The sequence below is a fragment of the Melopsittacus undulatus genome, chromosome 6 (genome assembly GCF_012275295.1).
Source record: "Melopsittacus undulatus isolate bMelUnd1 chromosome 6, bMelUnd1.mat.Z, whole genome shotgun sequence".
Lineage (NCBI taxonomy): Eukaryota > Metazoa > Chordata > Aves > Psittaciformes > Psittaculidae > Melopsittacus > Melopsittacus undulatus.
Window position 1 is genome coordinate 59,142,436 of NC_047532.1, and position 112,561 is coordinate 59,254,996.

At 43.3% G+C, this 112,561-nt stretch overlaps 3 protein-coding genes across 6 annotated transcripts; all 3 read right to left on the reverse strand.

Annotated features, from left to right (window-relative positions):
• Positions 1-11,513: 11,513 nt before the first annotated feature.
• Positions 11,514-13,792, reverse strand: C6H1orf52 (chromosome 6 C1orf52 homolog). Of its 2 annotated transcripts, none has more exons than XM_005143087.4 (3): positions 13,259-13,770; positions 12,965-13,172; positions 11,514-12,081 (listed from the first exon to the last, which is right to left on the reverse strand). In XM_005143087.4, exons 1-3 carry the CDS (start codon positions 13,517-13,519, stop codon positions 11,996-11,998), a joined length of 555 nt encoding a protein of 184 aa, XP_005143144.2. In that variant the 5' UTR covers positions 13,520-13,770; the 3' UTR covers positions 11,514-11,995. The 2 variants fall into 2 exon arrangements, with proteins under 2 accessions (XP_005143144.2, XP_033919897.1); XM_034064006.1 differs by having other exon boundaries at positions 12,027-12,161; positions 13,259-13,792.
• Positions 13,793-14,650: 858 nt separating this feature from the next.
• On the reverse strand, positions 14,651-22,416 carry BCL10 (BCL10 immune signaling adaptor). 2 transcript variants are annotated; one of them, XM_034064330.1, is made up of 3 exons: positions 22,286-22,416; positions 18,748-19,036; positions 14,651-17,058 (listed from the first exon to the last, which is right to left on the reverse strand). In XM_034064330.1, exons 1-3 carry the CDS (start codon positions 22,361-22,363, stop codon positions 16,691-16,693), a joined length of 735 nt encoding a protein of 244 aa, XP_033920221.1. In that variant the 5' UTR covers positions 22,364-22,416; the 3' UTR covers positions 14,651-16,690. The 2 variants fall into 2 exon arrangements, with proteins under 2 accessions (XP_033920221.1, XP_012982931.2); XM_013127477.3 differs by lacking the exon at positions 22,286-22,416 and adding an exon at positions 21,960-22,030.
• Positions 22,417-25,303: 2,887 nt separating this feature from the next.
• DDAH1 (dimethylarginine dimethylaminohydrolase 1) lies at positions 25,304-81,075 on the reverse strand. Of its 2 annotated transcripts, XM_031043707.2 has the most exons (7): positions 80,747-81,052; positions 44,716-44,815; positions 43,472-43,545; positions 42,775-42,894; positions 30,917-31,060; positions 30,332-30,495; positions 25,304-25,402 (listed from the first exon to the last, which is right to left on the reverse strand). In XM_031043707.2, exons 1-6 carry the CDS (start codon positions 81,050-81,052, stop codon positions 30,379-30,381), a joined length of 861 nt encoding a protein of 286 aa, XP_030899567.1. In that variant the 3' UTR covers positions 25,304-25,402; positions 30,332-30,378. The 2 variants fall into 2 exon arrangements, with proteins under 2 accessions (XP_030899567.1, XP_005143145.1); XM_005143088.3 differs by lacking the exon at positions 25,304-25,402 and having other exon boundaries at positions 29,410-30,495; positions 80,747-81,075.
• Between the last annotated feature and the right edge of the window lie 31,486 nt (positions 81,076-112,561).

Sequence of the window (112,561 nt, forward strand, 5' to 3'; positions counted from 1 at the left end):
TCTAGTCCATTTTTCTCTTTTATGTAAGCTAAATAATTTTTTTACTCAACCAACTTTATATGTGTGTATATATGATCATTTCATGATAGTCATGCTGTATGTTGCAAAGCCAAAAAAAAAGGAGGGGAAGGGAAAGACAGAGAAACCCACCATATCCCCTCAGGCTGCTGATTGATCTGTGGAATTTCATATGTGAAATATTCTCTTCTTTCTTTCTGGTGTGTGTGTGTGTGTCAAACAGAGCAATCAGAGAAGTTAATGGTAAGGAACTATGACAGTGAATTCTGTGCATGCATTAGCGTGTTCATTCCCAGCTGGTTTGCAGAGTCAGAACAACGCAGCTTCAGTGCAGTTGCTGAAAACTAGAAACACATTCTTGTAGAGCTACATGGGTGAGCCCTGGAGGGGTTTTTGCATCTCCTGGAGTGCACCTATTAAGCAGAACAGAATAAAACTGGGTTTCACTAGAGAAAAAATGGTGCTTAGACCAGGCACTATAAAGTGCATGTTTTGACCTGATGAGCTTTCCTAACTTGTAAAGAGCAATGCAGCAAGAAGAAGACTAGTACTTGATCCTGCTGCAGCAGGGAAAATTCCTCATTTGCAAACTTGCCAGGGTTGCTGCCTACCATCTGCTGACAGCTTGCTCCCAACAACTCGCTCCTGCAATAACAAGAGATGAAAGCGCAGCAGCTGATGGGAAGGTGGAATGGTCAAGCTTCTTTCAGTTATTAGTGTTCAGCATAACATCAACTTACCCATCAGAGACACAACAGAGTCCAAGAAAATAGAGATAAAAACGTAGATTTCTAATCTCATTTGCACTCCTTTAACCACATATCTCATTCACTCATATTCAGACCAGTCTCATCTTAAAGATCTCAAGTTATATGGTCCTACTGTTATCCCAAGAGTCTCACCAGTCATGTGGTTAGGAAGCACATCCAAATATTTAACCCAACTGTTAGTTAGGTATTCTATCTAGTCACATCCCACATGATGTTTATGGTAACATCATGCTAACCTTCTGAGGCTGCTCAGTCTGTGGCACATGGTCCTAGGTAGCATCTCTTTCTACCCAGCCTAACAGACAACAGAGCCTGTAGCAGCCCAGCAAGCAGAAATGACATTAAAACGTGACACAGGGACTGTCCACCAGCCCTGCATGGGTTCCTCTTGAGTTTCCAGGACAATAAAATATATATTTAAATGCAATTGAACCTTTGTAATAATTGAAAATCAATTTACTTTTCATAGTGAAATATTTTCCGAGTGGGAATGGTGGCAAGTCCATGTACCTCAGCTGATTCCAAGCAGGCAGGAAAGCCTACAAAGGCTTCTGTGCTTTCTCTAATGGGCCCTCACAATAAGGGCACTCTTCAGGTGAGACCTGTTATTGAGAAGTGTGAGCTATTGAAAATATTCAAAATATTTACATTCCTTAGTGGATAGAATCACTACTTTATCCTAATCTCTTCTCTAATTACTTGAGTTTCTAGCCATGCGACAGCATAATCTGTGTGACACCCACAACAAAGACCCACAGCATTTTAATACACCAGATTTCAGAGGGATATCACAACAGGGCGATTCTGAAAGACCATGTATATTTATTAGATTGCATCCATTTTTCTAAGTAGATTTTTCCCTGTTTAAACATTCAAACCTCCCTTCTCATTGCTAAAACTTGTTACCTACGTGCTATATTCTTCTCCAGAATAAAAAGATTCAACAGTATATAAAAGCAAAGTCTTTAAACTTAAACTACTATTTGGTTTGGGTTTGCTTTGTTTTTACATTGAGCTTTAAGATCTAAAATAACTGGGATTTTAAATCTACTTTTGGATGGGTTTAACTTTGTGTGTTTCCAAACATTGGTTTCTGCTCTGAAATGAGGTAATTTTCGGAGTTCTCCCACTTTTGTCTGGCAAATTCACGTCCTCTCTCTATAAAAAAGAGGCACAGCTAAACCGGATAGACTGAGTGAAAAAACAGAATTTGCATGGGAAGGACAAGGGCAGAAGGAAGGCTGAAACTAAAATTACTCCAACTGGCTTTTTCAGACTGTGCTTCTAAGGCAACAGCAACCCTGTTATTGCAAGGTTCCTCATTTATCTTGAACAGCTGCCAGGATTTTGATCTAATTTTCAGTTCTGAAGAACTAAAATTATCCACCTCCTTCTCGAAATAAAACTCCATCAACCAAACACAACACAACAGATTTTAACTGTGTATTTTAGCTTCTTTCTTTACAATCAGACACAAAGAAATACCTAGTGAAAAAGCTGCCAATGTTAGTGTTCCTTAAGCAGAAGATGTATTCCCCAAGTAGTCCATTATAATCAAGCATACAGTTATCACGTATTATGAGCTAAATTTTGCACAAAGACCCCATTACAAGTTTGCAGCCTCTCTGAACTGTTGCTGTGCACTTGTGCGACAGACGGGACCCTGTCTGAGCAACTATTTATTGGCAGGTCAAAGTCTGCAGGCTCTGAAAGGAAAACCCTGGGGACACAGAGACACACACAGAGAGTGTGTTTCTGCAGATCTTCATACATGTTCACTACTAGGTATTTAGGGGAAAAAAAGAAACCAGAGCAAACAGCAAAGACTGCCTCCTGCATTGCTCTACAAACAACCCCAAAATTGGCAGTTTGTTTCAGCAACACTACTGATGCAGAACAGCTGATGCTTTGTTACATGCAGCATCAAGTCTCAGAGCTTTAATATCTAGATATTATTAACACCTTGCCTTAGGATTCACCACTGTTTTCTACACAGTATGTTTTCCTTCTTTATGGACAAGAACTGTATGTTCCTTTTCCTTCCCCAGTCCTGCCCCTTCCTCTTACCAGCATCCTGCTCTCATAGAAAACACTCCAAAAAGTTGACTTAGGGTAATCTTCCCCCTCTACTTTTCCTGCTTCTGAAGCACAATAAATTAATTAATGCTCTAAGCCAGCATTTTCTTTTCCCTTCTAGACAGCAAATGGGTTTAATGAGGACCCTTAGGTATTTACCTGCTTTACCTGAACAACTCCAAAGAACAATGCCTCCAGTTCTACCTCCTCTCTTCCCCTCATCACTTCCTGACCCTCACTTACTCTGTCACAGCTGAGCTTATGGCAGGGTTTTGGGTCAAGTGCCAAGACACAGTTCCATAAGCAATTCATTTCCCGAAGTGGGACTTTGCCTTCTCTAAACCTCACATCTACTGCAGTTCTCACACACCTCTTCCTTTGGCCTTGGAAGAGCTTTGCCCCTCACTCTCAGGGGCCCTGCGCTTTGCCATGTGCAGGAGCAGGGCCCTCTCTAGATAGCTGAAACATGTTCAATCAGTCTTTTTGACAGTCAGCTCTTAAGACAGTTTTAACAGTCAGCAGCCTCTGAATGGTGACAGGTTTACTGATCATTTCAACAGAAGCCCGTGTCTCCAGGATTCCATGTGCACCAGCAGGCTGCACACATGGCTGCTCCATTGACTGCCCCAACCTCCTCTACCCATCCAGTGAAAAAGAACAGCTTGTGACTCACAAAAGCATTCTGGTCTCCAGTGGTGCTGCTGGTTCCACACATCATTTGAGAAGAACAACAGTTGTTATGGATGGACATTGGAAGGACTGCTTCCCAACGAAGAATTTCCTTTCCTGCTGACAGGCGTGAACCCTGTTTACTTCCCATGCTCAGTTCTGCAGCTGCTGTTGCCTTAGAGATAAGCACCAACTAAAGAAGAATACGCTCTTCCCAGGAAGCAGAGTCTCTGACAAAATAGGTTGATGCTTGGCTTTCACCATTAAGAAGTCTTCACGTTGCAGTCATTATGGCCAGGCAAGGCAGCCTATATCAAAGTAAGAACTGATTTCTTCTGCAGAGGCGAAAGTGCTGCTCATGCTCTGTGGGGAAGCAAGCAGAGTGCATGGTGAGCAGGATGCCAATGCACAGTTGCTTTGTTCAACTGGCTCCCTTCTCAGACAACATATAAGACATCAACTCTCCCTGCTTCTCTAATTCGGGGTAGCCCCAAAAGCCCAGAGTCAAACTACTTGTCATTCACTGTGCCCAAGTCTTGCCAGCACTTAGTGTGCAATGCTTAGGAATCCCATTAGGAAATATGCATGCAGCTATCAGAGAGAAGGTGAATGATGTCTCTTTATATGGCTGATTCGGCAAGCACTGTTGAGTCAATTGTCTACTGCAAAGCATCCTGGATGTGGCCTCTGTGTTTCTGTTTGCAAAATGCATCCACCTCCGCTTGTCCATAGGAGATACAGAGAGGGAAGAGCCAAAGACTTTTAGCCCAGTCAGCAGACATGAGTCCCATCTTACTAATGCAGCTATGACAATGCAAATCTATGCATCTGAGGCACTTTTAAGATGTCTGTTGGACTGGCTTGTGCTCTCCCTGTCATATCTGCATACACAATACATTTTTGATAAACACACTCATAAATGTTAACCCAAAGCAGGATTTTTCTTTGCCTGTCAGCAAAGAGCATCTGGAAATTATCAGTCTCTCTTTCCAACTTGCCCAAATGCCCCCAGGGAGAAATTAATCTTTTTAAGACATCTATATTGAAATGAACAAAATGCTTTTGTAAGCTAACTGAATTCAGACACTAGTTAAGTTTTCCTGAGAAGAAAGCATAGAGAAGGGAAAGGTATCCATTCTTTCTAGGGGTAAAGAACCATAAATCACTTTCCTTATTCTACTGCTAGGTGCACAAGAAGGCTTCAACCTCTATCGAGAATCAGAGGCCCAATGCTGTGGCTCTTGGCAGTGTAAATTCATGTGTGTGGTTAGCTTCATTTCCATTACCTACAGTGGGATTCATACATAGCTGAGTTACATACACACATAACAGGTTCTTGCAGGAATGGATGCTGCATCTCCAAAGAAAAATGTTACTGGTCTGGGAACTGATAAGCAATGATCAATGTTGCAATGTACTCTTTCTCTCATTCTGCACCAGCTCTTGAACTTAATATAAGAACCAGTGAATTAATTATTAGAAGCAGTCAGTAAACCTGCTTATTCTTACAAAAATAGAAGAGCTGCCTATTTATCAAACAAAAGCCATATTCTATGGAGAAAAACAAAGGTTTTCAAGACGGAACTGACCTTTTGAAGTGGATTATTTCCCAAGCACTGGGAGAACCAATTTCCCAACTGCTTATATTTCTGGTTCTTAATGCTCAAATGTGTATGCACATTCTGTAATATAAACACAAACACAGCTCTAATGGAAAATCCTGTGGAGTTTCCCAGGAATTAGTGCTGTTATAAAATGTGATAGTTTTTCAGGTTAGTTTCTGCAGAATGCTATTAAAATCTATGGGACTTAAGCAAACTGAGAAGGAAAAACAAAAATCAAGGTTTTCAAAATAGTCCCGACATAAAATGACCACTTCATTTAAGCCCCTTCATGTTGCTTACTAAGCTCTGGATTTCTGAGCAATCCATGAAGAAAACTGTGTAGCCCCCAGCATTACTGTTTCACTGTAGCCAAAGCAAGCAGCAAGTGAAATTTCCACCTACCATGAGGCATATTCAGCTCCTGGCAACATTTGCCCTTTAAGTAAATCACATTAGGCATTCCCACAGGAAAAAAAAAAAAAAGCCATTAACTGTCAGCTTTGTATGTTGCCAAAATCCTGTGACACATTAAATGAGGTCTTCAAATTAAAAGTCTAAACACATACAGTGGGTCAGTTAATCTCTAGGATCTCCATTTCTTCTCTCAAGTATAATGCTAGTTTCTTTTCATTCCTTCTGAAGAATGTTGAGGGAAAAGTTGGTTTTAAGGTCTGATTTAATTTCCGAGTTAACTGCAGGGCCTGACTGTTAAATCCTGTCTGGAGCTACCCCAGTACAGCAGCCACACAATCCTCGGCAGAAGTCTGCTCCAAGGAAACTTGCACTAGAGTGCACTAGAGCAAGTTCTATGAGCACACAAACTGCCCTCAGAAATTATGGGTTTTTTTTTGTTATAATTCTGTTATTTAGATTAGTATTAGTTTGGTTTGTTTTGGATTTTAGTTACATAAAATGCTTTTTTTCCCATGGTTGTGCCACAACCGAAGCCCCAAAGCAAAACCTGAGATAAATCACATTTTATAACTCTGAATAACATTGTGAGCCATTTACACCTGTGCTTACAAGACATCTGCTCTGTATATGAACAGAAACCTACAAAACACAGAGCTGCTACAGAGGGCTATACAATTCCCCAAAACAGAGAAGAGAGTTACAAACTCTCTTGTTCAGCTGCATGTTCTTGCTGATTGTTACTGATTCATTAATGCACCAATTTGCCCACACTGGAAGAAGGGCTGGTGGTGCTCATTGCATCGCTGTCCTCACTTTGAGCATTGTTTTGAAGCTGAGGGCTCTGCCAGGAATGGCGTGGGTCTGGCTGGCTGGCCTGGGGCAGCCAATGGGCTGGGTCACCTTGGGGAGGGCACATTCCAGCCTTATTTTGATAGTGTTCTATGAAAGAAGCTTATGAATCCACAGGAAATCAGATAAATGCAACTTCTGAAAACTAGTTCTTCCCCAATTTCTTATTTTGCAGAAATACGGGGGGTGTGTGAGAGTGTTCTGAAATTCAAATACATTATTCTGTCAATTGCAAGATGACAAACCCCTTGTTCTCAGGCTTTGATCTACTAAGTGAGAAACTGTAACTAAAAAGTTAGTTTGTTTGAAATGGAATCTTAGCATGACATTTAATCATCCACTATTTTTATACTGGTTTTCACTGCTTTGCTGCAGACGAAGGGACTTGACTAAAACTGTTTGCCAATAATTCTTTCATTGTGATCCATGGATGTAAACATTATTTTTGAAAGATTATGGTAACTCTCCAGACAGCATTCAAAAAATATGTGAAATTTACAGTGCTTTTTTAATACTAAGAAAATCTAGAGCAAGATATCAAGAAAGCAACCAAAATAGATGCGTACTGTTTCAAGATACACTTAATCAAGGAAATTAGAAGAAAATTAGGCTATATAGTTTAAAGTAGTACTGGAAATTCAAACAGGCATTTTCCTGTTTGAAAATTCAAAACAAAACCACCCTCCACTGGAGTAGCACAGCTAAAAAGGTAGCAGATATAGAATATAAGAGCAAAATTATTGCGTGGCTTCATGTGCCCAGTGGTCCGTTGGATGATTTTGCCAATGGAGCAGTGCATCTTTCTGCCAGCTATGTGACACTTTACTGTCTCAACAGCTTTCCCAGTAAGCATTTTCTCATATTCAGATGGAACTCCCTGTATTTCAGTTTGTGCTTGTCCCTTACCTTGTTGCTGGGCTCAGCTGGAGTCCAGCCCCATCCTCTTGATATCTGACCCTTGAGATATTTGTATGCATTGGTAAGATGCCCTCTCAGTCATCTACAGGTTAAACAGACCAAGTTCTCTCAGCCTTTCCTTATAAAAGGGGTGCTCCAATCCCTCCATAATCCTCATAGCCCTCTGCAGGACCCTGCTGCGTCCTAGTAAAAAGGTTGTCCAATTATTTTTATTGGGAATCCACTGCCTGAGGGGAGATGTTGTTCGACTGGGCTGGTTTGAGGAAAGTGTGTTAATCATCTCCTGGTAAGACCTGTGGTTTAGGTTTAATTACCCATTACACTTTCCTGGGGTTACCCTGTATTAATCCTGTGTTTGTTTTCATATCAGTCCATTTACAGCTAGAAACAGATGATGGGAGAAGTGAAGGAATGGGACATTAATGTTTGCTCCAAAAAATAAGTTATGTTGCTGCTCACCCTTACAACAAAGCCAAGATGTGATTTATACTTTGAAGCTACCAAGACTAAAAGAATTCTAAAGATGAAGAGGACTTCTACTTCTAAATGAAGAGCACTGATAAAATTATTTGATAAAGACCAAAAATGCTTATCTCCATTCACTGAATTCATTGCATTCTTCTGTCAATCCAGCTCCACAGGTCCTGGCTTCCCTGAAAATTCCTGCTTTTTCAGAAGTGCCCTGAAGAAAACATTTCAAAGGAACCAGCAGCACAAACCCCTTCCAGTCTCTGGTGTGACTCTGCCTTCCAGGTCCAACTGATGTTTGCGCATTTCTATCAACAAATTCTATAGACTCCTCCAAAGACAATGTTGCTCCCTTTTGTCTGTGATAATCTATGCATAAGAACTCTGCAGAAATCCTGCTTTTGTTTCAGTCTGGACATTCTGAGACAACTGCAGACTGCCCAGATAATAGCTGCCTCCCACTGCTCTTCACCTTAATCAATGCATCCAGAAAACGCCTTTGGCACCAATGGAATCAGATTTCTTAGCAAGGTGCCTCATTTGCCCAAGGGTTTTCTAAGCACATCCCATGTTAGTCTTTTTGAGAAGCTTTTTCCTCCGTCACATTTGCCCTCCTATGAATTAGAGGAGTCGGTGTCCCCTCCTGAGCATGCCTGGGCAGCCATTCCCACTCTGCTGTATCTACAGCAACCAGCCTGTCAAAAATCCCATCTCCATAGGGCACCAGTACAACCATGTTTTGCCTGGGCCTGATGGTGCTGGGACTTTTCCAGGTATTTGGAAACCAAGCTTTCAGATTTCTCCAGGCTAATGAGTAATTGTGGGTGTTCTTAAACATTTTCTTTCAAAATAGAAATGCTGCACAGCTGTAGCCATTGCCAGGGGTCCCTTTCAACTGGTGCAGCCATTTATCCTTTAAAAACTTACACTTCAGATATAATCAGCTTCCAATTTTAAAACAGTCCTGTGTTCGTTTGGAAATAGAAGCTAAGATGGAAACAGGCACAAGACTCTTTCCAGACTGAGAAGAAAACACAAATTGTATCATCCTATTGGTGGCTGAGTTACATGTTTTCACCTACATTCTGTCATGATTTTGCAACATTAGCAAACTGGCAGGTGAGCTTCCTGTCCCCAGAGAAAGTCAGTCAGCACCACACAGCTTCTGCTTCACTGCTGATAAAAAAATCCTCCTCCTGTGCGGATTCCAGGTTCACAATAAAATCACTGTGTGGAACATACTGCATTTCCCTGGATTCACTTCCAGACTGGCAGCCATCTGCAAATGAACCAGTTCCTCAATAGTGTTAGTATACATCAAGCTGTTGCACAGGAAAGATGCCTTAAAACATCCTCCATTAGCATTTCTGGTAGGAACCACTGCCTGCCACAAAAGCCATTATCCTCCACAGCTGTACTACTATTCTGATGTGAATACTTCTTTTCCTGATCATCCTGCTTTACAGCTGCTGCTGTGCTGGCATCTGGAGGCAACAAAAGGGGTTAACTGCAAATTAACTGCCTTCCAGACACTATTTTTTTAATCTTCAATGTTAAAAGAGAATTTTCTCAAATCAAACCTCTATGTATTTTTACTGCTTTTTTATCCCTATTATACATAATGATCATAATCAGATTTGATTCATCGTAAAAACAGTACAATTATGAATTAATAGAAGGCTAATTCTTAGGAGCAGTTTTCCCCACTTGTCAGTGGGGGTGTATGCTTGCTGTCACTATCTCCTCTTGAAAGACAATCCAGGATAAACTATTCTTTAGTTATGAGATTTTTTTAAACAGCTGAGCTATCAGTTTAAGTTAGTAAGTGTTCATTCACACATTTCACAGCTCCTGATCCAGTATCCCTATGAAATGGTAGAGCATCTCTACCAACCATCCAGCAGCAGAACCAAGCGACCCAGGTAACCTCGCTTCAGACAGGCTCTCACAGCCTCATTTGAGATGTCTTACTTAAGAAAAAGTACAACTGGTTTTGCTATTTCTTTTGAATAGGGAAGCAGCCATTGTCACTGCTTACAATGAAGACTTCTTCAACCTGTAAATAATACTATTAAGCATTTTTCTCCCAGATTAGCCACACTGGTTTTCTCATTGGAAATTGAGCATCAGATGGTTTTAACCTCAAGACAACTGCACACTACATGCATCATACAACCTGAAAATAAAGGGAGTGGTTGGCATGGTAACTTCCTGGGTTGCCTTGCAGAATAGCAGAGTAAACAATACATGGACAAAAACCTCCTTCGTCCCAGCAGTTGTGTGAATGCATCTATTTCCAGAGCTGGTGATGTTAACCTTCAGTTATAATGCTCTTCAACGAGAGTTTCAGTAGCAAAGAGAACTATTATAAGACTTACCAGGCAGCCTGCTGAACCATGTAGTTCATGCCAAAATCTTCAAATTTAATTAAATTTCATTCATCCCACATAACCCTGGGATAAATTTTGTATAGGGTAACAGAGGCAGATAGCTAAAAAGTGTCTTCCTAGACATACTAAGATCTGCAGCTTGCTGCCAGGATGCAAACCAAACGTTTTCATATCTGAGCAGGCGCTTGCTGCTCTTCCTTACCTTCAGCTCTCTAAGCCAGCTACAGTACAAACACATTTCTGTAAAAAAAAAAATAATAAATCACAAGCAGTCTTTTTTCCAACACATTCTCTGAAGAGTAGCACCTTCAACCTAGCTACATGAGGACCATAGATAGTGGGGAAATAAAAAAATCCAACAGATTAGTGAGCGTTTCCATTTAGAGACTTCACATTCAGCACCTCAAGCAAAACATCCCTCATTTCTCTGTAAGCAAAACTCACAGAAACCATTTATCTCAGACGACCAGGACCTAGGGACCAGTTACCTGAGTAGTCTGTGACAATCCACACCCTGAAGTGGATGACATAAGGCTGCATCACCTGCATGGAGACAGCTATTCCTGAAAGAGATCCCACTGCATTAGATACTTTTTAGTGAAAGTTTCACACACTGTTACTAGAATGAGGGAGAATTTACATGAACATTCTAGATGAAGTGCAACAAGGGTCATTATACTCACTCAATTTGACAAAATGCAATGTCCACAGTTCCTGAATTGATATTCTGTAATGGTGGTTCATCTAGTAAAAGCTCCATTTCAGCAAGCAGTCGTATTTGACCTGTGAAGGGGTCTTTATCCCAACTAGAATTCAGCAGGGTCATCATTAAGGTTTCTCCTTGCATCTCAGAGCCCAGCTCTGCTATGCTCCCTGCTAATTTATATTTACATTAATAGTTTAACTACATAAACTTCTATTAGTATGCTCAATCTCGCTGCAGGCTTGCAGTAGCCTATCAAAAACACATCCTGACTAGCGCCTGACCAGCTGTTTGTACTGAAATAAATACAAATTTGGCAGTAAAAAGACTCTATCACAGCTGTGTCATAATTTTCTTTTCCACATAAATAAATAGGTTCTATTTTCAATTTTAGGAAGAATACATTAACTCCTTCCTGCATAACTCTGTCTCATGTTTCATGAATGCAGAACTCATTATCAAATATTAAACTCCATTATTAAGTAATTTATTTTTTTCAGTTTGCAGTTGTACATTTACTACAAACAAAACCCTGAGGAATCTGTTGAGTCATAAGAAATACATCGCTCGAACACCTACAGAATTCATCCCTCCTATTCACCAAGCATGCAATGCAGTATTTACACACCACAGAGATCTTCAAATGTAGTTTTATTCCAGTGATCTATTTGCAGTCTTTACACACATTTCAAAACAACAGTGTGCAAACATATCACAGGACAATACTTACAGAATCTTTAGTATAATACTCCTTTATAAAAGGTTTTGACACAATGGAAAAGTCAGTCCAGAAAAAGCTCACATTACCAGGTTTCTTGATAAACAAAATTCCACAAAGCCCTGTAAACTGCATGAGCACAAGTATCCATCACAATGGATCCTCTTGTAAATTTCTCTTTTAAATAAACAAGTTTACAGTGTTGTTCAGTAGACAAGTTTCTATCATGACACTGTACATTTAACTTTGTGCTTTCCAAAAGGCAAGCATACTACAGAAATAAAATTCCCTACCCAATAGGAGAGGGAAGTTTGGTAAACATGGATTTGTTTCCCATTCCAGCAGAGGAATCCTAGCTCACTGAAGTTCTCATTACGGCAAGATCCAACACACCCTGCTCATAACTTTTTCTTCTTCTTTGTCTGTTCCCCAGAGTCCAGTTTACGTTTCTTGGCAGAAGCTGGTTCATCATCTTTTTCATCATCTTTAAATAAAAGACAGAGTTAATCAAGTCAGCAAATGATCCTCACGTCAGAACAACTGGCTTAGCCACATCTGAGATGCCTGGAAAAAAGACACAGTAGTATTAACTGACAACATCCTCACCCATGGAATGTGGACAGCATGTGGACAGAATAGAATGATTACTCGCTATTCCTACCACAGGCCATTGAGGATAACTAACAAGAGGCTTTGTTATACTACTGTTGAGTACCCATTCTAAAAAACAACCCTTATTATTTGAACAGATAAGATGTTAGAAAATTACATTGCACCCTGCAGGATGCTCTCATAGACCAACACTGAAGTAAACTGCACAGCACTGGATTTCCACTGACTCTAGCAAGCCTGTGTCCACCATCAGCCCATGTCCACCATCCAGCCCACCATTTAAACTAGATGATCATTGCAGGTCCGTCCCATCAAAACAATTCCATTTTCCTCAAGTTACCATGGCCAGAAAGCACTTCCTCCAATACAGGGAAAGACTCTATAGCTGAGGAGTCCTTGCTGGCCCAGTGGTGTTAAGACAGGGAGTCAAGACACAGACAAAGACCTGCTTCCGCTAACGACAATGGCTGGGTCACAAGGAGGTTGTGCTCTGAGCACACCAGCACACAGCCTGCAGTCACCATGCCTACAGCCACCGGAGCGGCCGGCAACACTTCATAGAATCACAGGCTGGTTTGGGTTGTAAAACACCTTAAAGCTCCTCCAGTTCCAACCCCCTGCCACAGGCAGGGACACCTCACACTAGGCCAGGTCGCCCAAGGAGAGCTCCCAGCTGCGTGCTGGGAGGGCTCCGCGCACACAACCGGTAAACACGAGTTCCGCGCCGGCACCGCTGCCCTGCGCCGGGCCCTCACCCGACTCGAGGTGCTCCTGCTCCTCCTCCGGTAGGAACTTGGCCCTGCCCGTCTGCCGCGGCGCGTCCTCGCCGTTGTCCTCGTAGATGTTGGACCACTTTATGGCCATGTCCTGGCCGGGGGGCGGCGGGGGCTTCTTCTCGGGCGGGGTGTAGCTCTCGGGCGGGGGCACGGCGTTGTTCTTCCACACCTTGAACTCCTTGGGGGGCTGCAGGAGATAGCAGAGACCCGTCCCATCACACCAGGCCGCGGAGCCGGGGCGGCGGCAGCGCCTGGCCCTATCCGTGCCCTCACCTCCTCGGGCGCCCGCAGGACGCGGCTCTCCCAGTCGATCTGCTTGTTGAGCGGGTTGTAGAGGAAAGCGGGCGGCTGCGACACCCTACGGAACAGCTCGTCGGGCGATGGCAGCCGCGCCCGCCGCCCCGGGCTGCCCCCCGCCGCCGCCCCGGCCCCCGCCTGCCGCTGGTCGGGCTGCGGCTCCTCGGCCTCCGAGTCCGAGCTGGAGCTGCCGTAGGCCGCGAAATAGCCCAACGGGTCCCCTCCGTCCGCCGCCATGGCGGGGCTGCCGCCGCGACACCAACCGCACGGAAACGGGGCCCGCTACGAGGGTTCCGCCTGCCGCTGCAACCCCGGCCCTGCCCTCGGGGCCAACCCCACGCGTGTGTCCGCGTGGGAGGGCCCCAGCCTGCACATGGCGAACGGGATCCGGAGGAGAGAAAAGTGGGGTTCTCCACGCCAGCTCCGTACGCCTCGGAGTTTCTCCCCTCCGTGGACAGACAGAAAACCAGACGTGAAACCGAGACAACTCCCGTGTCTCCCTTTTTACCCCTGCAGGGGGGCGTAGAAAGGAAAACGCAGTTTCCTTAGTGTTCGAGCACTGGGGAGAACAGAGCAGATGAAGGCACAAGCATCATCTCCAAGTGTTCAACCAGACACACAGGCTGTCCTTACCTAAACAAAGCTTCTCAAACCTGGTGGAAAAAGCCTGTACCCGGGCTTCCCTTGTAAACAAGGCCCATATTATCTACATTAGTTAAAATTCCCCTATAAGGACTGTCAGGTCACATGGTACCACAAAACCAGAATAAGGTCCAAAGAATGGGCTTTGGTTCTATAGGATTAATTCCTTTACTGTAAGGATAAACCAGCTGATCTCTCATAGCCTATACTATGATGGTTATTTTGAAAGAAGTTTGATGAAAGCAATCGCACCATAGAGCCTGCAACATTTGCAGATCCTTTTCTGAATCGTTCTCATCGCTCAAATATTTCCTTTCTCCTTCCCTACTAATAGAACAAATCTTACTTTAACAACTCAGTCAATATATGCATGGCTGGAAGCACCACTTCTCATAGCTTCAAAAATTGAGGCATTTGAAAAAAGAAAATCAAGATGCAGGTTAGCAGTACTAGTCATGAACCACAGTAAGCATAGTTAAGCAGCAAGGCCTTAATTTTGCATGCATGTTTTCCCTATACACTGCTTCTGAATGCAGCCCCACAGGCAGAGGTTTTTTCACAACAAGTCAGCCTGTGCACCAAAGACAAACCTCTCTAAATTTAAAGACGAGAACAAAAGCCGCCTGCACACACCAACCCAAACCCACACATCTAGATACTGGCATGAACTGTTCTTACAACCTGTGCATGCTGATAATGAGGACGGCAGACAGGAAAACAGGCACTTATACAAAAAATTTATTCCAAAAGTTGTGATAAAAATATTTCAATTTTTAAAAAAGAAAAAACACATTAACAACCATTTGGTAAGATAATACATTCATCCAAAGCCCCAGGTTTACGGGCTGTGTGCAGGTGCGATCTGTCTGTGGTGCCCTGATGGTTGGATTTCAATCTGCAAGGCAGTCTTCACGCGACCTAATGCTGTTTCACTTAAGGCCAAGCTTGCTCACTGCCCTCCACTGACAAGAACCCAAGGAGGGACCCAAACCTGAGCACAGCTCTTCAAGTGGTTACAGTGGGTATTTAGACAAATCAAATTCTAGACATACCACGTACATGCAACTACAGTTCAAGTTAATGGGAAGGGGTGATTTAAGCCCTCCCTTAATCTCATGTTAAGAGAGAAAAATTTTGCTTATATATTTAGGCACTTAACTCCCACAGTATCTTCTGAACCAAGCACTTTTGTTAAAGAGCATTTTCACCATCCAGGCAGTCTTATGACTTACAGGTATAGAAGAAAATCAAGGATTTTTATAAACACTGAGCAGAAGCCCACATCTTTATTGAATGTAAGCTATCCATATACTAAGTATGAAGGGTAGCTGAACACTGCAGTTTATTTTAACCTACTTCCAAAACCAGAGTAAACATTATGAACTAAAAAAATAGATGCTGCATTGGGGTCCTGCAGATGGTCTGTCTCCACAAGAGAACACAGTTTAGGAATACCACCTGGGTTTGAATTTGAATAGAATTACACAGCTATAGCCCTGCCTGAGAGCCAAAATAATTTAAAGCCTTAAATAGAAACCTACCCTTTGATATGCTGAAAACATCCCATGACTTTAAAGTGTACTGCAGAACGCAACCGTATCCATTTCCACATCTGAGTTTGTCTTTGCCAAATAATTTTAAAGTTATTATAGGCCAACTTTGAAACAAGCTGACAAGAGTAGAATGTGAGAGGAATAAAGCATGTTATACTGTATTAAGAAATGAGAACCTTCCCATGTTGAAATAGTTTAAAATGCATTTGACTCTAAACAATTTGAAATGTAAACCCATCTACCTGCTTTGAAGAGTAGGTATCTGAAGTGCAACATTTCTAAGAGTCCTTCAGGTATGGGTATTTTCTTGCTGCAGGACTCCTCTACTTACCTACTGGGACAAAACATACAAGCTTTGCTCCTTAATAGCATTATACAGTAATATTTTCTTACAGCCCACATGATGCTGTTACAGCAGTTTACATTCCTCTTCCAGTACTAATGAGAATTTACATTTAAAGTGCACATCAAGTTGGAAATCTGTCACTAATACACAAGAATAAAATGCTAAGATTTGTGGAAGTATATTTGCTAACTCAAATCACTGTGATACTGAATGCCTTTTGATTTACTAGTAGGATAAAGCTGAGACAATTAAAAGATCTCACTTACCCTGCAAGTGTAACTACTGATCTGGGTTTTCAGTTTGGGTTTTGTTTTGCAAATGGAGCTGCACACATCTACACAGAAGGCAAATATTTCTCTGTAAGATAAATTTTAATTTAGTAAATGAGCTCAAGCTTTTTGGTAAGTAAGCTTAAGCTTTTAGTTCAGGAAGTTATTTTTCAATACTCAATGTCTTTCCTACCCATGTTTCCCAATTCTGCTGTCAAGAAAACATTTAAAAAAAAGCAATTTGTTAGTTTCTGTAGGAAGAAATAAAAACCTGCTTATGTTCTGTATCTGCAGCTAACTGAAATATTAAATACACTGGTTTAAAAAAAAATAACCCTTTGCTCGTATAATACTAATACCATGATCTTTTGGAAAAAAAGCTCCCAGAGAACATTAAATCTAGCAGCTCCAGTCACCAAATTATTAAAAAAATATCAAAACAAAAAAAACCAAAACAAAACAAGTTACTCCTTAAAACCAGTAAATGGATAGTTTCCTCTGATTTTGGTAGTTAACAGTTTGAAAACATTGCTTTAACCTTTACGAGCCATCACAGAGTTTCAGTACCATCCGGATGAACAGACAAAAGTCACTATGTTCACTGTGGCTGAACAGAACGTGATCTTAAAGGCAGAAAGCAATTTTCACTTGAACTACTACACGGTTCTTGCTGTTCTGCCTGGAGCTCTGAGGGGAGTGGGGGAGCACCGGGGTCTCCAGGCCCTGGAAGGGTGGCTGAGAAAACAGCATTCTCTGTGTTTCCCATCTCTGCAATTGGTAAATTCATTGAATGAAGAGAGACAGCAGACACAAATGCGGCGGTGCTGTAATCTTCCTCCGGGTGATGTATCTGGGTAGATTCTTTGTCTTTTGTTTTATCAAAAAAATTAGATTCATCAGAATATGATCTAGAAAGATTATTTGTTCCTCCGTACAGTGAAGTCATACAGGTGCTGCAGCTTAGACCTATGACAAAAAACAGACTGGAGTTAATTACAATGTGGTGGTGCACTTTTAAAACTGTGCTCTAATTTAGTATCAGTAGAATTGTCAGAGATCAATTGTCTGTAATTTTAACATAGAATCATAGAATAGTGAGGGTTGGAAAGGACCTTAAGATCATGTAGTTACAACCCCCCTGCCATGGGCAGGGACACCTCACACTAAACCATATCACCCAAGGCTTCATCCAACCTGGCCTTGAACACTGCCAGGGATGGAGCATTCACAGCCTCCCTGGGCAACCCATTCCAGTGCCTCACCACCCTAACAGTAAAGAATTTCTTCCTTATATCCAATCATCTAAACCTCTGCTGTTCAAGTTTCAACCCGTTACCCCTTGTTCTATCACTACAGTCCCTAATGAAGAGTCCCTCCCCAGCATCCCTGTAGTCCCCCTTCAGACACTGGAAGGCTGCTATGAGGTCTCCACGCAGCCTTCTCTTCTCCAGGCTGAACAGCCCCAACTTTCTCAGCCTGTCTTCATACAGGAGGTGCTCCAGTCCCCTGATCATCCTCGTGGTCCTCCTCTGGACTTGTTCTAACAGTACCATGTCCTTTTTATGTTGAGGACACCAGAACTGAACACAATACTCCAAGTGAGGTCTCACAAGAGCAGAGTAGAGGGGCAGGATCACCTCCTTTGACCTGCTGGTCACGCTCCTTTTGATGCAGCCCAGAATACGGTTGGCTTTCTGGGCTGTAAGCGTACAAATCTCTTCATCTCACCTGTGACATACCAATATTTTTAACAAATTTAAAACATGCAGGTTATCCAGGATGATGTGAATGATTTCTCTGAATCAGCTGCGCCAAAAACACACCATAATTTAAGCTTAATTTTAGGAAGTTACTTTGGACCTTAAACCCATCTTTTGATAGATTTTTCTCACTGTGTTCTTCAAATTTGTAAAAGCTTCAGCTACATGGTTCTACTCCAAAATGGACTGCATTTAAAGGCTGTTTTACCTGAAACTATGGTTAGAATGTACTTCTTCCTTTATTTCTCTTCTGATGGGTGTGGAAGGGGAAGTAATGGTTTTAGTTTAGAGGGCTTATACTTTATCTGCCTTAAAATATGAGTACATAATAGTCACTTCAAGCTTTGTGTGTCAACAAAATCTTTCTGTCTGTTTCAAACAACATCTGCATAAATTTAGAGCATCTGATTCTAAGTTCTGGCACTGAAGGCACACAGGGGAATTCCCCTCAGGTTGCATTTGCTGGCTTATCTTCTGATGAGGCACAGAGCTTAACAAAACCAGAGCATCCTGCCACTGCAGCAAATGGCTTCAAAAGAAATGCAAGAACCACCTATTTTGAGTTCCTCATAGAAAGCAAAACTGAAATGTGAAGGAAGATATCATAACAACACATGATAGGTTTTAGTGGGGTTTTTTTTTGCAATTTGTTACTTATGATGTGTTCAGGTAGTAAAAAGGCAGAGCTAGAACATGTGCCCTACTATCTTTAACCCAAAGAAACCAGTGATATTTCCAAGATTGTCCCCCCCAGGCATAGAAGGAGGGAAAGAAAACCAAACCAACCAACCTCATCTGTACTAAGAAACGTGATCTCAATAACTGTTGGATATTAATTTTACAAACCCTCAAAATAAAACTTATGTCTTAGAAAATATTATTATAAACATCTTACCTTTGAGAGCTTCAAGTTTTTCATTTTTGACCTTCAACACTACATCAGTTATCCTTTGTAACAGGAAGTTTTGTGTTCTTTCCCGTCTGATAGATTCAATCAGAGCATCTAGTCCCTTTGGGTTTTCTGCCAAGTAGTCCAGTAACTTCCCAGTTTTCTTCCTACTGGAAGATCGAGAAGAAATTTCTTCTGTGTCTTCTCTAGTGAGTATTTTCTTTGAACGTAGGTAATCAAAGTGTCTCTCAGCTATGATTTTATCACACAGGTAAGGACGCATCCTTTCTAATGCCTGAAAAACAAAACAAACCAGTATTAGCCAGTCTCTCCATTTATTTAGAAACCTGTATTTGAAACCTGTATGATTCCGATACAGGTTAATGAAACAATTATTAAAGCATCCCTTCCTATACTGACCAACTTATTTTTAGTTATCGAAACAAAAATATTCTTCCACCACCTTGTTCAGAAGGTGCATACAAGAACGTCACCAGGATGTAAATTCTACTCATCTTATTTTTGAGCGGTACATCAATAAACCTGCTGGATACCAACACTGGAACAGAATTAATGCACGTTCACAACTCTCTGGCTTCAGTATCTACTGTTCTATAAACCTAAGAGTCTAAAATGACATCTCTGTGCTTGAAAAACAAGCTCTTGTTTCATAGGATACCACAAAAATTGTCAGTTGCTCCTGCCAACATTTTTCACTGTGCAGAATTACACAAGTCAGATACCCACGAGCTGATTATTACGAATGTGAAAATATAAAACAACACCCCAAGTATAATTTGATTTAGAAGAATCAAAAAACCCCCAAAACCCACAAAAACTTGAGCACCAGAAGGAAAAGCACCTTTACATAAAGCCATGTGAAGAGATAGAAAGAAACAAATCTTTCCTGAAGGGAGTATTCAGATAACCTCCTACTTTTTGAGACTAGATTCCATAACAGCAGCATTTTTAAATGACTGCCTTATAGCCATTTACTAGCTCAGTAATTAGAAGCAGAAGAAAAGCTAGATATAAAAACTTACTTTAAGACAAATTATTTCAAACAGCAAAATCTTGCCTGGCATACTGGTGCTAGGGAAAGGACCAAAAACTCTTAATGAAGAAACTTCCTGTACTGCTCCACTAAGTATAGCAGAGGTTAAATGTGTTCTTTTAGTTGCTCTTTAGGATCCAAATACCAAGCTAACAGCCTGTGGTTCCACAGTTGTTAAAGAAAACATCAGGTGAGAATGCATGGAAGATAAAGGAAGATTTCTGGTCATAGACTATCATCACTAAACTGTTAGCCCAAAAATGAAAGGTGCAGCTCCATGGTGGACCTTTTAAGTGCAAGAAGCACTATCCCCCTGCACAGCAGCTGTGTATTCCCACCCTTTCCTGTGTACTGGTGGATAAGAAGACCCAGTCAAGAAACTGAATCTGTGCTATTTTTCCCCTCTCCCACAGCCAGATTTGTTACCCAATCCAGCTGAATATGCAGTCACACTGGCACTACCACTGGCATAACAATAACAATAAAAGCAGAAGAGTGAAACAGTACAGCTTATATCAATTTAGGCAGCTCTGGAAGCGTCTAATTTCAACAAGCCCATGACTGAATGGTTGCAAATGTAAAAGGCAATACAGATTTCTCCCATGGAAATCTCATCCTATCACCAGAAGGGTCAGTCAACAAACGCCAAAACACAAGTCGGTCAACACTTCAACATTAAAAGAACACAGTTGTCACTGAATAGAAAGACTACTGTGTTCTCACTAACATGTTACTGTAATAAGTCTTTCACTGTATGAAGTGTTTATGTTCTGAATTCCCCTCTACACTGTCCTCAAGTTAACAGTTTATGAGGGACAGAAAGAGTAAATATATTAAAACAGAAGCTTTAAATGTACTTTGCCCTATATCAATGATTTTGCATGACTCAATGCCTCCTTCCCATGTAAGACTCCAGTCTTTACAATTCCTCCTCTACACAAGCTGAGCCAGACCAAGTTATCCATCTAAGTCACCTTTCTGAGGTATCCTGTCACAGAATGCACACAGTACTTCTAGTAACGCAGCACTGGTGTTTGAAGTGATGCTACCAGAATGGTTCTAAAACAGCAAAGTGAGTGTTCACACTGAACTAGCACTTTCTATCATGAAACTGCAACATCTAAAATACAAGAGAAGTAGCTCTGAGGTCAGATTCATTGGACTGTATTTTGATGATAAATTTAATGTTATTTATTTCTACAAATGAGGCTTCCATCAAGTTCCAGTTACTTCCAGTTACTATGGGATATCCTATAAGATTAAGTATACATGACCTTCTGTGACATGCAGCTGTGAATTCAGTCACTGACACACTGACACAGAATCATAGAATAGTTAGAGTTGGAAAGGACCTTAAGATCATCTAGTTACAAGCCCCCTGCTATGGGCAGTGACACCTCACACTAAACCATGTTGCCCAAGGCTTTATCCAACCTGGCCTTGAACACTGCCAGGGATGGAGCATTTAAAACGTCGCTGGGCAACCCATTCCAGTGCCTCACCACCCTAACAATAAAGAATTTCTTCCTTATATACCTAACATGTTCATATATTAATACATATCATGTTTATCCATATGTCTGATTTATCTTGTTCCTATATATGATTTTTTTAATGTAACAACCAGATGCTAACTATTCCTGTATTACCTTGTGGCTCCACAGAACCAAGCAGTAACTTGAAAAACATGCCTCACAAATCCATGACAAAGTGTTTAAAGAAAGCTATGTATGGATAATGCCAGTAAAAAAACTAAATCCAAACTCCAAACATTCTTTGCTGTACTTTAAAAAGCACTTAAACACCCGAATAACTCAAACATAGGACATTAACTTTACAAATAGAAGCATAGCTAGTAATAATTGATAAACTGCCTTTTTATTTCATTATTAAACAATTGCTTTTTGAGGTTGGTTAGCATATTGCTTGCTTCCCAGCGCAGGTAACTAATTTCAGACTGAATTGGGATGAAGTTTTTTTCCCAGATTCCAGACATCAGTGAATAAACGGGGAATGTGGGGTGTGTGCATGATACAGAACAAACAGCCTCACAAAATATCAATATTGAATCCAAATATTCACGCTTTATGAGACAGACTCTCACTAACACCAAGAGAAGCGTGTGCGTTTGCAGCTGCTGCCCTCCAGACACCACATCCCTTACCGGCCGCTTCTCCCGTGCCCCCATGCCCACAGAGGTTTACGGGGCCGCCGTGAGGACCAGGCCCCTGCTGCCCCAGCCGCAGGGAGCCGCTGTCCGCCTCCAAACGAGCAGCTCCAGGGCCGCCGCCTCCGCCCATGCCCCACCTCCGGGGAGCGGTGGGGAACCCCGGGCGGTGCAGTCGGGCCCGGTTGCTACATTCCCGCCTCCGCGCTGACCTCCCCTGCTCGGGCTCTGACGCGACTTCCGCTGCCCCCGCCCGGGCCCTGCCCCGCCGCTCCGCGCCCCGGAGCCGGGCACTGCGGCCTCTGGGTGCCGCCACCACTTACATCCTTCTTCACCTCAGCCATCTCGTCCTCCGTCAGCAACCGCCCTACGGCGCCAGAACCCGGGCCCAGCCCCTCCATAGCAGAACCCTCCGCCACCGCTACGGGAAACCGGACAGAGTCAAGCTTCCTGCCAGAGCCCCGCCCCACCCGCTCCCGCCCACCAATGGGCCGTCAGGGGATGCACGTAGCCCCGCCCAGCAGCGCGTGCAGGAAAGGGCGGCGCCTGCGCTTCTCTTGCCCGGGGGCTGTGGTGGAGTCGCAGCCGGCAGATCCGAGCCGTGCTGGGCAGAGCCAAGCGGCCTGAGTTGCCCCGTCAAGGGCTCCCTTCCTGTGGGCCAGGCCCACGGCGTTGCCAGCTCTTCAATAAACACACTGGATAGGGAAGGGGCTGCCTAGATCTATAAAGGACGGTCACCACTGTTGCCCGGTGGCGGGGCAGGTTTCTGCAGAGCCCAGTGTCATAAGTCACAACCAGGCTCCGGGCTGGCTGCCAGCAAAGACCCGAGCGGCTCCATTCCCTGCTGCCGCTGCCCACCAAGAGCTCCCTCTGACCCACTCACACCAGCCCTGGTGGCTGGCGGTGTGGCAACATGCCTCTGCTCACTATCTAACCCCTTCCGTGGCGTTATTCCCACCTTCTCGGGAATTGCTGCCTCTATTTGCTGTAGTGCATTTGAATTGCTCAAAACTGTCTCTGTATTTCTGGATTAAACAACCGAAATACGAAGTAAACGAGTGTTTATCTCCTGTTTTGCTGCTCACAGGGCTGCAGGGCAGGCTAGGCTGGTGTTTGCAAGCCCAAGTGCCTATGCTGATTTTCCCTAACCTGTGCTAGGCACCCATATGTATGGAAAGGTTTCGAATTCGCTGATGATTACAGTGAGCTGCTTGCAGCACGTCTGAGAGAGAGAGAGGCATCTTCCCAGCCCCTCACTCCCATCCTTGCTCATTTAACTGAATGCTTTACAAGTCCTCCTCTTCAAGGTGCATAATATACTGTAAGCATTGCTGGCTGTGTTCAATACTGCTGATGAAAACAGTGATTGTGCATTCTGGATTTAGTGTATTTAATAACTCTGCTCAGTGAGAGGTGCAGTTCAAAGACACGTGATGTCTGGAGGATTAGGCTTCTGGATTCCTGAGCCACACATGGGACAAACTAAAAGGAATTCACTTCAGCCATTGGGAAAAGAGCATGTGAATAGAGAATACAGGAATAGAATATGTTTTAGCAGACTTAATGCCAATAAAACCTAACAGGATTTAATGGTCTGGGCAGCTGGAAGAAGACTGCTCTCAGCATGAAATGCATTTCAGAAGGTTAACATCAGTCCAGTATTAAGAAGTGAAGCTCAATGAAGAGCGAGTTGGAGATAATTTTGTTCAAGGGAGCAGGGAAGATTTTGGACACTGCATTGGTTTCACAAGTGCGTACATATGTAAATGTCCATCTAGACTACATTTCTAGAGTAAATTTCCAAGTGAGTTTTGGAAACTGCTTACACCTCAGAGCTGTTCAAATCTTGCATAGTATTGGTCCTAGAAGATGGTATAATGCTGCCATCACAGTTTGTGAGAAGAGCTTAGTTGGCTTTTCGGAGCAGTGACTGGCTCCAGGATTTCTTCCCCCTCTGCCCTCATTGATCACCCCCTCTCCAGGGAGCTTGTTCTTACTTCAGAGCAGGGGCCTCCACCTCTGTGCCTCGTGTGCTTCCATCCCATTCAGCTTCCCAGTCCTTACCCAGGGGTCTGGGTCCTGCATCAGGACCCTCTGACTCCTGTGCAGGCAGCAGGGCTCTGCACCCACAATTACTTAGGGAGAAGGAAGAAAGCTGCCAGGCAGGAAGAAGGGACAGTTCGGTTCAGTTACAGATCCAAATCAGGATCAAGGGCCTTGCCCAAACTGAGTGGGTATCTACAGCTACCAATGGCAAGTTTTCAACTACAAACTTATAGCAACTAATCTCTAGTGGATTTTGGGGGCGAGGTTGTTGAGAGCGTAAGAATGATACAGGAGACTGTGACTGATGCTTTTTTGGCAAGATGTGCTCATAGTGGAGTGCAAATTTGTACATCCAAGAACAGAAGTCTCTGCTGAAGTAATATTCTACAGCTAAATGTTGCAAAGTGCACTCCTTTTTAAATGATAATTATACTTCATTTTTTGAAGGTTTTGATATTCTCTTAATATGGCAAGCTCTATAGCTTTTGTTGTTTTTAATTATTGCCATTTAGAAAGAAATTCAAGTAAACTGGTACCAGCTCTCTCCAGTAATTATGTGTACACAAAGATGCTTGTAAATGCAGTAATTTGCTATATTAGTTGCACCAAGCTAAATGTACCCACATTAGATGCAGCACTAATTTAAATGTTAGTATAAAAATCATACTTTTAACCAGTGTAGCCATAAGGGATGAGAGGAGATTGTAAGGAGACAAGAAGGGTGGCCATGAGGGGCAAAGGGAGACTGTGAGGAGGGAGCAGGAGTGGCCATGAGGGAAGATCATGAGGGGACAGGAGGGGTGGCTGTGAGTGGAGATCATGAGGGGAGAGCAGGGGCAGTCCTGAGGGCTGGCTATGGTCTGTGGAGGGTGGCAGCTATATAGTGTGGGCCACTATGAAGGGGCAGATGAGGGGTGGCTGTGACTGGAAATCACGAGGGGCAGCCATGAGGGGAGATCAGTTCACCCTTAGTGACATGGGTTAGTGGTGGGCTTGACAGGCCTGGGGTAACGGTTGAGCTCCATGATCTTAAGGATCTTTTCCAACCTAGTTGATTCTGTGATTCTAAATCAGCACAAAGGCTGCATTTAGATCAGCCCTGACAAAACCTTTCACTGGCCCTGCTTCTTCAGCAAGAAGAATATTAGATTATGGTTTGCATAAAGTCCTATTATTGTCAAAGCTGTACAGGCTGAAAATGATGTCATTCTTTTGCTACAGTACCGTTAATTTAATTTGGGTTTCTTAAAAGGTTGAAGCAACAATATTGAGGCCTTGAACAATCCTCGATTGCCACAAGATGGCACTGGAGGCTCATTAGCACTTCCACACGTGTTTATGGAGCTTGGCGTAACTGCATTGTCTCCTGAGATCCTTTATCATAGTATCATAACCTAATGATATTAGAGAAAAGTGAACAAACAGAGATTAGCCCTACATACACTATTGTAGCACACAACAAGCAGTACTTAGATATAAAACATGCAACCATTTGTCATGTTACTACAAAGCAATGTCCGAAATGCAGCCACCAGGAGAAAAGACAAGAGGTATGTGAATAAATCAACCATAACAGTCATGCATGTCACTAACTCTTTGTAGTTTCACCTTTTGTAGCTGACAGTAAATACAGGGACTACAGAGAAGACACCACACTACAGTAACATCTGTTTAGTTATCTTGGACGATAATAAAATTAACTCACAGCCATTGTATCTAGAACACATAGGCAATATCCCCTCTCTGTTATTCTTAAATGTAGAGTCTAAAATCATTATTTGCTTCTAAAGAGTTGAGAGGTCTTCTAACAAGCTTAAAGGTTTTAGCACTAGTGTCTATAACTGGCTTTATTTCTAGGCATGTAACAAGCTTACATGTAAAAAGATGGCATGAAATAGTACTAAATGCATACACTTTCAGTTTCAAAACAAGAGGCAAAAACTACACAGTGCACAGTACAACTGACACTTTATTCCTTCATGATTGGGATATATAATACTGAAACCGCAAGAGTCACAAAAAAAAAAAATCAAAGTGCAAACTTCTATTAGAACAGATTATGGAATGTGTTGATGGTTTTGGCACAAAAAGTGGGTGAATATATACTGCAACAAGGTTTTAAGGTTAATGAAATGTAACACTTCTGTGTTCAGTAGTCATATTTGTGCACTGCAGAACAATACAACGTAGAACAGTGACTAACATGATTCACATGCAACTCTATTCAAGTTACATCACACGTCCAGTTAAAACTTCTCTGAAAATACACGTGAGGTCCAACAATACTTTATTCACAATCACTTAACAAATACCATTCTTTAAGCAGTCTTATCTTTTCAGCTTCCTTATTGATAAAAGCAAAAATAGAGAATCTTAAATAGTAAACTATTTTCCTCACACGGTTCCCTGCGAACATTGATGTTGTTTATCAAAGCAATTTGGCTCTGACCTCATTGACATAATGTATAAGAAGCTGAATGAAATCAAAAGTCAGTTCATTCCCAGTTTGCTGTGAACAAAGAGCATTCTGTGCACTGACTTTTTGGTTTTAAAACTGGACATAGTGTTGCCTATGAGCTCTGTACCTAACACATGGAAATCACCAAAAAAAAGAGCAGAGCTTAGCTTCATAAGCATCTATTGAATAGCAAATAGGAGTTGTATTAGCACAGAAAAGACAAAAATGTTGAAATGGAAGAATTCAAGTCTACATTAAAAGGTACAGTATGCATTCACATTTTCATTGCAGAGAGAGACACTGTATTCACATCCTGGTGAAGAAACCCAGGTATCACAGCTCTCCCTAAACTCTTAGCAAAGGTAACACCCATAAAAGATCTACAATGCATATTGTAGCTCTTTCATTTGAACTGAACTAAACTGACTGATCAAAGGAAAAAAAAAACCAACACAAAAACCCCAAAACCAAACCCAAATACCTTTGATGAGTAATTCAAGTCCCATTTCTGAGCTATTAACCACCACAGTAACTTCTGCACTGGCCTGCTATGTCATACAGCCTGACAGTTATCATTGAGTGCTTTATGTGGGCAGTTATTAGTGTTCAGTGTCTCATCTCCTTTTTTGGTTTGGGTTTTTATTTTATTTATGCTAATCAAGGATGATGATTTATATCAGGCATCTGAGGAATGTTCTGGTGAGAAGTTGTACAGGATGCCCATTACATGCATATGTATTGCAGCAGAAATGTCCTCACAACTGAATTCTTTCTTTGGGCAACAATAAAAATAGTAAACAGCAAGAACAAGAAGCACTTGACATGATTTTAGTTTTTAGTACCATACTGCAAATACACAAACTGCAGTGCTCTTAATGTTTTTACTTCATAATGCCAGAAAAGTGTAACACTAAAAGCAGAGAGGTGAGGGCAATCCTACTAAGCAGCTTAGGTAACTTTGGGCATCAGGCTAGGATGTAATTCAGAGTGTCTATATTAGGAAGATATGATACCTAATGAGACCAACAGAGAGAAATCTGGTGTGATTTAGAGCACCTAAATTCTGTGCCTGAAGTTAGACAGTTTGAATACATCTTAAAATCATCACCTGAGGGAATTCAGAAATCCCTCAGCTGCTCCCTGGCTCTTTCTGTATACCAAAATGCAGCCTTGAAGGCAAGGAAATCTAAATAGCAATAGGTGAAAGAGCAACCTCTCTGTCAATACAGATTTTTCTCAGTTCTGAGACCCTGACTTCCCCTCTACCTCCCATGGGGAGCCAGGGGAATTCATTATTACCTATTCTATTGCTTTCAGGGACAGAAGATATCAACAACATCCACCAGAAATGTTTCTCTTTTCTGGAGTAATCCTCAAGAAGAGGAGTCAAGCTTGTCACTCTCTGGATCTGTATCTCCTGTTGACAGTCCTTCTTCCAGCTCAAAACAAAGTCACTTGAAGCCCAAGTGGTCCCCTCAGCTTCTCCCTCCTCTAGGCACCTACTCAAGGAGGAAATGAGTTTAGGGTAGTCCACTGGGGGTTGAGATACATTGAAGTGAACAGCAGAGAGGAAGGAATACAGAAAAGGAAGACTCAAGCAGGATAACTGAGAGAGCAGAAGGCAAAATCACTTGGGGTTGAAAAAGTGCTCATCATGGTATAAAGTAAAAACTGTAATCTGAGGAAGAGAGAGATGGATAAAAGGGTGGAAGAAAAAAACAAAACAAAAACACAACATAGTTTGAGAGGTAAATTGAACAGAAATCCCACAGCTTAACACTGTCCCAGTGTAGCTGGATGCTCTGGCTCCCTACTTAGAGAAGGGAAGAGGACCGAAGGCCAGAAGGGGATAAGGCCCCAGGAGGTGCATGGAAAGGTCAGGGAGGACTCTATTCCAGCTTTGTATGACAGCTCCTATGGCTGCATAGGTTTTTAACAGAGTACAGCTTGTCCCTAGAAGGTCACAGATAAATACTGTAGGGTCACTTTTTGGCACAAAGTCTTTAACATCAAGTAATTCTAAAATGCACTAAGGGAAGGTAAAGAAGAGATTCCCCACTACAGTGTTTACATCACTAGAGCCTGATCACCTGGGTCAGGAATAAACACGGGTGCTTGAGAATGGAGAAGAAAATGAGAAACATAAGGAGAACTCTTTGGAACAGCATGCAGTGATAAAAACAGCACTTGCCCTTTGGCTGGCTAAAGACTTCCTTTTGGACATGTTGTCTTTTCACATACATTATATTTGCTCATCACTGCTCTCTCCCTTGTGGTATCTGGTGTCATCACAACATACAGCATACCCACAAAGCATCAGACATATTTGGGCAGCTGCCAGGAGGTTTCCTCCTCATTAGCCACCAAGATTAATTGAGAGATAGTACCTACGGATACGAGTACTTGTGTTTCCTCCCTTATGACTGCACAAAAAAGCACAGAGGTTTCCAAAGGATATCCAAATGTGCGCTCAGTTTGCTTTCCTGCAGACCACGTTGCCTGAGCTTCCTACTGTACCTTAGCAATACACAAGTGGTTCAGGAAAGGTGGAGGAGATATCTAGGAAGTTGATAGCATGTCCAGACTATTTGTCAGTCTCTGGAGAATTCCCACAACTGCCTCTTTTTGAGAATTTCTCCATCCTTAGTTTATAAATGATTTAGCAAGAAGCATGTGAATACAATGGTGTACACTTCACTTTACTGTGATGAAAATAAAGTATGACTCAGTGGGTAAAACATGTTGTGGAATTTGCTACAAAAAACATATTTGTTTTAACGGAATACCACAGTAAATATTCATGCAATTAAAAAAATAAGATGGTTATTGTTCCAAGAAAAACTGCCCCAAGGACAGATAAAGTACAAATGCCAATCTTTCAGGAAAAAAATAGCTTCCCTTATTCATATGCATAATCCAGGAATCACTGTCCTTCAACTCCTTTTATCACCCTTTTCTTTAAATTTTGCTACTAAGTGGCCTTCAAGAGGAGAAAACAGAGATAGAAATAAAAAAGCAAAGAAAGATAATTAAACCCCTTATATTTTAGATTACTTTTTCAGATTTAATTTTTCCATTAGCATCTCAGTCTTTCATTTTTGTGGTTGGGGTTCTCCCTAGAATCTGGCCTTTAAAAAACTCCTCTTCCATTCTCACCAAACTGAAAGTCATGGCATTAGCAGCAAATGGGGACCTGAACATGTGGGATGTATCTTGTGTGGCTGCACTACCCTGTCATTCAAGTTTCCCAGGCAGACATTGCTCTTCAACACTCCCATTGGAGGGAGCTTTTTCCAACATGGCTACCTGGCATCTGGAACAGATTCCAGCTACAACTCTGCCCAGCAGCATCGACATGATATGGCCAAGACAGTGACCACAGGACACTGCCCACTGTTCCAGCTAGTGTATGAAAAGCTTCTCTACCACACAAGATACCAAGTTCATGAGCCCACTGAGTTCTCTTCAGTTCTCCCCATACCTTGCATCACTGAAAGTAAAGAGGACCACAGAAGTAAAAAAAGCAGCAAGGAAGCAAGAGAAAAAAGACAGGAGAAGGGAACAGTGTAAAGACAACAGAGGTGCTTGAAATGCTGAGAATTAGTTGGTTTTCATAAAATTTCCACAGATATGTTAAATCACTACAGCTGGGGGTTAGCCACTATAATTGTCTTCTGCTAGCCCATGGGACTAACATGCTTCAGAGTTATGTGCCCCCAACAAACTGTACAGCCACCTTAAATACCATCTGCAAGGACATCATAAAAATACACAAAGCAAAAAATTTGTAAACAAGGGTTAGTAGCACAGTGGTACAGTAGATTGTCAATAAAAACAATAAAAGTGTGGATACAGATTCGTCTACCTTGTGTGTAACATTATTGCCAGTTACAAGGGAGGGACTCTGTAAACTCATAATTCTGGAGTTTTGTTAATAAGCACAGAGCAACAGGTAAGTGCCCCATCTATTTTCTCCAGTTCCGTGTTGGCTATTGGGATCAGCATGTGGTCCTTCAGTTTTTCAAATACCTGCTCAGGAAAGAAAATGGAAGAGCAATCATTACACTTTACACCTCTGCTTTCCCTTTTCTCTAAGGATTTACAGAATGAACAGGATTTATCAGCAGGGGCTAACCCATCTTATAATCTGTAATCAACACTAACATTTGCAGTATACGTGAGGTGCTGGCTATGGGATTCACACACATCCATACTGCAGTGAGGGGAACTGCTGCTACATACACTTACGCAGAAGAAGCACCAGGGGCACAGGGGACAAAGTAATTAAATCAGTAGTGGAGGCAAGAACAGAGCCCAGGCCTCCCACCTTTTGCCATCTGTTATTTCCATGACTGGATAACAACTGGCCATTCTGGAAAGCACCTGATTTCAATTCCCAATGACTTCCCAGCAAGGCCAGGATGCTGGAGGTCTCCCAGGCACTTCTTACCTTTGCACTCTCTGGGTACTCCTCAGGGGCTCGATGCAACAGGACATGACCTTTGCTGGGAATGTTTAAGTAGATGCAGTTAGCAGCAGCATCGTTGGGCACTGTCAGCTTGTCATAGCGGTGATCACTCATCTGTTGCATGGTCTGCCAGAAGACACAAAACACAGCTATTTAGACCAAGCACATTAGCAGCCCTAAACAACTGGGAGAACATAGCCTTAAAAAAAATAGCTCACTGTGATTGCTAAGTCAGCCAAGGGCCATTTTACTATGCAGCAACTAAGAAGATCTCTTTTCATCTCTGCCCTTCAAGGAAGAATCTACTAACCCTAACTGAAATGAGCAGTAGAAAACCTTTATGAATAGGTCCCGCAAGCAGCAGGATTAAGCAGAGCATGCACTAAGCATCCTCTGTGGGGTCTTTTCCTCAAGGAATGCACATTAAGTATGCGAAACTCCTACACACATTGATGAACACTATAGGTACTCAGCACCTTCAAAAAATAAAGCAGCCATCATTCAGTATTTATAAAACTAGTGTGAATTAACACAAGCAGGACAGGAACAGTTCCCAGCTTGGATATCAGCCCAATCTTAATTCTTTTCAAGGACCTCCTTTCTGCTTTCCAAGCAGTTACTCTTTCACTAAGCACCTGTGCTGGGGAGCAAGAAAGCACGTCTTCACTAATCCTCATTCCCAAGGGGACAACACAATAACCTCATCAGAACAGTAGAGCTGGTGGGTTTCAGAGGCTTAGTTTATAAATATAGGGCTCATACACAGATTTGGATCCTGGCTGGAATTCCAGAGAGAGACTCTCAGCAAACGAGAGGTATAAGATACCATATTTTGGATCAGGCTCAGCTTTTTAATACAGATGGGAAAAGACTTTTCCCCATTGTACCGTTCCAGCTTTACCCCAGCTTTACCCTGACAGAGACTGAGACTAAGACAGAAGTGAACAAAGCTCAAAGTCAGAATTTCAGTCCTACTAAAAGGCTAAGCAAATACTAGTGTTCCAGTTTCTCTCCTAGCCCTGCAATGTCACCACACATATTGCAAAGATGTAAACAGGAAAAAAAGGAGAAAAGGCTTTTTTTTCTCTTTTTGGCTTAAAAATACACTGAAGTTTTCCTAAAAATAAACTGTTATTCTGTTACCAAAATTTTTCAATTCCCTTCTCAGGGAAACCCCACAGATGTACAATGCATAACAGAGAGCAGACTTTAATTTTAGGCACAGCTAAGTTTAGCATTAGCCCATTTGGAGGTCATTCATTTGTACTACTTCTCATTCATAAAAAAAATACTATATAGAACTGAATTATACTGATAATCTACAATATACTGTGAAGCAACAAATCAACTCCAGCCTGCATACACCTACAGTAAGTAATTCCTTTATAGGTCTGGATACATTTTTCATGCTGTAGCCTGAGTCATCCACATCCCACAGAGAACATGAAACTCACAGTGAAGAATGCCAGGCATTCTTGGGGAAGCTTTATCAGATTGTCATTTCTTGTTCCTTCTGAAGTTATGAAACTCTCCGGAGCTCCCAAGGTCACATCTACCTCCATAAAAGGTTAATGTGTTTTTCTGGGGAAAAAAAATCCTTGCACCTTTACTTCACCGGATGCATTTTTATTACTGTGCTTACCATGGTTGGCTTTCCTATTTAGCGCTTTTTTCGATTACATTGCCAAGATGTACTTTCTTATGCTTCTCTTGATGCTGCAGACATCTGTCAGCAGGCGACATGCCTGGCTCCCAGTGTGACTTTTTCTCCCTGGTAATCAGGGCCAGCAGACTCATCCTCTACCTGCAGATTCTCTTTTCTTCCCTACATAATCTTTATAAGTCTTGATTAAGGAAACGTATTTACTAAATCTGCAGTAAAATACATGTATCAGTAGAGGAAAAGCCACCCTGCCTGGGTTTCCCTCAGCTCCCAAACATTTCAGCTTTCCCCAGTCCCTGTTGGAAACAGAATCCCAATATTGTAAGTTTTCTGTAGGAACAGCTCATTCCTCAGAAATATGTTGTGAATCAATGTGAAACATTTCCATATGAAATTATGAACTAATTCTGAAGCAGAAGGGTAAGAAACACATCTCCCATTCTTTCACTTCCACAAAACACTGAAGTGAGAACACCAGTGGCAAGCAGAACTGAAGATCAAGTGACAGGGCTCTAACTGTGCCTCAGAAGCCAATTTTGGGGAGCTTGGGAGACAGTGGCAAGGGCATGTTAGGAGGGTTGCTTTCAAGAGTGAAAAGTGCAGAAGTGGTGGCTGAATTATTTCAGAAACAAGTGAGGAAAAACATGAGTGGTAAATTGAGATGAAGCAGCACAGGAGTTTGAGCACACAGCTGCAAGAGTGGGAATGGCATCTCTGTTAGGTTGAACAACACCACATGAAAGCATTATTTGCAACTGGAGGTTTGTCAATACAAGATGACCGTCCTCCTTGGCTCTTAAGATGAGAGGAAAATGGCATTTGCAAGCTTTAATTGTTACAACTATGCCTACATGTTAAAGTGAAATTCCAAAAAGCACTGTGTTGAGAGTACCCAGGCAGTAACACCCCAAGCCTGCCCCACAGGTAAGCTCTGGATGCAGCAGAAAGACACCAATACGGTGTCATTTTAAAGATCCACAGGGTTTTCTGTATTTCTACTACATAAAGTTACTGGGCACATGTACCTGGCCAGACAGGTCTCCAGGGCAGAAAGATAAAAGCAAGGTCCTTAGATTGCATATTCTATCAGATAAACCCCCAAAATGCATGGTTTTGAGGAAATGACAAGTTTACAAAGACTGTAGTGCACACACAATGCGCCTGCGGAGTGCTGGCTTTCTGCCCACAAACACTGTACAACCAGCTACGTGAAGAGCCAGGCATTTCCCACATGCCTAGTTTTTCTGGGAATTTTCTTCTGGCTGAAGAGGGTAATTCTCACTGCACATTCTCTCAGCCCTTAGTCATGCTTTCCTTGTGCTGAAGTCATTCACATAGCTTAAAATGCCTTTTCTATAGTTTTTTCAGTCAGTCCTCAGACAACTGAGGTAATGGATAAGCTCAATAATCCTAAATATGAAGCAGCATTATGCATGAAGGAAAAATGCGTGTGCATTTAGGGCCTATTATCACTGACAGAGTTAAAATGACCACATGCATTTTTAAAACAGGCCAAGCCTAGTTACAGATTTTCCCTCTCCATGGGGAAGGACCCAGCCTGAGCCCTGCTGCCACCCAGCATCCACACTGCTGCAGGACAGAGAGCAACCAAACCCACCACACCTGCAACGTGCCTTTATCTCCAACACACGAGCAAACTCGGACTTAGAGTGAATATTCCTCTGCCAGCATGGCAATGCATACTGCACTTAAAAACACCCATGTCAAAATGACAGACCTGAAACCAGGACACAGAGGAGCTGAAGTGCAGATTTTCAGGGCCCGAGTTTGATTATCCCCTGGACCCCAACATTTAAAAGAAAAATCAAACCTAAGCCCAAGTCAAGCGCATGTACCTTTACACCTACACGATCATTCCCTCACCAGCTTCCAGCTACCCTTTCCTAAATCCTTCAAGTCACAGTACTCTTCAAAGAAAACTATTCACTTAAAATATTTAAGATATTCTTTTCATTCCATCCTTTCTCTTTCTTTCCAAACACATTAAAGTTTGGCCTGTTTTACACTAATGCTTATGTAGCATTTGTGCCTGGGGTACAGAAAATAGTGCTGGTTACCAAACCCACTATTTCTTTTAAATGCTTTCAGAACCTGGCAGAGCTTCCTTAGTGCTGCATAAATGGGGGTCTTCAGACCCATGTGAGAGGTTACAATATCCCATTTCTGAATCCTAAGACAAGAACTGGAAGTGGCTAAGATTTAGTATGTGGCTCTCTGGAGCCTCAATTCATTAGCTGTCATATAGAGTGATCCTAGCTACAGCTCGCTTTTGAACCCATGCAAGGTAGCTTCAGAGTTCAGACACACACTGTGCAAGGAAGCATTTCTTCTCCTTTATTTTTCTGAACTAGCTCCTTGGATTTACACCTCCCCTGCTTCTTGTACTAGAAGAGACAGTGAGCAATTGATCGTCGGTTGCCTTTTCCACATCATTCTTTATTTTATAGGCACCTATTATCCCATTAGTTGTTGCTTTTTCAGGTTCTAGTCATAGCTGCCTTAGCCTCCTTAGGCAAGCTGTTCCAGGTATCTGTCTATCCTTGTTTCACTTTTCTGAGTCCTTCCAGCTCTACTCTACCTTTTTTTGGAAAGAAGGTACAGTGCATGCCAAGTACACACAACAGCCAATATGCAGATGCACCACAGCTTTAATTAGTGACATAATGATGTTATTCATTAAAGTTATATGTAACCATTCTATGATTTTGTTTTCAGCTGAGCTGGCAACTTCAACAAGCCCAGCATCTTCTGTAGTAATGACAAGTCAGAGCACATTATTTCATATGTGATGTTCACATTGTCATTCTCTCTGCCCCTGCTGCACATCACTTTATGCTTATCTACACTGAATTCCATTCATTGTTTTATTGGCCCGTCTCTGTCTAAGTTCCTTCCTCACTTCTTCATATTTGAGGAAACAATTGGCACTGGAGAAAGAAAGCAGCAGCCTTAGGGTTCAATACAAGAAAGTGCAAGACAGAGAGGGACTGACAAGCTATGCCACAGTGTTACCTGCCTGGTGGAGGGACTCAGCCTGCCATACTTGCTTGAATGTCAAGATCTATAAGGAGTGTCAGCCCCGAAACAGGAGGCAGGAGAGACGACAGTGGATAGACTCAGTAGGAAGGGGACAAGAGAGCCACTTTGAGCAGCATAAATCACAGTGGAATTATCTAAAGCTTCTTGTCAGGTATTGAAAAGTCTACTAGAGACAGAGGATAGGATAGCATAGAGCCTATGGATGCAAACTGGATTTGTGATCTGTTTGAAACCAGCAGTGCCCCAGTGTGCCATGGTCAATGTGCTAAATTTCTTAGCCCATACACAGCCAGAGCATTACTCCAATTTCCACTTACCACCCACACTTTAAGCAGCTGGACTTTGGGCTTTTCCTCCCTGCTGCACCATCTCAGTCATGTTTTCCAGAACACAGAGCTCTTTAAGCAGTGTCTCCCACCCTCCTCCTCGTCTTTTCCTGGCGCAGGACACCTTTTGCATCACCGCTGATGTGATGGGTCCCAAGTGCTATTCACGTGCATACCTGTGCTGCTCTGCCCCTCTGAACCACATTACATCATGTCCATGCTGTCACCTGCCTGCCAGCTCTGCCCAAAGAAACCACAAATGGAAACAAAATGGAAACCACAACCTGAGGAGGGGAAAAGGAAGTGGCTTACATGTGCTGCTGCATTCAGTCAAGAAGGCAAGAGGATGAACATCCTGTCTTTTGGAACAGGAACCCAGGGAGAGAACAGTCACAGGAAAATAAAGCAGCAAAGGAACAGAAACGTGAGTCCCCATTTATGGAAGTCAAATGACATCTTCTCAGTCAGCCTCTGACCCAGCTCCTGTGGCTGACAGTCTTCCTGGTGATGACAAATACATGTTAAAAAGGATGCTTTCCTTTGAAAAGGAAAATAAACCAAAATAGATTAATCCAACAGCCTCTCTTCTATATATACTTTTGATTCGGTATCTTCCAAAAGACTAACTTCTTCTGCATATATACAACTGAACAGCACTGACAATGTGTTTTTTATAACATCTGGCTTTTAATCAAAAGAACTTCTAATTAAAAGAAACCCACAACTAGTTGCCTTTTTAAAGTAGCAGGTCATCTGGTACTCAGTGAAGACCTGTGTCCTCTGAGATGCTGTACACTCCTGATTAATCAAGTAATGGAAAACCAGAAGGAGCTAAAAGGAAAATGCACAGAATTTCTATATTTTCCTATTGCTGAGAACAGCAATTTCACATTTTTTAAATTTGGGGGCAAGTTGTCAGTTGTTCTCTGGATCTCACTACCCTTTCTTTGTTGCTGCATCACAGGAAAGTCATCATTCATCTGCACTTGCTGCTAATTCCCTACCTGATGTCATCCTCTTTGGGTTATTAATATTAGTAATCATTTCCACAGCAACCCATTGTGATATCGTAAACAGAGGATTATGACTTCATGCGGGGAATAAGCAGAGGCACAAATGATGAATTTTTAAGGAAGAAGAGATAATGTTTTCATGTAAACTTATGCATTACTAGAAAAGACAGACACTACACAGAAAACAGGAAAAGCAGATTTAGCTGAGCCTTTCCATGCTGCCTGGAGGTACAGGCTGCTTTCTAAGAACACCAGATAGTTGAAGTTTTCCCTTTGGTGCCCTTTCTGGAGGTACTTCTGTGGCAGAGCTGGCAACTGCTCGACTTTATGCAGGCACTATAACCCTGCTCTCATGCAGGGGAACAGTACTCGACTTTTTAAAGCTGGCACACTGCAGACTTCAGTCATACAAAATGGAACAAGAACAAAAGGCATTTAATCACAGAAATGGGGGCAACTGCCAATGCTAGAACAACTCCTAGCACCCAAGTCTTTAAAAGCACTGCTCTGATTAGAGCTTTGGATACAGACCAAGGGTCTAGTTGTTCAAAAGAGACTCCTTTCTGTTCTATCCTTATGATGTGGTTTCGATAAACCTCCCCTGACCTCTGTCAGAACAGCTGCATTTGCAATAGCATCCTTAGGGAATAATTTAGGGGATGAATGAGCAGCTCCACTCCCAATAGAAGATATTGAATGGGAAAGTTAAGAACAAGGCAGTCCAACCTTTTATCAAAAGTGGATGGAGGGGGTGGGTGTATTCACTGAAGTCATGTTACTGCACTACTGCACATATTCTAATACACTCCACAATGAAATCCCATTGACTAATGAGGTTGGAGCCTGGGTTACCAAGGACAAACTCGGAAGTGCAGATGTCACCACTGCTCCAGAGGACACAAGGGGCTACAAGCTTAGCTGCATTACCTGCTCTGCCTTGAACTTGCATGGCAATGCAACTCAGCCCTGACATCTGCCACAGCCATGCTGCCTCTGCAATCAGCATCCATTCTTCTGAAACCCCAGACATTTCAAATGTGACTCCATTATCCCAGATCCCAGAGGGAATACCGCAGACAGTTGGCCACAGGGATTAAGGTCAGGCCATATGGTGGGATGAGTGCTCTCCTCATTGCAGCCCTCACTCCTAGGCACCATGCTGGATTTCCTACCTTCCTTCCAGGCCCTCTGCTCCTTTCTGAGATCCATCAGCAAACACCAAGCATCTGGCACTACTGCAGAGCAACGGGCTCACACCAAGGCTTCCTCTACCAGTCCCATGGGAAGATCCTGTTAGTGCTTTGGAAAGTGCCCAATATTACAGCCTATCCAAAGGACAACATAATTTCCCAATGGGTGAGAACACAACTTCATAAGCAGCCACTTGGTACAAATACAATATGTACTGCTTGCAATGGCATCCTACACAGGGGCTGACACTGTCCTAACCCAAATTCATCCTCACTCACGCTCATGGTAAAGGTCAGTGACTCCAACAGTGCAGGATCAGAGCCCAAATCTGACATGCTTGGAGGAAATCCTGGCCTCACTGAAGTAACAGAAAAATCCCAGGCTTTACTGGCTCAACAGCCATGGATAATGTTCAACTAAGGAATTGCACATATGGAATTATGAATAGGTTTAACTACAAAAAGGAATTAAATGCATGCCGAAAACAGCAGAGGGAAGTTAAAATTTCAGCTGTAATAGCCACTACAGACCTGGGTACTTTCTGGAGTTCATTTGTCTCTCTCTTTAACTCAGTTTCCTCAAGTGCCACTTTTCAGCTGCAGCCCATATAAATATTCTATACTTGCCAGAGCCTGAAGAGGATTTCGCAGTTAACATGTCACTTCTGATTTATTATCTGCTTCTAGCATGTGCTCTATAATCCCAAACTCTGTGCACTCATTTCCTAGCTCGCTTGCAGTGCTTTACATTACACACACTGCCCTAAACTCATGATCAATTGCACTCTGCCATATGTGAGCACCAGATGCAATTTCTTTTTCTATTTTTAAAGTATAGTGAGGACACATGAGTTGCACCAGTAAGAACAATGAAAGAAAATTTCTCTTTCAAACAAGACTGTTAGTAGGAAGATAAATCCTATTTAAAATAAGAAAGGTTAGCATAGTATCATGTAGCAGTTCACTTGCTGCCTAACAAGACATGCTACGGAATGAAAACAACTCAACCAGAGATAGTTAAAGACAGCTTAATCATCTTGCTTGTATGACTGCATTTCCAGACATGAAAAATGGCAACAACAAAGGAGAGGTTTAAAATAACAAGCTATCACAATAAAGGAGTGACATGCTGGGCTGTGCCAGACAAATGACCCAGTGGAAGGTCAGGGGACCGTACTGCCACACAGACTGCAATGGGTAACAAGAAGAACAGCTGACAGCACTGCTATAGCTCAGCTGCCCCACTAAAATGCAGGGAGCAGCTTTTAATTTCCAGTATCAGAGTCTCCCAGAGATCCTCTTGTAATTGCATTCCCACATGACTGTAAGAAGCTGATTACCAACTGACACTTTTTTTCTTCAGAGGCAGGTGAACAAATACAAAGAAATCACTGAGGTCATAAAGCAAGAATTCAGATGTTAGAGAATGTTCCTGATCAGAAGCACTGCCAACTCCATCATTTCCAAGATGGATGCTCTACCTATTTGTTTTCCAATAATTTCTCTGAAGAGATTTAGACTGGAGGAGGAGCTAGAGGCTCCACAGGATGAGAGCTGAGCTGGATCCAATACACTGAGCAAGGAAAACACACTCTGGGTAACTTCGTATGTGGCTCTGACTGGGACATGGTTGCCTGATGTAACCTTCTAGCTCATTAGGAGAAGGACATATGCTGTGGCACAACACTGCTGTTCCAGGCCAGAGTCCCTAACCTCAAATGGGGTGAGCAAACATGACCATCACTCACATGTAAACATGCTGCTGAATGTCTGATGCAGAGAAACACACTGAAACCTGACATAATCTTTTTTAAAGATACCCACCAGCAATCAAAGGCTGCTAGTTTATCTTGTTTATTACCATCTTCTTTTAAAAATGTATCTCCTTTTACTATACCTTGACTAATGCTGGTGTTTACTTGACACTTTGTTACCACCAACATTTAATCAGCTTATTCAAAATATATTTTTGGCTATGATAGCTGAATTGATGCACAGAGCTGTGCAAAAGGCTTTAATCAAACTGATGAGTTCGCAGATTAGTCCTGGCTCAAGTTCAAATTGCAGCTCTGAGCAACCAGTACTTGAATTTTGCTCATGTTTATAAACATTCTGTACAAGTGTAGGGCTGTCTGGATATCTGCAAAGTTCATCAGGCTGCTGCTCACAATGCGTTTAGACTTTGAGACTGAATATTTGGGATTGTGCATACCTCACAGGGAAAGATGCAGGGCACTTTCCATCCTAGAATAAATCAATCAAACAGTATCAGGAACATGACTTCTACAACCAAAACTATTAGTCATTTCTTAGGGAAGACAACATGGGTGATAAGCTGGGAATGTGCTGCCAGAGCTTCATGTACTGATTTCTAATAAGAGATTAACTTTGACAGCTTGTTCAAATGAATGAGCAAACTTAAAGCCACTCCAACCTGGGAAGTCAAAGGACCATCCTCTTGTTTAAGAGCTCAGGCAGAACAATCAGGCTGCTATCCCGATTTACCGTTAATTGCTGCCAGGCTGCACATCTAAGCCAGCCAGGAAGTATACTTTCCTGACCTCCATAATTCAACACATCTCCAGCAGGGGAGATGGAGGTTTGAAATGCTGGGTTTATCTTAGCTGGGGACTGATACATTTTAAACAATAAACTGTTATCAGATTTAAAAAAATAGATAAAAGAAATTAAAAAAAAAAACAACTTTGCTGCTGAGCTCTAATAGTAAAAATGATGCTGCTGGGAAATGAAAAGTACTAGGATTATACCCATGAGGAAAATGTGCAAGCTCTGAAAAGCAAATGTGCAATGAATTATCACAGCATGGCAGTAAGGACAAGAAGTCTCCTGGGCCTCCATCTTGCAAATATTTAAGGATGTTTCATAGTAATAAATATCACTAGCTTACTGAAGCCGAGGAGATCTACAAGAGATGCTGGATGGGCTCCTAAGCTCTTTGGGGGCCAGGGATATTTCTTTCAGAGTTACATATTATTTCTGCTGTAAATACTCTGCCTGGCACAGATTCAGTTCAGTAGCCCTGGGCACTGACAGCAGTGCTGCTCTAAATTCACATTTAGAATCAGGGCAAGAGATGCAAGTCGGGTTGCATAAGCTGCATTTAAACTGAGCGGATTTCAGAGGCTTTCTCACTAGTACAGCAGAGCTATCTCCACCACTCCTCATTTACTATAACGGATGCAAAGATGGCTTCCTTCATGAGTTAGCAATCATGCCGTGTCATGGAGGCTTCTGCACAGTCAAAGAGCAAAGCCTTCACTTAGGTTCTTTTTTGGCAAAAGAATCAGCATAATCATAAGCTGAAAATTTAGGACTTGCTGCCACCACCTTAAAGTAAATTTTGGTTTAACTTTTCAAGGCAAGTCCTGACAAAAATGCGTAAGGCAGCAGTAATGCTTTCAGACATGCTCTGGCTTACCTGCACCTCCAATCAAAGTGGGCAGAATGGTAGGTCCTAATTTACTAAGAGGGACAAACTCCCTCTAGCTTCACTTCAGGTAAACCTCAGTTGCACTTTGCTGGTTTGATGCCCCAGCTAAAGTTTCTGCTGCAAAGCATCAGTGACTGCGGCTGCACTACCATGCAGGAGCAGAGATGCTGATCTCTCAAGGTGAGCTGTCTCATTGCCTATATGCCTAACAAGATTCGCAGCTTCAGGTGTCTCTGCACCCAGATCTCTAAAAAAGATTAATTTGGTCAATTTGCTCAGAACACACCCAGCAGGCAGGAAAGCCACTGAGCCCAGTGCAAATCATAGCAGCAATAAACATTTCCCACTGGGGATGGTGGTGTTAGTATAGCGTTCACTTCCCGCACAGCGGATTACTGGTTTCCAAGTCTGCTAAGTAAAGAGAGACCCAGACTCATGAGACCTCTTAGAGTCATGGTTCAAATCCACACCTCCCACTCTAGAGGAAAACATTCAGAGACTCAAATTATTGGTCAGGCTGCGATAAGACTACCCTTTTTTCTGGTGAAGCCAAGCTGTTATGAGGCTCTCTTGGGATCAGAGAAGAAAACGCACAACTAGGAAGGAACTTAGCTTTGCATCCAGGTGATGGAAGGAAGGAGGGATGGAGAGTTTTGGATGCTGGTCCCTGTGGCTGGAGTTACTTCCAGATTTTTTTTCCAGGAAGTCTACACAGCAAAATGCATTCAGAGGTCATCTTCACGAAAGGGATCAGACCCTTCTCCCTCCTTCCTCATGCCAAAACTTTTACTTTCCCTCTGGCAATTTTAAAAGCCACATGCCAACATCTGAAGTAAATATCAACACCACTCTGATATTTCCTTCCTCCCTCCTATCACCAAATTATCACCTTTTTAGTCAATAAAGCTGTAAGTAATAACCTGTACAATCCATGTATTTCCTGATAACTTAGCTAAAGCTAAGTTATAAGTTATCACTGTTCTCTTGCCCTATATAAACATTCTTTATGGTTTGCACATGAGAGACCCTGGGATGTACTGATTTCCTCTTTCACTGATCTATTTTAAAATTCAGCATTCTTGAGCTGAGATTAAAAAGAAAAGAACCCAACAAGTTTGTTGTTCTGATATGCTGTACCTTAAGGGCTTTCTGTGCAGCTTCACTTGATCCAATAGCAATCAAGTTTGGTCCAGCCATGCTACAAAAGCTCTTCAGATGCAAAGAATCATGAACAGGGACTGTGGAGACAGCATAATCCTGTATGGAAGCAAAGAACAGTTGCTATACATGTTTTAAAATTGTCCTAGGCCAAGCATTATATTGAGACATTCCATGATTAATTTTACTCCCTGCAAATTAGCAATAGCCACATATCCTAGGGCAGTATCAACTGTTTAAATAAGAGATACCCCTCTGGACCAGCTTGCCTTGTCTGGTGCAATGGAGTAAAACCCAGAACATGTTTAAAAGATTACTGTTGTTGCAACTGTAAAGAAATACATTAAAAAGCATAGTTAAACAGTATGTATGCAAAACCTGTCCAGGGATCAGCAATAAGAACTTGTTGGCAATACATGAGAATGCTAAGAACATGAATGTTGATATCAGCCCCTGCTATGCAAGTTACTTTTATGCAGTAATCTCACTCTTCATACGCAACTTCAGCATCTCTCACTTTACGGGAGGCTCAGACCTTCTCAGTAACTTGTATTTTTCTTTCCTGTAGGTCCTAAATAAAGCACTTGAGTCTGACAAACATCTTGGCCAGTATAAATTCACATTTGTTCAGTGGATGATAGCTTTTATTTCCCGTGGCATGAATGAATCTACAAACCTTAAATGTGTCAGCCAGAATTTCTGCACCACGTTGATTTGTCCGCCTGGAAAGACCCACAAAAAACTCTCTGCCTGGAATGAAAAAATGCAGGGTAAAACAACTGCAGCATTTTTTTAAAGCCACCCCCCTCCCCCACCCAAAAAAAAAAATCACATCAGCCCCTGCATCAGAGCACACATGCTTTAGAAGCAGTCAGCTTTAGAGACATTCTGAAGCAATCTTTCATGGGTTGTTATTTCCCATCTTTCTCTTCTCAAGTTGAGTAGCAAAACTGAGAATTCAGCGTAGAAGAATGCAACCTGCAATTCCGAGCTGATAAATTAAAGCAATTATCTTTTTCCAGAAGACACATTTCACCAGAAGCATAAAGAGCTTCCTCTTCTAAAGCTCTGCAACAGTCATTGAGTCAGGAAAGAGAACAGCTGGGTTGGATTAGTACAGCACTGATTGACCATTTCTCTCTCCCTCTGAGATTTCCTCTGGTCTCAAAGGCAGCTCTGCAGCCACCAGCATCCTCTAGCTCCAAAGAAAATCAGTGCTGGATCTGCACTGTTTTAGAAAGGCCTCCCTTCCTGGTCTGCCTCTTTTGAGACCCTTCTTTCCCCGTGGTTAACTAAGACAAGCAGCTAGTCTACTGTGACACTGATCAAAATGAACAGACTCATTCAGCACAGGTGGGGAGCAAGCATGTGTGCAGCCAATGTGAGAAAATGCCTAATGGGTTTAATGACACAAAAAACACAGGCAGTATCTTCATCCTTGAAGGCAACCATGCATATAAGTTGTCTAGCAAATCACATCTGGCAGGCAACTCCACCACTTTCTCCAGAAACTGAAAATGCATTTTTCACATTTGATTCATTTACCTAGTGACAATTGTCTGCACCAAGCTTCTGCAAGCCCTGAAAATGAGCCTGGTAAACTTGGCTGCTTGTAATAAGGGATATGAAACAACTGCAGCCAGTTGACTACAGAAAGCATTTTTCTTATAGGTACTTTACAAGCTAAAGTAAAATTTGTATGCACAGTGCTGCTCTTTGTACTGTGTGTACTGCTACTTCATTTATTCAGGCATTAGGTAGGACATTGAAGGTTGCATTGAAAATTCATCTCTGCTGCCTTCATGACATGTAGTAAACAACTGATTTAGCAAACCACACAAATAATGTTTTATGATGCAGAGAACATATCATCTTCAAGGCAGTTGGAACAGGTAAGCAGCAAAGTCACTACCACTATACCTGTAAATAAGACATCTCCACCATCCAAGGTAGCATTTTCATCCACCATCTCTACTATATTGAGGTTGAGACTTTCTAGTGCCCTCTTCATGGATTCAACCTGTTTAAAAGAAAGTTTAGATATATTGTATCACTGAAAAATTTAAAAACAATACCAGAAATACATATCATTAATAAGAATTAAAGTCCTTTAAGTTAGCAAGATGGATGGCAGGGTCCTTTGTGTCCCTGCCCATTGCAGTTTCCCATCTTTCTCCAGAGGCCTTCGTGGTCTGGATGGGATGGGGTATCAGGTAGCTTCTCTGATCTGCTCTCTGGAGGTTCCTCTTTCTCTCTATCACATCCTTGTTCTACAGCTACTTTACAGAAAAAGCCTTGGACACACTGTTAAAGTAGGTGCCTCAGTTTAAAGTTGAATGGGATAAAGGCAGGTCTTTGTGCAACCTGGAAAATGCTGATGGGTTAATGCTGCAATGCAGAACTGTATCCAGGAGCTTCCCGAGATCAAGGGACTCATCCTCCCCATGCAAAATCCCATCTAATGCTTTTGGCACACAGATGCCTGCAGCATCTTCTTTTGCTCCCCTTTCACTTGATGCTAAAATTATTTCAGGCTGAAACCTGGCACTCAGCAGTCTCCAGGCTCAATAGTAACGCTTCATTTTTCTTAATCGTTTTGCTCCTTCTCCAGTGTTCTTTAAAATTAGGCTTATAGGGAAGATTAGAGCCATATAGAATTTTAAAAATAGGTAGGAAACAGCTGAATTAATATTGGAGAACTGACCGTTGTACAAATACAGAAGCGTTTTATAACATCCATGTACTGATAGCACAAAGCTTTCTTCTGCCTGTGAAGCCCAGTGGTTTTCACTGTCCAGGTGCTACATGCTTAAGAGCCATAACACCCCAAAGAAAACAATTGCTTAATATTGAGAAATAGCATTGAGGCTTTATATAAGGTTCCCAGTCCAAGAACACACAGATGCGCTGTTTTGTGCTGACACGAAGCAGGCAAGTAAACTCTTGACTGGGACACCCCGATACAGAAGTACACCAGCCACAAACAGTTGGAATAAATAAATAACTCATCTGATGAGTACATTTAAGGCAGAAGGCCAAACCACAGGAGAAAACAGTAACACCCAGCCTCTTGTGTGGTCACCTATCTCCAGTTAATTCACCCTCCTCCAGCAGGTTCCAAAACCAAAACACCAAGAAGAGAAAGCCCTTTCAGAAGACATGCTGCTGATCAGATGCTGCCAGCAGAATTGGTTTGGGCTTGAAGAGGAAGCCAAGCCAGTGGCTGCTCTTGCTGAGCACCCACTCCCCATGCTGCTTGTCTTCCTCCCCAGTATCATGTTCACACCAGCCAGGAGCAACAACACTGCTGTGGATGCTACAGAGGAATACTCCTCTACTTTCTGTGGGGAGAGCCAAAGGCAAAAGCTTCTCTGGACCACAGAAGAACATCTGAGACAGTAAAGAGGTGTAAAACCCAGGAAGCCTGCAGGAAAGACAAGGAAGTGCCTTGTGTCGCAGGGCTGTTTACAGACCTAATGGGCCCAGGAGCTGTGCAACAAGCACTGCAAGCAAGATAGACACTCTGGCTGGAAAATCTGTCTGTTAATGGGCTAATAAACTTAATGGTCAGAAGGCAGCAAATTACTGTGAGGTGAAAAGCAGCATCTTGGCTACAGGTGAGAGGTTGGGGGTACAAAAACCCAAAGGTAGATCTGCCCATGACCAGAGCAGACAAGCACTAGTCACCAAGGTGGGTGTAGGGTCCCTCTAGCAGATGGAAAGCCAACTTTTTACCTGAGCATTGCAACCATGCAAAATGCTTGCACTGTTGGAGAAGCAACTCCGACACAGCCAGGAAAGGCGCCGCAGAGCTTCCCAGGAGACACAGGCAGGGAAGCAGCAGCACTTCACATCCCCAGGCCAGAATGGCCAATTAATAACACTTGCACTAGAGTACCAATTAAGAAAAGTGCCTAACTAATGAGAATAGTGGAAGGTAAATGCTGACTTTGGATTTGTGATTCGAGTCATATGGATGTTTTAATCACCAGCTGCTGAGTACCATTTAACCACCATGCTATGGCAGAGATGCCTCAAACTGTGTCTTTATTTAATTTACAGGGCTTGATGCAGCTGTAGCACAGACATTAAGGAAAGTTATCAGAACTAAAAGTTGTCCACAGAAAACTAGTTTAATTTGCTTTGTGATTGTTCCAGGCTTTGAAGATATTTATAAGATTCTCAAGATGTTTTTCCCCCAACAGTTGAGCTCATTTTAGCTTATGAAACCAAATTTAAGTAAATAAAACGACTGCCATATAAATAGCCGCATCTTTTTTCCATGATGGGTGTTAACAGATTCAAGTCTACAGTTCAACATTTCACAGGGTTTTTAAGCAGCCAGTAGAAATTCCTTGAGTTTTAATTGGAAAGTGCTGTTCACACATCTAGTGACATATGCTAGGAATATCTTTCAATATCCTCTACTTGTGTAAAATAGAAGTCCCAAGTTATTGTTTGGTTTCTGTAGGCAACATCAGGAACTTTATTCAGGAGAAGCAGAAATGAAAAATGGACCACAAATTGAAATGGAGATGAGCAGAGGGAAGACTTGATGCTATTAAAAAGCAACTAGAAAAAGAAAACCAACCAACTTGTAAATTCATGATTCAACAAAATCAGAAACGAGCAGTCCATTTGCTTTTGCATATAGCTGAGTTTCCTGCACAGGGATAGCAGTCTTGCACTGCCTCTACCACATCTTTAAAGCCATCCTGCAGCAGTCCTGGGTAGGGTCTCCAACATAGCACATCCACAGTACATGTCTAACAGATGATCACCTTGGAAACAGTGTACTGTGTCAGAGTTTGGGTTAGTATATTGTAAAGTCCACACAAATAGCTTGAGTCTATATCTTATCATTGCAAAAGGAAATAGCTTGGCTCTCTCCTTAAGCCTTCTCACATCAGGATTGTGCCACTTTCCAACAGAGCTCCTATCCCAGAGGGAAAACAAAATAGACTCTCTATCCAAGGAGGGAGAAGTGATTGTTATCCTCAAACAAGAAGTCAAAAATAGAAATGCAGCAACAGCATTTGACTTATAAAGCCCTTTCCCCTCCTCACATTATCCTCCCCAAACAATCTCTTTTTCTAAAGGATAGTCTGATGAAATTCTATAATGAAAGAAAGACTAATTCACAGTGCAAGCTTTGATGTATGAACAAATAACCACCTCTTCCCTCTTTTTTAATTCCTCAGGACAGAAACGAAAGAAGGTGGATGGAGAAAAATCCTATATGAAGCCACAGTTACCCAGGAGACACCGATAAAACAGACAAAGCATTTGGACATGACCTGATCACAAGGCATATTCACTACGAAGAAGACTTACTGCTTGCTTTTTCTCATAAGCAGCCAAGAGGAAAAGTCACCTTCACTTGCTTTATCTCCCTTATTTGAAAACTAAAATCCCAGGTAGTCACCATTGTAGCACACAAAGAAAACACTCATCAGTATCCTTTTAAGATTTCTGTATCGTATTATCTCAGGTCAGCTTAAGGTTTGTAACACGATATTGGGTTTTATTGTACATGTACCCATTAGTACAGCAGTTGAGTGTTAAAGCTTGTATGCTTTGTGTACTGATATTTTTTCTAATAAGCACATTCCTGGTGTGAGACGGGATGTGTCTAATCCATAGCAAAGCTGATTGAGAGACAATGGGCTCCAGCCAGCTCAGCTCTGTTTCAAGGAAAGAGGACAATAACTACATTTGACATTTATAAGAATCTAATTTCCTCATGCTTTAAAAATGGAGCTCATTACCCTCCGGACTGGTGCCTTCCACCAATTACTGTAACTGATGTGCGGGAGATTTTCCTTCTCCATATTAGTATTTGATGCACTGTAAATGGAGATTGCTTCCTAAATTATTTACTGGACTTCTGTGTACTAACCGTGTTATGGGATTTCTGTTATTGACAGTAAGAATGAAATTATCTTTTTGAAAGACAGTGGAAACAAGGAAACAAGAAAATGATTTTTATGAACCACAGGCTCACCCGTGCCAAAAGCAGGGCAGCTTTTCCCTGAGGTGCCAGGAGTGGGCAGACTTAATAAATGCAGAAGTTAAGACTATGATATCTCTGAGGTGACTATTTCTGGAGCCCTTAGCTCCGAGTTCACAAAGTGCCACTGTCAATATATAATGCATTTTTCAGCAAGGCTCTGAGTGAAGGCTATAAATAGAGATGGACAAATCTGGAGCCAGGAAACGGTAGACTTCAGTTTTGCAAAACCAGATACCAGGGTTGGTCATGATCCAGGTTCCTGTCTGAATGTGCTCCATTTGGGGATGGGAAAAAACTGTCTCCTCTTGATGATATGCATTGCCCTTCTGGGCTTGCAGAGACTTCAATGAAAATAAAGCAGCACTGTAACAGTTTTGAGAAGAAAAACCCACTACTAGTTATTTTCTTGCTTTAGGTAGGTCAGATACACACCCTAGTGTATACTGATCTCAGAATCTTGTGGGATGTGGGTTATGCCAGAGTTTTCAACTCTGGCTCCCAGTGTTGATACCAGAAAGGGCCCTGGTTTTAAAGAGGTCAGCAGGAAAACTGTGGAAGAACAAGATGCTCCAGCACTGCTGTTCAAAGCAGATCACACTGTAGGAGTGTGTTAAGTGCAAGACAAGTGAGGTCAGCTCTGACCCACAAACAGCCACTAGCACAGCCTGGTAAGGAAGCCCTGTTCCTGCATTCCCACCCCCGCAGCTGACAGGCCATGGTTTGCTTTGGCAATAGATTTGCCTTTCCAGCCACACAGGGCCTTTGTGTTCATCCCACCACCTCTTCCAGGAAGGAGAGAGAAGGTGAAGAGTGGTAGCACCCTGGACCTGAAGAGAATGGCCAACTGCTCAGTTTTGTGCTCCTCAATATGGGTGGATATGCTGCTCCCAAGGCATCCAGATTTCATCCATACTGCTAAGTTCAGAGTGATCTGATGACTTCAAACTAAGCTGTGCAACACAACATGTGGAAAATTCACATCAGAACATACAGAGAACCCTTTCTGGGACTTTAGTTGATCCTACCTTGCCACTCTCTGCCAATACAAAGCTTCAAGGTCAGGTCCTCAGTCAACTGGTGGGGCAGTTGCTCCATAGCATCAATCAGACCTGTAGTACCTCAGTGGCTGTGTCAGAGTACCAGCAAACCGCCAGCACCACACTCTGCTGGCAGATGTGGTGCTCCTTCCAATCTGCTCAGACAGATGTGCCATCCAGTGTGCATGCAGCATGGCTCATCCTCAACCATTTTTCATCACAGGAGGCCACAGGAGGCCTGGGAAGCAGCACTGAGATACTCCCGAGCCATATTTTCAAGTTGAAGGTAACTTGTTAATTGCTCCTGATACACAGATCCCATTCCTACACTATCAAGTTGCAGCTATGAGACAATTTCAACCTTACACAAAGCTTGCACCAAGCAGGCACCACTTTAGGCAAAGTTTGGGTAGTTTACGAACTGTGGTGTTCAGAAAGGGACATATGGATAATTACCCCACACACTGTGATTGCCCACACACTGCTAGTTATGGATCCAAATCCACTTACTGCCCTACTATTGAAACAGTTGCAATGTGTGCGCCTACAGCTGATGTACTTAATGCTAGATGTCCACTGCCCCGAGAGTGATCCAAGACTGTGGCATGGACAGGAACACTAGGGATTAATGGGGAAGGAGAAGCATGGGAAGATCTGACCAGATGCAGCACAGAGAGAGACTGGCACACAGAGGAGGCGCAGAAAATGGCATGTGATGTCCAGAGCTTGTCCCAGAAAAGCTTTTCTGCCATGCAGGAGCCTGGCAGGTCTCAGGAGGTCATCTCCTCTTCCAGGTCCATGCAGTTAAAAAAAAAAAAAATCACAATTAATCTGGATGTCCTTGGAGCATATTGCATTCTAACAGCTAAACAGAACCAAAGCACGTGAGAACAACTTTACATGGCTCACCAGCAGTAAACCATGCCTGTGTTTCCCCTTCTTCTCTTCTACCACTTAGCCTTTAAAATATAGGGATGCTGTTTCCCACAAAACAGGAGCCAGCAACCTGCTCACTTGCTGCAAAAAGTTGGGCTGAAATTTCAACCCACAGCAAGTGGAAATCATTTCAATTTGGTATAAAAAACATCACAGAAGAAAAAAGGATGCTTAAAAAGATGGAGATTGAAAGTAGAAAAGAAGGTTCACTCAGATCCACTAAGCATAAAATCAGGTTAGTGGAAAAGTTTAAACAGCATGAATGCATCATTACAGAAGAACAGTGGAGATTTTGCTGGATAAAGACGATGACATGAAATTCAAGTCGTACGCAGGCATGCTGAGAAAGTAATGTTCTAAATACTTTCTGCTTACAATTACAAAATGATCAATTGTTAAGTGTTGGACAGAGAAATATATTCCATTCTGCCTGGACATGCACAGCAGGCCAAGAATGCACCTGGATAAGCCAAGCATTCATTATCTCCCAGACACTCCATATCCCATAATACCCCCAGTGGCTGCCAGCTCCTTGTCCACCCTTGACCACACGCCATGTGCCCCATTTCACAGCTGAAAAGTATTTAAAATTCATGAAGCCTGCTGAAAGCTCAACTGTCACATTCTGCTCATTCCACAGGGTATGGGAAAACTGCACAGAAGGGACATTTCAACCAGGGCTATTATGGCTCTTGAATAACCAATATTCCATTAAATTGCTAATAAACCCACTTGAAGATAAGTTGATCACAATCAAACCATACAGTAGCATTCCTTTCCTTTAACACCAAGTTGTCAGGTTTCACTCTGTACTGTACTACTGTTTCTGTGCCATTTGTTTGTGCCTTGACACAGAGCATTCAAGATACTCACTTTGTCCCCAGTAATCTAAATGCCCTATTCTAAAGAGGCTGAAAGATCTTTGGCAAGGGTAATACTCTGCTTATTTTAAGGTAGGGGACTCTTTTCAAAGGGAAATCTATGCTAAAGAAGTGAAAAATAATTATACCTCAACCAGGATATTTGGGTTTTTTTGGACTTCTTGAACAAAATGCTTAGAATTTGAACATGGTAGTAAATCACATGAGCACTCTCTGCTTCCCTAGCACCCAGTCAAACTTGATCTGGTCTGAATTTTCACTTGAGTTTGCAGTTCAGCAACTTGTTTTCTTCTCCCTCCACCAAATCTTAGTTTTATCAACCAAAATATATATATATATACATAAAAAAAAGCTTCCAGAAAAAACCTTCAAGAGTGTTTGTTTTGTATTAAAATGGATTTTGTTCAGTTCCTCGCAGTTAATTGTCAAGCTGCTGGTATGCCTGCTGCTGCCTTCTGATCTTGCTGTGTGCACATGTCATTGTGCCAAGAGGACTCCACATTTTATAATTTCTGATACTGAAAAACATGCCAGTCTCCTTTTTGAAAGGGGATTTGAAAGCTTTAATCTTATATTAAATTAACCCAATACTGCTGAAAACCACCTCCCACCCAGCTCCATCATCATCATCCAGCTCTGAACTCTTCCCATCACCTCTCGAAGGTATGTGGGAGCCAACCTGCACAAAAGGCCAAGAACCATCATCAGAAAGATTTGGTCCATCTAAATCTGGTGAGGAGCTACAGGCAAGATCCAGAGGTCATCGCGAGGCCCACACTGCCACATACTAAGGATGAAGGAGAAGCAATTGCTCCAGTGGGCACCTGCCCAGAGCTGCCTGGATCCAACCTGGTTCAAGGAGCAATGACCATCATCACATGCAGCAAAGAATATTTTCCTTCACATTGAATTCACTCAATAACTGGCCTTTTACTGATGAACATCCGATTGCTCCTGTGTTATTTTATAATAAGCCCCCCTGGGCAGAGGTTATACAAGCCCAGCATTTTTTCCCCTCTAATAATAGGTTTCATTCATGCTCTCAGAGAAGTTGACCTGTCTTATTCTAGCTATGTTAACACATCCTGCGAGAGTGCCCTGGAGCATCCAGACATATACAACTATACTGATGGCAGAAAATGCAAATTCTGACCATTTTCAATCTCCCAACTAGTTCCAGTAAGCTTCCCACTGCCAGGTAAGAAATCCCAGTAGGATTACAGAAGTTTGCTGATATGCACAACATGGGATTAAATCCTTGAAGACATACCAACAGTTTTAAGTAGTTAAAAAATACATTTAGATACAAATAAGCAAACTGGGAGTCATCTATATGATTAAATTTGCCATCACACTGCTAGGTGGAGCATTTGAACCTGAAAATAACCTTTAGCCATCTAATACTATACTGACAAGTTCTAATAAATTCTTCAGTTTTAAAGAAAATAAAGCAATAAGCATAAGCCATTATCCATCTCTTGCTACTGTTCCATGAATTCCAGCTGACAAAAGCCTCCCAGGTGACAACAATGAATACCACTGACCAAAAGGGGACAATGACCCAGCAGATGCAGAACCATGCCCTCAGCCCTGATGTGGGAACACAAATGCCTCCCCCCAAAGCCACTCCAAAACCCTGTCACCAGAAGTGCTGCAAGAGGCACCCATCCACCATGTGACCAAGCACCAACTTGGAATGCACCACCGAAGTCCTGAAAAATTGTGAATTTCTTGTTTGTGACAGACATCTAAATGCCTGGAGAAAAACAACAGCCACCTGCCCTTCACAGGGTGATGTTTCACCCAGACAAAACCAACACACATCCAAACTCTTACATACAAACAAATCTGTGCAACAAATCTTAATGAAGTAAGGAACTCCTTTAGGGCCTCCCTCAATGCTTCAAGGCATTTAATTACCTTGAAGACTACACAGGTTTCAGTGCATTGACATTTACACAATTCCCCCAGACTGTTTCTGCAACATAGGTGCAAGGATATAGAATTTAAAATCTTTTACAAAGATGCAGCACAGCAACACACACCCGTTTAATACTCAATGGATGAGAACTCATCTACTTTTAAACCAAAGCCTATATTAAAATACCTTTTTATTTTTTTTTTAAACCAGGAATTGCTTAGGTGCTTATTCTAAGTTCAAGTCATGGTGGTTTCATATCTCAGAGGATGCTGTTGCTTTGGTCACCCACAAGCATCAACACAGCTTCACACATATTTGCCAGGAGAACATTTAGTTGCAGGTTGAAATTAGGAGGGCCAAACCTGAACACAGGACCTAAGCCTGTTCTAGACAGGTGACAGAGGACAAAATCCTGACCCAACCAAAACGAGAATCCCCTTCATCCAAATGTCCTTTTATATTTTACACAACAAATGCAGAAATGCAAATGTCAGTGTGCCTGGAAGAAAAGCATTTTAAGAGCACTAAGAGAAGTAAGGTGGTTGCTTGGTTTGCTCTTTTCCCTGCCTAACAAGCTGCTACACACATTTACATATCCTGAGACCATATTTTTTCAGTAGAGCTACATACTGTGCTCAGCTAGAAATTGAGTCAAATGGGGAGTGTGCTGTTACGTTTTCAAAAGAAATCCATTTCTTTGACATGCTTGCAACTCAGTTTCTCTGCACTTTGCTATCGTATAAATATCTTTCACTTGTACATGCTTAAGATACCAGTGGATTTACACAAAGGAAACTTGTAACACACAGGGACAGGGGGGAAATGAAGAAAAGCAAAGTAACAGCTAAGCAAAGAGTAACTGTCTGAAGATTCTATTTAACTAAAGCTCAGGCTCCTGACCCAACAGAGCACCTTTAGCAAGGTGTGCTGCTTCAGTATCTTCCTGCTTTGCTGTTACCTTGGGAAGGAAATATCTCTGCAAGCTTTTAAATATACCTTCGAAATTAGGGTTTCAGTTCCGGTATTATATAATAAGAGCTACCCTGAAGGGGCAGTGAATCCAGTAAGAACTCTTCCCAGCTACACTGCGCTGGGCTAATTTAATTTGATGTCCTACATTTCTTAATTCCAATTAGGCCTTCTGAACCTGAGGCAGCAAGCACATGCCTATGTTTCACTGCATCCAAGCCAGTGCTCTTTGCAGAGCAGCAGTGATGCTCCCAAGGGGTTATGCGTCAGAGCATCTGAACTTCGTCCTCGTGCACATGAGGCACCGCTTTGGGGGACAAAGTGATACCACAACCCTCCCAACAGGTCTCATGTTTGGAGTGATACCTGCCTGGCCCAAACTCACCGCTGCACAGAGCAAATAGCAGTGGCATGACTGACGGATGCAAGGCAACACTTGCCTTGCAAAACAACAGCCCACTTCCAGACTCATGTGGGAATAGAGAGCATGTCTTCTGGAATAACAGCCAGTAGTTGATGGTACAGCAGACTCCGGTATTACCTTACAGTCAGCCTAAATTCTCCACACCATACTATAGAACTTCCCTGCCATACAGAAATAATGGGAAATATGGAAATATAGTGAATTGTAACTAAATGGAAACTATTACCTCACCAGGTGCTACCAACACATCAGAGGTGTGGAAGTAGCCTGACAACTTCCAGCTTCAGCACTCCCAGACAAAGGTGATGCCAGAGCCTGTGAGCACCTGCAGGGCCTACTGCAAACAAAAGGTGAGGTTGGGGCTACAGCAGCAGTCAGTCATGAAAGTTAACTGAAATCCACTTAATACATTCCTACTACCGACGAGCTGGACAGGGTATTTCCTTGACTGCTGTTTCTGGTTTCGGCTGCTGGGGGCTCCTGCCCCACTGGAGAACGTGTCACTGCTGAATAGGGTGTCTGAGCCTCCTCAAGTACCACAGTCCCAGCCAAGCAAGTTCCAGCCCTACAGAGAGGGCTCAGCTGTGGATGTGACACATCACCCAGCCTGGGAGGAGTAAAGTGATACCTGCACCATGTGGCAAGCATGAGGGAAATTGCTGTGAGCACCTAGTCTACAGAGCAACCATCTTTGATTGGCATTGAGGCATTAGTGCATCTCCTGCAGCACCCTGGAGAAAAAGATACCCTTAAAGTTATTGCATCTCATGTAAGGAAGATGCTCAAGAGTTCCTCACTCATTCCTCACAATCACTTAGGGAAACCAGAGACAAGCATATATTTTTTTAGTTTTATTTAGCTAAAAAGCATATATTATATATCAAAAACCTTGCTGGATTTTAGCTTCTTCAGTAGGAAGGATTATCTGCTATCTGGTGTAACTTCACATTGCACATGCTTACAGATCTGCAGGTCAAACAACAAAGTGGAAATCTGGGAAAATAATGACTACTATATTCTTTGTAGATGTTAGAGAAAAGTTTTAAGAACAACACTAAACACTGCTGAATGCTTTTGATGCCCTACAAGTGGTAAGTGCTCAAGGGTAAAGATAGAAACTCTGTTATTCTACCTGTTCTAGCTGGCAAAAGAAAGCTATAACTGTAATTACACAACATTGAAGTGACACTGCAGAAACAAATACAGCCTGCAAGGTCAGAGCAGAAGGAATATGACGTTTTGTTTGGCCTGTGCCACATTCATCTTTCACTTCAGAGTAACAGGTTGAAAAGAGGGCAAGGTAGGAAACAAATCTCCAATGTGCTGGAATACACCAAGTCTTTTCAATACTTGTTTCTAAAGGAAGAAATACAGCTCTTCTTCAGAAACCACTTGTTACAATGATCAGAAAGATGATGCTCCTGAAAAACCTAATGCATGGTTAGCAGATGTTAATTTATAAAGGCATAACGACTTGTTCAGAATACAGATAACACTCCATGCTCCTTCAGTTACAGATAAAGCGGTGAAGCTAAAATGCACCAAACAAGTGACAGATTTCACAGACAAAATGGATGCCCCAATAAGTAAAATCAGTTACACAATGAACACAGGATTAATAATTTTCAAAAGCTTTATTTTCACAAAACTGGAATAGCTGAATCAAATCATTAAGCAGCTAATTTGCCTGCTAAAAATAAGTGATGCCCAGGAACAGCTTTAAGAAAATGTCATTAAGTGTCCAGAAAGCTCACTCTTACATGTGGAAAAGAACGCTGTACTCGATTAAGGATCAAAGATAGTTAATTGGTATAGAAGGGAAATTAAATCAGATATAAAAGCCAAAACAATTATAGCAAGTGAGTTTGAGCGCAATATATCAGAAAGTAAGAGGACTTATAAAAGCAAGAGAACCTAGGAAAACCTCTGGATAGAATCAAGACTCATGAGGGCTTTTTTCTTTACTTCCCTACCTTGAGAAAACCAGGAATAGCAACAGTGGTGATGATTCATTAGTACATGAAAAGGGTGAAAATTACAGTATTCACACCAAACAGGTAAAAGTGCTGAATAAATATTTCTGCTCTGCATAGGGGAAAGAGCCAGTTAAATATTCAGCTTGTATTACGGAGAGTAATTTTCATCCCAGCTGTAACACAGGAGGACATTAAGCAGCAGTTATTAAACAGCACTTATAGAACAGCAGGTCAGGATGCTTTCCACCTAAGGAGAAGTCCTGTAGTGTCCATAGTCTTTCACAGCCTAATGGGCATGCCACAGAAAATCTGCAGAATGACTACAGAAGTAGTAAGAAATTAAAGGATAAAAGCATAGCAATCAGCATGTGTTTACAGAAAATCAGTCTCATCCAGGTTGATACAGCATTGGATGAAAGGATAACTCCAGTCAATAGCAGCGACAGCACTGACGTACCAGGTTAAGATGTGTACAAGTGGACACTGCTGCTGGTATGCAAATACAATGTTTTCATGCAATGAGAATGTAAATCATTCCTAAATAGGTATGTTTCAAACAGAAACCTATTGATGCAGTCTCTCCAGTTCCACACAAGGTACACAATCAATGGTTAACAACCAAAGGAACATTAAACTGCGAGTAAGCCAGGTCACAGGCAGGGAGGACAGCACTAGAGGGACAAGTGACCAGCCCACACTGCCATATGGGCACCATGAAGGCTGAGTAGCTGGCATGAGGACCTCAGGCCACAGCTAGAGGATGGGCCATCTGTTCAGTTTTGTAAACTGAGCCACCACAGAGCATCATTGTCTGCATGTGGGCTCTAACCATGACCCTGTTGACCAAAGAGAGACAAGCAGGGGAACACTCTGTAGAGACAGAGATCCACCATCCTGGCTCATGCACTGCCACAGCTGCTCTCCAGTATACCACATCCACCACATGGAGAACATCCAACAGTCATGAAGGGCTTGGAGAGGAGCCACAAAGAGGAAGGCATCATTTCCAAAACCTCAAAGTAGCATTTACAGAGCTCAATCTGTTCTGCTGATCAAAAGACATTATTATAAAGACCCACAGTCATATCTGCAAAGACCTATTCAAGGAATATAAATTCAGTAACAAACTGACAAAATACAGCACCTAGGAGCTGAATCCAAACCAGGAGCCACAGCTGATGCAGAGATAGTGGTTTTAATTTTGAAAGAAATTTACCATTTACACAACTTGGCAAGGATTGTGTTAAGCACTTTCCCTTTTTTGCAGCCTGAGTGGAAGATACCCATAGCTCCACAGAAAGCAGCCCATCCCCAGTACAGACAATATGGATCTGGGAGATGATGGGCAAAATGCGGAACCTGGGAGCCTATTGCTAGTTTGGGTACCAGAGAACATGGACAAACTGCAACTTCACAACTTCTCCTTTACCGAACAAGGGGGAGGATACAGAGCTTGCTGAGAAACTAAGGCACTTCTCAGACAGCAGTTAATGCCAGTGCAAATGATGTAATTTGAGGAATAGATGAGCCTGAAAATCTTGACTACACTTTTTTCTTTTACCTCGTTTCATTGCTGCCACGCATCCCTATGCAGGCAGGAGGAAGCTCACAGAAACAGATGATGTACTCCATTTATTACTGACAAATGGATCCATTTTCAGTTTGCAGGTAGTAAAAGGCCTCCCTGGAAAAGTTTGCAGCTATTTAGGACAGATAAGGCAGTTAAAGATATCTTGCAACACCACTTCCTTGCCATTTTTGCTGGTGTACTTAGCAATAAGGAACATTAAACGGCATGAACTTGACTGAAAGCACACAGCATCTGCAGTACATACTGCAGCACACGGAGCGACGGGATAACTGGGGAGGAGCAGTGTGAGCATCAGAGTTCACTTGGGAGGGGGCAGGGGGCAAGGCAGCTTGGGAAAACTGATGTATTGTCTTTCCATTACTAAAAATTACACTTTGTGAAATAGCATTAGATCATTTTAAGAGGTTTATATAAGGACACCAAAAAGCAAGTCCTTTTGCAAATTCTGTTTGTTTAATGTCTCCCTTCCCTTTCTATTTCCACTATGCATGAGGCTGTGAAAACCCAACATGCAATAAGACTAGTGCTCCCAGACAGAAGGGACCAACCTCGACCCACGTTAAATCTTCCAGCTGTTCCCAGCTCCTTCTCTTCTCTCCATCAGACAGACTCATAGCAGTGCCTTAATTACTTGTTTAGGAAGGATGTGACATGTTCCAATTTAATACATTTAGCCCTTCTTAGAGCAAATGTAGAATTAAGCCTCACTATGCACTTGACAGATCTCTAAGCAACTAGGGTGCAATCAGCCAACAATGGATGATTCACAGTTTTAGCAAGAGTGTGCAAAACTGCCTGCCAAAAGTCTGAATAAACTCACATTGCTAGACACTATGGTAAAATGTACCCTGATCTCTTTTAAACTATTATATCATAGAGGAAAGTTAAACTGCATGCATTCCAGCAGCTCACCCGAGTCTGGAAATACAATTGAACTGCAAATTCTCAATTTTACGATAACCAAGACTTTTTGGTGGTTATTTTCACTTAGTTAGGATAACGGTACCTTTCAAGGGAAGCTGCTGAAATCCATCAGTTTGTATAAATAAGGGATGACTTCTTCCGTTTCCATTGCTCTGAAATGGGGAAGGAAGAATCTAGAAGACACTAATGGGGGGAGTCTATCCAGAGTCACATCAATTAAAAGATGGGCTTAATCCCAACCTACTGCTGTGGGGCCCAGTGGCATTTAAAATATTTAGATATATTTGCGCAATCCATGAGTCAGAGGGGAATAGCAGAAAGCAGCACGAGAGAGTGCAAATATACCCCCTAACATATTTCTATACTCTTTATCATCCTCCAAAGCCCAGTTGAGGGCCAGGCTGCCACAACAGACACAAGATGACTTGTATTTCTACAGACAAATTTTCACTTTCATTGAGCAATTTCACTACAAGCTTAAGGTTTTGCTTCGGAAGAGTTTCCTCTGTGCTCTCCATATGGATAATTTCCTTCACAAAACCAGACTCTAGCAAATCCTTTATGAAATACTATTGAAAAAATAAACAAAACTGGAAAAGCAGTGCTGGATCAGTCCCACACAGCAAGAGCACTGAGTGACAGAGGAAAAGTCACAGATCACTCCCTTTCAGCTACAACCACAAATCATGACCAAAGCTTTTCTTGTGGCATACTGGACACCAGAGTGAAACCCTTCATGAGTAACAGTGTCTGGTCCAAGGAGACAGGGACAGCCTTCCCCCAGCATCCCAGTCTCATCTTAATGTGATTACAGTGAAGAATCCCTTTGGATCTCCAGCACTAAATTCAGCTCTGAGGGTCTGAAAATCTCTTCACTCTATATTATAGTGATTTATCTATTGCATCTGCTCATATCTCACATTTTAGACTGTTTTTCACCATCTCTTCCAAGACATCCGTTTTGACAGCAGAAGAGGACTGGCACTTGTCCTTTCTGCTTTGACTGCCTCAAGCTGCTGCTCACTTGGTACCCAGTGGAATGAAACCCCATTTAAAAATAGACATCTCACCAACTTCTCAGTAGGTCTTGTCTTCCAGCTCTATCTGGGAACAATGCAGTGACACTTGGTGCTCCATCCAGGCTCCATGCAAGCACTCTGACCCTGCATTGCTCCCAGGAGAGAACGCCATGGTCCCTAGAGACCAGGTGCAGACTCAAGACAATGAAAAGCTGCAGCATGCTAAATCCATTTACCATTTCAGTGATGCATCCCAGCTGCCAGCAGCCTGGGGAATCACTCCTGTTGCAGACAGCCTTGCTCCAGCAGCCTCCAGCAGCCCTTTTCCTTGGCTAAATAAGTAGCTTGCTTTGGCATGGGAGAGCAGGGCACCCAAGTCGGTTGGCAGACTTTACCTCTGAAAAGAGGGCTGTGGTCAGGGAAAGGAATTTGAACACATTGAGCTCCATGCTGTTTTAATACTAGGATAGTCACAGGTTTCCGCTCGTATGGGCTGACAAATCTTCAAAGCAAAAAGGGCAGCAAGAGGGGAGGCACAGTGAGTGCCAGGAAGATGCATTAAGTGCAAAAATAGCACAGCTGAGTTTCTGCAAATGCACAGACAAAAGTTAGGCAGGTAAAGAGAGGAGTGGGTTCAAAGTAGGTGCTCATACATCTATTGCTTTTGTAAAGAGAAGCTTCCTATTGACAACACTCAATAGACAAAACAGGGCTTAGGAGATTTTTCCATCTATTTCCACAAGGATTAGATCAAAGGGCTGAAAGAATGTGAGCAGCAGGGCTGCAGGGAGCTGGGGTACAGGTGCCTTGGCCAGGGAGGGAGCCCTGGGCAGGAGGGGGATCTGGCGGCTGACTTCAATCCAGCAGCAACATGTGATCTGTGCCATGTACTACCAGCATCATCACATTCCATCAACTAAAAAAAAAAAAGGGCTGTTATATCCAGAAACAGAACACACAGGGGACTGATTTCGCCTCTGCTCCGAGCAAGCTATTCTGTGCCTGGGATGGGGGCAGATGTGATGTCATTTTTCCACCCCCAAGTTGCTCTGCTGCAGCTCTTTTGGGAGCTCAGCTACTGGCTCAGCCACAGAGCACATGTGGTGGTATTTCTGCTTTGGAGAACTTGATGTTACTCAGTGGCTGACGTGAATCCCAGCGTTGTACGAGGCAGCAGAGCAGAATTCCCCTCACTCCCTGTTTTACCCTATAAGGGCATTCCATGATGGTGCTACAAACCTGTGTCTTCACACAGATTTTCTACAGCTGCTGCAGCACAGCAAAGCCAAGCCCAAGTCTGGATTCCTGCATGTTCTGATAATCAGCTGGGGTTCGGAAAATCCTCCAAAAAATCTAATGTTCTGGCAACTTAACAAAGCTTCTGAAAAAAAAACAAAAAACCCAGCAGCTTAACATCTGGAACCAAAATACTCCAAAGAAGTCCAAGACCAAGACACATTTCCCCCACCCTCCCCCCCCAACTATTACTGTACAGCACTTCCTTGTCCCCAGCTCAGTCAAAATGGAACATTTGCATCAAGATGCTGAAACATACTGGAAGTCATGCAGAAAGGTGGGAAGATAAAGACTTATTCATACACTTGAACTTTTCCTAATTTTCTGGGTTTTGTTTATTTTTATTCCTGTCCCATGGATTTCCTTGTCTTTTAATGCATCTTAATCTTCATCAATATTTAACTCTGCAGCAGAAATACTGCATACTTTGTTTTCCCATTTAACTTGAGAGTAGAGGAGGGGGAAAAAAAAACCCACATCCACGGGAAGAAAAACAGACAGTTCTAAAGGAAATTACTTTTCCTTTTTCCACGATATGTCCTGAAATAGGACATCTTGTGTCCTGGAATAGAGTCAGGGAGAAGGATGAAAGAGAAAGGTAATCACCAAGAGCACCATGCTATTTCAGAGACTGAGCCAGGGTCATCATTCAGGACACTTCTTCCTACCTCTGGAAGGAAATAATAGGAAGACCTACAATGGACTTAACTCTCAGCAGACACTTCATCTCCTGCAGCATCATTCACAATCAAGAGGCAACCGTATAATAACCTACACTATGTATCCATACACTCACATCTACACACATAAATAGATACAAGATCCAGCTAGGGATCATGATGCTTAATGAACTTCTGAAAGTGAAGGGACATCTGCCATAATTTTCAGTATTTCCTGGAATAGTAATTTCCCACCTCACTGAACAGACTGCTCTGCAAGATCTGCCCAGGACAGAGTGAAACTGATATAAACCTGTGCTGGCAGAGATGCTCCGCATGACACTTACCTGGCTCACTGTACCACACCAGAGCCTTCAACAGAAACACACTGTTTTTGTGTTTCCCTTGCCTCTTACTGAAACCTTTAAGTTCAGGTCATGCCCTGAAAACTCTCAGATGCCCAGTTTTCCACCTCCCCCTCTGACAGGGGGCAGCACCCGAACAGCACTTGAGCCTACGACACCGGCAGCCTCCATGCATCTGTTTTGAAATAAGATGAAGAAAATCTCAGTTAAAAATGTATGGAGGGCTGAGCTTTCCAACACACTGTTTTTAGTGTTGTATATGGGCTTTCCTTTTAAAAAAACAGTTATGTTTGGACAAGCTCATGGTCTCTGCCCTCTATCAGAGTTGGTGGAGCTTGTGGTAAAGTGAATCAGACCCCAGATACCAACTTCTGCAGTATTGAAAGTAACATGGAGCTACCTGCAACACCGTCACCCCCCAGTCTCCAAAATATGCTAAGGCCCCTGAAGAACCTGTGCACACTCTCAGCTCGGCCAGAGATAGCAGGTCCAAGAGAGCTGCTCTAGACCTTGGATCCAGTAAGAAGCAAACCCAAACCCAGAGTGCATTTCTATTTCCATGCGTTGCATGATGGTTTGTACACTTTAATCCCAGTGCATCAAGCCCTCTTGCAAAGGGGACTTGGACTCAGCAGAGTGCAAGAGCTCAGCACTTGTATCATCCCTTCACATTATTATTTCTAAGGAATTTTGCTAATGTAACAGGGCAGCAGGAACAGGCTGTGTCTTATTCAGATTTCTGAATGTGTTTGGATGCACTCTGGCTCAGCAGAGTTGGGTGATGCCATGCAGAGCCCTGCTGTGCAGGAAGCCATCCAGACTACAGCGCCTTGGGACCCCCCCCCTCTGGAGTAACTGCAAAAACAGACAAGTCAACCTAATCAGTTTCATGTGCAGATACACCTCCCAGAAATGTGGAAATACTGAGAAAAGAACTCTGACAGAACCATGCAAGGCCCACGCTACAGAACCAAGGTGTTATTGCATCTCCCCATTCCCTGAAACCTAGGTTCACATCAATAAACAGATGGTACACAAAACAACACCTTTCAAGTGCTCTTACAGAAATGAGTGACTCCTTCCTACACTTCTGCAGCTCAGGTGGGTCATGATCTGCTGTGAGCAGACACAAAGTGATAAATCCCTACCCAGCCACTCAGCCAAGGGAAGCTACAGGTGCTCTTTGGAGCTTTGCCTCTGGGTTCCCAGTACGTGGCAGTACCAGGTCTCAGCTCCCTGGTGGCACAGCTGTGCTTAAGCAAAGCTGGTGATGGCAAGCTCAGCCACCAATGGGTGGCTGCAGCAGCAGGCAGAGAACCAAAATGCTTCAAACATTAACGAATCAAGTGAGAGCCACTTAACTCCTGCTAGAGAAGAACCTGCATGGATTGTTTTGTTCCTCTGAACACAGAAAGCCCTACCCAGTTAAACAAAAAGCAGGCCTGAACAAATGTGGAAAACTGGGACCAGAAGCAGTTTATGCTGTTTTCAGCAGGTTCCTCACAGAACAGCAGGTCTGGTCTGTCATGCAGGCTTTCGGATGGCTTAGTTTTTCATTTAAGATTTTTCCTCTCAGCCACAGCAAACAATATCAACAGGCACTTCAGGAGTACAAACAAGGTTTTTAAATGCAGCCTGGATGCTTTCCAGGCTTATGAAACTTATACTGAAATGTCCCTCTCCATGCAAGTTATTCCTCTTTTCAGATACAAATAGGAGCCACCAAATCTTGTTTTATTTCAAGCAGAACCAGCCCTACCCTCCAAATAAAACCCAATACACAGCTCTTCATCCCTGTCTCTAAGCAGAAGTTGGATCTACAACTTAATTGCATGGGTAGCTATTCCAGTGGCACCGCTGCACCATTTGAGAGGAATTGTATAAAGCATCTCTCCAGTGTAGACCTGACCACCACTAAGGACCCTGGCACAAAAGGTTTTCAGTGTGTCTGTGGAAGTGATTGTTAAGGAGCAGCTACTTGAGAAGCTATTCCTTCCCTATACAACACAGCTGTGATACAGGGACAAAAACTAAGCCAAAGCACTTGGGTAAAACCAGTGCTCCCATCTCAAGCTCAGAGCATCGCTTCATGGATTTCCATTCTCCTTCTTCTGTGTTGCTGTTTCCTCATTCCCTAGTGAGGATGGTGTAACTGCAAACCACAGAAGCTTTGCTAAAAGCTGCATGAGTCTATCTTTTCTGCTGTCTACAGTAAACCTTCTTAGAGGGCAGCAGAGGACAGTGAGAGGTCTACCTTCCTACCCACAGGCAGGGTAAATGAACCCCACAGATGCACACCTACCCTTTCTCCAGGGCTGCAAGCCCCCCAGACACACATGTAATCTATTCTAACACTTTTCCCTCTTTTTTCCCCCACTTTTGTCTCTATCCCTCCCCTTTTCCTGTAGTATCAAAACTGTATCCTGCTTGCTGCATTTTAATTCCACAACTTCTTACCCCCTCTCTCATAGCTAATCTCTCCCTTTCGGCAGCTGGCTGCCCAGGGGACACTTCTGCCTTTTCACTGTTACACTATACAGAATGTAATGAATCTTTAATTAAATGGGCTTGATGAGGAAAGTCATTCAAACTGGGCTTCATCAGCAAGACAAAACCCCAGCTGTCTTTCCTAAAGGATATAATTTTATCCTTTATAAGTTAAAAATAGTTATATTTTAAATTGTATATTTAAAATGTGTCCTTTATATTACAAAGGAGATAATGAAGCACAGTTTAAAATACCTGGAACCCCATTTTAGCACTACAGAACAACAGTTTGCATTTGTTAAGTAAGCAGGGAATGGCTGAAGGAGAAAAATCTCTAAGATCTTAAACAATCAGGTACAGTTTAAGCCATGCAACTTTTATGGCAATTCCTTCATAAACCAGGAGCTTCTAACAATTTAACAGGGCTAATGCAACCATTAACAGAAGCACAACTGGTTTCACAGGGACTGACATTTGCACACCCAAATTACAGAAGATTGGTGCAAGGGCTCTGGAAAAGGAGCCTCTGGGAAGCTTACTGTAGCTCAGCGGAAATAGAGTAAAGAAAGCATGCATCATCAGCACATCCTCAACGTGCTTCTCATCCCTTTAGGATAAGGGCAACATTGGGAGCTTCTCTTGTTTAATCTGTACAAGAGGATTCATGTGCTCTGCACTGAATGGCTCTTCACATTGACTTCAGTGGGAATAAGCTACCCTGGATTTCGGAAGAAAGCGTTAACAGAAAGTTAATGAGGTAAAAGCCAGGTTATGAATGGACCAAAGAAAAAATGCTCATAAAGCTATTTCCTGCCCTGCTGTGATTGAATATATGCCTTTTAAGGCCTCACCTCACTCCCCCCCCCCCCCACTTTCTTAGGCAATGCTTCATTGTACCCCAAGACTTTCTCTACTTTTCTAATCAGTTTCCATTATGTCCTTTTCCTTTAAAGTCTCCCACTGTTACAGCTCCACCAGGAGCAATAATGCTGAAAACAGCAGCATGGACTGGTTACAGACTTTTAAATGGTCTTGAAATGGAGCCAAGATGGAATAAGTTTAGTGGACAGGGGGGTTGAGGCACCAGGGCTCTGACTGCAGCGCCTGCATCCCTGCTCCTGCCAAGGCAGCTCTGCACACGACAACATGGAAAGTTTTAGAGCAGAGTCTAGCCTAGGGCAAGAAAAAACTCCTGACCTACAGCTTTTAAGAAGGATGTTATGAACCAGGGGGCTGGATTTGGACCCGTTCAAACAAGAGGGAGACCCAAAGGTAGAGCACCACATTGCAGCAGAGCAGTGCTCAACCCAGACAGTCTTCCCTATTACTCCTCCCCAGAAGGAGGGTGATGCATATTTGCTTCATGTACTTCTTGCTTTTATGTTCAGAGCAGAAAACCACCCCCATGCTTCACACATACACTCTCCTATTACATCCATTGAACTATTTTACCTTATTAATTAATATTTTACATCAAATATTTCTCTCCCCAGCACATTCCCACCTCTCCAGCTCACACTCACAAGTGGTAAGGCTTGGAGCTGGCTGGCAATCTGATGAGACAGGCTCTCACAAGAATTTCCTTCTTCTGGTTCAGCCAGACATACTGCAACAACAGACACTCTCGCAGTAGTCTGGCACCTCCACTCCTTGTTCAGGCCAAGACCCAGGAATGCAAGTGAAAAAAACCCCACTTTTTAATTTCTAGCATTTTAAAATAGCTCTTCCCTCTGCTGCCGTGCGTGTCTGCTTGGCTTCCATGCTAAAAGACTGCTTCCACAGAGATTAACTGGATTTAGAAAGTACAGTGCTGAAGGTTTCACCAAAAAACTGCTTCCCAGAAAACCACTTGGTAAGGCACCACCACAGTAAGACACTGGAGCAGTTTACTCCAGAGAAGCAAGTATTATGAAAACAACAAAACTGACCCTCCAAGTACACTGAATTAGGTTTTCCATGAGTCCCAAGGTACTCCCAGCAAACATTTCTATCAAGGCAATCTCATGGTGAAAACTCTGCATAGGAACCTCAGGCAAGACCTAAGTTCTTCCAGGTATATTCCTAAGAGTGCAATTCATGATGGATGAAGTATTTCCATGTTTTCTGGCCTCACTGACTGAGCTACCATGCAACCCTGAACTACAGCTGATCTAGACCATTTCTCAGTATGATTAATGTCTCACAGTAAATACTTCAGATACTTGTAGGATGCTACAGCTCACAACTGTGCTTCATCATAGGGAGCATCTTTCTAGGCATCACTGCTGGGTCAGTGCAATTTCCACTGACAGATCAGCTTGGGAAAAAGCCTTGCTGGAAATTCAGGACTTAGGCCACATACAAATGCACTCAAATTCCCTCTTCTCATGCTAGGTCTCACCTGAATGTATGCCCATGCCACTGGCATGAAGGACCGTGCTGGACACTGTGGAGAGTCCTAGCTCCTTTCAAGAGGGGTCACCCTCACACCTTGTTCTAGTTGTTCACTGAAATGCAGCCTCCTAGAGCCTATGCTGATACAGCAGCAGTTGTAGCTTGAGATACTTTCAAACACACCTTTTCTATGCTTCCTGTGTGCAATGGCACACTCCTGCTTTATGCCTCATGATTGGCTTTCTTACAGCACCAAAACCAGGGGAAGTGGGGGTGTCCTGGGTTCAGCAGTAGCAGTCATTTTTCTCCTTCTTGGTAGCTGGTGCAGTGCTGTGTTTTGACTTTTGGGCTGGGAACGGTTGCTGATAGCAAGTATGTTTTGAGTTACTGCTCAAATGTTTGGTTTGTCCAAGGACTTTCTGAGCCTCATGCTCTGCCAGGGAGGAGGGGAGGCCAGGAGAAAGGAGAGGCAGGACACCTTACCCAGGCTAGCCAAAGAGGTATTCCATACCATAGCACATCATGCCCAGGATGCAACCGAGAGTTACCTGGAAGGGCTAGTGCTCTGGGGGTTGGATGAGGTATCAGTCGGTGCTCAGTCGGGCAGGGTGGAGTGAGTTGCTGGTCAGCAGGTGGTAAGGTGTCATATTCTCTTCACTTGTTATTTCCTCTATCCTTATTATTATTATTGGTAGCAGCAGTAGTGATTTGTGTTACACCTTAGTTATTAAGCTGTTCTCATCTCAACCCATGGGAGCTACATTCTTTGGATTCTCCTCCCCAGTTCTCCAGGAGTTGAGGCAGAAAGGGGGGGGAGTGAGTGAACGAGCTGTGCAGCTTAATCTAAACAACAGGGGGTAAGAACACCTTCTGTGAAAAACAAAAGCCTCACTCCCAGCATACATGCAGCTCAGTTTTCAAGAATGAGTTTAGAAACAGAAGCCTAAACTTCTCAGTACAAGTGCCCATAGCTGCATTTGGCTCCTAAACTGCCAAACCTGGGCTCAGGAGGAAAGCCTGCACTTCCCATTCAAGGCTTTGGCCAGGGGTCAGAGGACACGTACTACAGTGTGAGCAGTTATTCAGGCATATTAAAACACCTTGAGAAGATTCTGCTGCTGGTCTCATCTACAGGAGTTATCACCTATGCTGATATCTGTGTAGGGATGGGGTTAATACCTTGCACCAGATAGAGGATACATGACAAGGAAAGCTGGGACTGGCAAAGCCACCTCTGCATCCTCTGCAGTGCCTTCCCAACAAGCTAAATGCATGCATCTATTTTTCACTAGGTATAAAGGGGTAAACCTACAAAAAATCTCATTACTAGAGCAGTCAATGTGTACGGGAGGCTTGTCAGATGCTTTATGAATCAGCAATGAAGAGAGCTTTCCCAGCCCTGCAGGAGCATGTAAAAAGCAAGGCACAAAGATTAAGTGTTCTTTATACATCCATGCTCCGCATGGATTTGGCTTGTTCTTAAAACTCATTGCGGGATATATTTAATATTGCTAATTATATTAATATAATATATTGCTGTATGTAATACTATGCATGCAAGTTCTATTGTGCTATTAGCCACATACTTTCAAAAGCACCACACTACAGTCTAAAATCTCCTAGTCAATATTAAAGGGTAAGAAACACTTTAAAACTAGAATCATATCATCTTGATGAATGTTACATTATGTCAGACTTTCCACTATTGAAAAACATGATCATGAGATCAGCTCAGGGAGATGCAGCCCATTCCATGTGTTTAAATATTTAATATGACTGTCAATATGTATTCTGTAAGGATAATAAAACTAAAATGGGTTTTCAGCACTTTTCATATCACTCTCAAGAAGTCCAGTGTGTTACAACCATAGCACTTCATGGAAGATGTAGGTATGCGGTGAATCTGCTTTCAGGAATGCAAAACAGGGCACTATTTTTAGACATGGTCCCTGGATTTATATGTCTGAATCAGACCTTACACACTGTTTTATTAGCAGTCCCTTGTTTACATTCCACCCTGGAGAAATACAAACCTGTTTCTCACAAAGTTTTAGGAACTCTGCTGTGCTTTGGAGGGCTGCTAGACCTCTAGGAGCTCCCATTAGGCTTCTGGCTGTGTGCAGCAATCTTGTGAAGAGGGTAAGGGGACTAAGCAGAGTGGAAACTAGGTTAAAATTGGAGAAGCCTCGTGCAGAATTACAAGCAGTGCCTTTAGTCCTTAAGACGAAGCGCAGACAGAGCACATTTCAACTGCACAAAAGCTTTTGATGGTTTCTGGTGGCTGCTGACATCTGTGCCAAGGTTACCCTAAGGATGGAGAAATGAGAAAGATAAAGCCATACTCGGGAAATATCAAAGCCAGGACATGAAACAGCAAGTGCCGGCAGAGACAGGACACGCTTGCAGCCAGCGGAGAGGACAGTTGCTGAAGTATTTCCCCACCAGTAACACAGACCCAGCTGCCTTTGTCAGAGCCCTGGATTGCAGTCACCTTTCTTTGTATTAGTTTCACCTGTCTTGGTATTTACCTTTCTACTCCCCAGTCATCCTGCACCGCAAGGACACAATGCCACAGCAATCCAGGCAGCAGGGGAGTCAAGGCTCCAGCTACCAGGTCAGGCAAATCCACTGGGAATGTTACTACAGCCAAGTGACCAGCACCAACACTAACAGATGTGGCACAAGAGCCCTCCTTCCCTGTCCAGCAGGATGTAACACCTACACATCCAGACTCCCACAGCCCATTTGATCAGGGCATCACTGATGCCGTGGGTCCACATCAGGCTTCCATGCAGACAGCTGATGAGTGGGAAGACTTTTGGAAACATGGCCATTTCTAGTCCTACTTCTCTAAAAGCTCTCCAACCAGCCCTGATGCTCTCCTGTCAGAAATAGCTTTCAGGCTGCTCATGGCATTACCTCAGATAAGATGGATGCCATTCCTGGCAGTCTGCCATTTCAACCCCCCCAAAATCACTCCCACTTCTACTTCACAAGTTTTTAGTGATTCAATTAGCTGTTAAGCAGGGGCATAGGGACAGAAAAGAGAATGGAGTGGTGCCTTTCCAAAACACTCCTTGCACTCTGAAAATGAGCTATTATTTCCTATCACCAATGCTGGTATATTCAGGCTCAATCAATCTCCATCAGGCTATTCAGGAAAAGCCCGTCCATCATCTCCACAGCACAAACTGACATGTTATCAGCTGCCAACAACTGTCCCACAACACAGACAGCAAGGCTCATGGGAGTCTGTCCTTCCCCTGGCACCATTCTGAAAAGGCTCTTCTAGGACACTCCATTCCATAACATTAAGCCTGGCTCTCAATATATCAAACCACTGTATGCCAAGTATTCATTCTATGAATAATTTTGCAAAGCTTGGATGGCAATATGTTTTCACAGCTGATGTGGAAAAGCTAGAAAAAATATTTCCCAATGAGAAACCTCTGCTTTACAAAGTGTGCACTGTTTCTTAGGGTCAATCTGACTTGCTAAAGGGCAGGGTGGGAGGATGCTTTTATAATATTGACATGAAATATCTGACTGTCTTCATGGTGGAATCCTTCTGTTTTCTGGCAACTAAGACAGACTTACTGTGGCAGGGGAGAAACAAATAAACCAATATCTGACCTCAGAGCACCTATATCTCATGCTAGAGATGGCCCATCTTATGCTGTCAGACATCTTGATAAAGCCTGAATACAGGTCCCCCTTGCCAGGGGATGGAAACACCCGCAAGACCTCCACAAGGTTCTTTGGGCAACTCGTGACCTTCAGGATCACAGCAAGTGACTCACAATGAGCACACTAAACAGCTATCAGTATTACAGCTTATTTATAACATATGAACAGCTTAAGTGGATCTAAGAGACCTGTACATCCAAGCAGCCTGACTCCAACAGCAGTCAGTACTGGCAGCTTAAGAATAACAAAGTGGGCTAGTATAGAGTGCTGCTGTCACCAGTGTATCTTCCCCAGCTTATTGTAAGAGGCAGTGTACATATTTCCAAAGCCAGATATTGTGCATCTGCATCAAGGTGTTAAACAGCTACTGATGGATCTCTCATTAGTTGATGCCCAGCTGTACTTTTGGCCCCTGAAACATCCTGGCAATGAATCTGACAGTTCGGTTGTGCACTGCATGACAAAGGTACTTCCTTCTATTTGAATTTGCTGCCTGGTTATTTCTCTGGACATCATCAAGTTTCACACTATCATTCCCAAATCATTTTCTCGGCACCATTTGAAACATTGTAGAGCTCTCCTATTTCCCCACTCCCCAAAATAATTTCGAGCTGAAGGCATTTACCTAATTAGCACCACTCCATACTGCAGCAGTCCTATACTGCAGCAAGGTCTTCTCATCCATCTCCACCTTTTCCGCTTACACTGTGTTTCCAGATTGGGTAACCAGAACCTCACACAGCATTTCAGGTTCAGACAAATAATCAGTAAAAAGGTCCTTTCAGCATTATATTCAGTCATACAGCATTTAGGAGTTCTGGAAACAGTCACCTAAAAGGGACTGCCCTAACCCAGAGCCCTACAGCCAAGGCAAGCTGGTTGCTTTACAGTGCCACAATAAGGTCACATCCCAGCACAGAGAATTAGCAAACGCTTGCCTTAAGGGTCGCAAGAGATTGCTGCACAGGCACTAGTATTCCCATTGGAGGCTTATAACAGATACCAAGCCATGAAGTATTGCATTAAACTTAAGTGAATACCTAATGACTAGAAATAGCCACACCACCTCTTCTTTGTACAGTCTTGGAAGAACATTAAATACTTGACATTCATCACTTTTACTGTGTTAAGCAGAGTGATGACAGGCACACTCGGCTATCTGGGTAGGTGAAACTCTGCAAAGTACTTATGCTGTTTGCAAAATTAACTCTGTAGGGCTGGTAAATTACTCTCACCTTTGCAGAGAGGCATGGTCTGAAGTTTACTGCTGACTGTGTAAAGGATTTTAAAACACGTAGCTTGCTATTTCTGGAGAACAGGCCAAAAACTCTCTAAACCATTTCTCTTTCTAGCTTGGGTTTGCGTGGAGATGACTATTTCCATGGCTGCCACTCTCTGACTCAAAGGACATCAACCACACTTTAGTGCAGAGACATATGCACAAGCATTGTTCTTACTCTGTAAGACTGCCCTTTATATGAGGTTGGGGATTCAGCTTCCCTGACAGCTCTTACATTAAGCCTTAGAAAAAGAACAGAGAAATGTAAAATCAATTGCAACACTGCCAATAGCATCCAATTATGTGGCAGTCTTCTTTCAGTTTGCTTCTGTGGCCAGCTGGGACTGAGATGAGACAGATGATTTCATCTTGTCAGAGAACTCTGGTTGGCTTCCAGAACCAGAAATGGATAGCCAGTTCCTATATTCTTAGCATACATAAACCTTCCAGAAACAAGTTATCACAATAATTTTTTTAAAGATAGTGCCAAATACTGAGCCTCTACTGAAATGAAAATAAAGTCTCCAAGTCTTGAGCATGCTATTTCATAAGTACTTGTTTGGGTTTATTTTTTACTCAAAATGATGTAAAACTGTACATTACAGTATGGTCAACTGACTTGTATGTGATCAGTGGCCTCAGATGACTGCAAAACCTGTCTCAGGTACATCTCAGCCATAAAACGTGTCATTTAATTTTTCTTGAAGGAAAAAGCCTGTCTACAGCTAGAGCAGAGACTCATGTTCTTAAATTAGCACCAAAGGAATCCCACTGGTTTGATGTGAAATATTAGGGGCCTTACATAAAATAATTAGGACTCTCAAACTGGAGGATGCTTGGCAAGATGCTGCATTAGGGCAACAAATGAACCCAATGAACACAGTATCAGAATGTGGAAAGTACTACCCTTATAAAGCCACCTGCTAGTAAGGGCTGCAAAGATTAAGGACTATCTACCCCACTGGCTTATATATCTAGCTACACAGAGAGCAGAGGTGTGCCCTGCCACTGGGGATGCCATCCCAGCTCCTGTTCTTTCTATTGAAAGTACAATACAGCCCAGCAGCACTATAGCCTGGGCTCTGCATAGGAGCATGGTAGGCAGGACATGTCAGGACCCTGACTTGACAGACCAGTACACAGAGGCTATGGGAGGCCAATATGGAGACATGGAGGGCAAGAAAGTGGCCCAGATAGAGGCACAGGACTGAAGGAGAGTTTGCAAGTGGAAGCACATGGGAAGCAGAAGAGGGAAAATGAAGATATATGCTTCTGTGTGTGTCTTAACACAACACTGGGAGCAGCTGCTGCATGTGCCATCAGTACAGTATGGGAAACCTCACAGGGGGCTGCACTCTCCATACCAAAGCACCTCAGAAGCCAACAGGTAGAAGCAGAGCACGCAGCTCTTCTGCATCACAATGCTCTGCTCTACCACCCTCCCGAGATGCTGTCAGATCCCACATTTAACAAGACAGCACTGCAATCTACATACCAGCCCTCTCTTCTGTAGAGAGTGTAGGGAGCTGCAGACTTGTACAAAGCATAGGGTTTAAAAAACACAAATGCAAAAGCCATCAAGAAACCTACACTGGGGATGTTACAAACCCACCTTTGGATCTCATACCCAAAATTCTAGCTGTGACTGTGGTAAACTAGTGTCTACAATGCTACCAAAGATTTAGGTTCGATTTGAAAGCCTGGGCAGAAATCTCTTGGGGAAAGACGAGATTAACTCCAAGCCATATGTGCCAGAGCAGCCGAAAAGGCTCTGTGCACTTTCTTGAGGAAATGCTTAAGGTTATTTGGAGTCTTTAACCACTTAGCATTTGCACTGAACCATGCCCACCAAGGGCTATTTATCACAGCTAACAGAACAGTGATTAACAAGGTACAAAAGCCAACATCAGGCTTGCACAGTAATAATCAGTGTCCACATGAGATTAAAAACCAGACATTTAATTTGGGTTCTGGCTTTTTTTAAATCTTCTGGTCAGCAAATTGGATATCCCTGAGAAACTTCACACCACAATTTAATAACAAAGTCTAAATATTGCCTCTGCTAGAAAAGCATGAAATCCAAGTTGCTCCTAGACTGTCCTTAAAGATCATTTTGCAATTCTATAGATAGAAACCAATTACAATAAATACAGTCCACTTATATTGGTCTGACAACTAGAAGCTACTTCCTAACTTTTTCATTAAATCTGTGATCACAGAAGCTAAATTGAAAATGAAAAAACACAGCTCTTGGTATAACCAATTCACCCAAAGCAGCAGTCCTATTAACATAGGGTCAGAGCTATATTAGCAGTGAACCTCAAGACCAAAGAACACCTACCCAAACCAAGAGGCAGCACTTGAACTGCAAAACAGGTGGAAGGTAGAATCACAGAAAGAAATCAGACTGCTTCAGAAGACCAAAACATCCTTCCTCATGTCTACCACTACCACCATTACACAGGCTCCTGATATGTCTGATAATGTCCAAATGATTGTGGGGTTCTTTTTTAGACTTCTCCATACTGTTTAAGAGCAAACTTAAGTACTTCTTGATGAGCTTTGCTCATCTACTGCCCACTTTTTAGTTAATTTATATGCCAACACAAAAACACAGAAAATGAAAGCCAATGAAATATATTATAGAAAACATTGATGCAGATGCTGACAAGTTACTTAGCTACCCATGATGAGCATCCCATTTGCTCCCGCAGAAAGCTTCCAAGTGATACATACTTTGTGGAAGATCATTACACCTGTTTCTGCACAAAGACAACCAAAACCCACATTAAAACTCAGGGATACATCTTATCTGATATCTGGCTGGTATTTCTCAACTTGTTTTCAGTATAACAAAACAACACACTGACAATATCTTGCATGCTTTCACTCCAATTCTGAGGTTAGACTGAGAAGACGGTGAAAAGGACAGGCTAAAGGAGCATGTAGGTGGCACAGTGTATAATAGGAAACATAAGAAAACACAATCAGGCAAGAAGCTGGAAAGGTACTTCGTGCCATTGCTAATTTTTGCCAGCCTTCACAAAGTTTTTGCTGATGTTTACCCAGCTACTATTTAAGCCCTAAGCAACAACACAGTAGTAACCTCTGTGCTTTATAATGAGCTTTCTAGGCAGAACACCAAAGTTAAAGGGTAAAGCACAATAACGACATGCAGAGGGGTCAGTGCAAATGTACAAGACTGACACAATTTGTTATAACAATTTTAAGAACTATGAATTATTTAAAATGGTATTTAAATGTGTAATCTCTTGCCCCTCTAGTGATCAGCAAGTGTTCATCCTCCATGGAAAGGAAAGATGTTTGTCAGCTGTCCCCAGTGTGTTGTGGGGGAATGGGAAACAACAATACTCTTGGGTGGAAGTTTCCTCTTGATAACAGAGGAAGAAACTGCATTGATTTCTTCTGCAGCAACTCCTGAAGCTTCTCCAGCACCAGCTATTCTCCATTCTTTATGCAGCAGTAGAGAAGAGGCCAGATCACTGTGGGTACGTTTTGCTGAGCTCTTGGGTTTCCATCTATCTGCATAAGCACAAAAGTGGTGGAAATGCTGTTTTGTGCTATCCCAAGCACATAAAGACAACTTAGGCAACAAGAGCAATGTGGTGATGAGGGCTCTTCTCAGCAACTAACTCTGTTGTGTTCAGAAGGTAACATGAAGAGTTTATACTAGAGGAATAAACAATTGAGAACATACCGCTGGAACAAAAGGTGCTGGAACTGGCAATCTTATCAGCTATCACAACATTTCCATTGGAGTTACTCAACTTGAGCATCAAGCATACTGGCAACTGCACACAGCTCAACAGAACACCAGCTTATCCACATTAACAATCTACATCTGGCTTACTTCAAAAGCCTTTAACCTTTCTGCCAAGGTTAACACAAGAAACTATGAATTTTAAAGTAAGTTCAGAAGTTGATAACACAGAAACATAATATCTTGGACTAAGTCTGACTCTTCCAAGCAAATCATTAAATGCATGACTAATTTTTCTATTTTACTAAATAAAAAAATACTGGGCTTTTTCCCAGTACTGACTGACCATGACCAAATTTAATCCAACTCTGTTTTTCTCCCTACAATAACTTGGAGCAAGAACAGACAAAACTTCAGGTTTTATTTTGGTTTGTTCCAGACAATCGGTAAAAAAAAATTCAATAGTGCTGAAGGGGTAAGAAATACTATCTACATAAACCCAAAAGCTCAATCTATTGCTAACTACTGCAGAAATTTGCCTGCTCCATACAGTGTTATAGTAATGGACAACAAGCCTTCTTAACAAGGAGTCTAGTCAGTGAAAGAACACACTACGTCAGCTCTTCAATATTGCGTTATGGGTTTTCAGTAGCATGAAACAGGGGAGACGGAGACAGCTCATGCATGTGGCAGACAGTTTGTAAGGCAGCATAATACACCTGAAACAGCACTGCTCTAGCTGTGCATTCAGCCAGGTTGTTGCCTTTGGGATGCATCTTGGCAGGCCCTCCGTGCCCTTCAACTTTCACTGCCTGATCAGGCTTCAGAGCCTGACCTACTGCATGCCTCATGACAGGTTTCCTGGACACAATCCCTCCCTCTGTTAATTCTCTGCAGAAATGGTACTCTACAACCCTGCTTCCCTCATCTGCTTCCTCCACTGCTCCTGCCTGCTCTGTACAGACATCCATTACGCAGTTGGGATCAGCAAGACAAGCCTGGCTGAGTCCTGCCTTATGGGGAGGCTTAGGTCAGGAGTGCATGCTCAGGAGCTGGGCTTTATGTTAACTGGGTTAATCCAGGCATGCGCCAACTGTGCTGCTAAAATATTTATGGCTTTGCACTTACACATTACATAAAACGAGACTTCACTTTGAGAAACCGGTGCTGTAGGCAGACTGCATCCAACCTCTTTCCCTCTGTTACCCAACTGACCACGCAAGTGACAATGCACTGCAACAGCCTTGTTTTACTTTCATACCAGGCTGACAAAGGCAGTTGAGGTAGGAGTGCAGTTTATCAGAGGCAGCATGAAGAAACTGGTTTCACAGAGCTTCATCCTGATTTTCTAGTAGCAGATCCTTCAGACCAGGAGCAATCCAGATTTCTGTCTGTTCTCTTGACAGTGAAGATTTCATGGCAGTTCAACTGACATATGCCTGACTCCACATATCCTAACGTACAGCTGCTCACAGAATAATTCACATTGGAAGGGACCTCAGGGTATTTCCAGGCCAACCTCCCACTCAAGGCAAGGAGTGCTATAAGAACAGACCAAGTTGCTCAAGGCTTTATCTAGCTGGGTCTTGAAAACCTCCAAGGATGCACAGATTTTCCAGACCCTTGTTCCATCGCTTGGCTGTCTGTATTGAAAAGGTTTCTTATACCCCATTCAAACCTCATACTTCAATCCATGCCTGTTGTCCCTTGCCCTCCTGCCACACAACTGAAGAGCCTGATTCCATGCTCTTGGTAAGATGCGGCCTGTGAGTGCCAAGTAAAGGGAGTAATCATCTCCCTCGGTCTGCTGGTCCTGCTCTCATTAACACAGCCCACGGTCTTATTGGCTTTCTTTACCTCAGGGATGCACTGTTGGTTGGCTCATGGCTACTGTGCTGCCCACCAGACCTCACCCAGGTTTTTTTCTGCAGCTCTATCCCTCACCCATTCAGTCCCACCCAGGGAACATTTCTTCCCTGGGGCAGGACTTTGCATTTGTCTCTGTTCAAGTCCACCAGGTCCCACGGTTCAGACCCATCCTTCAGCCTGGACCTCATGGGTATAGCATCTCACCCTTGTCCAGGGCAGTTCACAGTTTTATACAAATGCCTCCACCTCCACTAAAGGTTACCAATAAAGGCATTTAACAGGGCAGATACTAGGACAGACCCCACAGCAACTTCTCTTGCTACTAGACAACAGGAATTATCCCAAAAGGGAATTCAAAGACTGAACATAAGCCTCTCTTTTCTGAGAAAGGCTACTGATAGACACCCACCAGGATGAACAGGAGGGTTAGGGGCAGGTGCTAGAATCCCTCAGCTTAGGTGGCCACAGGCCTAAGTAAGTGGCTGGACTGCCTGCAGCTGGGCTACCTGCAGCTGGTACCTCCAGAACCAGGGCTGGAGACAACAAGAGCAGAGAAGCTCTGGCTGCAATAGGAAATGCCCTCTTATGAAGCTACAAGAAATGCTGCTGCTTCCTGGGGGCTGCTTCTGACAGCAAAGTCATCATAGATGTTCACCAAGAAGCCCAAGACACACACCAAGCCCTCCACCATGGCATGCAGATCTCTAGACAAAGTAGTCATGTACATATTTCTGCTTTCTAAAGCCTTGATTGGTTTCAAAATGACACCCTGGGCACTACTCAAAGCAGACTCACAGGCTAAATGCAACTGACTCAGTTACCATGCTGGGGAGGGGAGGCTATGCCACAGGATCCCTTGAAGGGGAGAAGGACTAGGAGCAGACAAGCATCATCCCACACAAATGCGTACCTTCTCCCCCTCTCCACAAGACACTGGTGTAATGATGTTCCTAGAAGAACAATTTGTTAATAATTAAGAACTACATGTTTAGACAAGCACTACACTGCAGTGCATTGTTATAGCTTTAAGAGGATGCTTGTTCAATTATTTTTCCTTTTCTACTTCAGGAGACTCAAGGGAGGGATTTGCTCCATTATCCAAGAAAACTAACAAGGTTCAAATTACACTTGAGATCTTTTTCTCTCCTCTTGATTCATGACTGTGCTTGGACAAGTCACCCACAGAAAGAAGTACATCCACTCTCATAAAGGGCAAACTGTGCAAATGGCAGCAGGAGTCCCAAAACTATATACCAGTGAGTCATGGGAAGGACCAGTGAAAACTCACTTGGACTCTGGCTGAGAAACAGCTGCTTCTGAGAGTAGCATGTGGCAAACACACTTTCCTCTGATGCCATCACCTTTAAGAGCACTCAGATGTGCTTCAAAGGGTAAACACACATGGGTACGCATAAAGAAATGCACATGTACAGCATGTGTGCAGAATCGCAGACTGCTGTGCTGTTGGGCAAAGCTCAAGTAAGCTTTGTAATTGCTACATGAAGGGCATTATATCAAAAATACCAAGTAGAGACACTTGTTCATTGCACTCAATGCCCAAGAGCAGCTACTGCTATACTACAGCTTGGAGCCCAACTCTGTCTCACAGGCACAGTATGTGCTTGTGGATCACGAAATGAGCTATGGTACCACAGAGAAAATGGGAACTGGAAGAGGGTTATGTTAAAGCATGCTTACAAGGACGGCAGATTGCCAGTGGAGTAGTTTTACAGCTTCTGAGTAAGGTTTAATTTGCTACTTACAACTCATTGAGCAGATAACTGGGAGACACTTAAACGTACACAAGGCCTCAGCTAGCTTATGAATGGGCTGAGCATGTTAAGGAAGCCCCAATAATACCTAAAGTAGGACTCCTACGGCTGCACATCCTTCACACCCTTCTTCAACAAGGCAGCCTGCATCCCCCATACACCCACACCTCCCACCACAGGACCTGCAGCAGCTGCCATGGGAAGGCCACAGCAAATTCAAGGGCACTGATGCTAATGCCAAGTCCACCAAAACAAACAGCAGCTTTTGCACACAGGCAAGGTGCATTTGGATCAGGTACCAGTAATGCACTGCCTGGAACCCAGCTCATGTAATGCAAACGGGGCTTGGATGGGGCAGTGCTGCAGCAGGGACACACAAACCCGCACAGTCCACCCGCGATCCATCCCCCAGGACGGATCCAGCCACCTCGCAGAAAGGATGAGTCACAGCTCACCGTCCACCTGCTCTTAGGAGCACAGCACCGCTCCCCAACAAGCCCCAGCGCCGCCGGGGTCTGCCGGGCGGGACGGCAGCGGGAGGCGGGCAAAAACCGCTGCCCGGGACCCGCCTTGGAGAGCAGCCGCTCCGCCACCGACCGCTGCCGCTGTTGCCCTCTACACCGCTGCCGCCAGGGCTCTGGAGCGGGTCCGGGGACACGCCCGACGGCGCGGCTGCTCCGACCCCACCTGTGCGGTGCGGGTGCCGGTCCCGTAGCCCCCGCCAGACCGGGCCATACCGGACAGCACCGTACCTCCTTCCTGCGGCTGGCCGCGCCTGGGCGAGTGATGAGCGCCGTCTCCTCGCACACCACGGCCACATCCTCCACGAAGACGCAGTCGGGGAGGCTCTCATCGGCAGGCAGCTCCAGCACCTGCAGCCCCAGCTTGCTCCGCAGCACACCCACGTACAGCTGATGCTCCCGCTCCGCGCGGGCGAAGTCTACCTCGGGCCCCGCCGCTCTGCGCAGCGCCTGCCGGCACAGCGACTCGGGCAGCGCCCGCACCACGGCGTGCGTGCAGCGCCCGAAAGCGGCAGGGCCGCCACCCAGCCCGGCCATGCTGCACGGCGGAGCACTGAGGGAAGGATGGCGAAACGGACGACCAGCCGCAACCGCCGCCGGCCCTGGCAGCTGATAAAGCGCCGCCCGAGGCCCGGCCGCGCCCCATTGGCTCCCCACCAGGCACATTTCCATGGGGCCGCCGCCAAGCGCGCTCCCATTGGCTGGCGGCGGCGGCCGGGCCGCGCCATTGGCAGCCCCCCGCAGGGAGCCGCTTACCTGGGCGGCGGGCGGGAGCGGCGGCACCACCTCTGGTTCAGCCCGGGAGCCCCGCAGCTGCGGTGGAACCTCCAGCTGAAGGTCGAGGCGCTTGTCCCAGGACAGGGCCTCGGGGCTGCCCGTGCGTGCCCCAGGGCTCCGGTACCACAGCGCGGGTTGAGGGGCAGCGCTTTTGTACGTAGGAATTTCACATAGCTGTGTATGAACACGTAATTGCGCTGACACAGTGCAAACAGCTGCCCTGAATGAGCATTTCTAGGCTCATTCGAACTCTGTCCGAGCAGGGGTGAGGTTGCTCATCCTTCCTGCTTGGGTGTGCCTTAGGCTTGCTTGGTGCCTTGGCTCCCTGTGGCTTCCCGGTGGTAGAACAAGCAGCTCGGCTGTGTGGCCAAGGAATATCCCATTATGAAAACAGTTCCAAATACAGATCCAGATGAGATAAGCCCAATCACATCCCAACTCCTTGTCATGGCTTTTTACATGGTAGAGCGTGTCCACCTCTTTCACAATGCCAAAGTTTCCACCTGTGTGGGGTAAAGGGGGCAGCAGTGTTTTGCTTCAGAGACCGAAACAATGAACATTTTCCACCCTTTCCCCTTAAAGAAGCTCTTATCTCTCCCCATTTCATTTTCCCCAAGTTTTATCCTGACTTGAAGTCATCTCACACAAGGGTCAGCCCTTTCTGCTCACACATCTGTCTTCCAGGCAGGAGGCAAGTGAGGCGCTGGGCACCGAACATGCACGGACAGCACCAGGCCTGGGTTACTGCTGTGGGCGGTCTCCCAAGTACCTCTGAGGTCTCTCCTCACTGGAGCAGAAAGGGAGAAAGGAGGAGCATCCATTTTCCTTCCAGCTCTTCTTTCATCAGCAGGGCTCTTCCAAATGATGGAAGGGAGTCACCGGAGGGGGTGCCAGCAGCGCACAGCTCCATGTGCCCCCTTCAGTGCTCAGACAAAACCCAGGCAGCTGCCTTTGGTTATCACAGATAGCACAGGTTCAGCATGTGGGAATATGGCTAGGGAATACCACAAATGAAATACCAAGATGTGTTTCCAAAATGGCAGCTGGCTAGATTTTCATCTGCATTTTCCACAAGTTCTTCAAATATCTGGTAAAGGCTGCCTTTACTTAAGGTGCACAAGCACAGTTATCTGAGTCATTCACTCAATAATGTGCAGATATTAAACAAATGAACAGGTTGCTATCATGTAGGACATTTCAAATTCTTGAGAAACCACTACAAATGGTGTTAGACTGCTGTAATGCTTGGTCCTCCCACAGACATTAAAGCTTATTTCAACTAACTACACATTTGAGATGTAGCCATTGCCACACTTCGGTTTGCTGTTTGTTAGAGTGATTTTTAGCCAGAAGTAAAAGTGCCACTATCTTTCTGTAGTTAAAAAACAATTGCCAGGGTTCCTATCTGAAAAGGCATTGAAAATAATTGTTCTAGCAGCCAATGGATCAAAAAGTTCTAGTTAATACAGATTTTCTTGGCATCTATAAATACGAGTTTATAAGTGGTGACAATTTTTAGATCTCACAGAGATTACAAGAGCATATGTTCTGAGGTGATGCCACAGTCACCTAGTACTTATGTGATACGCTGGGACAGTGAGGTTTGCCCAGAGGCATTGCCACCAGCTCAGGCTGACTTCAGGGGCCAAGGCTGCTCCTGGGAGCTGGTCAGGGATTGCTTCTGACAGCTTCCCAATACCTTTCTGTGTTGTGGGAGACAAGGCTGGAGGAAGAAGGATTCCTGTATGAGATTCCATGATATGAGATAATGGTATGCTACAAATACAGTGTGTTTTGGAAATACAAAACATCAGCTATTTAGACAAGGTTACAGAAGGAACGACTACAGTAACAGGAAAAAAAGTCACCTGTATTTCCATAAATGTACAAAACAGTGCAGTTTAAATTCAAATGAGGATCTGTTTGCTGACTGTGATTGTTCTATTATTTATGTTAAACAGAAAGGTATCATTAACAACCTAGGAACAATATGCACCTAAAGGAAGATTGTATTTATAGTAAGAATAACAAAAATTAACAAAATATCAATTTACTCACAAATTAACATTGTATAATAGAATGTGCTCACACAGTCTTGCAGGAGTGCTGTTTTAATTCATCATATGCAGTAATACAAAATGAGTCAGCTACAGTCATCCACACAGTATTTGTTGTCTACCTTGCTTTATATTGCTTGTCTACTGTGGATGCTAGAGAGGGACTCTTTGTCAGGGACTGTAGTGACAGGACAAGAGGTGATGGGTTCAAGCTCAAACAGGGGAAGTTCAGATTAGATGTAAGGAAGTTCTTTACTGTGAGGGTGGGGAGGCACTGGAACAGGTTGCCCAGAGAAGTGGTAAGTGCTCCATCCCTGGAGTTCAATGCCAGGTTCGGCAGAACCTTGGGCAACATGGTCTAGTGCAAGGCATCCCTGCCCGTGTCAGGGGGGTTGGAACTGGATGATCTTACGGTCCTTTCCAACCCAAACCATTCTATGATTCTATATTCAGTATTTTCCTGTAATTTTGTCTTGCTGAAAAGGCTAGTGTAAAAGGGCACAGCTGCCCCCCAGCAAAGAAAAAAGCCGTGTCACGCTATGGAATTCATGAAGAGCAATGAAAACTATGCTTGTAAAAGAAAATGGACTGCAGAGCACTTCAGCAGTATCACAAAAAGTTGTATATAGGAAGGAGAAAATGCTTCATACAGAAAAGGATGCAAATCCAGGTGTCTTGTGAGTGACACGACACAGTCATCTACTGGCAGTGACAGTGAGATGAAAATTGTTTTGCAAAATGCTCTTGAGAATGCATATGTGAATAGTGCATTCACTGTCAGCAGGAAAGGATAGATATTGAAACTGGAGATAGGGTTTAAATGTTATGACAGAAGTCACCAATACACTGAGTGGAACTTCATCCATTTGGCAGTCAGTAGAAGCATATTGGTAAGATTCTCTTTATTTTTATCTTACAGCTATGATTTGAGAACAGTCTGCAGCTATGTAAAAACCACCACAAAGATGAAGGGAATAATTTCCACAAGGAAGGGGGCAAGCAAGGGACCTCAATTGTAGCAAGCAAAAGTATGGAAAACTGTATAACAATAAGCACAGTAAAAGACTGCCTGGGAAGAACAGGCAACCTCTATACCAGGTCTTCTTAAGAAGTTAGAGAAAGATCTGGCTGCAAAGGCTGAATGCACTTCTCATCACTTGCAGGTGTTGGAACACCACCACTGGCTTTGAAGCTCTAATGGACATCTCACACTATTAATGAAATGCTACTTGAAACTTGAGATAGTGAAAAGCCAGGACAAGAGAGCAACTGAGCCATTCAGTCACCAGTACAGCCTGTTATGGCAATGGGAATCTGTACCAGAAAGATGGGGAGATACTGAATTTCACCTTTTAAAGGAATATGGGTTTAAGTGATTTCTTCAGCTCAATGAAAAAACATGCAACTACTGCATAGCCAAATGCCATTATTAACAGAAGCAAACACTGCTTTATCATCATTATCATCAATGGATGTATCTTAGTAAAGATACAGGATCAGGTCTACAGTCATACAAAAGAAAAATGTTACTTTACTAATGCTTTAGATACACAAAAAGCAGCTCAGGGTTTTTCACCCAGGTAGTTGACAAAAGTTTTCAATTTCTGCTCTGCTACTGTAATACAAAACTCCACAGTGATTTAGTGAATTAGTATTTATACTAAATAATTGTCAGGGCTCCTCGTTTAGAGGAGTTAAAGACATTAGGCAACAATGCACTTCACCCTACCGCATGGACAAGCTCTGGAGTGTTTTTGCATTGCTGAACAGATTTTGTCCACTATCTATCCTTTATGTAATAGATCACCCATGGAAGAGGAGACCAATCTCTTCTGGATAACAGAAATCAAGAGTGCATCTGCCAGCCTGTAGAGAAATCCTTTTGGGAAGCAGCATTTTCCCTTGCCTGAGTGGGACCCAAGCTATCTCATAGAGTTTTGGTAGGGTTAGATTAATCCTATATATAGTTCAGGAGAACACAGTATTTGTTTTGTCTTCTACTGGATAATAGACAGGGTGTTTTCTCAGCTGGCATTTTGCATCCTCCAGAGAAGGCGGAATATCCATGAGCTGATGGCTATGCAGTTGTTGGGAGACCGAGCTGTCAAAGGATGATTCTTTAAAAGACAGCTTTGGCAGCATTGTTGCCCTGGGACATGGCACCAAGGAGCCTGGACAGCATGCAGAGGCACAGGACATTCCTCACATTTATAGTCTTCCCACGTGCTTTGTTACAATATGTTGCACTAGAACAACCAAGATCAACGTTTGGATTCACTTGACTGAGCAAACAGATCACTGGGGAGGGAGCTGCAGGACTGTTACCATTTACCTCATGTGCTCCTACCTCCTCACCTTCACTGTGATTTACATCCACTTCTGCCCTTCCTTCTCTACAGGGAAAAAGATACCTGCTGAATTGTTAAAAGGAGCATGGATTGGGTACCACAGGTTCAGATGATCATGACTGAAAATTGTTATTTTTTTCCCAGGCAGATTAGTACTGCCTGGAAATTTATGCTGAACTATGATAGTTGCCATCTCTCTTACAGTAAAGAATAGAAAGACACCATTTATTTCCCTGATGGACATCATTCCCAGAAATATGCCAGAAATGCTACGCCGGGCAGGAGAGAAAGAGGAGACAGAGCTAGGATAAGTGCTTTGTAAATTGTTCTTCTTGTGGCTGCCCTGGGACAATTAGACAGTAAGACTTTTCCTTCTATCAGTCAGCGTTTTTAATAAAGTATGCTATTTTATCAGCTTGGCAAGAAAGCATCAGCTCCAGCAGTAGAAGGGGGCTCATGCCATTTGCACTTACACGGTTACTGTTCAGTGGGTCTCATGGGTCTAAAACCAGCTGCTGTGAGGTGCTGCAGGAACCCCCCTAGGCAGCATAGAAAGATTGCCTGAAGGAAGGGTGGGATAAAGTCTTTGGTAAATCATAGCTGTTAAGCTGGTCTGCACTGATACAAAAGGTATAATGCATGTGCTGGGTTTTTTTCTCCCCTTCAAGTCTTCCACCAAAACTATACCTTTATTCCCTAAAAAAAGCTTTAAAAGTGCTGATTGATGCAGGTTAATATTTTCTAAACAACCCAAGCCTATTGCAGGCTAATGGGAGTTGCTTTTTAATATTTATCCTAAGTCTCCTTTCCCCTTTTCTATGGAGCCAGCTGACCGGCTGGCAGCACCCGCAGGTATGGCAGGCTGTCCTTGCCTTTCATGGCCTCAAAAGTCCTTGCAAGCTCAGCAGTGAGATGCAATGACATTTGGCTGTAGCATTTCTTGCTTTCTTAGTCTGTATTTCCCATTTCTTCCAGGACCCAGCTGCCCGAGAATGAATTCCCAGCTTTTCTTATCAGTTAGGCATCTGTTGCCTTGATTTGTACATGCTTCATGGATTTTTGGTGTTAATTTTATATGCAACTTGTTAAAGTGGAATTAGCTTTTTTATCCACAAGAAAGAGACTATAGAAAGACACATATCTCTGTATGTCTGTGTAAGCACATGAGTCAACAACTTTGTGGTTTTCCTTGTGTACAAGCAAAGGGCAAGCAGTTCTTTTGCCAGCTTCCTTGGCAGTAAGATTAGTGCTAGAGACAAACAGATTGATACATCACAAATGAAGCTATGAAAGTGAAAGATTTGTACTAGGCTTTTTAACCAAGTGTATTAATGTGGTGTCCTAAGTGTCAGAGTTAAGAAGCTATAAAACATGAAAAGATACACAGATTTACTTCAGTATTAATGTTTCCAAGGCTGGTGGCAATTCTTCACAGAATAGATGTGAAATTATCTTTTCTTCTCCAAAAGAAAAGCTGTTTGCCCCTCCATAGGGGAACAATGGGTAGGTGCTTCCCCAGGAAGTGGGTAGTACACAGGGAGTGACACTGGTTGGAAGGCTTGAGGAGGCAGTGGGTTTGTTCTATTTGAACTTATGTTGTTCTTTATCACTCAGCTGAGAGGTTTCTGGATGCCTCTTAATGCACCAGCTGAAAACAAATTAAGACATTGAGCAGTTAAGGTGCAGTTTAGAAGGGGACAGAACTCCTACTCCCCACAATTTCCCTGACAACTAGTGCCACCACATACAATGGGGACCAGAGGCAGCACAGAGGGCACTGCCTTCACAAGATAAACCAGCAGGAGATGAGGCACCCTTGATACCACCTAACTGTTGATGGTGAGAGAACGCTGAGCTGAAACTTCTATGGGAGAACCTTTTCCTGATGTCCACTTTGAACCTCTCAAGCTGCAACTTCTGCCTGATTTATCCTCAGCACCTAAAGAGAAGAATTTGTCTCCACTGTGTTTGTAACTGCCTTTCAAGTACCCATAAGTTGTTATTAGCTCTTTCTTAGCCTTCTCTCTTCAAAACCAACCAAGCCCAGCTCCCTAAACCTCCTTCCAAGCCATGTACTTCAGACCCCTAATCACCTTGGTCATCCTCTGCAGCCCAATGTCCAATTTCTCAATGTCTCTCTTGACCAAGGAGCCCTAGGCTGGACACGGTATTCCAGATACGATCTCATCAGTATCCATTGGAGGGAGATAATAATTACTTACCATTTACTGGCCATGGTCATGCTAGTGCATTCCAATATATTATTTGTAGACTGTGAAACTAGTTGGTTGATTCCTATTTCATACATACATATGTAGGGTTCATACATTTGCAGATCTCCACAGCTCTTCTTGTTGACCTTCATAGAGCTGCTGCTTCAGTTGCCCTGAAGCCCAGCGCTCAGGTTTCACAGGCTCGGTCTAAATTCTTCCAGAGATCAGCATGATTCAAAATGAAGATTACCACCTCAGCATATTCCAATCACAAAGAGCAAAAAGGTAGATCAAAGCAGGAATTCGACCAAAAAATAGCTCCTCCCATTTAGTTCTATGGGAATCACACAGCTGTATTCAGCTCCAGAAAACTGCCTAGTTACACCAGTAAAAGTCCTTGTCCACCTTTTCTTGTGTTGTCTTGAAAATGAGGGGTACAACTCTTCCTTCCCCTCTCTTCTCCCCCCCAAAAATCCTGAGGACTTGTGATGAGCTGTAAATTACTTTGCTGTTCTGCAGCTCTTCTGCACCGATGCTCATACTTCCACCTGTTCTGTTGATATTTCAAAATCTCTATCATTCTACATTTGATAGCAACTTATTATTTTATGAAAATCCAACTGCTTTGGTTTTAGGAAGACATAGAAACACTGGCAGCCACATTAACTGGAAAAGAATGAATGTTGTCTTGATAAACTGCTGGAGAAGCCCGTTCACATAGCGAATATGCTTGCCAATGCCTTTTCTGACCATGTAAATTCAATTCTGTTTGAAATGTGTTTGTGAAATCAATTGAAGAGGGTGCCTTTCGCAGCATAACTGCAAAGATAAAATCAGCACTGAAAGCAGATAGCTGTCCTTGATTTCTCCGAAAGCAGTAACAGAAAACTATATTTCATGCATTTTGGCAGTTCTATTTCTTACTGCTATAAATACATACAGATTAACTAGTACCTCAAAATGCTCATATTCTTATTCCCTTCAGGATCAGAGAAGAAATACCACAAGGTAATGAGCATAGTAAGTGGAGATGGAAGAAATTCTATTGTGCATGTAGATAAAATACAATTATTTAATGACTATGGCTGTAGCTTCAGAGAATAGATAGATCTAAAGTATAATTATCTCCTCACTTTAACAGATGCATTAATGACAGGAATGGAACTATGTACTTTTTTATGCCTTTCAGTTACAAGCAATATTGTCATGGGTTCAGCCATAGCAGTCATGTTTCTCCTTCTTGGTAGCTGGTGCAGTGCTGTGTTTTGACTTCTGGGCTGGGAACAGTTGCTTGATAGCGAGCATGTTTTGAGGGTGTCTTTGTTCAGGGCCTTTTCTGAGCACGTGCTCTGCCAGGGAGGAGGGGAGGCTGGGAGGAAGGAGAGACAGGACACCTGACCCAGGCTAGCCAATAAGGTATTTCATACCATAGCACGTGATGCCCAGGAGGCAACTGGGAGAGGGAGCTGGAGGGGTGGAGCTCTGGAGGGAAATGGAGGAGGGAGCACGGGGTGCTCGGCCGGGCAGGGTGGAGTGAGTTATGGGTCGGTGGCTGGTGAGGTGTTGTATTCTTTTCGCTTGTTATTGGCTTTATCATTATTATTTGTAGTAGTAATGGCAGTAGTGATTTATGTTATACCTTAGCTATTAAACCGTTCTTATCTCAACCCGTGGGGGCTACATTTTTTGGATTCTCCTTCCTAACTCTCCGGGAGTTGGGGGAGCAAGGGGGGGAGTGAGTGAGAGTACTGTGAGGATTTGGTTTAAACCACGACAAATATCAAACTACTTATTTTTTTAACAGCAGAAGGAAAAGCATTATCTTACTTATTTTTCACAAGAGAAAGATGTCTTTTTAAAGATAACTAATGGTTTCAGGCATTTCCACCTATGGGTACTTTTCTTTCAAGATCTGAAAGTCAAAGGCTTGGGGAAGCACTTGGGAAATAGCAGTATCTGAAGTATCTTAAGTAGGGCACACCACACCATGAGTCATTTCTCACAGTCTCTCCAGAAACAGTGAAGGTGACAAGACAGTGTCATGTGGAAAGTGTTTTGTTACAAACAGTAGAAGTGCTCTGCGTATAAAATAAGAGTATAATCCAACACTGAAAACCAAAGGGACTTCAGTAACTGTCATATTTTAACAGCTGTCTGAAGTACCAGATGACTTTTGCTGCATATATTGTCATCTCCTGATAAGAAAGGGAGATATCCACATACAAAAGTAATGAAGCAGTGACATCACAATTTAAAAATACTTTAATAGCGCAACATGGAATTCAAGATCTACTCAACCAACAAATAATGCATCATTTTCCTTTCTTAAATTTGGCAAGTATGAATGTAAAACTTGCCTTTTTTATCTCTACTATCTTATCCACACATAAGGCTTGCCTTACAGTACTGGCTATTTTAACTGGATTAGTTACTGAAGTCAACAGGAAATAAATCACTGTTTCTAGGATTATCTTTTCTTTTTGGTCCTAGTACATCAAGTTAATCTTTCTTAAACAAAAAAAAAATTAAAAAAATCAGGATACAACTAGTCAATAACCATATTAATCCATGTTAGGCATTTCTTCCCCTGTAAATCAGGAAAAAACCACTTTTAAAATATAAAACATATCAGGCTATATTATTTTTAGATTAATACGTTTTAAACATTAGTCAAGTACTGTTTTCATTTTATAGGCTATCACCTAACTTTTCCCCACTTACTCAATATATAACTACCTGAAGGCCAATTCCACCCTGTCATTGCTGTCAGCGCAGAGTCATTCTAGTGAAATCGCTCCATGCCAAAACATGAGCAAAATAAAAACCTACCCTTTGTGCATTTATACAAACAATTTTGTCAGGATTGGGTACTTCTAAAAATTTTTAGTATTGACTATTGATTATTTTACTATGTAGTGCCCAGTGCCCCTGGGGCTCTATACGATGGAATTTTCTACATGCATCTGCTGAATATTACCATTTGGCTAATTAGCCATTCCTCAACAGAAGGGAAATCATTATTCCAACCATTTTTTTTTCATTTCACAAAACCATACAGACATATCTATGCTGCATGGGCACACTGATCCCCATTACATGCACAATGCAAGATTGATTAGTTGTACAAAAATCTGTTCCTGCCTAATGATGCTTTTGCCTACTGCAAGTTGCAGCAAGTCTGTTTTTTTTTATAGCTTTGCAAAGGTAATTCTGCCTCCTCTTCCTCTCTTCTTAACCTTTTTCCCCAAAATACCATAATTTCTTTTTCTAATTAAATCGCTACACTATGGGTCTGCATACAAGTTTTACCATTGTGCCTCTGTTTCAAAATCATGACCTGCACTAGCTATATGCCTCTGCAACAATGAAACTGCCAACAACAGGGCAAAAATGTGGCATTTAGCCCACGAAATTTGGAAGCTGCCTCCAAAAGAGATCATGTTGACTATGGACATCTGTGTCTTCAAAGTGAAATGCAAAATCCACTTCTTTGATCTAGTCCTCTGCTCAGTAACACCACATTTATAAACAAACATGTATCATATAAAACAAGCATTGCCTTGCTCCCATTGAGTAGAGGAAGAAGGCTCCTTCTGTGCCTATTTTATTTTTGGGAAGCAACTGGATGCTACAGCACTGAGACACTATATAAAGATCTAGAAATGTGGAGATTTTCCAAGACTCTGAGCACACTGTGCACTGCCAGTGTGCTAAGTGAGGCAGTTTCTACTGTTAACGACTTGCAATTCTAGCCACATATTCAACTGAGCCCCCACCTGAAATGCACCGATGAAAGCAGCTTTAGCTTGCACACAGCAGTGACAGGGAATGAAGATACACATCAGGCTGATGAGCACTAAGAAGTAAATTGTTTGCCCAGATGGAAATCAATAGCTCTCTTCACTCTTCATTCTTTGGCAAGACTGGGAGCTTTGTATGGCAATTAAAGCTTACCTAGCTGCCAAGTGTCCTAATTACACACACAAGAAATCCCACATTTCTCCTTCTACCTGAAACATCCTTTGTGTCACATTCATTAAGCTCATTACAGTCAGGCCTCCTGCTGTTGCTGGAACTTAGGTATTTTTCTTAACACACTTGCTGCCACCTGGCTCCATCAGTGAGTGATCCTCCCAATGCCCCATGGATGCCCCACAATGGCCACCAGCCCCTGTGCCACACAGGTGTTTTCACAAGACCCTTTCAGGTAGCATCTCCCCTCCCCCTCTTCCACCTCCCATCGAATTTTGCTGCCCACCCTGCCCTGCACATGGCATTTTCTATTAATTATTGCCTCCTGCTGCTGGTTCTTCAGCCACTTGTTTCTTTTACTCACAACAAACTTCCCCACATCCTCTCCAGACACTGGAAATCAAACCCTCTATTCGATGCATTTGTCAATACAGTGTTAATCCATCCATCCTTTGTGAACTGAAGCAGGCCTGGGTTCTAAGAGATAAAAACTTCCCTTGTAATGGCCAATGTAGCAAAAATTTCTCATAAAGCTTCATAATCTCTTTAATGTTACTGGCATATATTTGGTGCAGCATAAAGAAAAGTAACTAATGGACAGCTGAGCTTGAGCAGTGAAAACAGTTTCCAGGAACAACTCCTAATTGTCCTTGATCAAAATACGTGGTTTTTTTTCAGAAGCCTTTAATAATTCAGGTCTGAATATGGAGCTGTGCAAAGCATAGTGAAGAAAAAAGCCACTAAAATCTCAGGCCTCTTATTTTATCATCATGATTATCACTTTATTATGAATTAAATTGGGAAAACCCATTAAGAACCTGTGGATCCAAGAGCAAGGCCTCCCAAAGACAACGGTAAAATAGCATCCCATTTAGCCTGAAAGCTCTAGACCACAATGCCCAAATATTGTGCTGTATAAATCACCTTGTGCTTGCACAAAATGGTCAGATTATCTTAATCAAGCCACAAAATAAGCTGAACAGCTTCCAACTATATTCACCAATGAACGAACAGGCTATGGGAGAAAAGGAAAGGTAAGACAGAATCCATCATTCCCCATAACCTTCCAATTTACACATGAACTTCTAAGGAGGAGGAGGGTTAAAAAGAGTATTATGAAAATTAAAGAGTATTAACTTGTGTTATGCTCTTTTTTTTTCTCTCTTTAATAGTGCTTTGATTTTCATTTATCCTCAGCCCCTGCTGCACTGTTCTGGAAGGGCAGAGAGGTCTTAAAGGCAGGTATAAATGAATTTACAGGGCCAGAGAAGCAGAAGGGTGCCTTAGAACTAATGAAAATGATCACCATCATCAAAGAAAGAGAAATTATTGAACAGCTGGTACTACTGTTGATGCAAGAAATAGTTAAACATCTTCATCTCGATGCAGTATAGTTCACCAACAAATGACATATACGTTCCTCTTTTGATACAGATAATTCATATGCACATAGACTACTGCAAATAAAGCCTGATGTGAATCTTCCTTGCAGGTGAAAAAGACCATCTGTCCTTCATCAGCCAGGCACAAAAGGGATGCCTTGCTATTTTATAAAGGCTGCCAGTCAATTCTAGGTGTGGGATCATCTATCACAATAGGCAATGTGCCATCTCCCATACTGGTGAAGTGCTCTGTAATTTGCAGCACTGTGAACATGGTTTGTAATTATATTTGATTGGGCCACGGCACATAAATTACACAGTTTTTACATTTAGCTGCTACCACAGATTCTTGCCTGGCATTAGCTCCTAAGGGCTTTTAGTAGGGATAAAGAGGGGGAAAAGAGATATAATCTGATTTTTTAAAGAGACTTTATTTTTAAAAAAAGAGGTTTAGGGAGAAAAATAAACAATACCTATGTGGGGGTTTATTATTATTATTATTACTACTAATACTACTGCTACCACTATTACTTTGTTGTCAGTTCAGCTGGGCAACATCCCAATAGGACTAGCAAGAGAAGAAAAACTACACCATTGAACACTTTTTTTCTGGCAGCATATCTCTAGGTATGTTAGAATAAGCCCAGTTTTCTTCTCCTGTTTGCAATGATTTGTACGCACAGCTGTCAGGCAGTACTCTGGTCTGGAAACCAGGTCCATAGAAACAGTAGCTTGTAACCTGCTGTGCACATGTTGGGTGCAATACTTGGTCATACTTGCTGTCTATTGTGACAGATACTCACCAGGACACAAAGCAAGAAGGCCCCCCCTGAAGAGACCTTGAGGATGGAATTTGAGGAGACAGATCCTAATCATAGCACAGGAGTACATATCCTGTGATTCCTCAGGGTTTACTGTCATTGAGGAACTGGTGGCTGAAATGGCAACACAGCAAGACCATCCTCAAACAGTGATCCAGGGAAAAGCTGAATGATTGAAGATTTGCAACTATTTAATCCATTTTGGCCTGGAAAGAATTTTAGAAGAATGAGAAGCTTGAATCAAAACTTGAGTAAGCCTAAGGCTATCCTGGCATGTTTGTGAACTAAATTCCCTCCCGACACTTCTCTATTATTTCAGTTCTTAGATCATCATTCTTTGCATGCTGGGACCAACAATGCCTTTTATTGTAGCCTGCCCTATTTTCCTCCTGCACACAAAGGGAAAGGTCCCTTGGTGAATGCCAGAGGCAAATACTGCTTTCTCAAGAAGTTACATGGGAGAACTATGCTTTGGCTTTTGTTGGCACGCTGTAATCTCCAGCCACACTGAGAGTAGGCTGAGTCATTCATAAACACGGCCTTTGGACTTTAAAGGTCAGCTATTAAAAAAACCTGTTAACACAGAATCATCCTGGCAAACCCAAACATATCACAAATAACCCACCATAGTAAGCACTCCACCCATAACTGTGTAACTGCAGACTGCTACTCCACAGGCTACAACAAGGAGCACCAAAACAGGAAAAGGTGGTGGAGATAAAGGTGGTCTTGGAAAGGTTTAGGAAAATCTGTGATGTTTTTCACATACCATAGCTCAGTGAAAGAGTTTACAGAAACGCCTGACAAATGACTGGAAGAATAGGTGGACTTCTGCAACAGAAGGCAAGCTTAGGAAAGAAGCAGCAACATGCAAAGAATCAGCTTGTGAATAAGAAGCCTTGCAGTGAAACCACAAGAGCCAGTTGTGAATAAGAGAATAACATTTGAGACATAGAAAAGAAACACAAACTATTTTCCAAAGATAATGAAGAATTCAAAATCTTTCTGGGGCTTAAGGGTATTTAAATGTAAATGAGCTTTCTGCACCCAACCCAGAATCCAGAGCTGGCTAGAAATTGTTGCGTTATTTTCTGTTGAGTAATCATAACTTTTGAGAACCCAGTGTAATCTGACACAGAGCTATGAGCATGGTGTCTGGGTGTGCAGAGGATTGTCTCCATTAAAGAGTGTGGATGCCTGCTCTAAATGATGTAGCACCTTCACAGCTGGGTTTTGTGTGCATCTTAGTTGAGAGCAATTCCCTTTCATACATACCTGAACCCCAGCACACACTGTGAACTTGTTATTTTCATGAAAATAAGTTAGAAATACATAGAAAGAGAGGCGTGGAATTGTGCTGAATGAGAGCCATAACAGATTTTAAACTTTGTGGCTGGAGTTGGAGTTGATGAAAGGCTACACTTTGACAGGCAGAAACCAAAGTCCACTCAGCTGATGCAAGCAGTAGTGGAGATCAGTTGTCTCCAGCCCCTTGACCCGTGCTCTGGCCACAGCAGGCATTGCCACCCCTGGGACACATCCCAAATGGCCTTGGCACCTGCCAGCCACCATCAGCAAGGATGCAGCTCAGTGCCAACTGTCATGGAGATGTGTGAGATGGCAGGAGTGGGAGCGGGAAGGCAATGATGAGCTGTGCAGAGCACTCATGTGCAGCAAATGGATCCTCATGTTCCTCCTAACTCCCTTCCTCCCGCTTTGCCCATGTCAGCAGCCTCCCCACCTCTTCCTCCACTCAAGCACTCAGAGTTGGATAACTTTCAGTTCCTCCATTTCCTTACCCTTTTGTCCTCCCAGAATACATTTAGGGTCCGATATTTCTTTCTCTACAACTCTAGGAAGTCCAGACTGACCTGGTCATGCATGGTGTCCCTTCTGTCACTCTGGCACACAGCCGCCCCACCTCACTGGCTTAAAATGTTGCTTTTGAACTCTGGGATTCCTCAAAACTGTAGCTCCTTATGCTCCTTCATCAGATTTGGGTTTCTTGGAGCAAGCCCAAAGCCAGTGGAAGCCATCCTAGGTCTCTCTGGCGTAGCTGTAAACATTTTTACCATCTGCAGATCTCCATTCTCCTCCTTTGAAAACCCAGCCCTGGTCTCATCAGACTCTAACACCATCTCTTCCATACACATCCCTGATGTTCCTTTCAGGCTCACCTAGACAGGGGTTTTTTTAATATCTTTCCTATGCACCACCTATGCACCACTTTCCTATGCATAAGGAAATGTTTTGCTAATTCCGCTCAGTTTACTACATCTTGTCTTTTAAATCCCTTGTCAAACTCATTCTTGCCAGCTCGCTTACAGTGCAAACAAAGTAATGCCCTGTTGTTTGCTTTAGCTTCTCAAGAAGTTATGTCACACTGCAAGGGATCTTAACCCATCTCCAGGGCACGTGCAGGGCTGCCAGAGGAGCTGGCTGGGCCAACAGGACAGGCTCCTGCACATATGAGAAGGCTGAGGAGGAGCTAAACACTTTCCCTCATCTGCCCTGCTCAGATGATGGCCACCACGGTCCCCATCCAGAGACAGTGCCCAGACCCCAAAGCTGCTGCCTGTGGTCTAGGCCCCTGCTCTCCGTCCCCTCTTCTGCCAGAAACACTCAGCTGTTGGCCTTGATTAAATTTGGATTATCAAGCAATCTGTCTAGGAAGCTTGTGCCATCTCCAATAGGAGAATTTCCCTTAAAGCAGATTTCTGGGCACCGCCAGTTTACCAAAGGGAAGGCCACTTCTTTTTCCAAGTGGTATGAACATGAGTGGATTTACCAATATTTGTTTCTAGCATTTGATAAACATTTACTTACACTGATTAGGAACGATACTATTCCTATGCCCAGTTAACTCTGCAGAGCGTGATTAGCATATGTATCATTTTAGCTGGCTGACTCTTGGACCAATATAAAGAGCCAAAGCTCGAAGCCTCCAAGTGAACATATGAAGATGGAAATTAAAACAAGAAATTATACACATTTTAAGTATTTGGGCTGCTGGATTTCTCTTGCAGATATCTAAATACCAAAATGCCTCACACCATACTGCTACCCTGTTTCTACACCCAAAAAGGCACCAGAGCTATTGTCAAGACTTCTGCATTTGAGAGGTTGTTGAAGTTTGCCCTTGTAACCTCTGCAGATTACAAAAAGGCCTATCCCTAGTGAAATATGTATTTCATTTGTATTTAAAGTCAGTTTTGGAAACTAGACCTGGACTTACTGTATACAGAAGAGTGCAAAGGCTGATGTTTTCCTAAGCTTCAAATTGTACTCCAGTGAGCTAAGATCTTACTTTAACTTGCTTATAAGGATTTCTTTGCTATGTGGCTGTAATGTGTTATTCTATTTGGAGTTAATGTCTTACAAAACAAAGTATCAAAGACAGCAATTACAGAGCCTGTTTCCTCCTCTGCTACCAGAGCAGCAGCGAGGAGCTGTGCTGGTGATGCCTGTGTGTGTTTATGAGACAATGGGGGAAGAAATATCAGCAAAAGAAGATGAGCAAGGCAGTGCAGGAAGAGTGCTCAGCATCCACATAAGCCACACCATTGGGTAGCTGTGGCTGGAATACTGCAAGACATGTACTGCCTCAGTAATGAGGAATAAGACGAGCATCCCCACCAGGCAATAAATGAGCTGAAAATGAATAACAACCACTGGATACATGCTGTAAAGCTAAGCAGAGATGTACTGATACCAGTATCAGTCTAGGCAAGTTGATCCAGACTAGAAGCTCTTCAGTCTAGGCAAGCTGATCCAGACTAGAAGCTCTTCTGAAAGCATAGGACTTTGTGTTTTAATACACCAAAGGAAAACTCTGATTTAGGCAATCACCTAGGAGCATATGCTGGCATCTTCAAGCAATATTTCAAACTTGCAAAGCACGGGTGATAGCCCAAGGCCATGTCATTCCCCACAGAGGAAAACTGAGTTTAGGGAGAGCAGATCACCTTTCTGCCTTGAGCCTACACAGCCTGATGCTGAACCAAAGGGAACTTTCCTAGGAAGAACTGAGCAGGAAGGTGAGGTTAAAATAACTAGCAGAAGCAAAACTGCGGGGACAGGATTGGTATGTTTCAGATGCCAGCAGGAGAAGCAGGTTAGGGCTGGGTACCTTCTCAAGCATTAATATCTCTGCAAGAATCTGACCTGAAACACAGGGTTCAGCATTGCTCTAATGCATTTTCTGTGTGTCTGATCTAGGGAAGAAAGAAGTCAAATCCACTTCTGCAAGACCCCTGCAGAGCAAGGGTCTTCAGCTGGGACAGCTTTCCCACCCCTCCTGCCCAGTGCCCAGGTAGTCACCTCACAGCTCAGCACACGCAGGTACAAGATGGAAATTGTTTTGTAAAGTCAGATGTCAAAAGGACACCTTTTATTTTTTCCTCCCAAAATGGAAAACTCCATGTGCTAGAATCAAATAATTGAGAAGTTACTGAAACAAGAGAGTAACAGTTAATCCTGCCCAAAGGGTAGATATAAATTCTCCCTGGAAAGGCTCCTGCATGTGGGATTATATACAGTGGTTAACCAAATATTCAAGGGACATTAGTAATTACCATAACATCCCACCACTTACTCTGTCAAACGCACAATTTATGCAACAAGCCCACAACTTCAGAAGGATTTTGTTTACTTTAAAAATAGTTGGAAATACATTTCCAACCCACAGGGTTTTTTTCCTCAATACCTTCCTGTACCCACCTCAAAAAATGCCTGAAAGCCTTCTAGGTGTTTTGTGCAAACACCTTTCACAGTGATTTTTCCCTTGAGCTGTTCATTTCCAGCACACAGTGTGCCAGAGCACACAGCTCCCTCATTTCCCTGCTCTCCTCACAGAGGTGCAAGCCACCAGCTTGAGATGGCTGCTCCCGGTGCTCATTCCCAGCTCCAAAGCCCTCCTGATGTCCCATCAGCTTTCACACTTAGGATGGAAGAGCATCACAGAGAAGGCTGCTGCACAGAGATCAGCCTTTATGCTGCAGTTTCTAAACATCTAAGTTTTATTAAGAGCACACATCTGGAAGTAGAAATACACCTCTGGGATTTATAGATAGGTGTCAGATGCAACCAGCTCCCATCACTCTGCTACACCAGTACCAACACTCCTAGCACCAGAGGCATACTGGGATATGGGAGAGAGTTCAGGCTTCTCTTAGCTGCTTTGCAGTTTCCACTGGGAGCCTGTAGCTGTCAGTGGGAAACCTCCCAGCTCTTATCATTCCAGACTGCGCTGAGACAGGAAACTAAAATTAAGAGCAGCCTGACTCCAGTCCCTGTGCTCCTTGATCTCCGGGCCCTAATGCTGCACTGAGCCACAGCTTCTGCAGTGCTTTGCCAGCCAGGCCAGTGGCCTGCCTAGACTTGCTGTAACCTGTAGCCCATCATAGAATGGTTTGGATTGGAAGAGACCTTAAAGATCACCTCAGCAACGTGTCAAGCCACTGACTGAAAGGTTTGGTCTTTAAATCAGGTATCTATTTTGGTAACTTTCTTCTTTCTTACCTACACTCTGGCAGCACCAAATGCATTTATGGACAAGGGATCAGGATGAACCCCTAATAATGCCATGCTTTTATAGCAGCACTTCAGTTTATGATGGGATTTATTTAAGACTGTGGAACATTTATAGTTAAATGGAATTGAGCAATAGGATAAAAATATACTTTGTGAGTTAAGCTTATGCTATTAACTGACTCAGCACCGGTAACCAAGAAAGAAGTAGTGCTTGGTAATAAAGTTTTCCCTCATCAGTCTAGCTTAATAAACACACTGAGCTGAGCTTGACTGGTCTGAGCTCATGCTCACTGCCTTCACCTGGACTTTGAATGCAGTTCACAATCCCTGCCTTTCCCCGGGGCAGGCATGGAGCTAGCTTCTTGCAGCATGGATCACTGAGAAGAATTGACCTTGGCAGAGCAGAAGGCAGCTACTATGCCCATGCCCTGTCTTGTCCCTGGGTATGGTGGCACCTGCAGAGCTCTCCTGGCCACCCCAGCTCCACCTCTCTCCCCACTTATTTACCCTCTGCCCTCGCTGGCTTTGCAGCTGAGCCATTACTAAGCCTGACAAGGTTATTCTAAAATCCCAGTCTTGCAGAGATGTGGGAACTGAAAGCCCCACTTTGCTCATATTTGTCTTCCTTTGGCTGTGTGCATGTCAAAGGGCTATCACCTTCCTTCCCAGCTGAAATAGAAATTCAGTAATGCATACTTGGGGAGTTCTGTCACTGCAGCAATCATTTAGTAGTGACAAATAAGCCAGGGAATAAAACAAACAGATGGAAAATGGTCATCCCCATCCATGGACACCTGCTCTGGGATGCAGCCTGTAATGATCTATATGCACTTCAGAGACAAAATTACTTTACCACATGTTGGAGAGTATCTGTTCAGATCTGGGAATGAGTTACAGGAAAGACATAATGGGTACCAAAAATGGCATCAAATCAACAATCTAAAAAGTACCAAGTTGTAGTTTTGAAAATAACAGATTATCTCATTCACAAAAAAAACTCTTGAGTTGAGAAACAAAACAAGGGTAAAAATATCCCTTAAAGAAAACTAATATGAGCCCCAGCACTCTTCACCCCCAGGGATGAGTCACTGACACCACAAGCTTCCAGGGCTTATTCAAATGTGAGTTATGGAACCTGATTTTGTTCAAAAGAGGCATTCCTCTGAGTAGGAGTAAGGTGGAGCCTTCCATGCATTTAATTTCCAGGCTCAGGTCTTAAGACATTTAAACAGAAGCTTAGAATTTAAAAGATTTTTAAAGCTTCTGAAGCCCATAATGAATTTTGAAAACCTGCATGCTCAATACTTCCAAAAGGCAAGGCCAACCTGATTGTATGCCTAAATAAGATTTTAGGAGCAGAATAATACTGGCAAGCGTCCCAGTCTTAGTATGGTTTACAGTAAAAAAAGAACTACCTTTGCAAGAAGACCTTGTATCTATTCCCTCATCAAAATTAGCCTTATTATTTCTTTTTTATCCCAAGAAGGAGCAAAATGATGTGAAGAAAACATGCCTCTGTTCAGCAGCACCTTCCCAGCAAAAGTTTCCAGTCTCCACATCGTTCTGCCAGGATGCATTTTAATTCCTGCATCTCAAAATGCAGATAGCCAGAGCACTCTTACGTAGGAATGATGCAGCCCCATGCTATGATGTCACTACCTGGTAAAATTTCAGCTGTTTCAGTACATAAGTAGTTTTATGACTGGGATTGCTGATCTTTATTTGTAGGAAGGCCAGATTTAGGTTTCTATAAACCAAATAGAAAGGATTCTTTCCTTACTCTACCCCCTCCTCTTCAGTTTAAGGGGAAGCAGAATAGGTGCTAAATATACATTCATTCATAACTTTGTCTTTCTGAGTGGATGTAAGTATGTTAAAATAGCTCACTAGCTTTCCCCCTCAGAATAGAAAAAGTCTAAGTAGATGACAAAATGTGACAATTAACTTACAACTTTTGAACAAATGGAACAGATATTACTGCAGCTTTGGACTTTGAATGGAATCCCTGATTTTCAACAATGTGTTTGGAACAATTTAATAATGGGAAGGAAACAAAAGCAGATGTAAACATGGAAAGAAAATTGAAAGCAAGTGGGCTGAATTTTGGTGGCAATTACATAAAACAAGTGTCACAGAATACATATAAAAGCCTTACTGCTGGCTTTAACATCAATTATAAACCATCATTCCAAAAATAACTTTCCTGACAAAAAAAAACAAAACCAACAAATCCACAGAAGGAACAGAAGACTGTTATATAAAGGGAATCAGGGTCAAAAAAGAAGGTCCAAGAACAGTGATCTATTCACAAACCCTGAATTACTTCACCTCTTTCATGGAAAAATACAGGGTGAGTATAAGGCTTTCTTGCTTCATGTGGTTACAACTATAAATACATCTTCTGCTGACCTGCAGGTATTTACTGATGCCAGGCAGATGAAAGCTGAATTCTTGCCAGCCTTTTGCTCCTGTTTTTGATAACTCGTACATGTCCATGGCCCTTAGCCACAGCATGGTTCAAAAATTACTCTGGGACTCTTACCAATGATGGTGGCTATTTTTATAATCCACTTGTCTAGATCTGTGGGATTTTCCCCATTAGATAATTGCTATTTTAATATTGACTGGTCAGCCAACACAAAGATGTTGAGATGAGATACAAACTTTGCACTGTTTGCATCACCACCTTGAGTCAGTAATCGGTAATGCTGTAAAACAACCCATTTTAGCCTCCTGGGGCAAAATTGGCCAAACCACCACCATGAGTAGACTTGGCCCAAATGGAAAAACCATTCAGTGTGTTCCAGATGCTGCTCACTGCTATTTGGCAGGGAATACTAGTTAACCCTGTATCAAGATGCAGGCAACATTGCTTCTAACCCACTGTATCAACCACAGGGTCACTGGGAGCTTGGCAGCATACCACTTGACTTATCTTTGCTTGCAAAGAGTGTCTCAACAGACGGACATCCCTGCTGCTGCTGGTCATGATTTGAGCTTTGAGCAATGCAGATTGTGAAAGATTTGTCTGGATGTGAAATAGATCGTTATTTTTCTTCCTGCACAGAAAGGAATGGATTCAGCATGTGCCAGATTTGCCACTTTAGGGTTTTTTTGACAGCTTGCAGCCCATTGTTTATCAAATGACACCCTGAACCTTCTGCATCATGTTTTCTTTGACTTAAATACTTCTCTTGAACCAACGCAATGTGTACAATGGCAAACAAACAAATACGTTTTAAGAAGTGGGACTTCTGTGGAAACAAAGTTTACCACTCCCCACACATATTACATGCTAATTTGCCTAATGAAATTAAACACTTGCATGTAATTCTGCTGCTCTGTATTCCAGATGAATTCAGAGCCTCCTTTCAGTGTGACAGCTGATTACAGACATGTTGTAATCACCTCACCTTCTTACCTTGTTTTTTGAGAGAGATGTTGCATTTCTTTTTCCATTTGCCTTCTGACCTTTTTTGTTTCCTCCAATTGGAACAAGACTGATCCTAAAAATTCCTGTGTCACCTTCCCCACTGGGTGGTTTGGGGCAAGCAGATGTGGCTGAGGCAGATAAGCAGTGTCCCTGTCCACCCCTGGGTGATGCTCTACCACACATGTTCTGTGCCACCACTGAGCAGCAGACCTGACAGCAGCTTACCAGACACAAGAAGGTTTTGGCTGGACCCCAGCACACTCCAGGATGGCAACCCCTACGGTTTGTTAATAGCTTGAATACTTTAGGGAATTCTTAGCTCTGTTCCAAATCAATCCTTGCTGCTGCACTGCTGCTGTGGCTATCGGAACCCATCTCATCAGTCCTCACTGGCAGAGCCGGTTTTGTTTTCGCTCTAGAACAAGGGAAGCAAACAAGAAACTCCATGTGCAGTTTGTAGGGGTGGCAGGAGAGCTCTGCAAGGGCCTGCCAAGGGCAGGCAGCTACACCCCACCTACTAGCACCACCACACCACTGCCTTCTGCGCATCCCTCTCGTCCCCCTCCACTCAAATCCATCTGCAAAGAGAAACAAATCAACCCCTAAAATCTCTCCCTGTGAGCTATCAGACTACCCCAGGGGTTTCGAGATAGCTGCAGCCTTCCCAGGCTAACAGCTTTGCTGTAAAGGATTAATGCACCAAAGGGTTCAAACATTAATGAGCATCACAGAATGAGGCCAGGAGACACATAGAGGCTGCTAGGGCTGTTACACTAATTTAGCATCTTTAAATGGCACCATCTCCTCCTAAAGACAACATTCAGATTTAAAAAACCAAAACCTATATTCTTCAGAACTTACAATTTTCTGCAGAGACTTTTTTTCTTCAGGCAGCCAGGTGATCTGTACTTGCAGAAAGTCTGCAGTGCTTCTGCATTGTTGGTTATTTTAAGCACACTACAGTTGTAAATAAGACCTCCAATGACTAAAATGGTGTGGGATCAATGTATAAAGCTCTTTCAGGCTGTTTATGAGAATATCTGAGAAAGCCTGGTTCACTTTTTCCTCTGCACAGGCAAGTTTCCTCTGCCTCTGTGTACAGAAACAGAGGAGGGGAAAACACTGGGAAAATGCTGGAAAATATGATAGTAAAACTGCAAACAGTGACAGGTGGGCTCAGAGGAGGCAAACTGCTCCATCTTCTGTTTTTAATGGACTAGAGTTGATATCAAAGTGCTGCCTTCCCCTCCCATTTAAGAAGGAGCCTATTTATAGAGCCAGGAGGAAAGGATGAGGGGCAGAAGCAGAGTATGGTTGGCATTTCACTCGAGTTCTTCCAAGCTCTCTGGATTCACTCCAGTCACCTCTCCCTGCCTGCCTCCCAAACCCTCCCATCCTCAGGAAGTTCAAGGACCCCTCCCGCAAGCAGGAAAAAGCTGGCTCAGCCCTGGCATGCACATGGGTTCATCCCCAGGAACAGCTCAAATGCTCTTTCCAGATGCGACCTTTCTGGGCTGCAGCTGGCCACTGAGCTGCCCATTTCAGCTGGGCACAGCACTCAGACCACAGCGTGGAGACCAGTCAGAGAGGATGGCTTGGGCAGCACCAGGAAGGGTGTCAGTAGCACCTCCCCAGCACTAACCCATCTTTGGGGAAGACACTGTGTTTATGGGGACCAAGCCAGGGCTGTACCCACAACCCTGCTGAGTTCACCTCACTGCTGGCAGCCATGCAGGGCCACAGGCAAAAGGAGTATCCCAGTTTCTTGGTACATTTTTTTTCTTGGACATTTGAGAGCAATTTGAGAGAAATGTATCCTATTTGGAAAATTCTGTGTCACAGGGATGTTGTGTTCTGGGGAGGGAACATGGGAGGTGGAGGTGCAGCACTACACAGGCAGGAGGAAAGGCTTGGCAGTGCTTGCAGCTCCACAAGATCTGAGCTGCTGCATGTAATCAAATGGCATCCGCCAAGGATTCAGGTAATTTTTCCCTAGTGATGCTCTCGAAAGGCTATTTTTCCTTTAAACCAGGGCTTGTGCCACACAACCTCTCCCAAGCACTGCGTTACCATCTCCCATCACTCCCCTTGGAACAGAATGACGGATTGGTAGCAAAACCCACAACAGCAGCCCAGCCACAAGGCAGCACCCCGGTCCTCTCCCCTGGCCATCCCTGCTGCCTCTGCTCCCATTGTGAATGCAAACCTTTCCTCCAAAACACGAACATCCCCACCATTTCCTCTGCATCACAAACAGGCTGCAAAGCTGCCAGCAAGGGAAAATGAAAGCACATCCCTTTGGATGTCCTGCCCCATCCCCTCTTCTCTGCAGCCAAAAGCAGTGCAGAGTCCATTCCTTGCCTGAAATGGCAAAGGTGCAGCAAGAGCTGACCCAGGGATGCTGGGAGGCATTGGGAATGTATCCGGCCACATCTCCATGCCAGGCTGCACAGCCAACCTAACTAGCTGGAGTGTGGAGGAACAAGAGCTGTTCAGTGGTTTTAAGAGGGGAAATTATTTTTCTGCCAGACCATCCCAGGCTTCCAGCACTCACCACACCATCTGACCATGGGATATGTTTAAAACATGCTCTCTGGCTCTTTCTCACCAGGGAGAGGATCGGAATAACAAGCTGGTACAGCCTTCTTATAATGCCACATTTTTCTAGTTAGCAAAATCTCTGGCAAAAACATGAAGATAAAGGCAGATTTCAGTGCTCAAGCACACCAGCTGCAGGTTGGATAATGCTGGATAGCTGAACATCTCCTCCTCTAGCAGCGCCCTGGCCTGTGAAGCACCTCCACCTTGGGGAGGTGGAAAGGCAGGGTGACTCAGGGAAGACATCCGCCCAGTTTCCAATAGCCCTTTGACCAAACCAAATGCTTGGAAGCACTGGTGGAGCCATAAGCAAGTTGTGGGCAGCGGAATTAATGAGACCTCGTTTCCTATGAATTTGTATCTTGCGGTTGGACTTTCCAGTGCCTGAAGACCATATGAGCACTGAGGAGGCACTTTCTGCGGTTGGGGTATTTATGGCCTCTCCCTCTTCCTCCCCACCATGGATTCTTCCTCTGGCTTCTAAGTGGAGTTGTGCTCAGGCCACTGGCTCTCCTAGGGCATCAGCAAGCTATCCTTCCTCTCCTCAGCTAGTCTCCTTCCTGGGCTCTGCCTCCAGTTTAATGTCTTGGAAACAAATACCTTCTTTTCATGGTTGGCTGGAATTGATCCAATGGACTCAGAAACACGGGGCAAACTAGCAGGCAAAAGTGACTAAAGAAAATGCATTTACTAAGAAAGCCAGCATAACAACGTTACAAAAACATTGTACTGTAAAGCAGGAGCCACCCACAGTCTTGAGTCCAGCAGCCACAAATGAAAACTTCGTTAGGGCCAGGCACTGGGAATGGGCATGGACCACACCTTCAAAGGCTGAGGACAGCGAGGAGGAAGGGAGCTGTGGCAGGGGTTCCCAGTTACCTTCCCGGCTATCAGCACCATTAACTTCCCAGGCTCCACAGCACCCCTGGAAAACCCACCAGTGCAGCCTCTGCTCTCCCTCCTCCTGCTGTGGGTGAGGATCAGTGGCTGCTGCTCAGCCCTGCCACAGCAACAGAGGGGAGACTAGGTAAAAGCCAGTAAACTCCTCTGCTTGGTACACACAGCTGGGCAGGCACACACTGCATTTCCCACACTGAAAGCAGATCTATTTTGCATATATGTTTACCCTCAGTGACACTAATTATGTAGCAGTGGCAAGGAAAAACCTTTTTGACAAACAGCATTTTACATGTGCCTTTTACAAGAGCAGGAAGAGTACACGTTTCTCCAATGAGATACAGAGTGAAACAAATGGAACAAATCAAAGGCAAAAATGAGAGGCTGCCTATCTGGATTGACAGTGTTGGAGGCATCATATGCCCTAAAGCTACATACTTTTTAGGAAAGACCAAAAACAATGGTAAGCAAGGCTCTAGTGAGCTCAGGGCTCACTGTTGCAGGCAGTGGCAGAACTACAGCAGCCACGGTGCAGCTTGGAGCACACCATCACCATGCCCCTTGTAGAAAACCAGTTGTCCCTCCTGCCATTAGTGGCTGAAATAGAGCTGAAGGGCAAGTAAGACACAGGTTTCCCATGCACAGACAAGGCACGAGATGGCAGCAAAGACAGCCACCAGCCTGATGGGCTGAGGGAAGGGGGCTTGGACACCCCAGAGCAAAGGAAAACTCCTTGGACACTCCAGGAGCAGCCCCTGGCACCTCTGGGGTGGTTATCCAGAAGGCAGAGCCAGGCTGCTCACAGCGTGCGCAGGAGAGATGCTGGGCATAAGCAGGAGTGAGAAGGGTTCAGACTGGGATCTGAATTCCAGCCTGAATTACCCAATGATCTTGTATTTTCCCCAGGCCTTGGTTTGCCATGTGTAAAATGCGAAGGCACATAGAGACAGTATTTCCCGATGACAGCAGTTTCATAAGAACATATGCACCAAGACTGTACGGCACCAGAGACCACAGAGGTTTAAAAATAAATACCTTTTTAAGACAATGAAGAATAAATACCCATCACATGAACAAATGCAAAATTAGCTGGGAGTGTGTTGTCTGCAGGACAGGAATTCACTTTCCTGTTAAGCTGGTTTGCAGCAGAGTTGACTGGCCTCAGTGTGTGATCCAACAGCACATCCCTTGCTGGAGGAGGCAAGCAGGACAGCAGGACACAGCCTTGGTCTGTATTTAGAGCTTAGTCCATGCATCCCACACCTTCCCTCTTTGCGTGATAATCTGCTTCTCAAAATATTTTTCTTCCTAAAACTAACATGAAAATGAGAGCTGAAGAAACTTAACCTCAAACTGCTGTTTAAATAGCACCAAGTTACTGAAAAGCAAAGGGGGAAAAAAAGACAAGCTGAAGATGCTATCATCTGTACAGACTGACAGACAGCAAGAGCCTTCCAGATATGTTGAGGGAACGATGGCTCCCACTCACATCAACAGCAAAATGTCACCCAGCATCTGGATCAGGACCCCTCCGCACTGGAAATCAGCTTTCGGATGGGGGCCAACAAATCTCTTGGATTTACTTATCTGTGCCTTAGTGACACTGCTGCTAACACATAATTTATTTCGCCCATTTAGGAGACATCCAGTTATCTCAATCATTTAACAATGTGTAAAATTACAAACACATTCAACTACAATGTGTTCCTCTTGCGTAAACCTCTCCTCTTGGCCACATACATAATGAAAACCCTGTTGAGTCAGTAATAAAATCCAGAAAGCTTTCAAGTCTCAGAACTGAATGTTCAAATTCTGTAGCTCACTTCCTTTTCTAACCAGACAGCAGGGCTGCCAAAAGAATTTCTGGGCTTTCAGCCCCTTTTGATATACATATACATACACACACACAAATATATATATATATATATATATATATGTATATATATATAGCACTCTGCTGGGGCTGGCAGAGAGCAGGCACTGATTGTTTTTATGTTTTTAACACAGTTATGAACAAATGCATTTGAGAAAAGAAAATACTGCTTGTTTTCATCTGACAGAACAGACAGCTCAGGCCTGGACAGGGAAAACAATCAGCTCCAGCTCTGTCAATAAATAAATATTTGCATTTCACTCCAGCAGAGGAAAAATACAGCCCTGATTTTAGGAACCAACCTCAAAAATCCGTGTGTGGAAATACCACTGCTGTCTATGCGAACAGCTCAGTTGCACAACACAAATGCCTGATCTGCATGAATACCAGAGCTATATGCATGTATGTATGCACATGATCTAGCACACAATGTTTTTGGAGGATAAGCCTCACTCCTGTGAAGAGCAGAGCATCCTCATCGTGCACTGAAGCCAAGCAGTAACCAGTGAACCAGGCCAATCACAACTGGGAAGACTTCAATAGCTAAATCAGAGAGCCTTAAGATTACATTACACAGAGCACTTGTGATTCCTGCCTGAAAGACCAAATAGCTTCTAAATCCTTTGCACTATTTATAACAACAACCACCACCACAATTACATTTCTTTCTCTTCAGAAGCACTGTCTGCTTTTGTATTTATACTGTAAGCAGCATATTAAAAAGGGGAACAAATAGATTTCACATATGTCAGTGCAACACAAGAGCAGGCAGCAGCCATGTGAAGGGAAGGACAAACATTCAGCGAGTTTCTTATGGCATGGAAATACAAAGTGAAGTTCAAGTCTGAGAGTTTTCCCACACTTTGGCTAAGTACATTACCAACAGCCACTGCTCGCTGCCACCAGACTGGAACAGAATGGTACAGGGTATGATACAGCATCCCCCAACACACAGGCACTTACACTGGTGTGGGAATTAAGGAGAACTGAACGTAAGCTAAACCAGCAAATAAACATTGGCTGAGGAATTGGACCTGTAGCTCTTCACTCGACAACCAGAGCAAGGTCATCCCAACCTACCCCGCACTCTAAACTGGGAGATCTTTGCATTGCCTTCATGATGAAATCTTTCCACTGTCAGTGGACAATGAGTCAGAATAGGGGAGGGATGCTGTTTACTGAAAAGCTCTTGGAACTAGAGGGAGGAAAAGGTAAATACAGAAGAGAGGCTAAAGATGGGTTCCAAAAACAAGATAAGAAAAGTAAAACAGTGACAAAATGTGGGAGTGAGGATGGAGGTGGAGGCATATATACTGAAGTGAAGGCAGAAGGGGAGACACATACTAGAAGAACCTGGACAGAAAGATGGATGCAGATAAGAAATAGCCAAAAGAACAGCAGAGGGGCGAGAACAGGAAGGACGAAAGGCAGCAGATTCCCAAGTTGTGCACATGCCCTTTTTTTAAAATGAATGCATGGCCAAGATGACCTCAATATCACCAGGACACCAGTGACTCTATCGGGACAGCCAGTTTGCAGTGGCAAAGGGGATAAAGGTGTCTGAGTAGGGAGAATCAATGCTTCAGGTACCCAAATGCCTCCTAGTCCTTAGCACCCCCTCCTGAGACCCCCATGAGTCAGGAGATAAATGTTATCTCCTCTCTATATAGGGGCATTGAAGCACCAGGAGATTTATCCAAGACCATACTGGCAAAGTATGGAAACCCAGAGCCTGAACCCAGCTCTCCCCAGGACAGAACTGCAGATGCTAATGAAAACAAAGGAAATCCAAAAAATGCAAATGACCCATCTCAAAGGTTTAGTCAGTGGAAGCCCTGCTGCAGGCATGAATGGAGGAAGTGCAGACTCCAGCAGGCATATTCTTTGCCACCCCATCTCCTGAGTCCCAGAAATCCTGTTGATCTGGGCTAATAAATTTCCCCAAGCCCTAGACGTTCTCTTGGCCCTCATCCCAGGCTCACATAAGAAGCTATTTCATAGGCAAGGTTCTTATTTACAGTTACTCAACTCCCATAATATTTTATCTGAGGTGGCATTTTTAACACTCCCCTCCCCAATACTGGATGAACTGTCTCTTTCTTTGCTTTATAGGTTTGTAACTAATCTAGTTAAAATCCCATAAATATTGGGATGTTTCTGTGCTCCCCATTCAGGAGGGAGGCTGGCTGAGGAAAAAGTCCATTAGCATTAAAATGATGGTGACATCCAGGCTGAAGCTGACAATTCATTCATTTTTTAAGTCTACTGTCATCATGCCAGCTGCCCTTCAGGAGCTGACTGTGCATCAACTGTGTAGCCTCCTAAATGCTCGATACTCAGGGAAAGGGTATCCTGCCATAAAATCCAGTGGGAGTCACAAGTCCTTGCCAGGTCACACAGTGGGTTAATGTGCTGGTTTGCTACCCCTGGGAGAGCCGGGCTGGAGCCTTTGTTTTACTACAGACCTGTGCGCCACTCTAACAGCAAGGAAGAGGTCATAAATGCAGTGGAATGGGGCGCCAGGGAGCAGGGAGCCTCAGGCCAGCGCTGCTGCTGGAATCAATGCATCTCAGTCTGGGTCTAAAGTAGCTGGGGTTGCTTGAATCAGTGCTCACAACTAATGCACAGTAAAGAGGTGCGAGCAGGCCACGTTGAAATGTGGCCTGTAGCTCAGCTTGCAAAGAAAGAGGCACATTATGCTGCCACTTCTGGCTGTGCAATGGCTCTTACTGCTGTTGTGGTCATACCAGCGCTCGGCATGGGAGCCTCCTTCTCTTCGCGTCCTTTTGCAATGCTCCCAGCTGCAATGGGGTGGTCTATGTACAGTTCTTGTCAGAAAAGGGGCTTGTAGATAAGGAAGCTGCAGCCGGGGCTTGAAGACGGTGAGGTCCTGAGCTGCTTTTACCAGGATGATGCTGTCCTTCACTAAGCAGGTACCCATGGGATGGCTTCCTCCCCTTGTGCCACCAGGGTGGCAGGTCACCTGCAATCAGGGAAAGATGTCCCCTGCAGGTGAAGCTGGTGGGAAAGGAAAACAACCTTACCAGGGCTTCTAGCTTTGCTCACACCCCAAAATGACTATTAAATCTTATATATACATATACATTTAATCTATACATATATACATATCTATTTAATCTATATTTAATCACAAAGTGCTTAGCCAGCCCCATACAGACTTCTACTTTCTAACTCTACTCTTCTTCAACAGAAAACGTTCTTGAAAAGTTAGTCAGCCCAAGAACCCCTTTTAAAAAGTGAATATTTTTTCTACAGGAGTTAAAAAGCTGTCAACTATAAATCAGATGATCAAAACAAACTCAATTCTCAGCTGAGGATAACTTCTGAGAAAATCAGAGAGGCAGATGCAGCCACCCTATTCCTTGGGAGTACTCCAGAAACTCAAATATCAGTTGTTTCAGTTAATTAATATCTCCAAATTAATTAATGCCATTGATTTTGACCAGGTAAATTAGCCCTAAAGTCAGTATGCTAGGGCGCATGTAAGAGCTCAGCCCAGATCAAACATAACGTGTTAAAAAATCTCACTGAATGTGGAAGTGGATTTCCCACCACCCCCATCAGCATCTTGCAGGGGTGGGAGGTGTGTGCACACACAGTTTGCTTTCCCCACAGCATCAGGTCTCTCTTGCCTTTTAGGAACATGCCTGCTGATAACATCCAGGCTCTCAGTAGTGATCCTGAGCCCCAGCTATTAGTCCATGGAAACCCACCGGCACTGCACACTGTGTACCCCCACAGGTATCCATGCACAGGGTTTGCTGCCGTGCTCTGCTCACTCCTCTGATCTCTTTATTTCACACCCAACCTTCACCAAGAGTATTTCAGCAACAACCCTCTTCTTCTGCAAGAAGAACTGCTGCCCTGACCATCCCTTTTACTGGCCGTGTAAGCGAGGAAATGTTTCTTACCCCCCATTCTCACCATCTAGTCCTCTATTTTTGAAGAATGTAAGGCCTGAAATGGAGAATTTGGGGTTTTACACCAGCCAATATTAATAGAAACATTCTCAGGATTTTTTTTCCCCCCAGTGTAAATGGAACACTTTCATTTTTCTGAGCATGCCCCTGTGGTGCTTGCAGGCCAAACACTGCAGCATTGTACCCGCCGGGGAGCTTGCTA

What these genes read in the sequence shown, in the direction of transcription:
- DDAH1 (XM_031043707.2), bottom strand. Translation starts at nt 81,052, where the DNA reads ATGGCCGGGCTGGGTGGCGGCCCTGCCGCTTTCGGGCGCTGCACGCAC. An exon ending in TGGAGATGTCTTATTTACAG is followed by an intron (nt 43,546 to 44,715) that starts GTATAGTGGTAG and finishes TTTTCATTCCAG; the next exon opens with GCAGAGAGTTTTTTGTGGGT. An exon ending in AGTACCCAGAGAGTGCAAAG is followed by an intron (nt 30,496 to 30,916) that starts GTAAGAAGTGCC and finishes TTTCCTGAGCAG; the next exon opens with GTATTTGAAAAACTGAAGGA.
- BCL10 (XM_034064330.1), bottom strand. Translation starts at nt 22,363, where the DNA reads ATGGAGGGGCTGGGCCCGGGTTCTGGCGCCGTAGGGCGGTTGCTGACG. An exon ending in TGGCTGAGGTGAAGAAGGAT is followed by an intron (nt 19,037 to 22,285) that starts GTAAGTGGTGGC and finishes TTTGTTTTTCAG; the next exon opens with GCATTAGAAAGGATGCGTCC. An exon ending in AAAACTTGAAGCTCTCAAAG is followed by an intron (nt 17,059 to 18,747) that starts GTAAGATGTTTA and finishes TTTTTGTCATAG; the next exon opens with GTCTAAGCTGCAGCACCTGT.
- C6H1orf52 (XM_005143087.4), bottom strand. Translation starts at nt 13,519, where the DNA reads ATGGCGGCGGACGGAGGGGACCCGTTGGGCTATTTCGCGGCCTACGGC. An exon ending in TCCTGCGGGCGCCCGAGGAG is followed by an intron (nt 13,173 to 13,258) that starts GTGAGGGCACGG and finishes TATCTCCTGCAG; the next exon opens with CCCCCCAAGGAGTTCAAGGT. An exon ending in GCAGGAGCACCTCGAGTCGG is followed by an intron (nt 12,082 to 12,964) that starts GTGAGGGCCCGG and finishes TTTTATTTAAAG; the next exon opens with ATGATGAAAAAGATGATGAA.